This window comes from Oryza brachyantha, chromosome 5 (genome assembly GCF_000231095.2).
Source record: "Oryza brachyantha chromosome 5, ObraRS2, whole genome shotgun sequence".
NCBI classification, from domain to species: Eukaryota; Viridiplantae; Streptophyta; class Magnoliopsida; order Poales; family Poaceae; genus Oryza; species Oryza brachyantha.
This window is the reverse complement of record NC_023167.2, coordinates 17,512,691-17,627,654: the sequence shown is the minus strand read 5'-3', so window position 1 is coordinate 17,627,654 and position 114,964 is coordinate 17,512,691. Positions and strand designations below refer to the sequence as shown.

The following is a 114,964-nucleotide window of genomic DNA, read 5'->3' as shown; positions in this document are numbered from 1 at the left end:
ATATATCAAGGATGCAAATTGCATCTCTTCTCCACATCATCTTAATTATTTTTAGTCTTTAAATGATTCATAAAAAATGTAAATTATATTTCTCCCTCAAAATGTATAACATACATTCCAACCATTTATAAACTATGAATAATTAATAAAGATATAAAAATATATAAGCATATGAAAATTCATATAGTAGATAAGATTTTTTTAAAAAATGTATATCTACCATATTATCCGCGGTTCTAATACCAATCAATTTCATATCCACCCGCGCCCGCCTCAACTCGTCCAAAATCTCCACCACCGCTACCCGCTCCGGCTCAACTCCTCTACCACTGCCATCGCCCCCCTGCTTCAACTCATCCTCCACGCGCCACCTCGCTTAATCACAGCGGCTTCGCCCACCGGTCGACATGACGAACGTGAAAGTTATCGAGTCTCCAGGCCGCACGTCGCCTCATCTCGATGAAGGGCGGCGCATACGGCGTGCGTGCGCGCGCATATCTACTATCTGAACGGCGTCGTCGAAGCGCCGGATATGGAGGAGGCTCTCCAATCCATGGAGACCGAGAAGGGCTGGGTCATCTCCAACCTGAGGGAACCGCGGGGCCTCACCACCATCTACCATGCCCTGGCATCGGCGTTGAGAAAACTGAAAAATTCTCGATGGCCACTGGAGGAGGAGGACAACCACGAGGATGCACGCCACGGATCTCCTCCAAGCTGGCGTCGACCTAGAGCGCATCCCCACCGACCTCGGCGAGGCTACTTTCGGGAGGCGAGGAACGCGGACACCCGGTGACTGCATCCGGCAGCACGGTCGGGAGGAGCGTCACGAAGCTGGAGCACGAAGGTGCGGGAGGCCATGGCGTCTCTGGCAGGTGAGATCGACCACATCCTCATCCGGCGAGTGAACCTTCCTCCCCCCCCCAAGCGCAACCAGAGACGACGGGCAAGGAAAGCCGCCCGACGAACCAAATCACGTGTACCTCCAGGCCGGCCGCGAACGAATCCCTTCGGCCAGGTTGGACATTTTTGTAAGTACGAGCTTATTGTGTGTCTTGTGTCTTTTGTTTGATTCAATGGTTAACACAGTTCATGTAAACTTGTGTTGATGATATAATAAAACTTCAGTTCATTCTGGTTCCAAATTCTTTGATCCCCTTGATCTCGTTACTGTTCAATGTTGGACTCCATAGGAAATTGTGAGAATAAATCTTAGTGATTGATCCTACCTGCAGCCTGCAGCTAGCTGACCATTCCACCGCATTATGCCTTTTTGTTTGTCATGATCAAAGTTGTTCAAAAATGTTTCAAACTGGTTGGACTACATGCACTTGGGTGGTATAACTGCATGACATGGTTGCATAAAACAACTAGGATTAGATTCATCAGAGAACATGGCACACGAAAGGATGAACATCACACAGAAATTACTCGAACTCACTTTACTGAACTTTTGCAACAGTGATACAATCTACAATACCACATTCCCTTGGGGGAGATTTAAACTAAATTCTATTTACAGTGTCATCTGAATTTCGCACTTTGCGAACAAAAACAAAATGATACACTTGGAACTTGGTTGGCCATTTCTTGCCATTTCGTTATTAAAAGTGCAGGGAAATAAGCCTCTCTCTTCCGCTATTTACTGTTTACACACACTTGTCCTAGCTTAATACAGTCGCTATATGTGATGGTGCAGCAGCGAGGCATCAAAATAGTGTTAAGTAAAGGGATTTCCACCAACTTGGGGCAATGAACTTTGGGTGATGGCCTGATTCATAGAAGATAAACCATATGCACTGCCTGTAGAAGCCAAACCTTGGACTCCTTGATATCTAAAATTATTTGGAAAATGGAACAAAATGGGTTAGTCCATGTAAGTATGTAACATGCCCCGGTTGTGTGAGAAGTTTTTGATACATTACCCAATGGGGAGACTGGTGTTCTGCATCTGATGTGCAACGTTAACAGCATGCTGCTGGACCATGAACTGATCTGCAAATAGTCATTGCAGCATGGCATGATGCAGTAGGGTTTAGAGGGAAATCACAATGGAGTTAAACTGAATTCAGAAGATGGTGGAAACAAAGTAAAGAAATTACTGCTGTTCGCCATCATTGGTGGTACAAATTGTGGAGTTCTTAGATCATAATTAACAGATCCCATGAATGAAGCACGTGGTAACATTGAAGTACCACCGGTATGTGGTAATGCTCCTTGCATAGAAGACAAAGAAGGGAACTGTACATAGAAAAAAATGATTCTTCATTTACCTATTTGAAAACAGTAAAACTGGGTATCTTTCGTGATAATTTAGAAATCGTAATTTCATCATGTGTTACTATGATCAGTGAATTTCAAGAAAATGACACAAGTAGATAGTAACAATATAATACAACACTTAACACAAGAAGTGCAATCACATTCAAGAAGGAGATACAAGGTTGTAATTTTATTAGGACCAAACAACCAAGGACTAAGGAATAAATAAAGCATAATGCACATAAAGGAAAGTCAACAGTGCATTCAGAATTGTTCTTTCTCGCTGGGCCCATTTAGAATCACTCTTGACAAAACACAGAATCTATGTGGCAAATAAATCAATATACTGTTTGACCTAGAGCATTCTGAGTTTCTGACCACCAAAGGTCTTATCTAGTTCTTTCCTACTAAAACAAAAGGTAAAACTTTGTCATACCGTCGAGGCATGAGCTAGCAAGGAACCTCTTGGCATGTTAGCCAAATTCACTGAATATTGGATGAGAAAATGATTCTCTCAAAAGGACATGGTCAATGAGATGAGAAAAGAAACAAGACATTGAACCTGTAAATGGGTACGACATCACAGAACTTACATTTGCAGCTCCTACAGGATATTGCATGCTGTATTGTCCATATCCCATATTTAACTGAGGATTTGCTCTCCAATCCCAGGTTGAAGCATATGATGGATGGTAACTCATGGTAAAAATATCCTACAAATTGTTCTAGTTTTAGGGAAAAAATATATGGAGCACAATAAGTTAGTGATGTGTCCATTACCTCTGGAAGTGCCTTTCCTCTACTAGATCTAACGTCCAAACCAGGTTTCTGTGATGCTAGTGTTCCAATCAATATATTTGAGCCATGATTTGAAGGAAGAGAATGACTCCCTTGTATTGATGCTTGTGATGCGGATCCCCAGAACTGAAAATAATTATGTGGGAAAATGAAGTTTAATACAGTTGCTTTGTGAAAATAGTTGTTCTTCTTACCTAATACAAAGGCAGAGAGCAAACCTGGCTATTAACCGGAACACTATTAGCTCTGTTTAATGGAGAACTGTAAGACTGAATATTATCTGCGGTGGCAAAAAAGGGCTGGTTCTGCTGATTGCCATGATGTGTTTGGGGAAAGGACAAGGACTTGGTATTTTGGCTGGTTGGGAAACTACTTTGAGGTGCTGAGACAGAATTTGGGATCTGTGCCAGTGGACCCTCCAAAGAATTGGTACTGGAACTTGAAATGGCGGTAGCCTTTTTGGGAGTAGTGTCATCAAAAGTAGCCCAGCCAACATCAGGTAAAGGTAAGCTCTTCTGCACTTTGGTTTGACCACCAACTTGACGAGGCTCAAAATCTGAATCAAAATCGATCAAACTTTTTGATATTTCTAATCTGACATCTGCTATAGTTTTTGAGCTGAGATCAGCAGCTCCCGGAGGTGCTACTTTCTGCAAAATAAGAATTAAACATAAAAAGTTTCCAAGTTAAAAGATATCATTCCATTTTTACTTTGTTTTTTATGATGAAGAACCTGTCAAACTTCTGAATAAGACAAGTATTTTCAAGACCGATGTTAAGGAATACAAACTAGAAATCCCTCCCTAGCTACCTAAAATATTTATTTTCCTACAAACCAGATCAGAAGCATGCAAAAACAGTGGACACTATGACATTGATGATAAAAGGAAATCAAGAGATGGAGCTTATGCAAAAGGAAACAAGAAGAACCTATGGGCAAAGCATGCAAACAACAAAAGTTAGATCAGCAAGAATTGCATTACCTGTGTTTCAGTAGGAGTGGTAGATGTTGTGGCTTTATGAGATCTAGGAGGATCAGGAAGCCTTATAGGCAGAACTATTCTATTAGTTTCTTTGGAAGGTTCTACCACCGAAGGTACTGATTTGGTCATATCCTTATGATTTTGTTCCAAGCTTCCACCTGTCTTTTGAAGTTCATCCAGATGTTGATGTTTTCCACTGTTGGTTTTTTCTCTTTCCATTGTAGTTCTATTTTTTTGATCCACTTTAGCAGGTACAGGATGCCTTTTGAGATTACTTTGATCTTCTGAGGTGCTTCCTGTGCTATGCTGTCGACCATGATTATCTTCAGAAGTTCCACCATATGGACTTCTTGGAACTCCCCTGGATGAATCAACATTGCTGTTTCTATAAGTGTCATCCCGACTACCCTGAGTTTTCATTCAGATGTTTAATGTGTTACAAAGAGAAATGAGAGATTACTGGCATGTGTTTAGTTATAGCTAACATAAGCAAATGATAGTTACCTTCGCTTGTGGACAATCATCACCAATTCTGTCTCCTGTGTACCTCCGGTCAACATATACAGTCTTGATGAAGCTTCGGAGCCTGTCTACATCACTAGATGTGAAACACACAGTAATCAAACTTCAATTGCAGATTCACAGCATACATAAAGAGTCTAAGATAATCCGGTTTTGTGGCAAACCTACTGTCTGGAAGAGGCTGGCCTTGGAAGTCCCAATGTTTTAAATAAATTTCCTTACCACGCTGAACTATCAAAAAAATATATGTTGTAAGACTCAGACACCAAGCAGATCAGGATTTAAACTAAAAATAATGGTATTAAGCCAACCTCGTTTCCCCCTTCTTGAAGAGCAGAAACTTCTTGAGAAGTAAATTTAGCCATTGATATCGATTTTACACGATGAGTGAACTCCCGGCTGAAGAATAACAAAAGTTCAGTAATTAGACAACATTTATCAGTAGTTTATTACTTCTGCACAGATATTCATAATTGTCATAGTCAATCACAAAGTAGTTGTGGCATTGCATTTTAAAGTAAAAAACAGAGGAAACACATGAAGGATATTTACACCACTTACTGTATTCCGCTGCAGCTAATACAGACAAGAGTTGAGAAGCTTGTGCATACGTATTGTGGTCCCTGATGAGGAAGAATATTTTTTGGTTACTCATGTCATGAAGAAAAAAATTTACATCTTTCATCATATTGCCACTAATAACATATTGTTGCATTGCTAAAGAAACAACATATTGTTGCATTGCTAAAGAAACAACATATTGTTGCATATGCTCAGCTACTCACCAGATCATTTATTCTAAAAAAGAGAGAAATTAGTACATCATATGTTTTTTTTAAACGAAATTATACATGGATAATGAGATAATACTCAGAATGTATATGATGTGCCCAATGTTTGATAGGCAGTTCAACCACCTCAGTTCATCAAGAAGACAATCAAGTATTATTTATATAAGTGGCCAAGGGGCTTTTTTTTTTGCAGCAGATATCTAAAGCAAGTATGAAAAATATTAGGCGGCATCACTGTCATAATTATCTCGTTTATTGTTATTGATCCAAACCACAAGTACCTATTAGCAATGAGGCAACCATTTTGCAATCCTGTATAGCCTATCAGAGTTCACCTAGAGTTTCATTCTTTTTGTTACTATCTTACCAACACAAAGGTTGATGTGGAAAATTCGATATGCTAATGATTTAATCCATACAATATAAAAGACGTCGCTATGGATTCAGAACACAAATTGCAGAATTCTGTAATATTTAAACATTGCAACCACGGAGTGCCATCTACTAGAGACAAAATGGAGGTTCATATTTTGCACATTGCCATATATCGTAATGTACGAATGTTGTGTAAATCCATATGACCGGATATTAGTTCCTAAACAGAAACTATGGTTTACGTGCTCCTGAAGTCATGGTTCTATTTAGTAGTGGGATTTTTCATCTTTTCGCTTTTCGAAGGAAAAAGGCAAACTTCATATTTGCAAACGGAAAATAATTTGCAAATAAAACTTTTATATACGTGTTCATGGCGATCTAAAAGGCAATGCTAAAAATAAACTACGATGAAAAAACCTCAAAATTAACTTCAAATTTAATGTTAAAATTTTACATTTTGGCTTATAAGCATAAACAAAAGTCAAAAGATGGGAGCATAGGAGTATCACACATAACATGACATATAGCTTCAAGTTGATCATCAACATGGTTCCGGTTTTGAACAAGCACACAAAAAATTCAGGTCGTAGCTGCCAACCTCAGATAGTTCATTTCCCTAATAACAGTTTCACCATCCTCAGAACTCCTAACCCATATACTTCCAGAGTTCCAGTAAGAATTCATATGGAAACAAGCTGGGCGTGCCTGAACTGAATACTACACATGCACAGAGAGCAAGCTCAGAAGGAATCTTAAGCCCTCCTCGAGAGATCAACCAAACCTTTCTGATTACCGGAGCTCACCAGGCTGTTGCAGTTGATGCAGCGGCGGTTGCCGGGCAGCTTGAGCAGGGCCCGGATGGCCCGCTCGTTCCTCTCCTCCTCCTTCACCCTGCTCCCCATCCGGCCGCCACCCCCCCTGCTCCGCGAATCGAACCCGCGAGAACCGGAGCTCCTCCGGCGAAGGTGACCTAGGGTAGGGATAGGGACGGATTGAGGAAGGCCAAGAGCAAGGAGATGCTGCTTCGCGAGGATCAATGGGGGTGGCGAGGTTGGCAGCTTTTCGTGGGAAGCAGCGAGCGTGCTGCTGTTCTTGGCTTTGAGGTGGGTGGGTGGAGGGGAGAGGAGGTCAGCGTCGGCGTGGAGGGCTTGGTCACCTTCGCCTCGCCTCGTTGGCGGGTCGCGTGGCCGCCGGTCTCCTGGTCCGCCACGCCATGGCCATGGTCGTGTGTGCTTACCTGTGTCGTGCTCCGGCTAATTACCAGAATGCCCTTTCCTGCTTAAGGAACATGATTAGTGGAGCACGATACATTGGTACTCGATATTCGTTTCAATGTTCCGATCATCATTCATATATAAAAAATATATATACACATACATATATAACATATTCATAAATTTATTCATAAATTTATATAAAACCAACATATTCCATCCGTTTCAAAATATAAGTATTTATAGTGTTTAAGTCTTGTCTTAGAATATAACTATTTTCGTTATTATTCACAATACTACTCTACACATTGATCATTTATTGTTCAAAATTTTCTTATTTTATCCGCACTCACCCGCCCACCTCATCAATTCGAAACCATAGCTTTTCTTTATCAACCTTAATCTACTAAACAACCTAGAAGCTTATATTTCAGAATTAGGACCATAAATTATAATATGGGACCGAAGGATTAGTAGTAGGCAGTATTCTTATGGAGATGAGCTACCAAATGTTCCAAACTGTGCACGAGATTATTGGTGTTATTGAAAGGGCCTACAGATTTAGGGGTGATTGTGTCAAATGATATATTTATAAATAAAATAATATATAAGTGCTTTAGCGATCTAAAAGCTAAATTTAAAAAATAAATTACGATGAAAAAACTCTAAAATCTGCTTCAAATTTAAGATTAAAATTTTAAATTTTGATTTATAAGTATAAGTAGGAGCAGAAAGGTAACGGTGTTAGCGATTTTGGTAGACTTAGTTCGGCCTAACCATCAATACTACGATGATGTGTCAAGTGTTCAGGTAATCAGTTACTCCGTATAACCTATATGTCGTTATCAAAATATTTGGATAAATACAAAAGTTTCAACCGTAAATTGTTTTTTTATCACAGCAATTGTCCAACCAATGGGGCTCTAAGAGTTAAACAAAGTGAATAAAGTGCTTAGCTCACTTAATCAGTTAGTTAAAGAGACATAATCTTCAGTGATCGCTTAGTTGAGCGACTATTGCGTAGATTGAAAACTAAAAAGAATAGCAAGCAACATCCAGCTGTTCTAGATAAAGAAGACGACGAACGGGTTGTTTAGATGAACTAAACTTTTTAGCCCTATACCATATCGGCGAGACAATTTTTAAGCCTAATTAATTCATAATTAGAGCACATTTACTGTAGCATCACATAGACTAATCATGGATTAATTAGGCTCAATAAATTCGTCTCGTGAATTAGTCTAAAATTATAGATAAGTTTTATTAATAATATACTTTTACTATTTATAATAAGTGTCCAAACATTCGATGGGATAAGGGCTAAACTCCCAAACACCCCCAAAGCAAAGAACTCTGTACAAAAAGAGCAGCCTCTCTCTAACTACCTGCATCTCAACTTCTGAGGGCATTTTGGGTACATTTTCTGTTCCAGGTAGGCACGCATGACACTCTTGAACCGGTTCAGAATTCAGAGATCTGGAGAGAGCGAGAGAGATAAGAGCAAGACAATTTGCTGTTCTAGATAAATTTAGTGCTTGTTTAGTTTGTGAAAAATTTTAGATTGAGTGGTACATCGGATGTTTGACCGGATGTTAAAAGACTATTTCAACGATTAATTAAAAAACTAATTATATAGATCGTGAAAAACCACGAGACGATTTTTCAAGCCTAATTAATTCATCATTAGCATAGGTAAGTGTAGCAGTTATGGCTAATTATGGACTAGTTTGGTTTAAAATGTTCATCTCATAATTTTTTTCTAAATTATATAATTAGCTAATTTTTAAATATATTTAATACTCTATTTATATACCCAACGATTCGTTGTGACTGAGGAACGAAAATTTTTTTGGAACTAACGAGGTTCAGAGATTACAGAAATGCAGAGGATGTGACGACCAATTCATCAGTCGAGAAAAGATGGGGTGCGTCGTGTCCGCTACGCGTCCGCTGTTGGAACGTGAAATCGACATGGAAAAACGCATGGTCAATACGATGGAAAAAAATGATTAGTTAGTTCTGGAATGGTTGGATAATAGGTGGCAACTGGGGTTGTTCTTCTTCGTTGAAACCGACATTTAGTTCTAGATTATACGTACTCCACTAATCTGACCGACATTTATGTTTCTTATTTCATGTGGTTAAGGAAAGCAACGTACAACTTAATTCCTTTCCTTTGCATGTCATCACTTATTGAAAGTTTTATATATATTATTATTTATTTGAAAAATACTTCTATGTTTTTATACTAACAATTCAGCTAAATTCAGGTGCATGCCGGTATACCATCCTTGAGAGCAAGCAACAGGGACGAATGGAACATGCAATCAGTCTTGCAAATCTTTAGAAATAGAGGACTTGTCAGGTTCAATGGATTTTCAAAGAAAAAAAGCTAAAATATACTACCAGTCTTTAAACTTGATTTAAGATATTATACAGATCCATAACCATGTTTTATTATACCATGTGTAGCTAGTGAGGTCAGATTACTATCTTAGCCATGGTACCATGACAAAATATTATTATTTGTCCCCATTCGCTACGGTTCTAGTTCCTCTTCACCAGGCTCACACCATGTTCTGTCAACCATTGCACACTGATAATTTTCCATTGTGAGTACTCTTTATCACCACCTCTGCTCCCTTCCATGACCCTTTATCCTATCTAAGTGTATCTCACGGTCACCAAAACACGGAACATTGTCACACCAAAGCTCTCCCTACTTCACTATAACACCCCACCAACCCGTTTAAAGCCTGGTAGAATTATCGTTGTAAGCTTTACCCATCTATTTAGATCTAAGAAAGATCAAAGGTTGGTGTGTATTCTTACTTATCGCGGCGGTCCGTTTTTTAACAAAGTATGGTAGTGTGGCTACTATTTGAAAAGAGATTTACCCTGGTCTAACAAAAAATACATCGAGATACCGGTGCCTCAGGGTATCAAATCGTTTTTCACCATTGGATCTAGCTGAATAGGATATGCACAGTTAGATCCAACGATCATAAATGATTTGGTACCGTGAGATACCGGTATCTCGAGTTACTTTTTGTTGAACCGAAACAAATCTTATTTGGAATACATTAATATCTTTCTTGTATTCTTGGTCATTCTAAATTGTATGATGTTTGTTGTTTAAGTTCATTCAACGTCTCAGTCAGGATTTTGGGTCTCCCCACTAAGGCCCAAGCATGTATAAACAAATTAAATGATTAAAAAATTAAGTGGGCAAAATTCAAATTCACGCTCTAGCAAATTATCCAAAAAGTACCAAAGGAAACTTGCAAAAGATGTTTATTAGTTGACTCTTTTCGTTGCTACACAAGCTAACATAATAACATGGGAAGAAGATGGAAGAGAAACATCGTTACTACATATGACAATGACTTATAATTGCATTTAATGAAATTCTTTTTGTTGCATGTGGATGTATAAAAAGAAAATGAAGATAATAAGAAATATTTGATGTATCGATTAAAAGATCATACATAACTCTAACTCTATATTTATACATACCTCATCTCTAATAATATATATAAATTAAAAAGACCATATCTGACTCTCTACGTAGAAATAATCGTCTAACTTACCGCTATATGGTTTTGAGTGGCTGACATGAAAACCCCATATCTCTGTAGGCCCATATGTTAGACTCGTCTGACTCTGTACATGCACAAATCAATCCATTATTATTATTATTAAAAAATAGTATCATTGTAAAAGAGAGCGAACCTCTTTACCAAATCTCCGGCCTCTTTTTGCAAAATCGCTTTTCTTTGGGAAAAGGAGACTAGCCATTAGGACCCACGTGCGGTATGTGGGCCCGCCTTATCAGTGTCCGAAACGATGTCTTAAATTAGTGGATTTGGACAAATCCAATCATTTTTAAATACTACTTATTCTTTACTAAATTGTATCCACCTCCGGTCCTCCTCCCGTAGTCCCGTGGATAGCAGAAGCAGAAGACCACGAGAAGCCTCTCGAAGCTTCCAGAATCCCGATTCCGCCGGATCCTCCGCGAGCCCTAATTCTCTCGCCCAGTTTGTTCGGTTCGCCTCGCGATCTCCCGGCTCCTGACAATGGCTGACAGGGAGAAGGCGGAGACGGAGACGGAGACGGAGGAAGAGTACGAGAGCGATCTCGACGACGCGCCTCTCCCGGCGGTGCGGCGCCGGGCCGCGGCGAGCGATGACGAGGAGGAGGATCCCTCTCCGCCTACGAAGGCCGGATCCGACGCGGAATCCGACGGGCAAGGCGCCGCCGAGGTGTACGACGACGACGTGTACGAAGATGACGACGACGAGGAAGAGTACGAGGTGTACGAGGAGTTTGAGCAAGGGCGAGGTGGAGAGCGCGGAGTGGCCACCGGTGCGGTGGCCGTAGTGGCAGAGGAGGAGGGGATTAAGGGGGAGGAGGGAGGCGAGGCGTCGGCTGCAGCGGCGGAAGGAGATGAGGGGAAGAAGGGGAGTGAGCCCTACGCCGTACCGACGACTGGTGCCTTCTACATGCACGACGACCGCTTCCAGGAGGCCCGTGGCCGTGTGCGCCAAAGGTTCTATCAGTTCAACCTTCAGTTCGTTCGCTGTTTGTATTGCTATTATTTCCATATTATATATATATATATATATATATATATATATATATATATATATATATATATATATATATATATATATATTAGTGTATAATCTAGATAACTTGCTAGGCTAGGTTCAACATGCCTCTGAAACCACAACTTGAGGGCATTGCATGTTCAATAGTTCAATTAATTTCATCTAAGTGTCATTGCACGAGTGTGTCAAGCCAACTAGTCCTGCGGAGTTGTTAGAAGAGGCTAAGTTGATATATATCTGCACAGCAGTAGTGTAGTTTTTTATTTATACAATGGCTTAAATATATTTTAACTTCGCAATATGTCACATATTTTTGAGGAGGGCCAATCGCAAATTTCTTGGACTGAACCAGATCCAAAAATTTTAGCTTTATTTTTGTGTGCACTAGGGTAGAACATGCTCCCCTAGTTTGGGAAGCATTAATCTTACCAAGTTGGCATTCCTTAGATTTTGATGTCAACCAACAGAAATAAATGTAATTATGTAAGGCTATCAGATACTAAACCAGTAAACACTCCTTTCCATACTGTACATCATTATATAATTATGCACATTAATTATGATTTGTGCTAAAACTGTAAAGACAATCTTATTTAAGAGAAGAAGTTTGATTGTCTTACAATGGTAGGCTGAATTGAAGTGTATTGAACAAAGACTGGAAAATTTGTCTCGGAAAACTGAAGAGTTCATTGAATTCACTGTTTCTTTTTCTTTAAATAAAATATTTGTCTGGTGTGTCATCCTTCCAGTCTACAAACTGAATGCTGAACCCAACTAAGCTAGGCAACTTTTGTTATGTTGAATGCTTTATCTCAATTTCAGGAAATGCCAATGTGATACTCTGTTTTGTTCTCTGGATATCCATGATCCATGTTTAAATTGCTGCTACCCATGTTGTGATTTCAGGAGAATATTGAGTAATAGACAATTGTGGAATGCTAAAGAGGATCAAGCGTGGGTCCATGACAGATTTGATGAAATGAATTTGCATGATTTTCATAATGACTACGTGAGTATCATATTGTCTTAGTTTTATGTGTTATAAACTATTGATTATCTTTCTTACCGAGGCGCTTCTTTTATTGATGGTACTTTTAGACAAGAAGAAGACCCAGGGATCGATTTAGAGGACGTGGTGGTGGACCTGGCAGTAAAGCTCGTGGTAGTACCTGTGGTAATTTCAGAGGCAACAAGTCACAGACATACTACCATGATGGTTCTAAGAACTACATATATGTTCCAAAAGAACCGCAAAGTTACCATGATAATACCAAGAAGGTTCAATGGATTCAGAATGATAATGGGAAGAATAGGTTTACCAAACCATCTAATCCTCATGATGGCAATGCCAATAATTTTGATTTTGTCCCAAAAGAGTCTCGTCCTCTCTATGACAATACCAAAAGTAATAAGAATGTACCAAGAGTAGTTCGAGGAAGAGGCTCTAAACGTTATCAACAACGCTGGAGGAGTACTGCTGAGATATCTTCAGAGAATAATAATGAGTGAGTGGAAGGTTTCTTCTTATGTGCTCTCTGTGTCTTTGTTTTGATATAGAACTTACAATTGTACCTTTTTCTCTCGTACTTCAGATCACATAATCTTGAAAACTCTTCTTCAAATGCAAACTTGGAAAAACACCAACATCAAGCTTCAAATTCTCAGCCAGAACGAAGATTTCCGATGAAGCAGACAATTGCATCAAATTTGAATTCAGCTTCGCCTCCCTTTTACCCATCTAGGTCATCCCGTCAGGAACTCCCAGTGAGTCAGAAGGGGAATGCACAACCTAGTACCAGTACTAGACCCTTCTCATCCCCCATCAGTATGGAGAGTGCCTCTCCAACCCCACAGTATGGCCCTCTCTTGAGAGGGAAGGCCTTTGTACAGTCTGCTGGGCAAAGCAAGTTGCATCCTGAAGTTCCTATAAAGGGCATTGATCATCCTTCATCGCATTTACCTACATCACCATCAACTAGTCAATTTCCTGTAGCAACTAATCAGGTCACTGGACATTCGTTTCAGTCCCCACATCCAGTTGTCCAACAAAGATTGGTTCAATCATTTACTCAATCCACACCAAAGATGTCTGGTCAGATGTTAGCGGCACAATTTGGCAGTGGTGATAAATTGGCATCTTCCTTGCAATCTACATCAACGATTTTGACTGAAGGCACCGGAATATCTTCACCTCGTGGTTCCAGCAAATCTAATACTAGATTGATGGTAAAGGGACAACATAGTGACCAGGGAGAAGAACATGCTTCTTTTATGTATGGTGGAGCTCAAGTTCTTGGGGCTACAGGATCACTTGGTGACCAAAATTTCCGTGGAACCCCTGCACTATTGCCAGGTTTGTATTTTTACTATTCACCAGGCAATATAATTACCAGAGTGCTAAATGAGTAAATGATAACATAGGTGAGGGGAAAAGAAATAATCTAATTTCTAAATGCTTATGCCTCCATTGATACTAGAGAGTTCATGTTATCTCCATTGAGGGAAAATGTTTTCGGTGATGTTAGCGGATCTCTAGAAAATACCAACTATGTCAATCAAGCAAATAAACTCCTTTTGACTGGTGATTTCTGTAACGTACTGTTGTTTTCAATAGACCGGTACCCCATTGGAGTGAGCTGAACCAAGTTTTTGTTTCCAGAGCCATTCTACAATATGCCTTTAGCATTTTTTTTTCATACAGTTATGCAGTTTGGAGGTCAGCATCCAGGTGGGCCTGGCGTTCCTTCAATTGGCATGGCTTTACCAGGATTCGTGTCTCAACGACAGCTTGGTCTGAGCAATTCTGAAATGACTTGGTAATGACTCTTTGAACGAATTTTTTGCTTGATTTTCTCAACCTCTGATTGGTATGATATGATATTGTCACATTGTACTCGATGTAGACTTTAGCACACTGCTGTTGGCTCAGGCCTAATCTTTTTGTGGTCTTTATCTGAATGAAATTAGGGTACCGATATTGACGGGTGCTTCTGGAGCTATGGGAGCAACGTATGGTTCACCTTATATTGCGGTAGATAGTAGCTATTATCCCCGAGCTTCTGAACATGCATCTTCATCAGTTTCTTTGAGGTATGCTAGTCTAATTCTCTAATATGATTCATGTTGAAAGGATTTGACTTTCACACACAAGTCATATAGCACTTTGAGAATTGAGATAATATCAATTTGATGATGAATCCTCCTCTTTATTGAATTGTGGTTTTGAGGTAGGATCACCCATTACCAACATGTTGACAACAATAAATGCAATGAACTAGTTAACGCCCCTACATAGACTTAATGTGAGAACCTATTTTATGACTTGACTCTACCAATGTGCTTTGCTTTACCTGTGGGTACCGGTTGACCAGCCATATCATGAACAAAGGTTTTCATAGATGATTGGAGTAACTCCACTCTTCTGATATGGATTGTTTGATGACTATTTTATTTAGGTTGAATAGTTATTTTGTTTTCATTTACTTATTTATTTAAGTTGAGCAGTTGTTTTGTTTCCATTTACTTCTGTGTTGTCTTGTGCAACCACAAGGGGGCAATTTTGAGTGACGCATGGACACAATCATTATTCATGCACCCCTAGCATTTTCCTACCACGTAATCTAATTGCACAAAAGATCGTTGTTGATTTCTGTCTGAGCCTTCATCACCAGCCACCAACACAACATGCACAAACAGAAAAAAGTTAATGAGAATACAAAGGATCACAAGTCTACCCTTTTCAACCCATCATGCAAACTGCTTCCGTCATCTGAGCACTTCTGATAGTAATAATATTCTTGTTGTTTCATATACAGAGAACCCAGTGCCTCTTCTCAGTTGAAATCACAAGAAATAACTGGTAAAGACATCTTCCTTCCCTTTTCATTTCTTTTGTCTTCTTGATTTTTTGGTGTTTCTTTCAATTTTTTCGATAGCTTTTCCTATTTATGCCGAATAAATGCACTGAGGCCTTTTCCCCATTTGCAGAGGCTTTAAATGATGAACTAAATCAACGCCAACATAAACTTCGGAGGTGTGTTAAAAGTTCACATGTGTTATGTTTGCTGTATGCTTTCTGTTTTAACCCAATGTGTTAATATCATGTTGCATCTTGTTACAGATATTCAGAGATGAACTTTGGACAATGAACATAGTGATGTAAGATGAACTTTGGCCATGTTAATGAGGACTTCATCTGTTAGATTTTGGTCTGTGCAAGACTTTTATCTCAAGGCCTTTCTGAGTCCTTGCAACTCTTCAGTGTCTGATCTGTAGCACTTGGGGCTGTATCCAGAAAGAATGCTAGGTACACATGGTTTCTCTTGTTGTTTCTCTGTGTTATATTAACTGGTGGTGTTCTGTGGTCTTGCCCTTTCACCCAAACCTTGACTCTTTGAGGGTAACATAAGTACAATCCTTTGGCAGTAGACATTAGATGCCTATTATCTTTCTATTCATGTTTATCACTTGATCTTTCACATGTCATGTATCACTACAACAATTGTTGCCTGGCATTCACTTCAGGATTCTTTTATCATAGATTCACAGAGTGACAACTAAGTATGGAACATCTTTTCATTGATGAGTGTATTATCACTTCGTGAGCTAATACTTCCAATTTTCTGCAGCTGTTTCCTTAGACATCTAACATTTTAGTGAATAAATATAAGATCAATATTTTCTAATTAAATGAGGTAATTGAATCTTAGCTTGAAAACTAGCTTAACAGCTCGCCATTGCCTTTGGAAGCATAGTGCGTCAGTTTCTTAATTTATCATACTAAGTTCTGTTCAAAATCGTGATTTAATCTGAATCCGTCCTTTTCTCCATTCTCTAGTCACCTCATAAATTAACTACATGTCATCTCTTCTCCTCCGGTTTTTAATAGATGGCGTTGTTAACTTTTAAATATACGTTTGATCATTTTGTTTTATTCAAAAATGGGTAACTAACATTTATTTTGTTGTGATTTGGTCTGTCACTGAAAGTATTTTAAGCATGACTTATATTTTTACATGTTTGCACAAAATTTTTGAATAAGACAAATGGTCAGACATATGTATAAAATTCAATGGTGTGATCTAGAGGAAGTATTTTAGTAAGACACTTTCAGTGGCTATGTGTTTGTATTTCCTGTATCTGAACCTTAGATAGACAGTTATCAGGATATATCCTGTTGAAGTCATATATATCATGCTCCTATGTGCGCCCATTAACACTTTAGGATCATAGAATATGCTTTGATTTGACGAGCAATAACAGATTTGACCAAGCTGGTGCTGCTCCTTTGCAGGTTTGACAGTTGAAGGTGTTTATATCGTTACTATAGTCATTTGCAGTGATTGTTCTGATGGGAAGTTGCTATTGTGTCATTAGGTATGATTTTCAACAGTTAACGCCATTTGAATTCTTCTTGTTGTGATGGATGTTCTGAAACCTGTTGCTCTGTCAGGCGAGATTTACATGGTTCCTCGTCCATGCTGTTAATGCCATGTTGCTATTGAGCACCTTCACATTGGCATGCATATATGAATAATAATGCGATGGGGAATACGTGAGCTCACTGTTCTGTAAACTTCTTTTGATGGTGAAAGAGGGAGAATACAGGGCTTTGGGTTTGCTTGTATGGCTATCTTTGCATTGCTCAGCTGAGTTGATCATTGCCAGTTAATCTTGTATGATATTTCAAGTATCTGCTAGTGATATGCTCGCTTTGTTAAAGATATTATAGCTATATTAGCAAGTTATATATATTTTGCTTTATGTTGGTATTTTTTTCCTTAGGGGTGTTAGCATTGAAGAGGGAGCCGCTAGCACATTGCTCCAGATACTAGTACGGTACGTGCTAGTCACAGAGATCTTTCTGTTCAGTTCAAACTACTTGTGTAATATTTTGTGGGGCAGCCCAGACTGGGCTTAACGGATTTTCATTAAGGAGAGAAGCATGTGCATGGTGTGATTTACAAACTCAGCGGAGGTTGCTGAGTCCGGCCAGAGCCGGTGAAAAACAGAAAAAGAAACGAAGGGCTACTCCTCACAACATTTGAAATAACCAGCCTCCGTCCGAATGACGATCTCGTCTCTGATTTTGTTGAACAACTGAGTCGCTGATTTATATTTGATCATTGGCTTCCCTTGATAGATGCTATTAATAACTAGAAAGATGTAAAAATGAGAGTTCTGTGAATGTTGAAGTACGTGCACGCCTTATGAAAATGAACCGAGTACTAATACTACACGTATTGGTCATTTGGCTATACATGTCCCCTGTTTTCCAGACAGGTTTGCTGTGTCTTCCGCCCTACAAGTTAGCTGGTCAGAGCATCACAAATGAATCTGGTCACGTTCTTCAAATAAAAATAAAACTACAGTGCTTCATCGAGCCTATTATGCAAGAGAATAAGGAATCCTTACAATCTGCACTTCTGCAGCATCAACAACAGAAAATTTCACGTGTAAACACGTATAAGCTGATAGCTTTACATAACCAGCTTTAATGTGGCCTTGTTGCGCTTTCCCAAAGGACCCAAACACGTTTTAAGCAGGTGCTCTCCACAAATTCACCTGCACATTGGCCCCAGAAAGCGAATGCAGGCATCAGAGATTCATCAGACTGCTGATTTCTTGTCCCTGACCTGTCTCTATGACTATTACTGTTCTGTCTTAAAACATAATCATTTTTAGAGATGGCTATGGGTGTTAAGGAAGTACATAAAAATGAATAGAGCAATGTTATGATTAGTTGAAAAGAAGATATGGGTGAAAAAATTAAATGGATAATACGATGAAGTATGTGGAAAACTAGCTATATTTTTTAGATAAAAAATGAGGGGTGGAAAAAAAGTTCATTTTGTGAGGGAGGGAAACACTATACTTTATCGTGCGCAGTTTAATAATACTTCTTATAAAATAAATTCCCTCTATTAGAGCAGTTACAATAGCAGACTATAAGACAACTATAAACATATTTTAAGAAGATAAGAGGGAAGAGAGAAGAACAGTGAGCTATAGATTTATAGTCAACTATAGCACAATGTGTGTATGATAGATGTGATATGTTAGTATATGTTTTATAGATAGCTATTATATAAATTGACTATTAGATTGACTATAGATAAATTAAAACTAATACATAATACATATTTAGTTGGCTATATTATTGGTCCTATCTTGCATTTACAAAGACCAGTACCATGCCGTACGCACAATCCCTATTGGTCTACGTGCCACTCAGCGGTTCTTCTGCTATTTGTGCTGGTCCAGTTCCCGCCGTCCATTGGCCACCCATCCCTTGCCACCATTGCCTGAAGGCTGAAGCTTCTTTTTTCTGATCTGATCCACATACGTATGGCAAAAAGAAATGCAGAACCATACGCGGCGATCTGTCGAATCTGAATATCTGATGCGTGCATCGACGCCTCTTCCTTTGCTTTCTGAGTTTTTAAACTTCCAAACCATGCCAAGCTAGGACAGTGCAATGGTCTATTCATATATTAAAAAAGGGGGCAATGGGAGCATGATTGGTTGCTGTTTGGTACCAATGATTAAACCTTTCTTTTCCAACACATTGTCCTCTATTGCATCTTCCAGTTTAGCTACTCTCCTATGATGGTAACAACTACACGATTTCATGCCTTGTTTAGTTTAAAATTTTTTTTATAAAAAACATCACATCAAAACTTTAAACACATATTTGAAGTATTAAACGTAGTCTAATTATAAAACAAATTTCAGATTCCGCCTACAAACCGCAAGACAAATCTTTTGAGTCTAATTAATCCGTCATTAGCACATGTTGGTTACTGTAGCACTTATGGCTAATCACGTCCTAATTAGGCTTAAAAGATTCGTCTCATTGTTTCCTCCATAACTATGTAATTAGTTTTAATATTTATATATATTTAATGCTTCATTTAGATGTCCAAAATTCGATATGATGTTTTTAGGAAAAGATTTTAGAAACTAAACATAGCCAGTGGCCATTTCACACTAGCGTACATCACACTAGTCAGTGGCCACTTCCCCTAGTGCATGCTTGCCAAGGTTGCACATTGTCACATGGACAGCCCAGCTGCTTGTCTCCTCTCCCCTATCAAGCCAAAACTTGTCTACATACAGCACTGCATGCTATAGTGCTGTTTGCAGCAAACACCTTTAGCGGAAAAAAACATTCGCTCCGTATATAAATATAAGCATTTTTAGTGTCAGAAATATATCCACAAATATAAACATTTGTAGAGTCCTCTTTCATAATCAACCATCCCCTCATAATTTCCTACATTCGGCATTTTACCATTGGGGATGACCCTATTGTAAAACTCTTAGGGGCAACTTTTATTGTAATTTCACCTTAACTCTAATCAATACTAAAACTCCTAAAAATCTTTATATTTGTGGACAGAGTGAGTACAGTCATTGGACTTTGGACAAAAATACCTGTCCTTTGTGTAGCATTTCAAATGTATTTGGGAGCAAGAGGATCTCACTGAGGAACAATTTTGCCTCTGTACCGTGTGGCCCTCATCTTGCATCCTTGCTCACCGTAAGAGCATGTACAATAGCAGGCCGTAAGCCAGTTATAAGCATATTTTAAAGAGATAAGAGAGGAGAGAAAGAAAAATAGGCTACTAATTTGTAGTCAGCTGTATACGGACTCCAAGACAGAGTGTATATATGACATGTGAGACAATATACTAATGTTTTGTAGATAACTATTGTATGAATTGACTATTAGATTGACTATAGATGAATTGAAGGTAGTAATTGATTATACTACTGAACGTGCTCTAATACTGATAGTACTGAGCTGGTAGGTCACCAGTACAAGCTGGATATATCCCTTGCAATAGCATAGCCAATAGGAATTGTACCATCACCATCATTTATCATGGGCATAACTTTGCTAGATCTCGGCCAATCTTGGTGAGAGAAAGAAGAGAATATCAGCTCCTATTTTTAAGAGGTTTCTGCTTGTTCATAGCAACTTCGATCACAGGGAAGATACATAAATAGATTCTCTGTCACTAAGAGAGAGTGAGAGAGAGGCAGTGCAGTGGATGCATGATGAGGCCAATGAGGAGGCTACGCATTGGCAAGGTGCTGGACTGCTTCTCCTTCTCCATGTGCGCGAGCACCAGCGGCTGCCTGTGCATGCGCACGCTGGAGGAAGACGAGGAGGCGGCCATGGAGAGGAAGGCCCTGGTGAGTAGCCAGGTCGACCAGGTGACCAGGCTTCGCGATCTTGTCGACGGCACGAGGACGCTCGGTTTCCATCTGGAACCAAAGGTACCAAACCAACCTGATCTTCTTCTTCTTCTTCTTCTTCCATGAGATGTCCAAGTGCAGTTGTTGATAATCAGTGTGGCTGTGTGTGCCATTGGCTGATATGCATTTCTCTGGTTCTTGTTGCTTGGGTTGGTGCAGACTGTGGAACTCAAGGTGTCCATGCACTGCAATGGGTGCGCCAGGAAAGTTCAGAAGCACATCGCAAGGATGGAAGGTAACAAAACATTGCATGATCTCTTAGCTTTCCGTGACGAACATCTCGTTTCTGAAAAAAAAAACAGTTCTTTGACTCCTTTTCTTCCGGGCAGTTTTCATACTGTTTGATAGGTAGAGAAGGATCAAATATTAGCCTCTGTACTGTCATGTAGTCTAAATGTTAATTGGAGATGTTCTTCTAGCTTCACGAGCGTCTGGTCTCCCTGACTTCATCAAAAGCAACCTGTTTCATCCAAATGCTCGATCTTTTGAACTAACCATAGAGGATCCAAAATATAAACCCCCTCCAAAATGTTCAGGACAGGTTACCTTTATTTCCAGACCAAACTGAACTCAACATTTGAGCTCATCTCATGAACTTTTCCTTAGATACACTGTACTTTGTTACCCTTTTCTAGTCATGGATAAAGTGCCCTTCTTTGTATTTTTTTGCTTTTGCGGTTTTGCCTCTCTCCAGACATTCTGCAATATCAGTTCAGGCTTCAGAGCTTGCCATGCAGGATTAATGTAGTTCATCAACTCCAACGGCTAGGTAAATGGCCCGGGCATTTCTTGACTGTACTGTACAACCGATGAACCGAAAATAACGTACAGACCAAGGCTGCAGACGCATGGTACGGTGAACATTAAACCCGGCTGCTTTTATGCATCTGTGCTTCACTGTCCTGGTACTGTCATGTACCACTTCAGATCTTGATACCCTCTACCAGCAAAAAAGTTGTACTCTTAATATGGATCATGGATGGCAGGCAGCAAATGCAAACACAATTCCTTCGGCTTTTCTCTGTTCTCCAACCTGAATAGATCTATTCACAACAGTCATTTGGATCTTCCTGTCATCAACTCATGACCCTATAATCATATGGCCATAGTAGCAACTCAAAATAAATTCACACTAGATGTCTGAACACTGAGTCACTGACCGGCCTTGGCAATCGCCATTAGCACATTTTTCAGAGATCTCTTCAGCAGACGGATGCGTTTCAGAGTTCAGAGACGCCATAATAAATCAACAGTACTCCTAATTATTACTCCCGGTGCTGTACGCTGGTGGTTTCGCAGGGGGGCAGAGAGGGGCTCATCAATTGATCAAACCCAGTGTTTGTTGTCACCGTCACCGATCAAATCACACCTTCTCCCATCGCACGTCGCATGTCTATTGCGTTGCCGGGGACATGAGAGGTCTCGTTGCTCATCCAGTGCAAGTGTCGCTTCGTCGGCGGCGACAAAACGATCGCCTTTTTTCCACATGCTCGCGCCGCGCACATGTGCAGTTAATTTCGCTTACCATCCAGTGCATGACTGATGCTAAAAAAATCTATTTCTATTCTATTTGTCTTATTTAAAAATTTAGTGTAGTATAAATTTTTTTAAGTAATACTTAAACTATTTCTAACAATAAAAAAATAATAATCAAAATAAATAATATTTTTAATTTTTTAATAAGACGAGTAGCCAAATATTACAAACAGAAATTCAAAATTTTTTATAATCTGGATAATCTGGGACAGGGGAGTATGAAACAGCCATAGTAGTAGCAAGGTTTTCTTTCCCCTACTGCCGAAGGTGGGGTCGTTGCACCCTGACGTTTAACCACGGGAAACTGTGAGAAATTTATCAAAAGTTCAATCCTTCAAAAGTTTATTTGATTTTACTGCGGTTACAGTATCGTTACCGTATTCTGCGTGGTAACCGATGGCTTGGGAAACACTATAGTTGTTCAGTTCTTTGCTGTGATTTGGCAGAAGAAGAAGAACGATTTTATTATTTTTGAGAAAGTAATAGCTTTTTTTAGAGTAGAATGTATTACCTCTAGGTTAAATTTTGATATCTAGATGTAATTATTTAAGAGAACTTTTTTATCATCCTTGAAAAATATCTTAAGGTAAAAAAGAATTTTAGTATAATTTTTTATATCTAAGATATATTATACCTTAAGTTATTAAACTTTTACACTGAAAAATATAATAACTTGAGATACTTTTCTAAAATAATAGTAAAAAACGCATTTTAAGGATAATAAAACTGCCTAAGAAGAAAGTAGTTCTGGTGGTTTTGATGCATGGACATTTTGGTTGCTTTGCAGGGGTGACGTGGTTCGAGGTGGATCTGGAGAGCAAGAAGGTGGTGGTGAAGGGGGACGTGATGCCATTGGAGGTGCTGCAGAGCGTCTCCAAGGTGAAGTTCGCGCAGCTCTGGATGCCGATGGCCCCAGCGCCCCTCCCCCTCCCCCTCCCCACCACCATCTCCGTTTAGATCTCGATCCACTTCCATCTCAAAAGGAACTGGATCCGCAAAAAAAAACACTGTCATCCGCTCGCGCGAGCGACCGAATTCTCACGCCAGAAATCGCAGGATTCAGCGACCGCACAAGTGTACCAACCTGAACCTGCTCCGTCGTTTTTACTGCGCTCTGCTGCAGGCTGCCGCTCCGGCTACAGATGGTGTGTGTGTGTCACTGACTCGCTGTAGGCGTGCCACGGTGATTTATGGCTCGATTGAGCTGCGTTTGAAATCTTCACGGTGATCTGCACGGGTGGTAGACATTAATAATGTAGAGATATTTATGTGGAGGGATAGTTCGAGACATAAATATACTGTACCTATTATATTGTGTTTCAAAGTCTTTCCTACTAATATTTTAACGTGCAAATCTTTTACGCGTTATAGAAAAAAAATACACAGTACATATTAATTCGTGTGAAAACAAATATTTTGTTTCATGAGAAGGTTCTGCTAAAATTTTATATGGTTCTATTGTTCTAAATAGTCTTGTAAGATGAAGTGGTTTTTCTCCCTTGAGACGAGGTCTCCTTGTTTTGTGGATGCTACATAAAAAACATTGTTTTTAATTTTGAGAAAAATGGCTAGACATGGAAATTCAATTTTTTTGTTTTTGTTTCAATTTGTATAGGTTAAATTGAAACTTACTTTTGTGGAATGATATATTATATATTAGGGTTAAGTCCGATTTATCACCTAACCATCACAAAAAGTATGATTTACCCTCCCGATTATAGTATCAGACATTTATGCCCTAGACTTTTCAAACAGCTATAGTGAGGAGGCGTGGAGTGACAATGAGGATTTCAAACACCTACTAGATCATGCCACCTTCTTAAGCTTCATGTTAAAGGCCTAGAGATAATCCTCTGCGGTCAACTTCTCCATAGTGACAATGAGGATTAGGGAGGAGACTGCAGCTATAGTGAGGAGATATGGGGACATCATCCATTCATACGCTGCCCTCTAGTCTTATCACCCTGAGCTCCTCTTTTCGTCCATGGATGGATGTCCTTGAGCTTTGCACCACCTCCAGATCTATGGCCGTGCGCTTGGAATGACAGAAGAAGGGGGTGGGGTTGGGTGGGTCGAATGCAAGGATGATGACGTCCAAGGTGACGCGGCCGCTATGCTTAGAGAGAGAGAGAGAGAGGAGACGGAGAGTGGTGGGGAGGTATATGGCATTGACACATTCACCTTGAAAAAAAGAGTTTTTTTAACATCTTTAAAAAATATCTTAAGATATCATATTTGTTATGGTACCGGAATTTTACGTTAAAATTTTTAGCATCTTAAGTTACTTAAAAAAAACCTCGAAAATGAGGAGGTGTGGAGTGTCTATTTTAGTATTTGAGGGAGGTACAAGGCAGTGACACATCCAGTTTGAGAAAATTCAGAGGCGTGGAGTGTCTACTTTAGTGTTTGAGGGGGTAAATTGTATTTTTGGCATAGATGAAGGGTAACACTACGTATTATCTATCTTGTTATTTTTAGAAAAATGATAAATTTTAATTTATATGAAAAAACAAGGGAACGTTACTTGATGAGAAAAAGTCTTTCTGTGTTATCGGTTGGCTTTTTCGTGAAAAAAAAAGTAAAATGACATATTTATAAATAAAAAATAATTTATAAATAATACTTTTACATATGTCTTCTTAGGGACCTCAAAGCAAAAACTGAAGATAAATTGAGTGAAAAACACTTAAATTAATTCTAAGTTTTAGATTAAAAATTTAAATTTTAACTTATACTTATAATCATAATCATAAGCGAAATAACGAGACTCCCTTCCCAAAGAAAGTGGTTTTTTTACAACTTGAGAGGATGTTCCTCGTGTTTTGCATGTCACTTAAAAGTTCATTGATTTTTCTTAAAGAATATAAGATAGCTCAATATATGATATTAGTATCATTTGCTTTGCTAGAGATTGGTCGATCTATTTTCCACTCATCACTGTGTCTGGTGGGAGCAGATTTCTCACACGACAAACGCTTTTACAAAGACATTTTGGTTCTTCCAGGCCTCTGCTTTGGACCATCAAAGTTACTTTACAGAGGAAACGAACACCTGCATAGTTGCATATACTTCAACTACAGGTCAATGGTCATCAGTATCACTTCTGACTTACAACTATACATACAAGACGTACAACGAAAGCATTTCAGCAACGGCAAGTACTTCAACTACAGCTGCTTCCTTTGAACAATTTGCTGCAGTGCTGCTGCTTACTGGGCCTCTGTATTCCTTATACATAGGCATAAGAAAGCCAATCTGATAGTTATCAGATATCATTCTGTTGCTCATGGCGTCATGCTGTGATGATCAGAGAATTCAGTTGCAACCTACTTCTGAAATTCTGCACCTGCAAGGAGCTGAGCTGCCTGGAGCTTTAGCCACAATGGTCCATGCATATGGAACACAACTGTGGTTGCATGTAGGACATTGCACCTGGATCTTCTCAGTCAAGGGCTTCTGAATGCACTACAAAGCTAGGAAATGCCATGGTAATGTCCCTGAGTGTTTGCAATAACGAGACAAAATTCATTCAGATTCGGAAGAAAAGAAATAAAAAGGATAATAACCTCAGGGCATCTCTAGTTTTTCATATTTATACTGAAAAATTCAGTACTCACTGTAAATAGGGAAGTGACATGTTCCTTAGTGATGCTGGGTTCGCCTTAACAAACTCCTCCCATTCCTCGAGGTCTATCCTGCCATCTCCATTTGAGTCTGCTTGGCTGAATGTCTACAGGTCAAAAGGAACAGCACAATGATTACGTCAGAGGTAAAAATTAGCTGAAGTTTATATTCAGAGTGTAAATGCTTAAAGAGAAGCATCTTGTTAATTACAAATTGACAATACATTATCAACAATTGCCTCGACAGCGCTCTCTGAAAGACGTAGATCTGACTCATCTAGAAGTGCCAAGACCATTTCTCTGAGCTGTTTCAGTAAGCAAAATAATCTGTTCAATTTTCTTTAACTGAAAAAAAAATCTGTTAATTGAAGTTCAGAACTTATCATGTACTAGATTACAAATTTTCATGAATGATTCACCTCTTCTTTCTCAATGTAGCCTGTCCCCCTTAGATCATATAGCTTGAATGCAACTGCCAAAATGACGAGAAAGATAAACTGAACAGTGAATACGCCTATTTCTGAAAATGACGATAAGATGAATGTACAGGAGGTAGAACCATACACGCAGTCTTTTCTGATTTAGGTGCTTTTGGGTGGAACACACTGAGCGACCGCACAAACTCCCCGAATTCGATTACCCCGTCTCGCTTCAGATCAAACAAATCAAACACCTGCAGCAATCCAGATGCAACAGGATCACCATTTTTTGCTCAGAGAAGAATTGAACAAGATGACCATTTGGCTGGCCATCTCCTGCCTGCAGCTGAAAGAGTACCAGGACTGAACGAGAACAAACCCTGTCCGCGAAGAGATTCACCTTCCTGCTGTTCCTGAACAAGGCAAACTGAAACTCCTCCTGCTCAATAAAATAAAATAAAATAAGAAGGCATACATACCATCAAGAAAGCTCCAATGGAGCAAATTTATCAAATTAACTCTGTATTAATCGACCTTGTGGATGAGGCCATCCTTGATGATGGAATGGCTCATCTTGTTGTACAGCTCGCGCAGCGCCTCCACCTCGTTCACCGTAACTGCGAGCACGCACGCACGCAGCCAACCACAATGCAGAAAAAAAGCAAATTAATCGCCCGCATCACGTACAGAAACATGATACACATAGCCCCGTGGAAGTGCAAGAAGCAGGTGAGGCATCGGCGAACGCTCACACGCGGTTTGGGCGGCGAGGACGGCCGGCTCCTCGTACCCCGGCGGCCGCCGCTGCACCTGCTTCGACGACGCGCAGCCCATGGCGGCGACCCCTCCCCGGCCGATGAGACGCCGCCTTCGCCGACGGCACAAAATGAGGAACATGAAATCGATCAAAATTCATGCGAAAGACTCTCCCTTTGGCATCATAGTTCATACATACACGCAGGGAAATCCGAATTCTGACCTGAGTTTATAGAGAAGAGCGCGAGAAAAAAATTGTCGTACGTGAGTCAGCGACACGCACGCCTCCTCGCTGGAGTCTCTGTCTCGCTGTATCTCAGATTACGCAACCGGGCGTTATTTTATAGCGAGTTCTCCGGCGTTCCAAGTCAAATCGCGAAAGTATCGTAAGAAGAAGATGAAGAAAAGATTGTGTTTTTATTTGTGTGTGTGACAGCTTCTCGTGAGCGGAGCAGTTGAGTCCACAGGATGGCGGTTATTGTTTGTTTTTAAAAGAAAAAAATATCAAACGACACGTTACAAATGAAAAATACTTTATAAAGAATAAAATTTTTATGTATGCTGTTTTTAGTGTTAAAAAAATAAAAATCTTAAAATCAGCTTCAATTTAATATTAAAAATTTTAAAGTTTAGCGTATAAACTTAGATACAAGCGAAAAAAAACGAGAGTGCCGCATGTACCTCCGCAGCACTACAGCGCCGGCGCCACCATCAAGCCGGACTGCGGCGGCGGCCGTCGCGGACTCTGCGCCCGCTGCCGGTAGATCGATCGATCCAATCGATCGCTGATCGATGTCTTTATTATCGTGACTTTTCCTATCTTCTTTTCTTCTTTCGTGAAAACTAACGTATTAACCATACGTTTTAACGTTTTAACAGATCTTATTAAAAAAAATATCATTATCATTTTATTAAAATATAGTTAATAAAATTGATTTAACATATATGTCTCAATCTTTTTTCTTTTAAAAAATAAAAGGGTGTTGATGATGGGTAGGTATAGATTCATCACCATCAGTAGTAATAAATTAAACACGGGTGCTGCTGCCTAGCTAGCTAGATATATACATGCACGGCAGGATGTGGGGCTTTCAGCTGCTTGCTTGCCATGGATTTTGTCGTCCGATTTTCTACCGGAAAAGCGCTCTGCTTTCCACTGATCGATCATTGTGATGCTCGTGTAAGTAAAAGTCACCGGTTATTGCGAAAGAGCCTCTGACCTATTGATTATAAAAATTTCAGTAGCACTTGATATCCTAAATGATGGGGTCCGGTTTCGTACCTATTAGTTATAAAAACTTTAGTAGTACTTGAGATCCTAAATGGTGGGTCCGGTTTCGTAGATACTCATAGGGACGAAGAGAGTACGCGTGTGTTATGAGCGTCTATTTTGTACCGTGTTCTATAAAAACAACGATTTATTTTGAGCGTGCACGTGGCTGAGCCATCGAAGAGCTTGGAGTGGAATGGGGAAAACATAAAAGGGAGGCGACGTGCACTCGGGTCGGGTCACGCTCACAGCCGTGTAACAGGAGAAAGACTAACAATTCTAGAACCAAATGTTGGCTCTATCTTGTTACCAAATAATCTTTAGCAAAAGTAACTCATCTATATCTTATTACCATATTATCTATAGCAAAAGTAGCTCATCTAGCTACAGATATATATCTCGTAGTGAGCGAGTATAATAAGTAATATAAGTGACATATGTAACTATGTTATACCTATGCTTATATGAAATAAAAGAGAAATAACATATTAGAAGAGAGAAGAATGAGTTACACATTTATAACTAACTAGTTATAGCATAAATTCTCAGACATTACGTGTATAAATGATGGGTCATATATTAATAATGTATATATTATATTTAAATGAGAAGTAGCATAAAGGTGCATTATTGTTTTGCCCACCCTATATGTTAACCAAAGCTCAATACTAATGCTTATGGCAACGGTCCTATGCCCAGCGTGTTTCACTCACTGATCTTTCATGGTATCACAGTAGTTAGTGCAATTTCTCTGTCATTGTAAGTACCTGACAAAATCGCCCCAAAACACCCATCATTTTACATCATTTTCACAATTATTTTGTGCAGTACGTTTGCATCATTGCATGCATCATTTGCCTTGCTCCAAATATGACGTGTGGCCGTGTTTGTCACCACTAATTAAAGTGGGTTATTGCTGGTGACATGTTTTTATTAGGGATGAGTGGCAGACACCGTCAAGCATTTCAAGGTGCTTCTTTTATCACTTTGGGATTCTCTTGCCTTTAGAGAATCCATCTTTTCGTTTCTTTCCATGTTCACCTCTAATTCTAAATTAAGCACCAAGGTGAAATCTGTGTCATACTTTGCCTGATTAAGAAATGTGTGCTGAAAAATCAGTGCTTTTGCACAGGATTAATACACGCCACGCACCCAGGCATTCATCCAAGATGATGAACAAACAGGAGCAATACGACTTTGCCTTTTCTGTCGACTTTGAATGGTGTCAATAGCGGTGCATGTATTACAAGTTTACAGCCACTACTTAGATTGATATATCTAAGAAAAAACGAAACCACGTTTTTATATATGAAAAATAATTTATGTGTAAAGCTTTTATATATATATATATATATATATATATATATATATATATATATATATATATGCCGATAATAACTCAACAACAAAAATTATAAAATAAATCACGATGAAAAAACACACAAAATTAAGTCCAAATTAGGTTTTAAAATTTAAATTTTGGATAGTTGCAACTGCGAAATGATAGAAGCCCTAATATCATTTTCGGTTTATTTCCAAGAAAAACATGCAGCCTGATATTTTTCGCTTTTACTTATGCCTATAAGCTAAAACTTGAATTTTTAACCCTAAATTTAGACTTAGTTTTAGGGTTTTTTATTATAGTTTATTTTTTAGTGTTGTCTTTAGATCCATAAGAACATATATATAAAATTTTTATTCAGATATTATTTTTCGTTTGCCGTTCGTCTTTTTTTCTAAATCACCAGGACGATCACCCCCATGGTCTTTCCAGCCGTTTTCACCCTCACCTAAAGCACCAAAGCTGAATTAGTGTCATGCTTTGCTTGATTAACCAATGCGTGTGTGGTGAAATCAGTGCTTTTGTACACGCACCTAAGAAAAAAGTAGACTAACCAGGAATGGTGTCACTGGGGCTGGAAGTACCATGGCCAGAAATTTTATTATTATTTAAAATTTTTATTTATTAATGTTAAAACTAAACCCACCCACCATTTAGCCTTTACTTTATATGTGAATCTTTTAGTCGTACCAGTAGTTCTGACGTAATCGACTAACATTGTTACACCGATATCACGCTTGGAGCACATCGCATGACATCATGTTTTTGCCACGTCTGTGATGCTAGGCATGGCTAAAAGGTGTAAATTTTAAAAAACATTATTTGCGTAGTTTATTATTGGGACAATTATAAATATATCACTGGTTTAAAACATTATTACAAAACTAAAAAAAATACAAAAATACCATCCTTGCAATATAGAAAAAAACTAATGACAAATTTACAAAAGCTCCTTTATTATTAAAATAATTTAATAAAATGAGTTAAATAATAAAAAAAATGTACAGCCACAACTATGCCCCTAATATTGTTTTCGTTTTTGATTTATTTTCAACACTTACCTCTGCTACTAATCACCCGTCCTCCATCCTCTCCTAGTATATGTAACCATTTTAGAATTGATCCAATCTTTTGTTTTCAATTCAGTTTTACAGTCCATCCTTAATCATGTAATGCTCGATCCGTTGCGATATACGAATACATTAAAACAATTAAAGCAATTTCCCATTCCCTACCTATCTACTTACAACAGGCTCGTGAACCAGCACTCCCTGAGGCATCGTGAGTTTCATGCAAGTCTCGTTGGGGACAACCGACAACGCCATGCTTCATGTGATTGATCTCCTCATCCCCAGCCATCGACTTTGGGGTGAGGCACCTTGGCTGAAAAGGTGCCATACACAAAAAAGGAAAAGCTTGGAGCAGCACGTGTGCCCTATCAAAAGTAGCATGTTAGTATGATCCAATTTGCCAAACAACATATCTACCCTAGTTGTGCATACTGGTAAAACACCACCAGTTGGGTAATAGTTCATCTTCCACAGTTCCAGATAGAATATGTTTGTTTGACCGAAACCAATAACAACCATCATTGAATCTTGCTATGTGATGCAGGGATGACATGGCCAAATTATGGTTTCTTGATCACACAGTGGGTTGTACAGGGTAACTTCAGAATTTTTCAGAACTGAGAGCAAAATACTCCCAGTTTAATCAGATCACAAGAGGACTTGAATCTCAACTACGAATTGAGATTATCAAACTGCTATTGAGTTACATATATGTACAGGCAAACAGGCCAGAAAATGAATTAGCTGTTTCCTGGAACAATGGTTACACCAGCTGCACCAAAAATTTTCGTGTCAAACTGATTTTCCATTTCTGAAGCACTCGTACAACAGCAGTCAAATGGGAACAATACAACCCTGACAACAGAACCAGGCCACCATGATGCCTAGCAAAGCGCCGGCAAAAACCTGTGACGGAGTATGTCCTAACAATTCCTTCAATTTTCTTTCGCTAATTGGATGGCCCTGAAACAGGTCCTCAACGATCTTATTGAGTACCTGTGTCAAAGATAAAGTATGCATCAGGTAACATAAGAGAGCATCACAACATTGGCAGAATTTTGATGCATCTGGTGTAGTCACTACCCAGGAAATAAGCACCCTGTCATAACACACTATTGCTACTGGGTTGTCATGATGGCTATCCAAAACCAATATCCAAAGGGCCCTGAACCTAAGAGCTTCAGAATGCAAAGACCAGCTTTGGAATGCAAAGATCATATAAGTATCAATCCTGTAAGTGGGTTTGTAGATGATCTGGACTGCAAGATGCAAGCTTAGCGACGTTGTTAGCAGTTTCCATGTGGAAAAAAAAAACTAATCTCATGCCTTAAAGCGAATTGATCAATAAAAGCTTGTTGACAAAATGATTGCATTGTTGATGCAGGGACATTATGTCTGTGCCGTGCGTTATTCTAATGGATGCTTTAATCAGATAACTAATATAAACTTGTTTTGCGATGTACAAAAAATACATGAGCTAAGCAAAGTGAAGGTAGCACTGAAATGTGACACCAAAATACCACAAAGGTCTGAAAGGATCAAGATATAGTCTCGAATGGCTCAATATATTTGATGCTAAACACTAACAATCACGCTATTTATTGCCCTTCCCTTGAAACACAATTTTATTACCTCCCAACAATTCAATGCAAGGAGAAACAAGTATCAAGACTGCTCAGGCCACTGGCCTGCTAACACAAAGCCAAAATGTGTTTATGCCAAAAGAGACTGAAACTGCCATGTGAAAACTTCTGAAGCCTATATAACAGAATCGACACATGATCAACTTTTGAGTGGTGGAGCTAGAAACACCAAATTTTATTTGTTGGAGGGGGCCAATAGTATTAATATTTTGAAATCTGACAAAAGCTACAATAAGTATAGTGCAAATGTACAGAGCTTGGCGGAAGCGAGGCGCCTGCTTGCTCTGCCCCTGTTTTGCGGTCTGGATAGTTTGTTTCATATCAGGACGACCATAATCTTATATGTAGCACAATTCAGGGTAGTTTCACAATTGTGCTAAAGTTCCTAATGAGGTCAGAATGTTACTTTCAGACATTCAGTTGTCTGCACATATCACAAATTTACCATCATCTCTCAAAGGGTAACAATTACATCTACTGCTGAGGGTAAAAGAACATCGTATTGTCCCAACTCCCAAACAATGATTTTAAAAAAACAATCAGTCTGTATCTAAGCCACAAATACTACCGCATTGAACCAGCATAAGCAATCCCATAATCTGTCCCATTGGGTAAAACATACCACCAGCCTCCTTGGTGATAGAAAATTGTGAATATAAGTGTGTTACCCCAAATCTCTTAACTCATTTTTGACAAATTAGCAATCAAAGCCAGAACTTTAGAAAATATCTAATATATGACATTCGTCGAAATGCAATACAGAAATAGACAAAGCAGCCAAAGCATTGGCTCACCTCGGCCTGCATCCCCGCGTGGCGCCTGACGCCCGTGGCGTCATACATAACAATCAGGGTGAACCCCAGGCAGACAGGGAAGAGCGAGTCACTGACGCCGTGGCAGAGCGCGACGGAGGCGGTGAGCGCGGTGCAGAGCGCGGTGTGCGACGACGGCATCCCGCCGGAGCTGAACAGCATCCGCAGGTCCCACCGCCGCTCCACGAAGGAGGTCAGCACGACCTTGGCGGCCTGCGCCACCGCCCACGCCACGAGGCCCGACACGAACGTCGGGTTCGCCGCGAGCGCCAGGATGTACGGGTTCTCCCGCGCCTTGGTCACCGCCGCCGCCGTCGTGCTCATCAGCAGCGTCCCTATCCCCGCCCCGCCCCCCGCCCCGACCGCCGCCGCCGCCAGGTCGGGGAGCTCCCCTACCGCACGCCCTCCCCGCAGCGCGGCGGCGAGGAGCCTGGAGAGCGACGTGGGCGGCCAGACCGGCGGCGGCGGAGGCGCCGCCGACGCCGCCGCGGCGGAGGCGGGGGAGGACGACAGCGTCTGGAGGAGGAGGAGGCGGCGGCGGCGGCGGCCGTGGGGCTTGAGCGGCCTGGACACGGGACTGAGGAGGCTGGGGAAAACCCTAGAGGAGAAGCGGCTGGAGCTGAGCACCTCCATGGCTGCTGCTCCGCATCGCCGCGGAGGAGGTGGTGTGGCCGTGGCGATTATGTGGTTAGTATTTTATACTGACATCTCCTTGGACAAAAATACCCCTCGTATTTTCCCATTATTACCGCATTTGGCCGTGTCGGAATGGCAGGTGTCGCAGGGGTGTTTCGGGAAATTCGGTCAGGGCGAGGGGGCCACGGTGGCATATTACTGCGAAGATTCTCGGGTGGTCGGAGTCGCCGTCCCGGCGTCCGGCGCGGCCAATCGCCGGCGGACGCGTGGTCGGAGCGGCCAGTCGATCGATGTTTGAGTTTGAGCTTGGCATGTTCTTGCAGATTCTGGAAATTTTTTCACTCTTTTCTTTATTTTTTGGTGTGAGAAATGGATTGGGAAATTTGGTATTTTCGAGTGTTTTTTTGTCGCTGCTTGGTGTATGACGTACTCGATCCGTGTCTTTTATGTTTCATGTTGCTGATTTTTAGGTTATATACTTATATGCTTGACTATTTATTTTACTTGATTTCTAATCCAAATATAAAAAATATAATCTATGCTCAAAATTTACTTGATGATAAAATAAGTCATAATAAAATAAATGATAACAAAGTTTTTTATTTTTCTAAAAAAGTATGAGTGGTCAAATGTGAGTTCAAAACTCAACCGTGTCAAAAATAGAAAATAAACTAAATGGAGTACCTGGCACAATATTGTTTTACTTGAAAAAATCGCTTTCAAATAAACACCACAATGATGTATGGCCGATTTGCGGTTGTTCCCGCAGGGATATTCTTTTGTCAAGGGGAATAGCATATGCTCAGTTTGAATTGTTCCTTTTGCTACTATAGAACTATAGAAATTTATTGAACATATAATAGTACCTTTAAGTTTTAGTGTATGTACTTTAACTTTTCAAAAAATTAGTGCGAACATTAAAATGTACATTAGTACTTGCAGCGGTAAAATAAGTCACAATAGAGTAAATAATATTTTTTTAAAAAAAATAAGATGAATAATCGAACTAGCAATGTTTTTGAAAAAGCAAAATATATTTGAAGTTTTTTTTGCATTTTATGCTATTCCCAGAGGATTTTTTTTTTAAAAAAAACAAAAGTTAGGACTTGGGAGTAGTTGAAGCGGGACAAGCAAAATACGTCTCCTCGAAGCAAAGGCGTATTGTTACAAAAATGCGCGTTTTGGCCACCGTCTCGCAACCTCCCCCCAAAACCCTCTCGCCTCTCGCCGCTCGCCGCCGCCGCCGCCGGGCGAGCCACTGGAGATGTCGCTGTCCAAGTCAATCTCGGCGCGCCGCCTCGTGCCGGCGCTCTTCCCGCTCGCGCACGCCGACGCCGCCTCGGCCGCGGCCTCCCGCCGGGCGCGGCGCCGCGACTCGTTCGTCGCGACTCCCCCCACCCCGCCGCCCTCCCCCAGCGCCGTGCGCCTCGCGGAGCCCCTCCCGTCGCTCGCGCCCTCCCGCCTCGCGCTCCACAACCGCATCCTCGCGCTCCTGTCCTCCTCCAATGGGGAGGCGGCCGACCTCGCCGAGGCCTCGCTCCTCACCCGCCACGCGCTCCACTCCAACTGCCGCCCTTCCTCCTTCACCTGCGCCGCCGTCCTCGCCGCGCTCCTCCGCGAGCGGCGTCTCGACGACTTCTTCGCGCTCCACCGGTTCGCCCTCCAGGCCGCTGTCCCGCCCACCGCCGCCACGCACGCGCTCTACCTCTCGGCACTCGCCGCTCGCCGCCTCCCCGACGCCGCGCTCCACCACCTCCGCCTCATCTCTCGCCCTGGATCCCCAGTGCCCCCGTCACCAACTGCGTACCGCGTAGTCGTCAAGTCCCTCGTCGTCGACCATGGCCGCCTCATCGATGCTGTCGAGCTCAAGGATGAGATGCTGGCCTCAGGGTTCGTCGGGCCTGATCCACAGGTCTACAACCTTCTCATGGCTGGGTTTGTGGAAGCCGGAGATGGTGCGAAAGCCGTGGAATTGTACGAAGAATTGAAAGACAAGGTTGGATGCGAGCCAATTCTTGATGGCATTGTGTATGGGAGCCTCATGAAGGCTTACTTCCTTATGGGAATGGAGGAGAAAGCGATGAATTGTTACGAAGAGGCACTCGGTGTAGAATCGGAAGTGAAATTTGGAGCCCAGAGCTATAATGGTGTGGTTGATGCACTTGGGCAGAATGGAAGGTTGGATGATGCACTCAACCTGTTTGAAAGAATGCTACAAGAGCATGATCCTCCACTGAGGATTACTGTTGATGTGAGAAGCTTCAGTGTGATGGTGGATGCCTACTGCGCTGCTGGGAGATTTGATGATGCAATTGCAGTGTTCAGGAGGATGGGGGAGTGGGAGGTCATCGCTGATGTTGCAGCATATAATAATTTGATCCGCCATCTGGGTCTCCAACGGTTGGTAAGTGAGGCTGAGTTGCTCTACAAGGAGATGGGTGAACGTGGTCTTAAAGCAGATGAGGAAACACATGTGCTACTGATGGAGGGTTGCTTTAGGGTTGATCGCATCGATAACGGCATTAATTACTTCTCCAGAATGTCTGAGTTGGAGTTGAAGCCTGATGCAAATGCCTATCATAAGCTTGTTGATGGCCTAATTGGTTTCGGGATGTTGGACAATGCCCATACTTATTTCGATCAGATGAAGCAGCAAGAAATTACCCCAAGCATTGCAAGCTACAAGGCACTGCTAAAGGCATACATTGGTGCAGCTAGATTGGACAGGTCAACTGATGTCGCAAAGGATATTCTTTTGGACGAGAAGTTGGTGTTCAGTGATGAAATGAGAGAGCTTTTGGAAGGCGCTCTCCGTGAAGCAGGGAGGGAGGGTGACATAACCAAGCTGTATGAGGACGTGGAGAGGGAGAAAGCTGAGGCAGCAGCTCGGGCAGAAGAAGAGAAGGCAAGGGCAGATGCTCTTGCCAGGGAAGAGAGGGAGAAGAGAAGGGCAGAGGCTGCTGCCAAGGACGAAGCTGCTGCTAGAGCTAGCGCCGCTGCCATTGAAGCTATCCTTGGGCACAAAAGGAAGACTGAAAATGTAACAGGAGAATCTGATGCAAACACAGTGGATGGTGGGTTCCGGAGCATGTTTGGAATTACATCAGCTGGAGATGGGGCGCTTCACGGCATTTCTTTAGGAGGTGAAACTAAACAAGGAGATGAACAGTAACATGTTACAACCACCAGCAATCATGTCTTAATTTGTCTGTAGGTCTGAGGTTATACCCGTCATTTTATATCGATTCTAAGAGCACCGCAGGGTAAATTCTGATATGCCAATGAAGATTTCAACTTTTGGTACCAAACAAGTAAATGACTATACCCCTGGTTAAGTCTATGTGTAACTGCAATGTTAACTATAAAATAAAATGACGGCCACGAAATTTTCATGCATTACCATTTGAAATCCTTTTTTTATTTGTGCAGTATAAAATGCTTAATACTACTACCTCCGTTTCATATTATTTCATGTTATAAGACTTTCTAGCCTTACCTAAATTCACCAATTGATGAATGTATCTAATTTATATACACGTCTAGAATCATTAGCATCCATATAAATCTAGATAAGGCTAGAAAATCTTACATTATGAAACGAGGGAGTACTTTTTTCTTTTCAATCCGCTAGCAGTTCTCTATGTTGCAGTATTTACAATATATACGAGCAACTTGCGACACAGACAGCAAACAATATATGCGAAGGCCTGTTCTATCTCAGGCCCAGATATACTGGCATCTCATTTAACAAGACTTGAAACGGTGAAACGAAAATACTAAAGCTTAATACTATACTTTATTGTGTAAATATGTTGGCTTTACATAGTATGGATACAACCCATTCGTAAATCGAGGAGAAACAGTGAAATGTATGGTAAACCCACAGCTTAGTTGCAGACAAAGCGACTAAAAGGCAGATACTTAAAATGCGAGTACGTTTAGGGTTCCCTTGGATTAACCCTGGCAGTCTGATATTGTTCTGGTAAACATACAGCTCTAAGGCCCCATCATCACGGAAAATCTTGGCTCCACATCCTCGAGAATGCAGTGACCCTACAGACTCTTCATCAACAAGAACAGCAATTATCTTCTCTTTTCCCTCCCGTGCATCAGGAATCTGCAAATAGAACGACAAAATTAGTGCTAGTCAATGTCTACTGACATGCTGGAAAATAAGAAACTGCAAGGCACCTCGAACATTGCTTCTGTCAAAATATCTTCCATTATAGATCTCAGTTCTCGAGCTCCTGTTTGTCGTGCAGCTGCTTTCTTTGCTATTAGCCGCAAAGCATTTTCAGTAAAATGCAGCTTGACCTTACATGGGGAAATGAGAAAAATATGTTGTTGTCAATAGAACACAGACGACAGCATTTTTAGTCACAGCCTGCAGTTGAATCAAAAGAAGAATGAACAGAACCAGACTCACATTGTTCATTTTGAACAACTTCTTGTATTGTTTTCCTATTGCATTTTTTGGCTCCATGAGAATCTGAAGGGATAAATAGATTAGTTTTGGAAGATGTGGACACAAAATCACAAAATTACAAATAATAAACATTGCTACCTGAACCAATTGAGCTTCAGTGAGACCATTCAAGCCAACTGTTATTGGCAACCTCCCAATAAATTCTGGTATGAGGCCGTACGCGATCAGGTCATCATTTTCAATCTAAAAAGGAAATCATTGAAAAATATCTCTATGTGGAATTAAAATAATGTGTTTGACATTTGTCAGCAACTGATCATACAGATTCAACATAGCATGATTCCCCGAGAGCATTTGTCCAGCCACAGTTCCGCAAATCACCAGATGCTGGAAGTCCAAACCCCAAATGGCAGTTTTGGCGTCTTCAATAGCACAAGTACTTTAAGACAACATGTAAATCTGGACAAAGATTAACAATTCAGACAATTATAGTTCATATTATTTGTAACTGCACGACCTTTCTGATACTATCTTTCCCAAGCCAGAGAAGGAACCTCCACAGATGAAGAGTATATTTTTGGTATTAACCTGCAATATAAATTAACATGAGACTGAGAGTATAATTCCAGCATATGGATGAAAAATTCATCGTCTAATGTCTCAAAAATTGCCCCATTATACTATAATGTAAGGAACTGGTCACATTTTAACATATGATTCTTCCATCTGCAGATACAAGTTTCTTAAAGAAAATCTAACAACCTACTTTGGTTGTTCTATATCACAATATACTAGAAAAGAAAAGGTGAAAGTATCTTGCAAGAAAACAAATCAAAAATTTATTATTTTCAGACAGTCATTATATATACTTCCTAGTTTCCTGTTTAGTAATGATCAAAGTAAAAGGTTAACTATATAAATCCCACCACAACCTATATTTAGAAACAGATGGATCTTAGTAATTACTTTGAATTTGAACAAAAATTGCAACTTGCAGTTAGAGAACACCAATGATATGTTTTGTTGAAATCAAGAGCCTGTAACTTTATTCTGTAGCAAAATTATCATGTTGATAAACAATAAGGTAGGTATTACCGACAACTGACTGGAGAAAATAATCAAAAGATTCAGAATCAACTACCTCGACATGACCATCGGATATATTATCTTGATTTCTTTTTCTTGGCACATTGATAACCTAGAATGATAGCAATTGATGGATCATTTTCAGAGAAAGAACATGACTAAATTCGATATTCAGGGAGAAAAAACTTATAGCCAGCATTTGTCATGCATATGGCCAGGAAAAAACTTACACGGGCAATTAATCAGATCTCACCCTCTTCTGAATGGCTAGTGAAACTATCAAGTACTAAAAATACGAAGATAAATTTTACTTGACAGATCAGAAGATCAATATATGCACTTACTGTTCCTTCAAATATTTTTAACAAAGCATGCTGGACACCCTCTCCAGAGACATCCCTCCTGTCCTCATGGCATTCAACCTGAATGTGGGACCGTATCCAATTATTGCAATTGTAAATACTTTCGCTAGACATGGCAGTAGTTCAGAACTAATCTGTTCAATGACCTTCTTTATGAGTTTATCAACTTCATCAATGTAAACAATCCCGCGCTCTGTGGCTTCAACATTGAAGTTAGCAGCCTAAAACGAAGAGCATGTCAGACAAGCAATACATGGTTAATTGTTTAATAAAATATATAAGCTTGATCCAGTTCAGATTATGCCCAAGATGGCTATTGGCACCAAAATCATTTTCTTGCAGATGATAGGGATCCAAGATTCATTGATCATTATACATACAAAGGAGCTGGTTATTAACAATTTGCTGGAGAATTGATAGTAGCACAGTAACTTAGGAAAATTATGTCAAAACCGTATTCAAATACTCTCTTCATCCCAAAATATAACTTCTAGTATTCAAAATTTGTCCCAAAATACAATAGCTTCTCTACATGCATCCTCTTCTCAACCAGTCACAACACTCCATTCAATTTCCCCTTCTACTTCCTCCTCTCAACCAATCACAACCTTCACATATTTAATTCCACCTACTTTCTTAATACCCGCAACTCTAAAGCTTCTTATACTTTGGGATGGTGGGAGTAACTCAAATATTAGAAACATTAGATAGCCCAAAAGAGAACATAAACAGCCAGAAAGGGAGTGATAAGCTGTTACATACCACCAGAAGGTTGCAAATTATAGATTCGACGTCTTCACCTGAATACCCAGCCTGGAAAAGCAGTCTTTTTGTGGCATCAGAAAGAAGAAAGTAGCACACACAATCGGTTTTTTTTGCCGCGATCCATGACACATGGAACTAAGCAGTAAGCAACTTCAAACATCGAAGAAATTTTCAGGATGCATGAAGCAGCCGTCCCTACCTGTGTAATTGCGGTTGCATCTGCAATCACGAATGGAACATCCGCAAACCGAGCTAAAGTTTTGGCTAGCAATGTTTTGCCTACCATCATAACAAAAGAATGAAATTAGCAGACCGCATTTACAATACAGTGATGAACCATGTATGTGTTCGTATCACCTGATCCTGTTGGCCCAACCAGAAGGATGTTACTTTTTTCAAGTTCAATGTCATCCTCACCACTCGAACTAACATAACTATATCACCACGGATGAAATTGATGTCAAAATCGTGATGCATAACCGAACCACCAAATGAATTTTGCAGGATCTAACCACTTATTTGAAGATTCATTGTATATCCTCTTGTAGTGGTTGTGCACAGCAACACAAAGCACCTGCACAAGCAAGCTCCCCTTTTAAGCACATGCCCTTAAGGATATCCTTAAATTTGTACAGTTCCAGAATTTGAACCAAAGTTGCATAATTTTAACTTGCTAGTGAATACATGCAAATCGAGCAGATACTAGATAGATAGCGTCTTTATCATTAACCATGTCCACCACGCTCACACGCAGCGACGAGAAGGGAGGTTTAGTGATTCAGCAAACTTGTTTTAACCTTTTTGGCCTTGTCCTGGCCGACGACGAACTCGTCCAAGCCCCTGCGGATCTCCTTAGGCGTCGGGAACCGACGCGGCGACGGGGACCGCGCCGTGGTGGAGCAGAAGCGGGTCGCAAACACCGTCCCCGCCGCCGCCGCGGACAGCCGCGGGCCGGCGCAGGAGCCCACGCGGGCGGTGAGGAGGCGGCGAGCGGCGGAGTACATGGGACCAGCCGCCGGCCGCGGTCGCCGGAGCAGCCACCGGACGGCGATCTGTTCGCCGATTAGCCGCTTTCGCTGCCGATAATTATTTCTTTATTATTCGGTTCGGTTCAGAACCTTCGAAATTACTCAGATTATACAGCAAATATATTTTCCTTCGGCCCAAAAAGACCCATCTAAACGTGGCCCATTAAGGCCCATAATAGAGTGATACATTTAGGCCCGTATAAATGCGGCCCAATATTTGATACCAAGTGTTGGGCCTAAATCAAGGTTTTGGAGGCTAGTAGTGTTGCACTTTTACATAAATATTTACATCACATTCGCAGTAACATGAATAAAGTGACTTGTAACACAGTGATCGAGCTTGAAACAACATGAAAACTGACCACTAATCCATGTCAGTCATAATTATAATTACCTGATGAAAGAAATATGAAACAACTGAAATTTGCCAAGGGTGTTCTAAACCCTACACAGAGAGCGTGTGCCAAACTAATATGATCTGCTTGCTAAAATGAGAATTGGGCACCAAAACAAACGGCAAAACAAAGCAACCGATGGCATCAAATTATTCAATATCAGAAAGATAATGCATACTTCAACTAAGATTCACTGAATTATTGAACTTCGTCACATTGGTTTCACTGAGATGTCCATTCACCCGCATCAAGTAATTCAGGAAAACAAAACTCTGAATCATCACATCTTAATAAACTGATCCTAACACTAAACAGAATCTTCAATGAGAAAAAGGTGAGTCGGCGACTAATGTGGTTCCTTAGCACTCAGACATAATAGCCTGTGAGAGTAAATCCTCGGCCAATGATCTCACCAGCACAGAACCACGCATACAACTCAACGCCAAAAAGTGCAGCAACGCCAGCATGCTCAACATTCAGGTCCTTTCTGTTTCTCCACACATTCTTCACTTGATCCATTTCCTTCCAGAATGATTCATACCGACCAGGAAGGCTGCAAGAAACATGTGTCAGTAGTTATAGCATAGGCTCACTGAGACTGAAGACTCCAAGTTGCAACTTATGATGTGAATGAAATTATGTCATGAAATGAATGATCACTCACCTATTTAATGAACCCTCCCTTATCAGAGGTATTATATCATAATATCACCATGAAAGACAATTACAAAAGGAATGAGCACAAAGGCATATCTCACACCAACATAAACGAATAAATAAAGGTAAAATAGGCAACCTGCTTTTAGTCTATAAAGTAAAAGCAAAAGTCCAACTCAAACAATAACTATCAAAAGAAGAATGAAAACAAAATGGATGGTCAGGAAGAATTACAACCTGTGACTATGTCCAAAAAGAAGTGTTGTCTAAAGACCATAGCTTGTCAGATGTAACTTGTTTCCCTATCAGGTCAAGCTTCCCAAGGCCAATCCACAATGCTTTAAGTTTTCATGTACTACTTCCGCCCCAAAATATAAACATTTCTAGGTTGTTTAACAGGGATTAAGGTTGCGAAGAAAGGATTATGGTACTTCTTAATAATTAAGGAATGGCCGGAGGTGAGAGGGTAGTGAGGGTAAAATAGGAAGAGTTTTGAATGCAAATTGATTGACGAGACAAATAATAATGTGAAAAGTATAAAAAATGATTATATGCTTATATTTTAGTACAAGATTGAAATTCCAGAAATGTTTATATTTTGGAATGGAGGGAGTAAGTGTGATTTTCAACCCACATTACCATACGAACCTACAATTTATCTCCTACACCTTCATTTACATAGAATTTAGGAGGAAGAACTTATTTTTCCATAGCTCACTGAACTGCGCAGCTTGTTCATCAAATAATGTATAAAATCCACAAAAACGCAGTTGGGAATGTAATGGGCTTATGTTCACATCATGACCAACTAGAGTGGAATACGCATTTTGTTGATTATTTTCATTTGGTCCAATTTCTAAGAGATTGGGAGCAATAGTTCATTACTAGAATGGAATAAAGTGATTGGTGATCATTATTACATCTTAGCTTTTTCATTCTTGCGAAGAACAACACCAAAACAACCCACTTTTCAACGTTGCAATTTCCAGAGTTTTTATGGTACAAAGTTCCTGCATTGTCACTTTACATAATATACTGCTAATCTATTCAATGAAAACAAACAAGCACAATTGTTAGAACGAGCAGCGACTATTATGTTTCGCTATAGACTATTAGAATGTCAGCAGTGGCCTTCCAGAATATGTAGGTGATCGAGATCGTGGCCTAATGGAGAATGCAATCCGATATTCAGATGTGGGGAGCTGAGAGATCGGGGAAGGGGAGGGAGATCGCGGGGGCGGACCTGGCGAGGCGGGTGTAGAAGAGCTGCGTGGAGAGCTCCTGGCACTTCTCGATGGTAGGCGGGTCGGCGACGTACTTCTTGTTCTTCTCCATGAGCGTCCTGTGGTACGCGCACCCGTGCTTCGCCGCGAACCTCGTCGCCTCGCACGCCTTGGCCTGCATCTGGGCCAGCTTCGACGCCAGCCCCGCCATGGATCTGCTCCGAATCGGATCGGCTGCAATGCAAGGCGAGATCGTGAGAAGGAGGTCCCAATCTGGATTCGAGATCGGGAGGCCTTCTCTGGCTTACCTGTGGCGGAGGGGAGATCGGAAGGAGAGGAGGAGATCGGCGGCGGCGCGAATTTGAGGGGAGGATTTTGTCGCCCGGGAGAGGTAAGATGGGGTGGCCACCGTGTGGGTTTAATTGGCTTGGGGAAGGGGTCAAACCGTCATAGCCGGTTTAAGTTGGAATAAATCAAGATTTGCTTTATTTGATGCAGATGTTACATGTGTTCATGATTTATGTACGTTTCAAAGTCTCCAAAGTATTGAGGGGGAGAAAAAAAACAGAGTGAATTACAACTTCAGACTATATTTTATTAGCTAGTTTTGCATCGGAATTATTTTTTTTCACTTTAAACCAGGTAAATTTATCATTGTTAAAGTTTACAATCAACCCATACACACCAAACGACCTTAAATATATCAGCAAACGTCTTTTATATTTGATGAAAAGGAGGCTAGGCATGAAAGAATTATTTGGGGCGATCCAAACTACAACAATATTAAGATTATTTGATCCAATCCAACGTGAAAGATGGGATTAAAGGTGTTGCAAAATAAAACTGGGTAATAGAAGATGACCCAAAGTACAATTTACCCTCTTTTTTTTTAAGAAAAAGAACTATAGAAGATTCAGCAATCAGATCGTATAGTGCTCAGATTACAACTAGCCATTAACAATTCATCACTTTTGCTATTAGTATTTACACCAAGTCGGTAAAGTATACAGTATCGCAACGCACATTGAGCATCAGATACAATGTTATTGTTACATCTTTGGTAGAATACAACACAAAGTACATAATAGCAGCAACTTCACTTTCAACACATGTGGTTTGTCCATGAAGCGTGAAGCAACACAGCAAGATAGCCAGGAGCTCACTGCAACATCTACTAGGAGTTTGATGATCAGAAAGCACATGCTTTCTTTTATTTAACCTAGAAGCTCGATAAAATTCTGACAGGATTGTAGTAGCAGATAGGAGAGCAGAGAACGGCGGGTTCACTTGTTCCACCAATGAAGGAAATCCCTGCGCCTGTTGATCTTCTTCTGCAGTTGAAGGACGCCATAGAGCAGAGCTTCAGCAGTTGGAGGGCATCCTGGGACGTAGATGTCCACGGGTACAATCCTGTCGCATCCGCGCACGACAGAGTAGGAGTAGTGGTAGTATCCACCACCGTTGGCGCAGCTGCCCATCGAAATAACCCATCGAGGCTCTGGCATCTGGTCATAAACCCTACAGGAGACAAAGAGAGCTACAAATGTCAGCAACATTGCAAACTATGAGTATGCCCATATGGCTATTGAATTGGTAGCTAACAAAAGACGCTCACTAAGGAGAAGGCCTTACACGGGTGTCAACAGTAGTTTACATAAACCTTTTTAATGTATGCATGAATTTTCAAGGTTTCCAACCAATATTCTTCAGTTCTGGTCCTTGTTCGTTATGATTCACACATACCAAGAACCATGGGGGCATCAACAATACATCACATAAAATTGTTATTTCAATAAGCAATAAACCTTCCTTTTGGTGATCAAAACCAAATTCCCACAAGAAAACAGGTCTAGTTCACAGAATAACCATAACCATATACACAGACTTGCAGAGTCGAAACCAAATTCATGCAAGGAATTGTCATACTCCCTAGGGTAACCATATACACATTTGCAAAGGTGCTACAATTAAAGCATGTTCATACTAAGGAACCATCAGTCCTTCATCCACAGTTTCACACAACTGCAGCAGCTTTGGCAAGTGTGAGGCCTCTGTCTAAGATCAACTTTAGATGATTTATGATTTTAACCTTCACAGATCTTTTGTACTACCTCCGTTTTATATTGTAAGACTTTTTAGCATTGCTTAAATTTATCATTGATGAATGTATATAATTTATATATATATATATATATATATATATATATGTCTAGATTTATTAGCATCCATATGAATCTAGGCAATAATAGAAAGTCTGACATTGTGAAACGGAGTGATACGTCATAAGACAAATGCATCTAGATGTGTTGCTTTCATGGGATTCTCTTTGAGTAAGACAATGGACATGATCTTATTTCAGCACAGATAGCTAGAACATAAAGCAGCAAGCACCCAAAATATTAGTGTACCTATGAATTTTATTTATTCATGGGTTATTTAAACGACTCTCCAAAGCCTAACAAGGCATCCGAATCAATAGTAATTCTTAATACTGGTAGTGCATACTAGCCACAAATAAAAGAAACAATGAAGAGGAATCAGTCTTAAGTACAACTAATAGAAGTGGATATGAATGTTCCTTTAGCGGTTATACACTTAAATTTACATTAACTATGTTCAGAAGACACATGGCTCATGTTTTGATATGGAAAACCACTAATCATCCTTATGATATTTGAACAAGCATTCCTGACACTACAAACTGCATGCAACTCTGATTTACAAATACATATTAAAATAGCACAAGGGCATGCCATACAAAATCGAAGCTGAGAACACATAGTAAGCTCAGATTAGTTGACCTTGAACTATCTAGCATGTAAGTATAAGGATAGCATCTGTAGAATCTATCGAACATCATATATTCGTATGCCACCTAACATGACCAAGAATTAACAATCCAATGGTAGTCCCCTGCTGAAGTGTAAATATAATCAGCTCCACCAGCCAATTCAAAGCGCAAAATAGAGCATCCTAACAAAAAAAAATTGCTCACTTCTCCCAGAAGACACGAAATAAATCACAAATTTGATAGCTACAGGTAAAGAAGAACGCGAGGTAAAGGGGGGGCAGTACGGACTTGCGGAGAGCGGGCGCCATCTTGTTGGTGAGCGTGCCGGCGACGATCATGCAGTCGGACTGGCGCGGCGAGGGGCGGAAGATGACGCCGAACCGGTCGAAGTCGTAGCGGGAGGCGCCGGTGTGCATCATCTCCACGGCGCAGCAGGCGAGCCCGAACGTCATGGGCCAGATCGAGCCCCGCCGCGCCCAGTTCATCAGGTTGTCCACCTTGGATATCACGAACTCCGCCGCCTTGGAGGCCGGGGCCGGCGGCGGCGCCCCGCCGTACGGCGCCGGCGACGCGGAGCTCGTCGCCGACGCGGCGGCGGAGTAGGCGCGCGGGGCGGAGAGGGCCGCCAGCCGCGCCGTGCGGGGGAGGAGCGCCATGGTTGATGATGCCTCGATGGTTCGGTCGGGGAGGCGGCGGTTGGTTACCGACTTACCGGAGGCGCGGCTTCTCCGAGTCGCCGGGGAGGGGGAGGCAGAGGTGGGGTGGAGTTTGGGGAAGGCGGCGAGAGGAGAGCGGTGCGGTGCGTGTCGGGGACACGCCTCCTCGCTGTAGTAGAAGTTGTTGACTGGTCGGCTCGCGCCCGTGCCACGTGACAGCGTGGAGGAGGATGTACCGAAGAGAGGCAGTTTTTACCAAAGTGAACTGAAGGTAAAAAGAACTGAAGGCCCGAGCCCGCTCCGAGATTAAAAATAATTTACGAGTAAAACTTTTATATATTTATATATATATAAATTTAAAACTAAATTTTGTAAAATAAATTATGATAAAAATATTATAAATATAAATTTAAAATTTTGGTTACGGGCCGTTCTATGATTAACCTTTATGTTCCCTCTAGTTTTATAATACATGTCGTATAGAGACATGATTAATCTTTCTGTTCCTCTAATTTTATAATACATGTACGCCTCTAATTTTATAATACATGTCGTACAGAGACATGGTTTATAAAATATAAGTTTAACCACTATTTTATTGTATTATAGATATAAATATTAACAAGATATGAACAAGATACTTAAAAAAATATTAAAAATTATTTATAGTCAAAGTTCTAAAAGTTTGGTATCAGTTTTGTCCAAAACATCTATTATGAAATTGGAGGGAGTGTATAGATTGTGCCGTTCTCTGGAGGATTAAAAATCCTATGAAAATTTCAAGCAGATTTTTGTCTCTACTATCTCTTTACTTTTGACGATGTTTTAATACAAGATGTTTTCTGGGCAATATAACTTTGTACAAATATCCAAGCACACTGCAAGTGATAAAAATAACAGAATTTATCATTTCATCGTATTCCATGGCACGGTATCGAGGCTAGTGAAACTTCACGACTGAGCAATCACGTATAACTGGATATACGTCCACAGTGTCACTGACCATGGATGCCAAGAATGAGTGCTTACACGTATAACCTCAGCATGGAAAATCTCGCTTCCTGCCTGAGTCGGACAGATCATGTCTTCTGATATATTGTTTCCATTCGAAAAATCGAAGCTGCGGATGACGCCATGTTTGCACACCAGATGACCAGCGTAGTGGTGCATACTGTGCTTGAACAGATACAGATAGGATATTGGCATCAAGCGCCGCGCCAGCATCAGATTCAGGGGAAGACTCATGGTCTCACGGAGGCATCAGTAAACTGCCAGTGTTCATGCTGCTGCCCTGGCTCGAGCCACTGCTCTCTGATAGATATCTTCGTACTGTGAGGCTGAGGAGTCCCAGCTGAAATCTATCCTCATGTCCTTCTGCACCAGCTGCTTCCAGACCTCGGGCTTTCTCTTGTAGTAGTTGAACGCCCTCTCCATTGCACCACTTAGGCTCTGTAAAAAAGAACACCCACATGAGTTGCGCTTGCGCCCACCAAGAGAGAAGAGAAACGGAAACGTCATCCACCTTTTCATCAGCATTCACAAACGTGAAACCATTTCGCAGCTCTTTGGGTATTGCTTCATCGTCGAAGTCAAAAACACTGCAAAGAAGTTGTGTCATGCGTGAGGCATTTTGGTTTGACACGGAGAGATTTGGAGGAATGATCGGTTGATTAATCACTTACCTGTCATTCAACCCACCGGTTTTTCGAACAATTGGCACAGAACCATATCTCATGGCTATCATCTGTGGATACAGGACATATCAGAATTGTACATCAAAGTGAGCCAGTAACAGCTTCGCAGAATTGCAGCTTGTGCTCATGAACTATGGAAAGCTCGAAAAACACATGTATTTTTGTGTTTCATGAAATTCCTCAAATCCGATGACATATTCATTCTACTGTGGGTTTCAAGGGCAAAGGACAGAATTTCCACGACTGATTGGACAAACATCTTACACATTTTCTTTCTCTCACTCTACTTACAAATTGTGCTGAATTGTTTTCAAAAGTTTTTGGACATACTATGAGGTAGAACATCCTCTACCTTACAACTCAAAAATTAAGGAAAGAATTCGTCTACCAAATAGGAGATACAGATGGAAGTATGATCAGAGATATTTCTTGTATTGCATATTTACTTCTAGGAATACAAGAAAAATATATCAAGATAATTGTACAGACATATTACTAATTGTGCTAAATGAAGTGTTCTAATATTTATACTAAATACGAATATATAGTATATGCATGTAAATAAGGCACACCTGAGTGAGGCCACATGGCTCAAACATAGATGGAACAATGAACATGTCAGATGCTGCATAAATCCAGTGAGATAAAGAATCATCATACTTCAAAAGCAGTCGGATATTGTTATTGTTCTGAAAATGGTCTGCAATACCCTCAAACTCTCTCTGCAAAGTAAATGACCACCAAACATGTTCACAATAGCAAAAATAAGTAAAAAGAGATTCTCAACAGGAGTAGCTATATTTCAAACTAAAAACAAATTCCATCCATATAAATAGATTGTTCACTAGGTATTAAGTTTGTTTTCTTTCCCTTTCAATATTCAATTCTGATTGTGTTGACTATTCATATTATAGTTCAGAAGAAAACGTACTTGAATATGTGATACTGGACTTGAGCCCAGAAGAACAAACTGTCCTCCTAGCTCAGCTGTTTTGTATATTGCATGCCTGATGAGATGTACACCCTTTTGAGGTACTAGCCTTGTAATGCACCCAACCTGCTCAAGGAAAAGTTAGTTATGCTAAGTCTTGAATTAATACAAAACTTATGCAACAAGTGAAAGGTGATAAACCTTGTAAATATTTCACTTCTGCTTTATCAATATACAAAGGCAAACTTTGACTTCTATTTGATACAGAAGGGTATAGCTGAGACTTGAGGTGAAAACACATAACATGAATATCAGATGACATGATCTAAACTAATCAGGAAATAAGAATCAGTGCATGGTAAAACATTGCCATCACTAGTTTCAGACTATATAAGCCATGTTTCACAATTTAAGATGATGGAATACTCCGTATAATAGAATCAGATAACTAAAATCAACTGGCAGTTGAACAGGTGGGGGAAATTATTGAATTCAAGTACAGGTAAATGATCTAATTTTGTATCCAGTTTAGCAGTAGATGAGGTGACTAAAAATCTTACCAGTGGTTGAGAAGCATTTGTAGATGACATCTTTAGCTGCTTTCTGAGAGCTGCTTTGTTTGCTTCCTTTCCCTGGAGATCATTAGCATTATATTGAACCTTGAGATGTCTATCTGTTGAAGGATTCCATGTATCTGTGTCGATTCCATTAAGTATCCCAACAAATTTCCTGGAATGTACTTTGAGTGAATCTTGTAGTCCACGTCCACCCTGAGAACCACAAGAGCTTGTAAATAACAAAATGCCAACACACTCACAAACTGAAACTACTACAGTGAACTAACAGTCAAGTGTTCAAGAAAGCGCTAGATGCTACATGGTCAGCAAGGCTAGCAACTAGCATCTAAAGGCGCCTAAGATCGACTTGACTATGACTTCCAAGCAATTAGAAGACATATGACATAAAAGAAAGACAACAGAACATTAGTATAAGAACACTGGAGCCCCCAAGGCACGGCAGAGGCCTGCCAAATCGTGGTGGCAATCCACTGCCTAGTAAAGTACCGACTTTTAGAACACTGCTATCAATAGAAAGGGTATAATCCCTCCGTCTGAAAATAAGTACAGCCTTCTAGTTCAAATCTGAACTAGAAGTCTGCACTTATTTTGGACCAGAAGTAATAAGACATATTAAATAAGGGAAATGCCAGGAGTCCAGGACTAGTCGAGGCCTTCTATGGATATACTGATATATATAGATTTATCAAGCACTCAAGTTTTTTATGCAACTTCATATGTTATACGATACAACAAGTTAAATCAGTTAGTGTAGGAATGCCACTGGAATAAATGAACTGCGTAATAAAACAGTATGGTGCTAATGGGCAAATACTTTGTTAAATATGCCGAGTAGTTTCCCATGAATTTTGCATAAATTCCATTAGAATCTCACCATTATAAGGTAAAGTAAAATTGATGCCAAATACCAAAGAAAAGTAAACAATCAAATATGCACAACTAAAGTTTACAAGAAATATTACCTCTGAGCGAACCTCCTGTGCATATGTTGGTGATACAGTTGTAACAATGTTGGAATACACGATTGCACCCTGAAAATAATTAGCCCGAAGCAACATTGTTGGCATCATACAGGTGAAATATGAATTCAATCTATTGCACACGTTTGATAGTTTACCTTGACAACATTTATTCTGCCATGTGAATTGTCCTGCATCCTGTCTGGCCTATCAAGTTGCTCAACATCAAGGCCACAGCATGCTAAATCATGGGCAGGGGCAGTTCCTTGATATTCAAAATTATGGCAGGTGAAGCAAATTCTAGCTGAGTTGAAACCTAGATTTGCATATACATCCCAATAAAGAGGTGCCTGAAAATTCAAAATAAAAACATATAAGTTAATTTCTTCAACATGCTAAATCAACCAACAAGAGCAAGATTCATTTTCAGCCAAGTGATCATGGAACTTACAACAAAGGCAGTCTGCCAGTCATGGCAGTGGATTATGTCAATTTTCTTCTGAGATTGGTAAAGTAATTCCAGTGCTGCACGACTGAAGTATGCAAAACGTCTAAAGTCGTCATGTTCTCCATAGTATTGTGCCCTCCAAAAGAATTTTGCTGGATGCTGTGGCTCAATAAAATAGACTGGAAGGCCTGCATATGCTAAATTTAGTGAGAACAATAAAGATCCAATATTATGACTTAATTTACAGAACAGTCAAACCGAGAGATGTTTCAAACCTTCAACAGTCCCAGTCCATATTTTGTTGTTGAACCTATTTCCTTCAAAGTAGGATTGTACCTGAACATCTAAAACCTGCATGATAACAAAATAGAGATCTTAAACAAACAAAAAAAGCAACCAAAAACTTCAGTAAGAAACAAACTATTACCTTAAGGTTGTTCACTTGGTCATTCTGCATGCAGTCATATTTTGGAAGAATAATCTCCACAAGGTGTCCCTTTTTTTGAAGTGCCTTGCCAAGACCAGATATCACATCCGCCAAACCACCAACCTAAAGAATCATGCATATAAGCAAACACAAAGAGTAACTTATAGTATTTCTATCAGCATGAATGACAAATCAAATTCCAAAAGTATTAAGTCAACTATCACATCAGTAGCTTTAGATTTAGCAGAAGAACCATATATCAAAATACAGTAACTAGAAATGTATGTGTTAAGAGTAATAATGAAACAAAATGCATGTGATGAAAGGTTGAATTAGTACCAAGGATCACCTTTGCAACAGGAGCCATCTCTGCTGCTATGTGGACGATGTGCAAGCCAGCACTGCATTAATCAATAGATTGTAAAACTATATAAAGACAGTGTATCATCCTATAAACAGTCTTTACTCCAGCTAGCAAAGGAGAAAGTATACCTAGTCCCTGGCAATGTCATCTTTAGAAAATTGTCCACAATTTCCCTATCTTTCATACCTCTGCATGACAAGTATGCTTCCCGAAGGCAACTATCCCTTTTCCAGACCATTTCCCGTAATGTATTTGCATCGTTGTAGGAAATTCTCTTCTCAAGCAACCAGCCATCAATTAAAAGAGAGATTCTACTCCACAATTCTGAAGGCGTGCTACTTGCTGAATGCTCTAGTGACCGTTTCTCAGTTTCCTCCACTAGTTTGCTAAGAATATCATGAAATTCCTCTAATGAATTCTCATACTGTTCAATTTGAGAATGCATTTCACGATTACATGCTTGGAAGCGCTCTTCTACTGATTTTATCTTTCCCTTCAAACAATCAACAAAATAACAAGAGAACTTTGATATATTTGCTTCAGCCAATGATGCCTCTAGTTTGTCAACCTTATCCTCCAAATCATGATTGTGTCCCAGAACCATAGCAGCATTCTCTACTTTGTTTGTTGTGGTCTCAAGCAAGTCCCCCAAATTTTCTACTTTCTCCCACCACGCATCATACTGCCTAGGACCAGGCTTCAATATATCTGCTTGGGTATCTATAAATCTACACTCCAGCTCCCTAAGGGAAGCATCTAATAGAGCACGTTCCTTCTCTAATTTGAATATACTGTCCTCAGTCTCAGCAACCTCAATAAGAATTGTTTTCAGAAATTGTATGTCATCTTTCAGTAGCATATTCTCTTCCCTTATATCATCTAACTCCAGTACTGGTAGAGAATCATTAATCTCAGTGCTTAACTTCCCTTCAGTGGAAAGCTTGAATTGTGCATCTGTTTCAGACAGTCTCATCTCCAATTTTTTTATTTTCTTCTGCAACTCTTCTTTTTCTTTAAGAACTTTTTCAACATGTTCTAATGCCTGAAGACGAGCTTGATTCAGGAGCATTATATCTAAACAAATACGCTGAAATTAGTGCGTGTTATGTGCATGATTACAACTTTTATACATGCTATTTAATTGTATGAGAATCCAAAATAAAGGAACCCCTTACTCTTCTCAGTGTTCTGTATCATTTGTATCAAATCTTCCAATTGAAGGTTTGATATGCCATTTTCGTCTCCATATTTCTGTTGAGCACAAAAATCCCAAAGCAATGGTAAAGCATATAAAAATAGAAATGAAATTGTCGCAAATAGTAACGTTGTGATAACAACAGCAACCATGGTGTTTCTTTTTGAAAATGCCTGCCAATATCATGTATTGTCTTTGCATATTTAATTGTTTAGCTAATTTAATGATCACGTGTCCTTCTATTTTTCATATAAAATAATATAAAAGCACAGAAAATTTATGCAAAATAGGATTATAGAGTTTTTTTGGGGGGGGGATACATATTTACACCAAGCTAATCTACGGATTCTACACCACACCATATACACACAGTACCATGGAACTGGATCAATCTCATAATAATAAGTTAAGAATCATATTGGAAAGCGTACGAATTGCTAAAGAATGTGATGTGGTACCTCGTGCCGTTCTTTGTCAGTGGAAACAGATGCTTCGTCTCTCTGGATATTCACCTCATTATTGGGTTTAGTATTACTTGTACTCTTCCGAGGAAGTTCTGCAGCAGTCCTACAACTCGCAAAATAAATTTAGGTTAACAGAATTCGTCGACATATTTTATGAATCTTAACAACAAAACGTACAGATATAAAGAGCTTTGACAGTGTCGATTTCTGATGATTTGATCATGATCGCAGAACATAAGCTATGACAAGTTTGTTTCATAATTCAGATGGACGGAACACCGGAGAAACAAGCATTTCAGAACCCAGTCCAACAAAGATTAGGAGAGCGGCATTCAAAGCTTGATTCTCGAGTGGGTCGGCATCAACCAACCACGATCGATCAAAGCATTCCGTACATACGAAGCACGCAACACCGAGGGCATTAGAATTCCTCGATCCCCTGTAACCCAACCCCCGGTTCGCAGCAGAGCGAACGCGAATCCAAACAACCGAAACCCTCACCCAATGCTCCGCACCAGTAGCAACTGCAGCCAGCCAGTACTAACATACCTGAGACTGCGGCGGCGAGCTCTGCAGGACACGGGCAGCAGGCGGCGGCGGCGCGCGGCGACAGGAGCCGGGGCGAGCCGGCGGAACAGGAGAGGGGCCGCCTCAGCCCCCGCCATCGCCGCCGCCGCCAGGCACGCCATAGGAGTCGGAGTCGGAGGCGGAGGCGGAAACTACCGGGGGAAGGGGCGGCGGCGTCGGGGTTCGCGTGGGCGGCGGTTGGGGGGGCAAAAAAAAAAAAAAGTAGCGGAGTGGAGGAGTGAGATGGAGGCGCGCGTGGGCGTGGCGGTGGAGGAGGGCGGCGTGTGTCTCGTGCGCCGCGCGCGGGGAAGGCGGAGTGGAGCGGAAGCGGAAGCGGAGGACCAAACAAACCAACGGAGGCTATCTGTCTGGCCGGCTGGGCCCCGCCGGCGTTGGCGCGGGCGGGGGGAAGGGGAGTGGGGCCCGCACGACAGTGACAGCTGGGAGGGGAGTGTGCGCAGAAAGGCGGAAGGGTTGGTCTGAGCTGGCGCGCTGCATTCGCTCGTAGCCGTAGGAACTACGCCTGCTACAGTACGAGTTTCCAGTGCAATTGCATTTATTTACTTTAAAGTTGTATTTCGTGTAGGTGTAGCTCTAAAGCATGTGGTTTTATTGAGCTCTTTCTATTAAGCAGACATTTTCGTTGTTTACGTAAATTTAAGAAATATCATTGATAAATAAAAAATCTAAGAAATAATATTGATATTATGTCTAAGTAATATCATTGACGAGTGCGGGTTTTTTTAATGTCATTGTACAGTAAATTTTGTTTAAGAAATGTCATCCCCATATTTATGTCTAATAAATTCGTCCATATGGTATCACTAAATAGAGCATACATCTTATAGCACTACCTAAATAACTACGGACGGAACTCTAATGACGATAACATTTTTTAGATAAAATAATTTATATGATGATATTTCGTATAACTCGTACTTGTTGATGATATTTTTAGAATTATGTGTTTGTCAATATTATTTCTTATATTTTAGAAAAAACAAACGATTTGGATTTCTAATGATTAATTCTTATAAACCTGTATGGTTTATATGAATAGAGCATAAGAAAAAGAAAAAAAAAGGTATGTTTCTCATAAGCTGTATAGATGAATCATAGAAATTCTTCTATTTAAAAAATGCCTCTACATTAATGTGTACATGCATTCATGTTTCTCTATTTTTTTATTATTATGGCTGAAATTCCTTCAAACAGAATATGGGCTATAATCCAATAAGCAGTTTGGAAAACAAGATAATTGTTGTAATTAAACTAAAAAAAGTTTCATGATGTTCTCCAATGTTAAACACACAACCCATCAATCATCTATGGGTGTAAGAACCCCATCGAATTAATATTTGGATTTTAGTTTCTACTAGCTTGCTGTGCTACCAGCATAGCGATTTCTTTTGGATATACTTAACATTACACATGTTATGAATTTGTTCGCCCTTCACCTTTTACGAAGTTTTAAATCCAACTGTTGATGACGGAGTGATATAATACCAAAGACACTGTAGCCAGTGCATCACATAAAATATTGTTGTTGTCCATAGGATAAGTCATGATGTACTACTTATACCTTATTTGATCACAAGAAGTTAAACGGTAAAAGAAAAATAGCTTCCCAGTAATACAAAATTGTTGGTCTGGACCTTTCAATAAGATCCATAGGATAGTTGTGATTATGCTAGTGTATAGTTTCTCTCGTAAAGACAATCCATATTGGGCTTGAGACTCCGAGTGAATTAAACCTATGGTCGTATTTTGTCATAAAGCATAGTAAAGTCCATTGAACCTAGAGTTTATTAATCCAAAAAACGCAGCATTATTTTAAAACGATGATATACAAAATACACTATAAGATACCAAGTTGACCTTCAAATTCTAGGGGAGGGGTGGATAAACCATAATGGAGAGGTTGCATCGCTTGTATGTTACCACTATTCAGTCCAGATTCATGGCCACGCTATCCCATCTCGGTGCAGAGCTATGCTGGAACCTCTCTACAACTCTACGTGCAGAAGTTGGCATTCATTCGAGATGTCAACGCTGCATCATCAGCTGATGTCAACGCTACATCAGCATTAAAAAAAAAGAGAAAAAAAATCGAAGCCTAGGCCCAACTAAAGCCCATTGAGCTCACTGTCGCGAGCGCTCCACTTGTCGCGAGCGAGTGTCTATATACGCGCCTCCGCCGTGCGGCCTCCGGCGCAAGCGGCCGCTAATCCTCCTCCCCTCGCGTCGCGTGGCCAACCAACCCGATCCCGCGGCGATGCCGGGCGGGCAGGCGCACGCGCACGAGGGGGACGGCGGCGGGAGCCAGTCGAACCACCGGCGGTCGCGCTCGCCGCCTCCGCCGGCGCTCCCCGTGGAGGTGGTGCCGGCGTTCCCGCCGCCGGAGTCGGAGGACGAGGAGTCCTGGGTGTGGAGCCAGATCAAGGCCGAGGCGCGCCGCGACGCCGACGCGGAGCCGGCGCTGGCGTCGTTCCTCTACGCCACCGTGCTCTCCCACCCGTCCCTCCCGCGCTCCCTCTCCTTCCACCTCGCCAACAAGCTCTGCTCCTCGACGCTGCTCTCCACGCTCCTCTACGACCTCTTCCTCGCATCCTTCACCGCGCACCCCTCCCTCCGCGCCGCCGTCGTCGCCGACCTCCTCGCCGCGCGCTCCCGCGACCCGGCCTGCGTCGGCTTCTCCCAGTGCCTACTCAACTTCAAGGGGTTCCTCGCCATCCAGGCGCACCGCGTGTCGCACGTCCTCTGGGCGCAGCAGCGCCGCCCCCTCGCGCTCGCGCTCCAGTCCCGCGTCGCCGACGTCTTCGCCGTCGACATCCACCCCGCCGCTTCCATCGGCAAGGGCATCCTCCTCGACCACGCCACCGGTGTCGTCATTGGCGAGACCGCCGTTGTGGGGGACAGCGTCTCCATTCTCCACCACGTCACCTTGGGAGGGACTGGGAAAGCTGTCGGCGACCGGCACCCCAAGATTGGGGATGGGGTTCTGATTGGTGCTGGAGCGACGATTCTAGGCAACGTGAAGATTGGAGCCGGGGCTAAGATTGGTGCCGGGTCGGTGGTGCTGATAGATGTTCCGGCAAGGAACACGGCGGTGGGGAATCCAGCTAGGCTGATCGGCCGGAGGCGGGGTGAGGCTGAGAGGGATGAGGACATGCCAGGGGAGTCCATGGATCACACATCCTTTATCGGGCAATGGTCAGACTACATTATCTAAGGGCGACTAGCCGAGGTCTATTTCCCTTCCTCTGTATAATCTGTGGTGTTGATATACCAAAAACTGATGTACTTGATGTGTTTTTCTAATCTTTACTATAGTGTGTATCATCACTTCATCAGCTGTTTCGTTAGTCTAGTGCCATGCTCATGTACTGATTACTGATGATTGATGAGCCAAATAAAGTTGTTTATCTCCTGATTTTACCATTTTCTAGATGAATCAAGCTTCAAGGACACACTAGAATGAGATTTTAACTTTTTAATGTGTAAAGATGTTATTTGATGTTTCTGCCATTTTATGTGATACAACTCTAGGACATATATCAGTGTGCCACAATTCATAATCTGAACGTGTGGAGTTGTTATCCAGTCTAGGTATCACAGTTTTCCACCATCCCCAGGGTCATGTCTTTACATTAGGTAAATTAAATGAAATGGAAATTTTACAAGAGCTTTTATTATAGGGATTCGTTTGAAGCTTTTAAAGGGGTTGATGAATATGTTTCCTGAGAGTATCTGGAAGCATTCTTCCACATATAAGTTTTTTTTCTTATAGCAGGTTGAATCTGGCAGTAGATCATTGTCATTACTTTCCATATGTTTACATGTCCATTTATATGTGGAAACTTGGCATGTGGTCGTGTTTCGCTGTCGCTGAGCACCCCTTGTTTTGCCTATCTGTAACAAGCAGTTATATTTTTGGAGTCAAGCCTTTTAGCCTTATCGGTTATGTCATATTTGCGTCAATATTTCTTATAATTGCATTTCAATATATATTCGAAGACCTTTGAGGATCTGTCGAGCGTTGTAACTCTTGTGATGAATCACTTGTATGCTTGCAGTAGTTACTTTTAAATTTGTTGTTTTTTATATGCTTCAGCTCCTCACCTATAATCTATTGGGCAAATAGTTATAATTGGACATATTTGGGATTAATTGAAGAGGCATTGCTTAGTAGAGCTAGTTGTATTTTCTGCCACTTCGATCCTTCTTTTTTCTTTTTGGGTGTGTGCGTCTTAAAGACTGTGAATGTGGTAAAGTGCATTATTGGGAAGCCACTGGGGTTGGAGATCAAATGTGGACCACAATCTTCTACTTGAAAAGTAAAAAACCATTCTTAAGATCGTACATAAACCTGTTTGGATATCGGGAAACATATTAGCAACATAATATTATAATATTTAAGACATCCTCCTCTAAGCATTTAGCCCTGTTTTGGTGAAGACCTGAATTAGAAAAAAAAAATGATATGGAACTAGGACAAAGGATGTGAGAAAAGGAAAGGGATTTTTCCTACACAAAATATTCTGTTTCTTTGGTAAATATTTTCTTAATATTAACTGAAGCTAAGATGCTTTTACGTCATTGTTGAGCACCATTTTTCTTTGAGTACTTATGTCCTTCGGTCTTGTCTTACCAGTTGCCCATGGTATACTACTGTCTGTTTTGAACTTTTTGAGTGTTGTATGCTGAGGAAGTGGTCATATTAGGTCGCTGATTTTGCCTTTGGGTGAAATAAGCTTGAGTAGTTGGTGTGGAAGGTTGCTATCAGGGAAGGATTGGATCTTCTGTATTCTCATGACTTGTCTGGCTCTAAACAAGCATAGAACTTCACAGATTCTAGAACTTTATGTTTATATGTTATTTCACTTGTGGCAAGTAGATGAGTCACATCCGTCATACACTGATACGAGTCATATGACAGTATTTTGCTCTGAACTTGGACCAACCGCCCCTATCTTTTCGCTTCTGCATATGTTTATAAGCCAAAATTTGAATTTTTCAACTTTAAATTTGGAGTAGATTTTGAAATTTTTTTCATCGTACTTTATTTTGCTTTTAGATCGGTAAGAACTTGTATATCAAATTTTATTAATAAATTATTTTTTATTTGCAAATGTATCGTTGGTTTTTCCCTTGGTATGCCAAACAATCACCCCCTCCCAATCACATTTGTCTTCCCTTCTTTTCAACACCCGTAGAGTCTGGTTGCGTTCGCTCTACAAGTCTACTTTGATGTTTTGTCTTATTAACCCAAATTGCGAGTTCCCTGCCTATATTCTCAGTCATGCTTCAGGTACATTCAGATGAAGGTGCAGATTGCTCTAGGCTTGGCTCTCGTCAGACTTCAGCAGCCAGTGCTCCAAACTGTTGATCGATCACGACGACAGCCAAGTTTGAATTGGCCCAAATTGATTTGCTGCTGTCGCCAAAGGATGCCCAACTTCCATTTCACACTTTTTACTGCATCATTCTACCTGCGGTGATCAGCATTCAGAGGGGAGGCGGAGGCCTCGTCGACGTGCACGCATCCAACCGGCAACTTTCGCTGTCGGCGTGTGCTGCCGCGGCGACTGGCTACCAGCGAGGCAACAGGTATAGCTCCTTTTATGTTCTTAGATGGTAACAAGTTCAACTTGGAGTTATCCTCGAGCTTGAAACTTTGAAAGTCAAGAGCAACACACACGTCTGTACACCTGGGCGAACTGGAGTAGCACGGTAAAAATTTTTTTTGGGGACAATTTCGTTCTTATCCTATTTTAATCTCTAATATTGATTTTACTCATTTTTTTAGGATTTTCATTTTTACCTATGTATTTTTTAACTCAATCAGCAGTTTGCCTCTCTTTTAGATGGAGAGTACTAACGGTGTTAAGTCAGCTGTTAAAGTTCCATTTTATTCTTTATCAAAAATTTCATTATTAGAGATCAGTGTTAGAGATCGAAACAGGGTAAGAGAGAAATTGTCCCTTTCTTCTTCCTCGAGACAGATAGGCTTTGAATAAGCATTCATCGCCAGCAAAACGATTCCCGCCTTCATTGGCTGAGTCACAAGCATATATAAAGAAGTGATAACACATCTTTTTCTAATCCCTGTGCTGGAATTTTACTCTGGCGGTCTGGCCAGAGCAGTAGCAGAGCTTCCTAGAACTATCAAGCTCGAACAGTATCATCTTCAGGTCACAGTTAATGGATATGTTCACTTCTGCAGCTATTGGCTATCTTATCACTTTATCAGTATGCCCATCTCCTTCATGTTTGGGAAGTACTGCAACTCTAATCAGGCAACTGCTGAGGAGAACCTACAGAGGCTACGTTAACTGCCTGAGGATCAGTACTATTGTTGAGGAGACACGTCAGAAACCAAGGGATGCTCCAACAGCTCAAGATCCTCAGAGATGAGATGTTCCAAGGCTGCTACCTCCTAGATAACTTCAGATACCAAACTATACAAGACAAGGCCAGAGATGACAGGGTGAACCAAGTGAGCCATTCATTTTCCAGATTAAATCTTGCTAGGCGTCTTTGTTTCCTAACTAGTACACCTCAACAGGTGGTATTCAGTGGTCGGGAGGTAGACGGTTCGCAGAAGATGGTTCATTGGCTAGAAATCCTCATAGCTGACATGAAGGAGTTCATTGCATCTTTGGCGCAGTAACATCCTATGCATCGTCAACTTTATAGCATATTTGTATTTGGGCAAGTGTATGGTATTTGAACAGGCCATTGAATTCTTGCTACAGATGGAAGCACCTGGAAGTTCAAATCCTCTAGAGCACACTTGTTAAACCCTGATCCGCAATAACTTCTGTAATTCTCTTTTACAGCGGAACCCTGAAAGATAGAACACCAGACACTCCGAGAGATAATTTCATCATTAAGCAGCAGAGTCAGGCTTCTCACAAAAGATTGCTACTTGTCATTGAACTCTCCAGGTATGATGACGAGGAGAAATCGAGATTATACTCTTTATAATTATTCATGCCACATGGTACTAAAATCATAATCACAAGTCAATCTGAGAACATCTCAATTTTCGCGACCACGCGATCTATTAGGCTGCGACCATTGACATGTGAAGCATTCTGGTATTTCTTCAAGGTGCGCATCTTTGGAAGTGCAGATCCTGAAGAGCATGCAAAGCTAGCATCCATGCAGATAGCAAACAAGATGAAGGGATGTTTCATGTATGCAAACTTTTTTGCTGGCTTACTAGAAAAAGAAAATTCAGTGCTCAATTTTGGTACAGAGTTCTTGCATGGACCAGAGAGTACATCCCAGATAATCTCACGTTGTGCAGTGAATATCCAGATAATGTTACCATGAACCATCCTGGTAGCATCAAGCAAATAGTTCAGCCTATCATACATTTCTGTATGTATGAAGCTTGCCCAAAAGGTTATCTTTAAGACGAAGTTCCAGACACAACAGTGCAAGATATGCTATGTGGAAAAGCTAAGGCTCGGAGCAATTCTGAAGTCTTGGTACGGAAATCCCAGATACCACCCTACCATAACTTCATTTCACGATGTGTGGTGTAATTTTCATGAATCACACCATGTTGTTGAATGTAGATGAGTTGAAGTTTGGTAATCTTTTTGCTCCTCGTTTCAGTTGTGATAAATTTTCCTTCCGCTCATCTGATGCACATTTTAACTACAAGATATAAAAATCATACATTGGCTTTTATATTCGTGTTCATTTTGAAAGTGTTGTAGTAGTAGCAGCAATGGTATCAAGTGATGTATCAATCTTTTCCTTAGTCGGAGTGTATGCTTTGGATATTCAGTTTTTGCATTGCTGTCAGTGTCAGGCACTGAACAGTACCTAACACTAATCGCTTTGATGCTATGCTCTGTGCTCATTCTGTTGCTTTCAGTCAACAACTCATGAAGTCTATTGACTGACTTGTATCTTTTTTTTTTTCTGAAAATGCTTACACCATTGTATTTTTGTTTCTGTTTATAGTTATAAGCTAAAATTTAAATTTTCGATCTTAAATTTGAAGTTGATTTTAGGGTTTTTTCTAACCTTGGATTTTAGATCGCTAAGAATACGTATATAAAAGTTTTATTCATAAATTCTACGCTGTTTGATTTTTTTCCATCACCCCTTAATTGGTTTGCATATTTATGCAGGAGTAGGTACACGGTGCAAACCACCTAGTCTACACTTACCTCTAACTCACACTCTTTGTCAAAGATGTGGTATCTCAAGATAAAGACAGGGAAATTAGTAAATTTGGTCTGATGACTTTGACTTAGCCAACCATCCTCACGGCACTGACTTTGCCATTTGATGGCATTTGGCCAGTCTTGTTACTCTTGTCCAAGCAAAGACCACAACAAAACTTGCAAAACGCTGAACACTATCTTCAGAGAAGAGTTCTTGATGGAGCTCTTATCTGCAATTCTTGGTGATCTTGTCAGCAGATCAATAACCTTCATGATTGACAGGTACTTCAAGCAAACTTCTGTCGATGATGATCTTCGGAGGCTGCATCATCTGCTCCTGAGAATCCGCACCGTCGTCGAGGAAGCTGAACAGCGACATCTCACGAATCATGGAATGATCCGTCAGATCGAGCTGCTAAGGGAGCAGATGTTCAGAGGCTACTGCATTCTTGACGTCTTCAGATTCAGAGACGAGGAGGACAAGGTGAGACCACCATTTGCTCTGTCCAAATTCAACCGAGCTAAGCGTATCCGTCTCTCTGATAGCAGCAACAGCAGCGACAACAGTCCAATTCGGGCCAGAAGCATGGACGATTTGCATCAGACTGTCAGTAGCCTCGAGAGAATCATGGGTGACACCAAGGAATCCGTTGTGTTCTTGATGAGCTATCCTCCGATATATCGCCAGCCTTACAGCATGCATCTGTACCTGGATAGGTGCATGTTCAGCCGTCACATGGAGAGAGAGAACGCCATCAGCTTCCTGCTGCAGACTGGTCCTCCTGCAGCTGAAATTGTTCAGGTTTTGCCGGTTTTTGGTCCTGCACTTGTTGGGAAGAGCACATTTGTTGAACATATCTGCAGTGATCAGAGAGTACGTGAACACTTCCCTCTGATCTTGTATTACAGTGGAGATGATCTGACAGATGAAAAGGTTGCAACTTTCAGAGAAAATTGTCAAACCATGCATCGAAATGATGCCATGGATGGAAGATTCCTTCTTGTCATTGAACTCTTAGGAGATGTTGATGACAGAACACTCAAGAAAGTATACTCCTCTTTCAGAAACAGAAAACACATGACACGTGAGATGAAGGTAATAATCACAAGCCGATCTGAGAAGATCGTCAGGCTGGGAACCACACAGGCTCTGAGACTGAAATTTCTGCCATTCGAAGCCTACTGGTATCTCTTCAAGGTTCTCGCGTTTGGAAGCACAGACCCGGAGGAGCACCCAAAGCTGGCATCCATGGCGATGGAGATCGCAGAGGTGCTAAGAGACTGCTTCCTGTGTGCACACATTGGAGGAGCTCTACTGAAAGCTAATTTCAGCGCCCAATTCTGGAGCAGGATTCTTGCATTCGCGAGGGAGTACAGAAACGAATGCAACTCCCTCGTGTCTTGTGGTTGCCAGGAGAATGTTAGCGGCACAGGTGATCATCCTCAGCTCGGTTGGGCGATCGTGAAGCCAAAACCTGCAAAATATTTCTTACTGCGTGATAGCTACCAGAAAGCTCCTGCTCAGGATGATGGTTCAAAGATTACGCTGGTGGATTTGCTGCTTGGACGCGTCAGACGTCGAGGGAAATTTGAAGTTTTAGTGTGGAAATCTCGGATTCCACCTTATTACAGCTACATATCAAACTGTGTGATGTGAGATTTGCTCCATTCCAAAAAAATATATACCTCGAGGTATCGGTAACTTACGGTATCAAATCGTTTCTGATCGTTGGATTGCTAGCTAGATCCAATGGTGAAAAATGATTTGGTACCGTGAGATAGCAGTACCTCGAGATATTATTTTTTATTAGATCAGTGTAAATCTCGTGTGATGTAGGCGCAATGATGAAATGATTACGATGTAATGTGCTACGGAATAATTCAGCACTACCGGTGCTACCAAACTCAAAATATGCATCCAATAAGACATAAAAAATGTATACTGTTGCACATCTGATGTTTTTTTTTTTTTTTGACTTTATGGATGTATCATTTGAGATTGGTAGTTGCACCCAATATTCTCTCGCACAGTGGCGTGTACTTCTGAGTAGATGCTGAAGGTTGACGCTGCAGAGTATCTTTCCTCTTGCAAAGACACTGTGCTACTTATATCATCCGAATTTCAGCGTGTTATATGTTTGGATTAGCTTTCCCATAAGATTTATAGTCTTTTTTTATTAGGACTCTTTGCTACTATCTACGTTTTATATTGTTTAACCACGTCTAAATTTATCAATTAATAAATGTATATAATATATATATATTTATTAACATCTATATAAATATATGTAAGACTAGAAAGTCTTACGTCGTAAAACGGAGGGAGTTTCTTTTTTTTTTTTTGCTCTTTATATATCTTGCTTTGTATCTTTTAGGTAGCTATTGGCAGTCCACGAATACGATTTTTTTCCTCAATGGGTTTTTCACGTAAAAATCGGTGTCTCTTTCATGCCCTATTTTTCTCAACACATTGTGTTATAGGCTGGGTGTTGTGTTAAAAATTGGCACTTGGCGGCACTGACGGCAACTAAATCTCATCTTTATTCTCCTTGCAAAGTTTGTACTAGACTAACTTCACCTCAAATATAATATTTCCTTATTTTTCATATTATAAAATATTTTGTTCTCATCTAGATTTATTCATGGTTCAGTGAATATATTTGATATGTGTATTTATTATTAGCATCTACATAAATATTATAATATCTTATAATATAAAACGCAGATACAGCATCACACTTCAGTTAAGCGAAGGCTACGTGATTGGTGATGGTTCTGTGCAGATTTGGTGGTAGTGTACTAGTACCGTTTTGTGCTACTATTCACTGAGACGAGCCTAACGGTGACTCCATCCGTTTCGAGCTCATTACCACCCGCAAATTAACACTGCCGGTGCTCCTGTGTCAGTCGTGTCGTCTCGCTCGGTGCATATGGCGCCCTCGTCACGGTCACCGTCACCATCTCCTCCTGAAACCTCTGTATGTACATACCACGTGCGGCGTGTCACGCCTACGAATGAATGAGCATGAATTGTTCCACGGGTAAATTGTTGCCAGCTCCCAACCATACAGGGGATGTTTAGTCCGAGAAAAGAAAATTTTTGGATATCATATCGGACGATTGATCGAATGTCGGAAGTGTTTTTTGATATAAATAAAAAAACAAATTTCATAACTCGTCTGGAAATTACGAGACAAATCTTTTGAGCCTAATTAATCCGTCATTAGCACATGTACGATATTGTAGCATTTATGTCTAATTATGGACTAATTATGCTTAAAAGATTCATCTCACGATTTTCCTCTAACTGTGTAATTAGTTTTTTATCTATATTTAATGCTTTATTTAGATGTCTAAAAATTCGATGCAATGTTTTTAGAGGAAAAAATTAGGAACTAAACGGGGTACACTTGATTGGCATAAGCCGTTGCTTATGTCGGATATGCTGCCGTGCAGGTAGGAGCAGTTTACACATATTGCTGAGCAAACGAAGACGACGCCTGGTCCTCCATCTCACCTATTGCTGAGCAAACAAAGACGACGCCTGCAGGTCAAGTCTTCAGTCTTCACTCGACTCTCCGTCACCCGATTTCGCCATGAAATTTACACTAGAGACCCAAGACCTGACCATGCATGCACTAGCTTGCTAATTGCTACTAATATAAATATATAATCGTACCTACGCTGCATCGATCGCTGTGTGTCATGTACTGATGTGCATGCTCTCGTAAGTCGGCGAAAAATAATTTAAATAAAAATTTTATATATGTATTTTTAGTGATATAAAAGAAAATTAAAAAATAAACTTCGACGAAGAAACCCAAAAGTCAACTTCAAATTTTGAAATTTTGACTTATAGTATTGTCTGAACTTGGGAGCATAGCCTCTACTGTGGAGCTTTTCTCTGCAATACCCGGTGACCTCGCCAAACAGATCCATCTCCTACTTCGTCTACAAAAACTGGAACCAGCCGTCGATCACTGATGGCATACGGAGGTTGCACCGGCTACTTCTTCAGAAACACACCGTCGCCGAGGAGGGAGAAGGTAGGCATGCCACCAACCATGGGATGCTCCGGCGGCTCAAGGCCATCAGAGAGGGAACTGTCCAGAGGCTACTGCGTCCTCGACACCTTCAGACACCGGGCTCTCCTCCAGGAGGAGGCAGATGAACAGGTGGGAACTTCATCTGCTTTCATGCTTTCTAGACATGCCAGTCTTACGTTATAAAACGAAGTACTACATATACGTAGTAGAAGATAGGAATTTCTACCCTACTAGCAATGCATTTTAAATTCATTTTTCAGACGCTTTTGTTCTTGTCCAGTAAATTTGTCGCCCAAGATAAACAAAGAACCAGACCATGCACAAAGCTTGCAGGGCGTACGAAATAATGTGGGTGATTATATGGAACGGCGTATTTACAAATAAAAAATAATTTACGAATAAAACTATCATATACATATTCTTAACTATATAAAAGCCAATGCAGGAAAAAAAAACTTCAATAAACTCTAAATTTAAGGTTAAAAATTCAAAATTTAGAATCTAAACATAAGCAAAGATGGGGTGGATGAGCTGGTAATGAAAGGGAGTTCAATATCAGCCTACAAAATTCTGAAACGTAAAAAAGCATCTCTGATATACAAATTCGACCGACATATCGGGGACTGACCGAATGCAACAACATTATTTGTTTGATTAGCACGGGCACAGTGATTACGGATAGACAAAATTCGAAGTTGAAAGCAAACGTAACATGATACTCAAAACAGTACGTGCATTTCATTTCCCACCAAGGGAGGGGAATTGGGATTGGTCTTTGATCAATGGAGCTGGTGGGGCTGCGTAGCGATGGCCCTCGCCATATCCACCTCTGAAACCACCACGATCCCCACGGCCCCTGCCACGACCACGGCTGCCATAGAACCTCTCTCCTTCAGCTGGTTTTAGAAACTCATTGATGCTCACAGACTGAAAAAGAATACACCCCAATCAGCGAATTGAATGTGGGTAAAAGTATTTCTTCTAATTGAAAGCACCAATGCATGGAGAATCCCAAATTTTGAGATAACAGTCTTTAACACCAGACCAAACAAAATGCAAATGAAGTTGTAACAGCAGCTAACGAATTCAGAGAAATGTGAAATGAATTCGATACATAAGGCAAAACAGTGAAAATAGGTTGATGGTATCAAGCAGTTGTTGATTGCACCAGAATATTAATAGTAAAATTTCCTTGAGAGGTAGTTATCTAAGATGGGAACATGCGCTACCTTCTTAGCACGCTCTTCGCGTTCAGCATTTTCTTTCTTCTTCAAAGCATCCTTGTCTGATCCCTACAGCAAGAAACAAAAAAAATCACCCAACCGATGTTATCATTGGTTTAAGAAAATGGAAGGATTACAAGGCACAAATAGCAAAGATACCAGTTTGATGAAAACTTCATCATTTTCTTTCTTGTTGGAAAGTGGTTGCATAGACTGCAGATCCTTGTCAATTTCAACCTTCCTCTCTTCAGTCTTCAAAGAGAGAAGTGCCTTCCTCTTCTCCTCCCTTAATTTCTCAAACTCTTCGAGAGTCATTTCCTATATCATCAATCATTTGAATCATAAGAAAGGAGATATGGACAGATATACTCCCTTAATTTCTCAAACTCTTCAAGAGGCATTTCCTATATCATCAATCATTTGAATCATAAGAAAGGAGATATGGGCAGATATAGACACAAGTTTCAGTAGGCCTTCTAGCATCTGATAGACCAGAGGCATACAGAAATTCTTTGTTCAAAAACTACTCTTAGATGAGCAATAGTGCAAGCAATCAAAAGAAAGAGAAAGCATGTTTCCAGCTTAGAGTACTGTTACTACATAGTGTGGCCAACTTACAAAATAATTGTAACTAAAACATGTGGCACTATGACTGAATGATTCCTTGGATACCATTTGTTTGCCAGAAATGGAGAACCCTCAAAGTTCTCGGAAGAACTGCTACTCTCAATTTTAGTCATTTCCAAAAAAAATATATACTAAAAGCAAGCAAATCACAAAGCCATCTCAAGTTTGTGCCCCCCATAAAACTAAAAATTGTGAAAAATTACTCCTGGACCACACTGACTAACAAGTAAAGGAACAATCACACATCAACCCAACTACAACTAAAAAGGCAAGGAAAAACGGCATTTCTGATGTCACAAGAAAAGCAGCAACAAGTCATGTTAACAAAGCTTACCAATTAGCAAGTTCAAAGGACTTGTATCGATGCGTAGAACTATCCCCAGATATAGAGAAGTATAAATCTAAAAATCAGCATTCTATATCAATTTAAGCGAGCAGAATTATACCTTATCCTCTTCCTTTTCTTCCTCATTCGGAGTGGCATCTTTGTTATCCTTGTTCTCATCTGCCTGTGGAGCATCCTCCAGTGGACCCTGCTTGTCAGAAACAGGGACCTTCTCATCCAACTTCAGGGCTTCCCCAGTTTCCCTGATGAATCAAACAACATCATAAGTTATCAATAGTAGAATAATATGAACACACACAGTTTAAGCAATGAGCATCTTACTGGGCAAGAATTTCATCGGTGGTGGTTCCCCAGTTCCCACGCCCAGAACCCTCACGCTTCATCTCATAGCCACGTCCAGTGCCGCTATGGCGCTCATATGGCCTCCTAGGGACCCTCTCAGAGTCATCACCATATCCACTGTCCCTAAAACCACCTCGTCGGCCTCCCTGGTAGGGTGGACGAGGAGCCCTCTCTCTGTCCTGAGCGCCTTCTTCACCTCCGGCTCTTCCACCACCGCCACCACCATATCCTCCACCGCCACCACCATATCCTCCCTGGAAGCCATTCATTTCTTCGCCGCCAAAGTCTCGGTTTTGACCATAGCCTCGGCCTCCTCTGCCGCGGCCACGTTCACCTCGCCCAAATCCTCCGCGTGAGGGTGCACCTCCCTCCCTCGACTCCCTCACTGAAATGAAACATGTATTAAGAATAAGCATTTAGCCACAAAAAAATAGTCTTGTGGCAGATAATGATGACATTAAATCAAAATTTCGAGCTGTCCAGCCTCCATGTCCATTGCATAAAAAACTCATATTCTCCACAGAAATCATTAAAATATCCTAAATTGGTTAACGACGGGAAACCTAGATATGATATCTTATCAGGAATAAAATCGAACAGCCTAAACCCCAGATCTAGAATACCCCAGCCTCAATCCCAAACTAACCAGCCTGTGAAGGGGGAGCCGGCTTGGTGGGGAGCTTGGCCGCGGCCGGCTGCGCACCCTTCCCGGCGGCCGCCGCCGCCGCCGGTTTCTTCGCCTCAGCCTTCTGCGCCGCGACAGCCGCCTTGGCCAGAAGCTGGGCGGGGTCGTCGTTGTCGTCGCCCCCGAGGATGTCAAACTGGTTCATGGTCGCCATGGTGGAGCGTCTCCGACGTCGGCGAGGCAAAGGTCACTCTACAAAGCTCGCCTGCTGGGTTGGGGAACTGACCCTTCTGGCTACGATGCTCGCCTGCCGGACTGCATCGCCATGGCTCTCCACCCGAGATCGATGCGAGGGGAAGGAACACAAGGTCTCTAGCTGCGGCGGCGGCGAGAGGATAGAGACGCGGGAGCGGGGAGAGTGTGTTGTGAGGAAAGGAATAAAACCCTAGCCGCACTCCCTCTCTTCCTTTTTTTTTTTTCACTAGGCGTACCCGCGCGAGGCGACTCCATATCCAATCGCTATCGTTTCGAAGCACGAAATTACCGAAATGCCCTCCGTACGCGAGTTATGTAGGGGTAGTTATGGACTTTCCCTGTTTGTGTGGGCCCTTGGGATTAGTGTGCTGCCCTTATGGGCCGGGCCCCGGGATCGGGGGGGTATGTTGGTCTATTGGGCCGTCGGACTGTGACGGGGAGACGATTGGACTGTGGATGGTACCTGGGTGAGCAAGGTCAGCCCAGTCTATCTCGTGAACATTCACGCAAATGGTTTTCGTGCCAACGTTTTATCCGTCCCTAGATTTTACCTTTCATCTTTGAGTACGCGTCTTATTTAAAAAAACTTGAAAATATTATTTATTTTATTTATTATTTTATTATTATTAAAAGTAGTTTAAATATTGGTTATAAATTTTATATTTGCATTAAATTTTTGAATAAGACGAATAGTCAAAAGTTATAAGTAAATAGTTATAATCCTCTATATTATATAAGATTGTGTTTAGTTCATGTTTAGTTCAGTAAAATTTTGGGTGGGATGTCATATCGATGCGTATATTTGAAATACTAAACGTAGTCTAATTATAAAATAAATTTTAGATTCCGTCTAAAAACCACGAGATCTTTAGCTACATGGGTAGGGGACTAGGGGTGACTATGGACTTATATAGTGAAAATGGCAAAAGATATTTTTACAAATAAAAAGTATTTTCTAAATAAACTTTTATATGTGTGGTTTCCACGATCTAAAAGCCCAAAAGCCCAGGTTAGATAATAAAATATGATGAAAAACCCAAAAAAATCTACTTGAAATTTAATATTAAAAAATTAATTTTGATTTATATGCATATGTCAAAAGACATGATGTAGTTGTGTGGTGTAGGGGGGCCGATGTTTGTTTCTATAGAAAAATACATGTTTGTTTTTATGGAAAAAAATAAAGAAAATATTTACAAACGAAAAATAATTTATATATATATAATTAATTCTAAAATTAAGTTTAAAAATATAAATTTTTAGTTATAAGCATAACAAGAAATGAAAAGTTAAAGGTGCTAATTCGTTTTTTTCTTTGAGATGTTGGGTTTCGTAGTTTGGTTATTTCATGAAAAAAACCCTAACAATCAAAAAAACAATTTCTAAATAAAACTTTTATATATGTATTCTTAGTGATCTAAAACTCAATGTTAACAAATAAACATTGGTAAAAAACTTTAAACTCAACACCAAATTTAAAGTTAAAAATTCATATTCTAGCTAGGAAGCCAGCTAGGAAGCCTGGTAGATACAGGTAGAAGATAGGAAATTAGGAATTACTACCGTACAAGTAAATGCACTGTAAATTCCTCACAAGCGGGTGTCGAAAAGATTTGCCAAACAAAAGCCTACAAATTCTGAAACGTAGAAAAAAAAATCTCTGATATACAAATTCAACTGAAATATCGGGGAGTGACCGTATGCAACACCATTATTTGTTTGATTAGCACTGGCACAGTGATTACGGATAGACAAAATTCGAAGTTGAAAGCAAACGTAAATTGATACTCAAGACTGACAGTACATGCATTTCACTTCCCACCAAGAGTGGGGAATTGGGATTGGTCTTTGATCTCTGGAGCTGGTGGTGCTGCATAGCGATGGCCCTCGCCATATCCACCTCTGAAACCACCACGATCCCCACGGCCCCTGCCACGACCACGGCCGCCATAGAACCTCTCTCCTTCAGCTGGTTTTAGAAACTCATTGATGCTCACAGACTGAAAAAGAATACACCCCAATCAGCGAATTGAATGTGGGTAAAAGTATTTCTTCTAATTGAAAGCACCAATGCATGGAGAATCCCAAATTTAGAGATAACAGTCTTTAACACCAGACCAAACAAAATGCAAATGAAGTTGTAACAGCAGCTAACGAATTCAGAGAAATGTGAAATGAATTCGATACATAAGGCAAAACAGTGGAAAATAGGTTGATGGTATCAAGCAGTTGTTGATTGCACCAGAATATTAATAGTAAAATTTCCTTGAGAGGTAGTTATCTAAGATGGGAACATGCGCTACCTTCTTAGCACGCTCTTCGCGTTCAGCATTTTCTTTCTTCTTCAAAGCATCCTTGTCTGATCCCTACAGCAAGAAACAAAAAAAATCACCCAACCGATGTTATCATTGGTTTAAGAAAATGGAAGGATTACAAGGCACAAATAGCAAAGATACCAGTTTGATGAAAACTTCATCATTTTCTTTCTTGTTGGAAAGTGGTTGCATAGACTGCAGATCCTTGTCAATTTCAACCTTCCTCTCTTCAGTCTTCAAAGAGAGAAGTGCCTTCCTCTTCTCCTCCCTTAATTTTTCAAACTCCTCAAGCGTCATTTCCTATATCATCAAACATTTGAATCATCAGAAAGGAGATATGGATAGATATAGACACAAGTTTCAGTAGGTCTACTAGCATCTGATAGACCAGAGGCATACTAATACGTGTGGCCCTATGACTGAATGTTTCCTTGTATATCATTTGTTTGTCAGAAATGGAGAACCCTCAAGTCCTTAGAAGAACTGCTACTCTCATTTTTAATTACTTCCACAGAAATATACTAAAAGCAAGTCATAAAGCCATCTCAAGTTTGCACCCGCCATAAAACTAAAAATTGTGAAAAATACTCCTAACAAGGCAACTACGACCACGACTAACAAGGCAGGGAAAAACGACATTTTTTATGTCATAAGAAAATCAGCAACAAAGTCATGTTAACAAAGCTTACCAATTGGTAAGTTTGAAGGACTTATATTGATGCGTAGAGCTTTCCCTAACACTACAGATATAGAGAAGTACAAATCTCAGAATCTGAATTCCATATTGATTTAAGTGAACAGAATTATACCTTATCCTCTTCCTTTTCTTCCTCTTTCGGTGTGGCATCTTTGTTATCCTTGTTCTCATCTGCCTGTGGAGCATCCTCCAGTGGACTCTGCTTCTCAGAAACAGGGGCCTTCTCATCCAACTTCAGGGCTTCCCCAGTTTCCCTGATGAATCAAACAACATCATAAGTTCACCTCTATCAACAGTTCAACAATATGAACACAAACAGTTTAAGCAATGAGCAGCTTACTGGGCGAGAATTTCATCAGCGGTAGTTCCCCAGTTCCCACGCCCTGCACCCTCACGCTTCATCTCATAGCCACGTCCAGTGCCGCTATGGCGCTCATATGGCCTCCTAGGGACCCTCTCAGAGTCATCACCATATCCACTGTCCCTAAAACCACCTCGTCGGCCTCCCTGGTAGGGTGGACGAGGACCCCTCTCTCTGTCCTGAGCACCTTCTTCACCTCCAGCTCTTCCACCACCGCCACCACCATATCCTCCCTGGAAGCCATTCATTTCTTCACCGCCAAAGTCTCGGTTTTGACCATAGCCTCGCCCACCTCTGCCGCGGCCACGTTCACCCCTCCCAAATCCTCCCCGTGAGGGTGCACCTCCATCTCTCGATTCCCTCACTGAAACATGTATTAAGAATGAGCATTTTCGCCAAAAAGATAGTCTTTTTTGGCAGATAATGATGACATTAAATCAAAATTTCGAGCTGTCCAACCTACATAACCATTGCATAAAAAAATTGTGTTCTCCACAGCAATCATTAAGAAAATCCTAAATTGATTGACCAAACGAAACCTAGACAATGATAATTCATAATAACAGGAATAAAATCGAACGGCATAAACCCCAGATCTAGAACACCCCAGCCTTAATCCCAAACTCACCGGCCTGTGAAGGGGGAGCCGGCTTGGTGGGGAGCTTGGCCGCGGCCGGCTGCGCGCCCTTCCCGGCGGCCGCCGCCGCAGGCTTCTTCGCCTCAGCCTTCTGCGCCGCAACAGCCGCCTTGGCCAGAAGCTGGGCGGGGTCGTCGATGTCGTCGCCGCCGAGGATGTCAAACTGGTTCATGGTCGCCATACTCGGCAAAGGCCACTCGACAAAGCTCGCCTGCTGTGCTGGGCTGGGGGGAACTGGGGAACTAACCCTTCTGGCTACGATGCTCGCCTGCCGGACTGCATCGCCATGGCAATCCACCCGAGATCGAGGCGTGGGTAGGGAAGGCAAGGTCTCTTGCGGCGGCGGCGGCGGCGGCGGCGAGAGGATAGAGACGCGGGAGTGGGGAGAGTGTGTTGCGAGGAAAGGAATAAAACCCTAGCCGCTTTTTTTTTTTTTTGCCACTAGTCATACCCGCGCGAGCCGAGTCCATATCCAATCGTTATCTCTTCGACGCTCAAATTACCGAAATACCCTCAGCGGAACGCGGCGTGTACGCGTGGGTTTGGTGTGGATTTTTGAGGGTTGTTACGGTATTTTCGTGTTTGGGTGGGCCCTCGGGAATTGGGAAAGGGGGTGCTGTCCTCGTGGGCCGGATCCGGAGGTGTGTTGGTTTATTGGGCCGTCAGACTGTGATCCAGAGGATTAGACTACGAATCCTCTGCAGTGTACCCCGGGTGTAGGCCTATCACCGGTTATTACCCATATCATTTGGGTAGGGTATAGTTAAATAATAATTATTTATTGAGATTTTGATACGGCAAGGGCATTACTCACTTTATCCGTTTTATTGGTACAAATTTACTAAATAAAATCAGACATAAAATTCTCAAACTAGTGTTCACACTAAAAAAATTTATCAAATTTGACTAAATTTGGTGGAATGGTTTATTATGTATAAGAGCATTTTTTTAAAATTTTGAACAATTTATATATGTGAGCCCATACATGTCTTTTCTCTTACCTATTAGTTATCCATACCCATTGGTTAATGCTCATTTAGTTTGAGTACCGTTAATTTTCTTAAAAACAGGTATGAGTAAATTTGGGTATGGATATGGTTTGTCCAATGCCTTTCTCAGTGGCAGGTCTACCTGAGTGTGCCCGTGTGATGACACGGTTTGCATTATAAGAGTATCATAGTATCTTATCTAAATTTAACCATCTATATTGTTATTTAAATGATTATATAAAATAGATTTTCTCTTTATATTAGTTATCTCTTCAACAAAACAAAACACATAGGCACCAGAAACGTTGGTTACATATAATTTCAGGCTTAAACATCCATAAAACATTGGAATTTCAAGCCATATAAAATTTGAAGTGTATGGCGTTCGGATCAAACGTTCACTGGTGCTGAATTGCTTCATCAACAGTGTGCTGCATCCTGGCTATTGACCTGGCTCCATGATCCTACAGCACCCTTGAGCAGGTTTTCAAAGGAAGAGAAGTCTCATCGATTCTTTAATAGAATGCTTGGATGGGTTCTCAAATGCAGAGAAGCCCCAGTGAGTCTTCAACGAGTATGGTTGGTAGATGGTAGCTCCCTCTGCTGTGATCTTGGCAATCTGTCATTCAAGCACATTTTGCAATTTTAGAATCCGCAGACTAAAAATCTTCCTAAACTTGACTAACATTCAGCAAAGAAACTGCAGAGTGCAGACTGAAAAATATGCGAAAACTTGATCGACACATTAAGCAAACTAAGCAATCTTTTTATCACTGACAGGTTCCTACCTGAAATTTGTTGATAAATGACCGGTCACGGTACAGCAAGACGAGCAAGCACTTCTCGACCAGCCTAACAGCTTCTTCAAAAGTCATATTATCATGCCATTCAGCACGAAGTATAGGGACTGTCAGCTGGTTACCAAATCCAGTTGCAATATGGTTTTCCTCATAGTGTGTACCAATCAGGTTAACCTGAACAACCCAACAATTTTTTTAGATAAAAAAAACTTTTATTGATCTCAGATAATTATATTAAGATAATACAATCACTCGAAGACCGGCTAATTGGACATGAGATGCTTGGCAAACCAAACGGGACAGGAAAAGGTTATCTGAATGAAGAACAATATACCGTGCCAAGATATTTCTCTTCGCCGTTTGGACCCTTCTTCACTCCACCAATTACGAGGGAGTTCCATAGAGGATCAAACTTGCTCCGTCTGCTGTACATTACGCTTGTCAGGTAGCTATGAATCTCTTTGGGACCCAGTGAGTTTCCATCGTCGCACATATGATCGAAAAAACTGAAAAGGACATCGATGAAAATGTCACACGGGCTGTTCATAGCGACGGGGAATTGTTATGGTACCTTTTGGGTAGTAGTGTAGTAAAATATAAATCTAATTGTATATATTTATAAGTGCATTAAATATTTTATTTAAAACTTTGGTGAGATATATTATCAATTCATCTATTTCAATATAATATATTACACATAAATTTATGCAGTGTCATATATCTTAGTTCCAATTTTATCTATATAAAATTTCTACTACATATAATACCAGCGTATTATAAAAAAATTAAATCCGTTGGATGTAAAGTAACGGAGGACGTCGAATGGTACCTAAAAAATCCTAGCAATGAGGTACGGTTAACCATTCGAGGGAACTTACGTTAGTTCATCCAAACAGCGCAGAACCTCCTGGAAATCACTGAATTCCCCACTCGCTCCAATAAGGCTATGTTTGCCAACCACCTTAATGCGCTCCACACTTTTGTATTGCAAATTTGAGCCATAGGAGGCTGGAAAAAAAATTTAAAGAATAAATATCGCATGGCAGGAACTATGTCTGTCTATACAGAAGAGTTGATTGCTAACCTCCAGTGTCACATGCCATGATCACACCATCCTTGTACTTTAGTGCAATTACCGATGTACCAGTCACATGTGGATATCTGTTTGATGTGATACAACGAAAATAATTAGTCGGGCTAAATGTAACCATGAATTAAAAGAACAACATGTTTATTTTTCTTTAATAAAGATTGATACAACAGAGATAGACACCTTGCACATTGAAGATATATGAAAGACATCTTGAACAATCCATTTTTGTAATAAAAATGTATTACCTCCATCCCTAAATATTTGACGCCGTTGACTTTTTAATACACGTTTGACCATTCGTCTTATTCAAAGTACATAATTACTAATTATGTTCATATACTTTTATGCATATATAACTTTACATATTTTTTAAAAAATTGAATAAGATAAATGGTCAAAATGTGCATTAAAAAGTTAACGACGTCAAACATTTATGGACAGGGGGAGTATTTGCATGCTTTCAGTAATTAACGAGAAAAGCATGAATGATAAGCATGAATACCAACCACATCAGATCATGGCTGGATGAACGGTTCAAAACAGATTTGGAGTACACTAAAATGTCCTGCAAAAATGATATTAATAACCAACGGTTGAGATTTTCCTGTGCTCTTACCCCTATGGTGGTAAGATGGAGCACCTTAAAATGACCCATGTTATATATCGAAGAGCGTGCGATTTTGTCGGAACTTACAGCGTGTGCTCGCGAGTGTGGGTGCTGTGTCCACCGGAGAGGCGGGTGGCCGCGGCGCCGGCGATGTCCACGGACGCCCTGCATGCACCACCAGAGAGAACACCTGAGCTCGTTAGAGGGCGGAGCCACAGAGGAGGTGGCGGCGGAGGAGGAGGAGGAGAGCGCATACCCGCCATTGCTCCTCCGGTAGAGATCGTCGTCGTCGTCACGCCTCGACATGGCCGAAGGCCGCAGCGGAAGCTGGCCGGTCGGGTTGCTTTGCTCGCCGGAGTGGACGGACGGGCCGGCGGCGAGTACGTGGGCGCTTTCGCTGTGTTGCGTTCGTCCTTCTCGCCCTTTTTTGCTGCGGTTCCTCTGCGAGGCGTGGCCTTCATACGAGGCTTTTTGCAGGCCTTGGCCTGAGTCCGAGATGGCTGGGCTTCTTGGTGAACGACACGGCGTTGGACTTGGGTGCAGTCCTAAAAGGGTAGTGGCTTTTGCATCGGCAAAGTTTGAGTTTCATCAGGGCAATAGCATAAACCTTCAACTGCAAAATAGGATAGAGCGGTGAATAGCCACCGGCTTGGCTCCAAAAACCAATTGCTTATCACCTAGTAAGAATCAAATTCTGAATTAAAATTTAAAATATAGCTTTCCTCTCACGTTTTTTAGGACTATATCGTGTTCAAAAAATATATCTACCTGGGTTGTTATTATGCTGGCATGTGTGTATTTCTGATTTTGTGTGTTTAAAATAGTATATTTCTAAATATTTATGAGAAAAGGCTGTAATTTGAAGGTAAAAACCATCAATTTCTGAGCCTAGTAAAAAAAATAAATTCTGGGTAAGGTCATACTGCTACGTATTAGGTTTGGTATTTTACTGTTATAAAAATAAAATGAACTACCCAACATAACAAAAGTTGCTGTGGTGTAGTGGTTATCACGTCAGTCTTACACACTGAAGGTCTCCAGTTCGATCCTGGGCAGCAACAAATTTTTTAAAATATTTTTTCCGTTTTTCATCTTCAAAATTCGATCAATCCCCTTGTCCATGTACAAATTTATTTGAACAAAATCCCTTCGATCTCTACTTTTGCCCATCGACGAAGCCAAGCGATTATCCAAGTAGCGTGCATCGTCAGTTCATGACTATTTTTTGATACATATTTTTTCCGTTTTCCATCTACAAATCTCTTTGAACAATCCCTTCGATCTCTACTTTTGCTCATCGACCAAGCCAAGCGATTATCCAGGTTGTGTGCATCATCAGTTCATCGCTACTGCGACAGCTACAAATTCACATGGTCAACACATCCTGGCTTTGACCCGCCACTTCCAATTCCAAGCCCGCCCTCCAACCAAAAGCAAACACCAAGGGTGGCGGCGATGCGAGGCGCGCTCGGCGGCGGCGGGAGCCGGGCGCGGCAGAACGCGGTGCGGTCGGGCCTGGTGGTGCTCGGCGCCGTGGCCTTCGGCTACCTCTCCTTCCGCGTCGGCTTCAAGCCCTACCTCGACCGCGCCCAGGAGGCCATGGACGCCCGCGCCTCCCCTGCCTCCGACGCCAGGCCGCCTGACCACGCCGGGGGCGAAGGCGACGAAGACGACGTCGCGGCGTCCAAGGACCCGGCCGTCGTGCTCCGCGACTGAGGGCGCTCCGCGGCGGCTGCCCTGGGCTTTTGGTTGGTTCTGCCATTCCGTCGAACACCTTGCGTGCGGACCTGCGATCTTTGCATGCGTGTTGTTTCTTTTCATAGAGTAATGTTACTGATGAATAAACAGTGCAAATTTGCAACTTAGGCACTCTGATTTGATGCCTTGAACTCTTCTTTCTATTATCAAATTTGCAACTTAGCATCATGTTTATGGCACTCAGGTTTCCCTTACCGTCCAAGCCGCAAAAACCGCGGTACCGCGCTCCCGCGGATACCGCACGGTAATCGCAAAAAACGTGATGAATTTGAATCCAAAAAATTTGAATTTAAAATCACGCGGTTTTCGCCACTTACCGCGCGGTTTGCCGCGGTAACCACGGTAACTGCTTGCTGAAACAACACATGAGAACAGCGGTTACCGTGGCTTCACGTGCGGTTTTGTAACCGAAACCGTGGTTAAGACCGTGGGTTTGATGTCAAATGAAAAAACTTTAAAAAATCTAAAAAATACATGAAAAACATGAAAATATTTTGTGACTATATTTATAACGTAGGAAAAATAGGACATGTTATAGGAAAAACAAGAAAAGTTTCATATGACATTTTCTAAATTCTTAATATTGCAACATACAAACATACACCGTCATATCACCCTTCACCAAATAATTCACACCAATAACTTCATTTTAATTGCTGTGTCACAACTATACATACTATCCATTATTACGAATAAAACTATTATGTGTACTAAGATGCACTTATAATTTTTCTCTATACATATTTTCCATATATCCATCATTGTATATTTGTATTTCAACGTTATGTACGCTAGTGTCTAGTGTAAATAATAATGGCTCAACACAAAATATTCTTGACCATCTTCCTATGAAATATTACTTGCAATATTACTTGCAGTAGGCTGTTTTTTAATTTTGTTTCTTGAAATACTCGTTTATGATTTTTAATTACGCCGGGAATACATTTTTCATTAAATTTTCTTAATTTTTTTAAATTCTTCTCAAATTTAAACTCGGTTACCGCGGCTTACCGAAGTCTTGCCTCCGCGAGGGGCGTGGTTAACATAAACCCTGATGGCACTTCTTCCCCTCAAATAAAAAATTCAACCGTGTTCGTCTTGTTACAATTTGTAAGAACTAGAAATCTAGAACGCAGTGCAGGTCTAGACAATTCAACTGTGACCATTGATGAGATTGTTATGGAAATGCTGAATTCTGATGAGAACTAGTCCAACTGGGATCAGCTCCATCTGAGCAAGTACCATTGTACTACCAACTATTGCGCGAACAGATGGCATTGTGCATTCTTTTCTTAATCTAGCGGACACGACGCTTTTCAGTTGGGCTGGGTCGGCATTGAGTCCTCCTACATGCGGCCCATATGTGTTGGGGGCCATAAGGACGCAGATTTTTAGGGCCCTCTTCTTTCTCCCTGTACCGATTTACTCGTTTTTCACACATGTGTTTTTTAATTATTAAATGTGGTATTTTTTTAAAAAAATATTTTCTGAACTACTAAAAATAAAATTGTTCTAAAAATTATACTAATCTATTTTTTTTAATTTTTATAACTAATAATTAATTAACCACCTAAGCACATTTCTTTAAGCCAAGGGTGGATCCAACGTCTGTACAAATCGTAGGCCTTGTTTAGTTCCTAAAATCTTTTTTTAAAAACATCACATTAAATTATTTTTGGATACCTAAATAAAGCATTAAACATAAATGAACCAAAAAATTAACTGTACAGTTATGGAAGAAATCTTAAGACGAATCTTTTGAGCATAATTAGTTCATGATTAGCCATAAGTGCTACAGTAACCACGTATGCTAATGACGGCTTAATTAGGCTCAAAAGATTTGTCTCGTGGTTTCTAGGTTAGCCGGAAAATTTATTTTTTTATTCGTGTCCGAAAACCCTTTTCGACATTCGATCAAATATTTAATGTGACACTTTTCTCAAAAATTTTCTGAATCTAAAAACCCACTTAGAGCAAAACCTCACGTCGTCTCCTACTCTCCTCCCAACTCGAAGCCGCGGTTCAAATTCCCCATCCACCGTAGCCTTCCCGACCGTTACGCCGCCGCGGCCTCTCCTTCTCTCTCCCTCTCTCTCTCCCGCTCTCGACATGCAGAAGAGCCAGGGGCCGACGACCACCGCGCGGCGGCGCCCGCTCCGCGTCCTCTCCGGCAACAGGACGCCGCACCCGCCGCCGGGGTCCCGCCCCCGCAAGCCCGCCCCCGCGGCGGCTTGCCCTCCCGCCACCCCAGCGCCCGCCGCTTGCCCGCCGTCCGTCGCGACGAGCGACGGGGCGTCCCTCGATCGACTCCTCCTGGCGCGCTCCGATCTCTCGGGGCTCGTCTCTCAGGTATACCGCGCCTCCCTCCTCCAGTCCCCCTCTCTCGAAACCCTAGAGAAGACGCGGTGATACTGCTTCAATTCGATGGAGATTGCTTGAATGGTGGGTTGGATTGGTAGCCTTACACTTGTGAGGTCGGTCGTCCTATCGAGCAGTGCTGTACTAGTCGACAGTCGTTTCAGGCATAGCGATTTGGGAGCAACGAATTCATGTTTTTTCCCCTTTCTGAAAAGAGGGGGAAAACCCTCGGTTCCATTAAAGGATACCTTTGTACTGTTGAATTTAAATGTCAGGTCTTGTTCGTTCTTGAATATTTTGTCACTTGCAGATGCTAGGATCGGTTGTTTAATAGTCCTACTATGTTGATATGTGCTATATTATGAATATAATCTGAAATCTCATAGTTTTCTTTTGGGCTAGTGCTACATGGACTGACTTATTGGTTCTTATAGCATCTCCTGTTTCTTTTCCTCAACCAGATTGACGAATTGGTCTGCTCTGCCCTTCAATGTCAAACTGTCTCTGAAAGGGGCAACCAAGAAATAGAAGCATTCGGCTGCTTCTTATCAGACACTAATTCTTCTTTGAAGGTGTGTACTACTATAATCTAATCTCTTTTTTGTCTGAAACATATATACATGATCCAATTTTACTTTTAGTTCCCTGTCAAATCATCCTCCTTTTTTTTTTCTGAAACTTCTAGGCATGAGCTCACTTTAGTTCATCATTATTTTTTCTCTTTTGTCAAAACATTAGACTTAACTATCTATTTTCTTGTAAATAGCATTGGTCTTCAAGACTGAAGCAAGTGCTACAACAAGCTTCTCCAGAGAAAAGCAAGAATGTGTCAAAATTCACCAGCGTAACCTGCCCAGTTTCTGCTACGAAAGGGAATAGCAAGTTGCTCTGTGGCAACAACAGTAACTTAGATGAGGCTGACTTGATTGTCTCGCCTTCACCTCTTGTATCATGGCGTGCTGGAGCATGTATGGTCGATAGTGGAAAGCAGTTGTTTCTCTTAACGCCATTGCCAAAAACAAAGACGTGCTCATCCAGATGCCCAAAATCATCGACAACACAGTTGAAGACAACTACTAGCCTAGATCAGCTAAATCTTCCCAATATACCTGTTTTGAAACTGACCATTTCTGATGATAATTGTTTTGATCTGGAGAAAAGTGGGAAAGGAAATGAAGCAAAGACTGGGGTCGTGACACCTTGTTTTATTAAAGGAAAGAAGGGCTCATCAGAAAACAGTCTCTTTTCGCCTTTCAGTTTCTCGGTTCAGAAGAGTGGAAGAGCACTACCTAGTCCATGCCTGAGGACAGCATTGTCAAGCAAGCAACAGAGGTTCTCTCCAATATCAGAGGGATCAAGGAAGGAAGACATTCTCGGCACTGGACCAACCCAGAGCAGCAAACCATCTGAGGCCAGTGATGATATGTTATCTGATGAGATCTCAAAGGACCTGGCTTCGAGGTATCCAGACCTTTATGCGTTCAACCAACCTATAACTACATACCGAAGAAGAGAAGCAGATGATGCTCTTGACTGGTTCTTATCACCACTCAAAACCTGTGTGTTAATGGATCCTTCAGATGAAAAGCCCATTGCACCTCCAGCAGGAGACAGCAAGTCATTTATTGATACTCCAAGTAAAGGCCTGGAAATTGGTGAATTTCAGACAACAAAAGAACTTTCAGATGACAACCCTATCCAAACTCCATCATTGTACAGCAAGGCCTTGTTTGGTACTCCCTGGAAAGGCTTGCAGAGCGATAACCCGAAGAAGGGACAGGGAATTTCTGATGGTAAGCCCCACCAAACTCCAGCAGTGCATAGCAGGGTATTGCTTGGCACTCCCTGGAAAGGTTTGGAAAGCACTAACCTGAAGGGAAGGCAGGCTGGAGAAACAACTCTCAAGAGAGAACTATGGACTAGATTTGAGGCAGTCTCTACCAACGAGCTGCACTTTGACAGTTCAATCTTCCAACGGTCAGACGGAAGGCGTTTCATAGACATCCTTGAAGAGGAGGCCTCATGATTCTATAGTATCAGCTTAGCGGGTGGGCACTTGGGCAGGTTTCATTTAAGTATTCTTATCCTATGGTGCAAAGGAGTAACAAGATTTTCTGGAAGCGCCCAAGAACGGTGAGATGATACTTGTTAGGCTACTTTGCCACTTCGCTGTAATGCTGGAAGCTTATAGCTTACTTAGCTTTATTAACTGTAATACCACTGTGGCTGTAAGCTGAAAGGAAGGTAGTTGATGGGAGGAGTTACTTAGCATTATTAACTGTAATACCATTGTGGCTGTAAGCTGGAAGGAAAGCAATCGATGGGAGGACTACATTTGCACCCTAGTGTGAGCTGCCGTGCTAACACTGTTGTATTAGTTGGTTGTTCCAAGCTCTTCGCGTACTAGATCAACCCAAGATCACACGAGGTGAATGTTAGCTTCTACTCCTGTCAAAATTACTCGGAATCGATGGGAGGAGTTACCTAGCTTGAGAAAAATGACAGAATTGTTACACTGCAAGAATCGAAATGTTATAACTGATGAACAAAATTTCAGGAAACAGTCTAATCGGCAAAAGAGTATTTCCAAGTGCATTTTCAGCCAGCCCGTCTAGCTCAGTCGGTAGAGCGCAAGGCTCTTAACCTTGTGGTCGTGGGTTCGAGCCCCACGGTGGGCGTTCATTTTTTTTCTTCCAGCTAATTTTTTTACATGTATGTGATTCCTTCAGTATATTGTTTTTTCCATCCCATTTGAGCTAGGTCATTATCTTTTTCATGAGCACAAGTTCATCCTTGGCTTCCATTGGCATCTACATTCAGAAATCTATACTTGGTAGCCCAAATGGCCAGCCCACCCCTGTATTACTCACTCCAGGTATACTCCACATGTTCAATACTTAATCCGCAATAGGCTAGTTTAGTCAACATGTGGAAGCATATAACAACATCAACAGAGGACACCATCTTTAAGAAACCAAGCAAGCCATATCTCTTTAACAGTTGCAACTTCCGCTCTGAAGCAACAAGAAAAACGTGTTGCGAATAGTTCTTTCAATGTGCTTGTTGTATTCTCTAGCCAACATTTCCTGAGACTTTCTACCAGATTCTGTATATCCTCCAGAATTTTTTGTACTATAGTTAGAGTTTTGTATTCTCAAGCCACCATTTCCTGCGACTCTCCAGACCTGTACATCTTCCAGGTTTCCTTTTGGGCATTACTTAACTACATGTATTTGCAACATATGTAGATCAGAAATCAGGCCCCATCTATATAATAGTAGAATGCAGTTACCATACCAAATAAATAACACACAAATCAGTACATCTCTTAGCTGTTACTCCTCTTTAGACAAATTACCAGGAGATCTGGTAATTTGGTAACCCAAGCTTGAGAAATGACAGAACAGTTACACCGCAAAGCTTGTGCAGCAGCGTTTGTTACAAAGAAAAAAATGGTTGCTCATTGAAAATGATTTAATAATATTGCTTTCCTCTGTTATTTACACCAACAATGAAGAATAAGCTATCAACAAATATCATTGGGGCAAAAAACTACAAGCCCTCTGTCCTAATGGAATCATCTGGCACTCCAGGCTCCAGCATAGTGAACTGTGTCAAGGGGAGCCCTGGATCATAAGCCCATAGTAACATCAGTCATCCCAGTGGTTGGTTTTGGGAGACGCCTCCGTGAGCTCGATTTCTTCCCCCTTTTCCGCTTCATGGAAGGCTTCTTCGATGGAGGGGCTTTCCTGCTACCTGGTCTGAGATTTCGAGATAGCTCACTAGCCACTGGAGGGGGCTTCCAACCAGACGCAATCATTTGCTCTAGTAGCTCCCTGTGGTATGCCTGGTGAAATGTCAATGGAAAACAGGTACACCAGTAAGTTCATGAGTTCAATATGTATGGCCAATAGGATGCAGGAAATTCAGGCCACTGGTAGTTTAGTTCTACCAATATGTCCAAGGAAGTGTCTGAAAATTATAAAAAATGTAGTCAAACAAGAAACCTGAACAACAAAGTTGCGTCTTTCACAGTCCAGGAACATTTGAGGCATCCAGTCAACTCTAGCCCTTATTTTGTCTCGGACGGTGCTGAAACTAATTTGATCCCTGGAGGTGAAACGGTCGACTTCATTGAACCAAAGGCATGTGAAGAGATTTGTGATGGGAATGTGTTCTCTGATGATGACACAACCTTCAGGGACATCTGCACCAGTGCAAAATTGACAAGGTTAAACTTTCAGAAAGTAACTGAACTGTTTTTGCCATACTTCAATGAGATCACTCACCACTTGTAATAGGAAGCTTAGCAGTTGTATAATGTGTTAGGCCCTCGTTTCTGTAAAACTCTATTTGATAATCAATCGATGCATTGTCATACTTCCCAGCAGCTTTATTAGCTTCTGCTTCTTCAAATACATCAAAGCGTTTGTAGTGCCGGGAGATAGCGAAAGTAGCGTTCTTCCTCCACAAAAACCTAGTAGGCATGGCATTGCACAATCAGACTCAATATAGTCAAATATTTACAATATATTGCAATTATAAAATAATGGCAAAAGTGGTAATTTTCAGATTCTAATGTCAGAGGATCAACAAGGAAATGTAAAAAGAAACTAAGAAATCGAGTGAGCAGCTGTTATGAAGAAAATGTCTTCTGAGAAAGCCATTGATAATCTTGCTAGTCTAGCCACAACAGATTCAAATATGTACTAATCAGTTCATAAGTGTAATGGCATATGATGCCTGTTGAAATTGTAGCAAAGATGACAAGGTACAGAGCAGCCCACAAATTTAAACAACTTATTGGACAGGTTTGGCACAACCATAGCTACAGTCAGATTTTTCAACTTAAGAATCGAACTAAGAAGAAACAGTATATAATAACAAGATATTTACATCAAGCATACCTCTCAAGCAGTAGATAAGGATCTACAACAAGCTTAAGCTTTGCATCTATCCAGACCGAAAATCTCACATTTGGAAAAAGCCTATGAAGCAGAAGTTTGGGAATCTGCACAGATTAGGTGCTTGTTCATTAAACAAGTAAAAATAAGGACACCATATAAAAACTAAACATTAAGGTGCAAACAGCTATCAGTTTTGAAACCTCAATATCACTTACAAGCATTTGCTGGCAACATATGTTCTTCAGTGGGCACCTCAGTAAGTTTGCTGAGTGCCCAATCATACCAATCACTTTATACATTTCTTTTATCATGGAGTACTTTATTTATTTATCCTGAATTGCACATGATATACTAGTTTATGGATGATGCTTAAATACCTATTACCCAATCAACATAGCCTTTGTATTATTTCAACAATTTTCTACTTGGACCCAAACTACTTAAGCAACAGTAAGAAGCAACTATGTTAGCATTTAAGTATGAGGCCCATGCTCGTTAGGTTTATAAAGTTTGTTTGTCTGTCATACTGATATCTAGTATGCATCACAAGGACACAACATTGACAGAGTACAATGCATAAGAATGGCACCTTCCCCGTACGCCTTGAATCTTCGTATGGGAGGTTTCGAACAACTACTAGCCTCCACAAACCAACTTTATTATTTCTGTACACTGCACTAGAATTCTTGATATAAGCCTCTGTTTCTTCATCTACAAACATATAAAAACATGCATTTGCCTTTGAAAATTCACTGGCATTCCTTGGTTGTTGAATCATATCATAATTCCCTGGAACATGGTATCAAACTGTGAGCAGACAAACAGAATGCTATCGTAGTTAACACTATTGACAGTGCTGTTACCAAAAATTGCAGAAGCTACAACCAGCTCACGGCATTGCTCCATCTCTAACAAATCATCGTCGTTGATATCAAACCCAGAACCTTGGCCAGGTTTCTTTCCTCTAACAAAGCTGATAAAATAGAACAAATTATTTCCTTCAGTATACACATTTCAGCCATTAATTTTTTTGGAGAAGTTCTGGATTAAATATGTGTAAGAAGATGCAATAACCTACCCACAGTGCACAGTCATTGACTCATTAATGTCAAAATATTTATTTCTCTGCTCCAGAGATGGATGCCCACCAAATACAGAGCCCTGATTTGACAAATTTGCGGTGATGCTGTCTTCAGATACGTAACTTAAGTTCTTAAGGACAGGAGATGGTGAAGGTTGTAGAGGCATTAGTGCAAACGCCTGGTCTACAGAGACATAGCAAACAGCGCATGCTACAGGGGGATGAGGACATACCATATGATTAGCGACAAGTTAAGCACAAATGAAACTGCAATTCCAACCAGAAAGATGTAAAGAAAATAAGCTTACGTCGTGGTCCAGTGCGTTTCGGATCAACCAAGGGTGGAGCAACTGAGAAACCTTCACAAGGATGATGTGTGAAGTTTGCAAATGAAAGATGAAGCCGGTTTGGAAGTTCAGTTTTGTTGACGCTACTAGCAGAGTATTGGTCGCTGGATGTCATTAGAGGCCTAGTCATGCTGGGGTACACAGAATTCTGTATAGTATTCAGGACTTCATAGTTATTTGCAATGATCATTGAAGCACTGTCATCTGAAATGTGCCATCAAACCAACAAGTCAGGGACTACACTTTCTAACAGCAACATAATAGTATTTTGTCATTAAAAAAGCGCAGTTTTATTTTGAATTCCATGAATACAGTACAGTAGTACACATTCGAGTATTCCCTAGCAAAGGCATATAGCATGAGCAGCTGATGTCCTTCGTAGTTTGGATCAGCAGACAAATTATCACATCCGAGGCTCCCAAGTAACAGAACAAGTCTTAGTACTAAGTGGCAGGGCATTCTGTGATAAAGGCGGAGGCTACAGATTCTGTTAGATTAATCTAACGTTTCAAATCTGAGGGTGCGTAGTCCCTTACTGGTCTATAACCATTAAAACCACTTCTATGCATCAAAACCTGGTCGCGTCATCTATTCTGGTAACATACTGTCCTATGTTGATCGTGTCGTCTCCCATTTCCGGGCCTTAGCCTGCGATCTGGTCTACTGTTAGCGTTTTCTGTTACTATGAATATTTTGGTTCAGTACTCAGTAGAGTATGATTGTATAAACCAGGTCACAGACTAAGACATGGAAATGGGAGACCACACAATCAGCATAGGACAGAATGTAACAAGAATGGATGACACGCACTAGTGATTTCCAATGTCCGATTTATCACCAAGACAAACTAATCCAGATTTTGCAAACGTGAACTGCATGAACTGAAGACGCTACAAAGATGTCCAAAAGGGCGCCCATTTCGCTGCGACCAGCAAGCAGGGAGTGAATCCGAGTGCGCGCAGAGATCAGAGCAGCCAGCAAACGGCGGCGGCGAGAAGAAAAAGGACAGCGGGAGCCAACGCGCGCAAACCTTTGACGACCGCGAAGATGGAGCAGAAGACAGCGGCGGAGGCAGCGGCGAGCAGCAGCAGCACGCCAGCCCTGCGGCGGCCCACCAGCCGCAGAACCCGGTGGAGCAGCTGCAGCCGCTCCTTCTCCCCGCTCCGCCACCCCCATCCCCTAGCGGGGGCCTTCCTCCCGCCGCCGGCCGACGCGAGGGAGCCGCAGCTCCCCGACCGCATCCCCAGCGACGCCGCCGAGCCGCTCATCTCCTCCGCCGCCCCTCTCTCATCCCAATCACCGGATCACGCCGCCCCTCGCCCCGCCCCACCCCGCCCACCTCCGGCGAGCCGCCCAAGCCCGATGCCGCGAGATCCTGCGAGAGCAGTCCCCCGCGGCGGCGGGTGGCAGGAGACCAGATCAGGAGAGGGTGCCGCCCGCTCGCTTGGCGCCGCCCACGCGGCGGGATTAGAGGCGAGTGGGAGCACCGACGCCGACGCGTGGGGTGGGGTGATGGGGTGGGTGGGGGTTAGAGGCGCGGCGCGGCGGGCGGCGACGGGATTCGCTGCCGGTTCGGAGCTGGGCCTAGACCTACCGCGACTCCGCGAGGTAGGTGCGCCACCGCCAGCGCCAGCGCCAGCGCCCGCATGTGACGGCTGAGTGGCTGACGAGACGGCGACGCGCTGCTGGTCACTCACTCTCTCTCTCTCTCTCTCTCGTCGTCGTCTGCTTCTTCCTCGCGCGCTCGTGGTCTGGCTTGCCTTTGACAAGTCGTCGGCTCGCGTTGCGTTCGCGAGTGCAGGGAGGAGCCGAGCCGGCTTCGGTTAAACGCCATCTTCCAGTCTACTGTTCCGTTAAAAAAAATAAGTATTTAGGTTTGATTATCCGTTTTATTTAAAAATTATAAAAATTAAAAATATAATTACGTTTAATGTAAGTTGTTTGATTTTTTTTTCCTATAGTAATGTTTAACCATTTATCTTATTCAAAAATTATGGAAATATTATTTATTTTGCTTGTGACTTATTTTATTATAAAAAACTTTAAAGCATGATTTATCATTTTCTACATTGGTACTAAATTTTTGAATAAGAAGTTTAAACGTTACAGCCAAAAAAATCAAATATCTTATATTATGAAATGGAGATTGTATTATTTATGTTTTCCTATCTAATAATAATAAAAATATTAATTATAATTTTTTTTAAATAAGTGAAGAGTCAAATAGTCTCTCTGAAAATTGAAAAATTGATTTATTTTGAGACAGGTTGTCATGCTGAGTGCTGAGTAGTGACGGGCAACGCAATCTTTCGCTGGTTCATCGATTCAACCGTGCCGGTGCACGTCACAGCTTGCTGCTGACGGACGAAAAGTTTAGGCTTTTTCGCCGCGTTCTTTTTGGGGTCGGCTCTCATTGGCCACACGGTAAAACGAGAAATATAATCGTAATTATCGTATGGTTAATTGATATTAATTATTAAAAAATTTGAACATAGATTTATTTAGAAAAGGCTTGTTCATGGCGTATGAGAAACAGCTCAGCTCGTTATGCTGAAAATATGCAGTTTTTTTTATCACGGTGATGATGATTAGGGACGTAGACGGTACGGAAATCTTTCTAATCATATCCTTACCGTTTCTAGAAACTAATATAAAAGTAAATGTTTAACTATTTATGTTTTCTAAATTTAGTTCTTTAAAACGGTCCACGTCATATTAAAGTCACCACTAAATAAGTTAAATTCTTGAATATGAAAAAATTCCGGTTGTTTTCAACAATTTTCTTAAAAAGATAATAAAAATGATACCTTACCCAACCTTTTCATCTCATCCCTAATGATGACGCGATATTGCCATTTGGCAGATTGAAATACCTTAGGAGATACCGAAAACATTTAAACCTAAATTGAGAGAGATGTGTGAGAAGACGAGTGTTTGGCAAGTGAGACTGTGAGAGCACGTTTGGATGATTAATGCGAAAGAAAAAAAAAGCGTTGAAAGTAGTAGCAGCATAACCATGATGGCATGATACATCTCCCTTTTTTGTAATGGATTTGCGCCTTTCTGAAATGACGTCTTAGCAACCAGGGTTTCTTTTAGTCAATGGCACCCGTATGATTAGGACCCCCATGAGATCGTGTCTTAGCTCCAACCCTCCAACCCATGTTTAGAGAATCCATTCAATCCAGGATTGACAGATTGGTTCGTTGGTAGCCGTAATAATAGGCCGAGGTCCTTGATTATTTTATAACCTTATTAAACTATTAAATATTTTTAGCTTAAAAACTTATAAAATTTTAGTTCATCGTATTTTAGACCAAGCACGAAAATTATGTATAGAAAAAATTAGGTTGCGTTTGGCGGTACCTATTAACTATACAGATTTGTGCATACTTTTCGAACTTCTAAATAATACGTTTTTTAAAAAAAAAATTAGAAAGTTGTTTTATTTTTAATTATTTTATAAGTTACCGTAACACAGCCCAAGCTGAACGCGGCCTTAGACCCATTACCAACGTGTCTGCTGGGCTCTATCTTGCCTTTCATGGGCTTTTCTGCTATCATATTCTTTGCTGGGCCGAGCCTGATAGCAACAGAGAAGCGAATGCATCCCTGTCCCGCGACGACCCCTTTGTCAACTTTTCCCCAACAGATCGTGTGCCGCGTCATTAAAAAAATTGTTCTATAGGACGTTGGAGGTATACACGCGAATATAGGTCCAAATTCCAATCCAGCAATTTATCGGCTCAATCGAATATGAACTATATAAACGAGAGAGTTATATGTCCTGATAAGTACATCTGAACAGAGTGACAGAAAACATTGCAGCTGTGAAAATAAACATAGTCGCACCGTTGTTTTCATTAAACGTCGTCGATATTTGAATCTATATTTGATCTTTAATCTTATTTAATTTTTTATAATTTTTTATATTTTTAATAAAACGAATGTTCAAACACAAATCTAAAAATCAAATGAAAAGAGGAGGGAGTAGAACTTTAGAAGCTGCATGAATTGCACATCTTATTACAAGCACATTCTGCCTGTTGCTTACAGCAGCTTACAGAACTCGATCGAAAGCTGGCGCTCCGCTGTAATAAGCACCGTAAATCAAAACGCAAAACCAACATTAACTAATTCATCTCCCCATGCAAGATCTAGTGAATGAATTAACTAAACCTAGAGGAAATTTATTCAGGTCTAATCTGTGCGCTCTTGGCGTTGAACACACACCAACCTGCAGCTGCAAGAAAGCATGCATGCTTAGTTTCAGTAGCACTTGTTGGGGTATTTGGGGGAGAAGATGAAGTTGCCGACGGAGTAGAGGCCCTGGAGGCCATTGTCGCGCTTGACGAACAGCTCGAACTTGAGCGGCAGGCCCCTCCTGCCGTCGCCGGGGACGACGCACGCGGGCGACGGCGACCGCGGCACGTACACCTTGCACTCCTGGCTCGTGAACGACGTCAGCTGCGACGTCTCGATCCGGAAGTAGCCGCCGCTCCCCGCCACCGCCCTGATCGACGCCGCCCGCCGGTGCCCGTGCCGGCACCGCAGGTACGCCACCGCCCCTGCACACACATGCACACACACACGGCGTCACGGCTGACCGCCGGCGAGGCTACGACGACGACGATCCAGCGATAGTGTACCTGCGAGCGGGGACGCGTCCATGGCGGGGAAGTAGCCCGGGTACCTGCAGGTCTTGCACCACACCATGCCCTGCACGCCGATGCTGAAGTTCACCGCCGGCTGCGGCGGGGGCAGGCCCATGGCGGAGGCGCCGCCGCGAGGGCCGGCAGCGCCGTCGAGAGCGACCAGCACGGCGGCGAGCGAGAGCACGACGAACTTGAGCGACAATGCCATCGCAATTAATTAGCTAGTCAAATTAATCAGTACGTACACGTACTAACTAGCTAAAAGACACTTCGCTATAGCTAGCTAGCTAAGCTAAGCTAAGCTCAAGCTCAAGTCAGCTAAGATATGGTACAGTACAGATGGAATTAAACACTTCGGGTTAACTAGGATACGTTGCGAAGACAAGAAGCGAGAGATGATGGTGCAATTTATAGCAGGCATGCACGTAATGGTGCATTGCAATTAAGAAATTTAAGATGGCTCGTGATTGCTGCATTTATTTTAGGGTTTTTTTCATTATATTTTATTTTGCAGCATTCACTTTTATATCACTAAAAATACATATAAAAATTTTTATTTATAAATTAATTTTTATTTGTAAATATGTCATTTGATTTTTTCTATAAATTGGTCTAACAATCACGCTCATCCAAGTTGTGCGGAAAATACGAGGGTTCGTTGGGGAATGGAGGGGCAAAAACGATGAACTCGCATGTGATGGATCGATCGAGCTGGAGTGCGTTGCAAGCGAGTGCTTCGTTAATAGCGTTACCTGTGTTTAATTACTTGATTCCAGGTATGTTAGAAGTTAAATTACAAGACGCTGTACTACTGTACCGCACTACTATGACCACATCCTGTTTTTTTTTAAGAGAAACACACTTACATAGGCCGTTTTAATTCGTCTAATATATTATATCATCTGATCGAAGTTTGGAGTGTTTAGTAGTGTACACTCCGGTACTCCTAGATCTATCTAACAGAATGCGTCCGTTGGTAAAATCACCTGAATATGCAAATCGAGGATGCATGGGATCAATGAACAAGTGTGCGTCTTGGGCCTGGACATCAGAAATTCAGGATAACTGCAGCATACGTAGCGTTCAAGGCATCGGATCAGTTCGATTCGATCGGGAATTAGTAAGCTGCGAGATTAACTGGTAAGAGCAAGTTCAATAGGTAAACTACCAGCTCCAATTCATCTATAGTCAATCTAATAACTAATTCATATAATAGCAACCTACAAAACGTATAATATCATGTTCCACCTGTCATACACACGTTATGTCTTGAAGTACGTGTTGCAGCTGGCTACAAATCTATAGTCCACTTTTCTTCTCTATTATCTCTTATCTTTTTAAAATATATTTATAGCTAACTCACAGTCTGCTATTGTACTTGCTCTAATCGGCAAGCCCCAGCCCAAGGTCTAAAGCGAAGAGAATAGGCAAAAAATTGTTAGAGGACACCCAAAAAAAAATAGCAATGAGACAACAGTCACACCACAAAGATATGGATTGGCTCTAAGAGACTAAAAGACACTTCACAAAACGTCTAATTTAACATTGGACACACTCATATTATTTTATTATATATATTCGGTGAGAGAAATAGCGAGGAAAGTACTAAGTTGTGTCTATCTCAATCAATTTTATTATATCTCTCGGCACCGCCCCCCTAGCAAGAAGTGTGTGGCGCAGCTAGGCCCCGGCCAAGTGCAAATTCTTCACCTGGCTGCTCCTCCACAATAGATTGTGGACCGCCGGCCGGTTGCAGCAGCGCCAGTGGCCTAATGAATATTTCTATCAACTTTGCTTCAGAGACCTAAAGACCGTGCAACATTTGCTCAGGGATTGCCTGGTAACGCACCCTATTTGACGTGAAATGCTAGATAGGACCAGTTGCCAAGGCCTATGGACCGAGGAACACCTACCGGACGTTACGTTATAGGACTTTTGGATCCATGCCATAACGTCTGACACCGAAGAAACTCAAAAGGGGGTTTAGATCCCTACTCCTGCTGGTATCGTGTGAAATCTGAAAGGAGTTGAACAGCAGGGTGTTAACTCGTTCATGTCTATTTGTCATTGATACCCAGCCATTTCTCTAAAAAAATAATCTATAAAATAGTAAACTCATGATTTCACTTATTAGCCACTATGAGTTATAGCATAAAGGACAAATTAGAATGTCATTTTGAAACATGTATCTTCGTGTCTAGCTAGAATACAATAAATTAATACCACGAGGGTCTATTAATTAATCACACATTTTCTATAGCGTTGTAGAGCCGATTCACATATTTACGATGTCCGTTGTATAATTACACATTTTTTTTTGTGTCACGTAGTAAATTGTCCTAAGTAAATATTAGTAGTAACAATGGCACGAACAACTGATTAATATCCAAGACAAACCATGATACGCTAATCTAGAATCTGGACTTCCTATGAATACCAGTACTTTCGTCTGGTTGGTTATTTATAATAGATTGGTCGTATGTGGTTAGCCCAACTATGCACACTGTCCGTTGTGTAAAAATGCCCTTGAATCACCCCTCCATCTTATGTTGGAATGTAGATATACGTAAGAGGTGAGAAAAAGTTACAAGATGGGCAACATGTAAACCACTAAAACCAGCTTCATGGGAGACGACTGCTAGGTTGCGTTCTAAACAACTCAGAGCTGAAATTTTTAATGACGAGTAATATATCGGTGTATTATAACAGATCTATGTAACTTATGATGGACTACATATAATCATGCAGAAAAGAAAAAGGTCTATATTACCAAAGATGAACTGCATAGACCCATGAAAAATAAAAGAAACGGTTTTTTAATTTGGATGTCCGAAGTGTCGTATATAAATGATCGGAGATAGCATGCATCAGCACTATGAAGCTGTAAGTTGCAACTGAGATTTCACTCTGCAGTTGCATAACCTCTCCTTACGGGCGTCTTCTGTTTAGAAGATTTTAAAGAAAATTTAGAGGAATTGACTCTCGTTGTGTCAAAATCTGGTAAAATTCGTGTGTTCGCGAAGCTCGTGAAAATCGGTTCCGCCGTTTTCTTGAGCGGGTAACGAGTCCAGTAGCCCGTGCGGCCTGGGCATTTTTGGTAGCCCATATGAGCTGGGCCTGTTGGCCCAATATTATCAGAGCTGCCAAGTGCGTGGATCAGCTGGCGCTCGCGCCGCCAAATCTGGACAATTTTTCTTTGGGTTGTGACGTGCAGGTGGCAGCACGCCAGTTCTAAGGTTCATGCCTTCATGGCATTGTTTCACTTAGCAATTTGGCACGCAGCAAGAGATGAAACGATCGGGCAAAAAAACAACATCGGATTTGATCTGAAACAACAGCAGTATCGCATACACCCAAACTCAATAAACTCGATCAAAGGAGGTACGTACTGACTGAAAGTTACATGGACGAGCAAACTGAATCACTACCGAACAACCTGACCGACCACAGCCTAATTTAACCGAAACCAATTAAACTAACACGCCACGAACTACTCATTAATTATTGACTCTAATCAATACGTCCAACGTGCATCATCGATCGTCCCAAACTAATTAACACACTGATCAAATTTGCAATGGCACGTCGATCACATCATCGGCACGGCGGCAGCGGGGCAGCTGCCGCTGCTGCCGGGGCCGAACATGAGCGTGCTCTTGGGCCGGTACACGCCTTTCACGCCCTGGGGCAGCGACGCCACCTTCTCCCTCTCCAGCGTGAGCCCCAGCCACTTGTTCGACGGGATGAACGGCGCGGCGCACAGCGGCGTCGGCGACGAGCCCAGGTACACCCTGCACCGGCTCCGCTGGAACATGCCCAGGTCGTACACCATCACCAGGAAGTAGCCGTTCTTGTCCGTCCTCGTGCTCGTCAGGTTCAGCACCCTGTCGGCGCCGTAGCACACCAGCTCCGCCGTCGCGTCTGCACGCAGGTCAGCGATCACCGGACGTCATGTCAGAGTGGTTAATTTGCTTGCTTGCTAGCTAGCTAGCTGCAGCAGCGTGAAGACGACATGAAATGTAGATTTTTGGAAGGGTTAATGCTCACTTGGTAGAGGAGAAGCGTCCATGTAGCGGTTGTAGCCGCTGAGCTTGCAGGACTTGCAGTAGATCGTGCCCTGGACGACGACGACCGGTTGGATCCGGCTCGGCGGCGACGGCGGCGGCGGCGGCGGCCGCGGCCGCGGCGCCTGCCGCCGCGGCGAAGAAGTAGCTGGAACCGGAGCGGGAGCAGGAGCAGGAGCTACGTACCTCCTCCCCGACGCATGAGAAACCGGGAGGAGAGCGCCAATTAGGAAGAACAGCGCAGCGACCACGGCCAAACGGATCTTGGCGGACACCATCTTGATTTCAGTACTGCACTTCGCAGGAGTGAATCAGTGAACTGACACTATACTGATCAAGTGTGAGAAAGGCTCACGCATACATGAGCTAATTTATAGAGGTAGATCGATGGCTAGGGTTTCCTGCGCCGTTTGGATTAGTTTGGCTGGCTTGCTTCATTTGCCGTCAAACACAATTGATCGTGGAATCGCGATTCCCATTTGGATCCATGCGTGCAGTTAATGCCTTTGTTGGCTTATGACGAGTAGAGTTTCGTTAGGGTTCTAAACAAACCTGCAGAACGGAATAGTGAGTTGCAAGCATGAAGAAGGCCGGCGTAGACGTCTCTGACTCCTGCATTAGGCTGCAACTTAACTGCACATGAACGAATTAAGGAGCAAATTGAACGGCAGACTTTTCTTCACCTCGCCTGCAATTTGCCACCGTAGATTTCAGCATTATATACATCCATATTCAGAGCTTTTGCTGACCCTAATTAAAGATCAGCAGAAGGATACTGAAACTGATCCATCAGTGCGTTTACTTTGACAAAGTTTCAGACTTTTATTGGACTCGATATAATCCTTACAAGTTACAACCACATGGCACTCACTCTTTTGCTGTGCTCCCATTGGATTTTCTTGTTCTTTTGCCACTGAAGATTGTAGATCGAGCTAGGCAGCTAGCTAGCTGAGGAAGACGCTATGCTCAGCTCTCCGGACCGCTAAAAGATTAAGGTCCTGTTTAGTTTCCAAAATTTTTTCCTAAAAACAATCATATCAAATTTTTGGACATCTAAATAAATCATTAAATATACATGAACAATAAAACTAATTACACAGTTATGGGAGAAATTATGAGACGAATCTTTTGAGTCTAATTAGGACATGATTAGCCATAAGTGCTACAGTAACCAACATGTGCTAATGACGGATTAATTAGCTCAAGATTCGTCTCGCAGTTTTTTGGCGGAATCTAAAATTTGTTTTATAATTAGACTACGTTTAATACTTTAAATATGTGTCAAAAACTTGACGTGATGTTTTTGCGAAAAAAATTTTGCAATCTAAACAAGGTCTAATCTGATTTGAGTCATTTGACATTGGGGAGCGTGGCCACTGATGTTCGCGCTGAACGGCGACGACCTCTGTTTGTACTCTTCTACATGAACAAACGATAGGGTGCAGTAGTAGCAGTAGTTTTTGAGCTGGGTATCTGTGCAGAGTTGCTTCTAAGGCAGGCAAGCATCTCTCCTGAACCCTTGATTTCTGGTGCTGAATTCATTCATTGATAGCACGTTACTAGTACATTTTTTTTGGTCATTAGCAGATGATTCACTGAGCTGTTTGTTACCTGTCGACTTGCAACAAAAGGAATGCTTGTGCCAGAGGAAAGGTGAGGATATACTAGTTGTATTTACGAACAGATAACACTGTCAAAGTTATCCATGAACTGTGAGTGACTTGACTAATTTTTCAGCAAGTTTGCCTCGACTGAATCAATTCGAATCGAGACAAATTTGACACAGATTGACTCATTGGTTTTGCAATTGGTACTGGAAACTGAAGACCCGGTTCCGTTCTTCCATAGGTAAACGGCAAACACAAGATGAGAAGCCGATTACATCATGGCTCCCACTATTGGGCTGCCCATAGTAATGCCTCTGCGTTAAGATCTTAACGGGCTTAATATCGGGAACACAATGGTATGGAAAAGCCCACGTAGTTCTTGCACAATGGAATCTGAAACTTGCCCGAATCCGATAACTCGTGTAGTACCCTTGAGTTTGATAAAAACTTTAGAGTTTTTTTATCATTCTTAAAAAAAAGTAAGTGTAAAAAGTTTGATATCTTAAAATAAAAAAAAATTGTACTAAAATTTTTGGTACATTGGGGTACTTTTCAAGAATGATAAAAAAACCCAAAACTTTAAGACAACGATAGGATTTTCTAAATATATATTTTAACTGTTATTTTTTATTAAAATATATAAAAAGGAATAAGTGTTTATCTTTATTAAAATGCTCTTAGTGGCTTATCTATACATGTTTTTCCTAATATTTTTAAAATATTTTAAATGTTTGACCATATTATTATCCAAAACAATAAGAATTATAAAACTAGAGGGTGCATTACACACTAGCTTGTTGTCTAGCTGATATTTTCATGAGGTAACTAAGAAGATGATTTGCTTTTGAAAAGATTGTTTGGCTTTTTCATGAGAAAGGCAAACATCGTATTCATAGACGAAAAATAATTTTATGAATAGAACTTTTATATACTTATTCTCAGTGATCTAATCGCCAAGGTCAAAACTTTAGGGGAAAATGCTAAAACCAACTCTAAATTTAACATTGAAATTTTAAGTTTTAGCTTATAAGTTTAAACAGAAATAAAAATATTGTAGTTGTAAAATTGCAATCGATAGACATGTCGCTTTCACATACTAACAGGAGTATGTGCGCCGATCGAAATACGCTTCCAGTTGCTTTCATCCCTGACCTTTCCCTGCGGCTTTGGGAAAAATTATTCCTTCAATCCATCGCTAATTTTCTCTCGTACACGCAAGCTGCCTAGCCACGCTGCACAAGCGAATTGGAGGGTCCCAAAAAATTATTGCACAAGCGAAAACGAGGAGAGATCGATAAATTCTGGAAAAGTATCGCACGTATAAAACGGCTAGCTAGCTAAGGTAGCTGTTCTAAAGCAAGAGATAATTAAGCTCCCGGAAGCAACATAGTGTAGTTGCGATTGGGGACAGTTTTTTTCTGTGTTGGCTCAATCGTATTGTTGTACTTAGACTTGCTTCGTGCCCTCCATATCCTCAAGGAATAGGCCAGCTTCTAGACAAAGAATTATTGGGTAGGTTTTTTTCCCTAATCTGATAAGTGTTCGTTTTCTCTGGAAAATAGAGTATTATGTTTGATATTGTTGACTTTTGGATTTATGTTTGCTCACTCATCTTGTTAAAACAATTACTTAACTATATTTATTTGTTGTAATTTGTTTTTTCATTAAAAGAGCTTTAAGCATGAGTAATATTTTTATATTTGCAAAAAAATATATGAATAATCATATATATATATATATATAAATTAATGGTGTCAAACATTAAACAAGATTTCCACGAAGCACCAAAGGATGGCCGTGTTGATAAGACACTGTCATCTGATGAGATGCATGCACTCTCGTCTTTGCTCTTCTGCTTATGCTTATAAACTAAAATTATAAGCTTAAATGTAGAGTTGATTTTCGGATAATTTTGTGGTTTTTTATTAAGTTTATTTTTCAACTTTAGCTTTTAGATCACTAAGAACACATATATAAAAATTTTATTCGTAATTTTTTTTTGCAAATATATCATTTGACTTTTTTTTTGAAAAAAGGCTTTTAAAGCCCTGCTTTTAGTGAAAGCAGAAAGTGATTATTGCTGGAGATACCAGCTTACAAGTTTGCTGGACAGGAAATGCCACATCTCGGCAAGATTTTACCATCAAAGCCTAACATAACCAACATACGACTTTCAGTCTTCTAACTCACAAAGCATCTACCAAGGCAGAAACAAAAACAACAAAACACCTCCAAAACTATCATCCAGCACCCCTTCTTCCTCTGGCAACAGCTGAGATACTCCTTCATGTAGCTTCACAATCGCCTCATCCAGCATCGATGTTTCCTTGCTCTTCAGAAGAGCCCTCCATTTCCTGAGAAGACAAATAATCCGAAAAATAATCGTTACAGGAGAGGAGAGCAATTTCTTTCTGAAGATCATATCATTTCTAACATTCCAAAGTGACCAACTAACAGCAGTTAGAATCGTTATCCCCCAGCTGCTTTTTTTGCTGCCAGCTCTTCCAATACACATCTGATAAAAGTGTTCGAGATCAACAGGTCTTTCATTCCAGTCAAAAGCAACTCTACAAACACACCACACAAAAACTGCTATAGGACATGTAAAAATAACGTGTTTAGCATCTTCTAAATGTCCACATAGAATGCAAAATTCTGATCCCTCCCAACCTCTTTTCTTTACTTGAAAAACAGATTGAATTCTATCTTTATCAGCTAGCCACAAGAAATGTTTTACTTTGAGAGGGCATGGGGCATTCCAGATATCCATCAACCTAGCTACAAAAAACCCTCTAAAAGTAACAGCTCTATACATTGATCTTACTGAAAATCTTTTCGAACTCTCTAGAATCCAAATAATAGAGTCTTTATTCGTGCTCAAACGCACTTGCGAAATCTCCTTTAATAAATTAGTCCAACTCTCTAGCAGTGAATCCCCATAATGTTATACAACTTTGCAGTGAATCCCCTAATTCCAAAATATAAACATTTTACGATTGTTAAGAAAAGTGGTATTAATAAACATTTTACAACTTTGCAGCTGGGCTTCATTTTGTACCTTTCATTTGTTCATTTCTTTGCAAATACACATGTACATTTATTCCAAGAGCCAGCAAATTGCAATCCTACAGATTAATTAAACAAAGAGAATTATTGTACTCTGCAAATTAATTTCTTCAGTCTTCAGGCATGTTGAAAATCTTCAGGTTTTTGTGTTCATTTCTTCGGTATTCAGTTAGCTATTCGCCATGAAACAGTAAGCTTTGGTGTTCATTTCTCGATGTATCCGGTCATCTGGAGGACGAGGTTCCTGACGTTGCGGAGGTCCCTCCCTTTGAGCGTCCTCCCCTTGCCGGCGCACATGGAGTACGCCGCCGTCTGACCTCGAAGCCTCCTCCGATCAACAATGGCGTGCGGCGGCACGACGGCAATCCCATTCGCCTTCTTCTTCGCAGCGCCGCCGTCGTCTTCGTCGTCGGTCTGGCACAGCATGCCGTCCTCGGAAGCCCAGGACCGAGACCGCCGCTTCCGGCGGGAGATGATCTCCACCGGAGCAGACAGCGACGACGTCGTCTCCGGCGGCGAGCCGATGGGACGACCAGCCACCACCGAAGACGACGGCACGCCACCGTCGGCGCGGCCATCACCGGAGGACAAGCTGTCCTCCGAGGGCTCGGGCCACAGGATGTCAGCCTCCTGGAATTCCTCCATGGCCTCGCCGGCCGCCGTCCCGGACGGAGAGAGCTCGGCGTCGGCGGCGAGGGGGGTATATATAGTGGAGAGAGGCGTGTCTTGGTGAGCAAGCACTCTTCCTTGGGGAGACGGCAAATGATCAGCGGAGCGGAGTGTGTTTGTACGCTGCAAGGAACCCAACCGGGTTGATGTGGAGTGCGGTGCACCCTATCGTCAGCTGCCACGTGGATGCCACACGTTAATACAGTTGTTTTGGTTAGTAATGGCAATTTTTTTTTCTCTGTGGGCCGTTTTAATTTACCGCGGGGAAATTTCGTTCTCGTCACTGTAAAAGTATGAGATTAATGTGGAGAAAGGTCTGAAAATGAATGCTATTTTCTTCTTAAATTTCGACTCCCTCCTGCAAAAGAGCAATAGAAAAAACACCGGGTTCAGGATGTCATGCCAATTCTATCATATAGAATGCCAACACACAGTAATGCTGGTTTCTTCACATGAAAATCATATAGGAACACAAAGAAAATTTTTCAATAGATTTAAGCTCCTTATATTTTTTTATTTAACATTCATATGTTTTAGGTCATTCCATAGGAATTCTATATAGAGAATTTTTTTACATGATCCATACCCTACAAAATCCCTATAAAATCCGTTTGTTCTAAGGGAGCCCTCAGTCATCTTTTATTGCTAAGATGTAATAAATGTAAAGTCACTGTCTAGAGTGAAAATACCAGGCAATAATGTGAAACCAACATTGATGATAAAATGTGATCTACTAAAATTGGAATTCACACTAAATAATTAGTTGAATTTTTCATACACGTGTCAAAATGAAATGTTAAGGGTGTGTTTATAGTTTCTGCCAAGTTCAATATCCAGGAGCAATTTAGCGTTAATCCTATGTTCATTCTGACTAGGTCGCTTACTGTGTTCCCACGTGTTGATTACTTGATTACCAACGTACTTACGCGAGATAGAATTAAACTGGGGTAGCCCTGTCTCCTGGTAAACCCAGCTTCACAAATGACAGAATTTTCACACGGCAAGATAAGTAGTATTTCCAATGTATAAACCATTGTCTTTTCACTTATAATTATAATTAGCAAAAGAAATATTTTCTAAAACTTAATTTGAAGTTTATTTTAAGGTTTTAATCATATATTATTTTACCGCTTTGGTTTTAAATAATTAAGAACATGTTTATAAAAGTTTTACACTTTTACTAATAGGATAGTTTCCCTTGTGTTTAATTTCAGCTGAAGATGGGGCTGATAGTGTTAGTGTTTGCTCCTTTCTGATAACACGTACGGATGTATCGAAGGATGGTGAAAATTCACGAAACATATTTGCGGAAGTGCAAAAGCAACGAGACCAATTCGAATCGAGCTCCCAAATCATCTTGTTACATTTCAATTTCTCCTCCTTGATTGTACAAATTTAGTAGCATTAATTTCCATGGATGGATCCATACAGCTTCAATTTGTGCCCTTAATGGCAGCAGCGCATCATCCTTCGATGAACCCGGTCATCCGCAGCACGGAGTTGCGGAGGTGGCGCAGGTCGCGCGCCCGCTTGCACGGCCGCGGCCCCAGCGACGGCGGCGTGCACGACACCGCCGGCGCCGCCTCCTCCTCCTCCTGCTGCCGCCGCAGGCCGAACAGCAGCAGCAGGTGCGGCGGCACGACCGCCACCTTCCCGACGTCGCTGCCGTGGTCGTCGTCGGCCTCCTCCTTAGCACCGCCGTATTTCCAGCGGGCGTGCAGGAGCGCGGTCTTGAAGGGGACGTCCACCGGCCGAGAGCCCGCCGCGCACCGCTGCTGCTTGGCCCGCGGCATGGACGCCTGCTCCGATGGCGGCGCAGGGGATATCGCCGGCGGTGGCGCGTCGTCGGCGTCGGCGTCGGTGTCAGGCCAGAGCACCTCGAACTCGTCGAGTTCCTCCTCCACCTCCATCGCCATGACAAGGCGGCAACCAGGCCGAGAGAGCTAGCAGCTCACCTGGGACCGGGCGCGCGCGCGGCCGTAGCTATATACCGGGGGGAGACGGGCGGCCGGCCGCCCTTCCTGGCGGGACTCCACCGCGGCCGGATCGCGAGTGAGATTTTGGCGACGGCGACCGCGCGTTGGGTGAGCTCCACCCGCGGCCGTGAAAGCGAAGCGGCGGTGAGGAGGTGTGTGGATGCCGCTGCCGCCATCGCGCCGCGGGCTTCGGACGCGGCGACGGGAGCACACGTTTCCTCCCCAACTTGCACGATTTTGCACCCCTGTTTTGCAGCGTTGCAAGGGAATCCACGCGAGCCATTTGGGCGGGCGTGACACTAGTGTGCATGGTTGATATTTTTGATGCGATAGTAGAATTCTGCGTTCTGAATGATTATCAAAACTTTTCATAAAAACATCACATCAAATCTTTGGACACCCAAAGTTTTAAGTATTATTTAATAATATAAAACGATAAAATTAATTATTTTAAAATTGAAAATCTATTAAAAATAAAATGATAAACTTTTATATAAAAACATTTATGTAAAGAGATTCGTTTTGGTCATACAAAAGTACCTCAAGTTACTAATACCTCACAGTACCAAATTATTTTTGATCGTTGAATCTAACGATGCACATACTACTCAGCTAAATCCAACGGTGGGTAACGATTTGATATCTCATAGTACTTTTTATTAGACCGGAGTAAATCTTTTATGTAAAACTATTTTTTTCTAACATTTCGAAAAAAACAACCGTACATAAGTCGAGTAATAATCAGCGAGTCAGAAGAACACAACCACGGTTGATTATTGCAAGGTCATTAGAGCATCCCAGCAGTTTATCTAAATTTGGTCATTCATATTTTTTTTGATAATCATCTAAAACAGTTTCATCTTTCATATCTTTCATATCTATTTGTACTTCAGCAGATCATCCATATATAACATCTTTCGTATATTTTTGGAGGATGGAGAGAGAACATCTAAATACAAAGTTTCTCTCTTCTAAAAATAGATGACATAAAAAATAGATGATGAGATGGATGTTCCACTTAAACTTAATTTTTTACTCTTTATTTATTTAAGGATGAGATTTTAAGGATGAGATGGATATACGGTTGGATTGCTCTAATCGGGCTGTAACTGCTGATGGTTGCACCTACTTCTGGAGATCAGTCACAGTGTACTGCAACTGCGGCCGTCAGCATCATCAGCACGCATGCATGCATGCATGTAAACAGGGCAGTGTTTTCTCTGGTCTCAGGATTTCCGTCTTCGCAGAGCTTCGTCAGGGTGCGAAGTCGGCAGGTGTCAAACTTGCTACAGAAATTCCCCCACGTTTGGCCTTTTCACACACCTTGTGCGATTCTTTCATTACCTCGTGAATCCCATCCGAAATCAAGAACAAGGTGCTAACTGAACATCCGAGCCGCCGCACAAATGTGATCGAACATCTCACGCATGCATGGAGCGGGTGGACTCATCGACTCATCGTTCTCGCCGTCGCCGGTGGAGACAAACGCCGCGGCAGCAACAACGTAGGAGACGCGCCGCCGTCGGCCGCAGCCACTACGGCGGTGGATTCAATCATTCAATTGCCGGCCGGTGACCCAATCAAAGTACAGGTGCACAAGCCTCCGCCGCTGGCCATGGTGGCTCCGCCTCGACCGACGACCATGGCACCACCCCCTGAATTATCACTAGTAGAGTAAACTACGGCCATGCAGTTGAAGTCTTGTGACAGCGCAGCCTCCGATGGGCGGCGGGATCGCGGGATCAACGCGACGGCAGTAGAGCGTGCGCGCGCGCGATCGCGCGCACACACACAAAAAAAGCATCGCCATCTCCGACGCCGGCGGTGACTTCGCTGAATTCCCCGGCGGACAGCATATGGTCAGCTCTGCACTAGTCCACTACTGCAGAAGCTCAGTCCTGATCTCCGATTCTCAGGCCTCCTTTAGTTTCTAAATTTTTTTTCAAAAAACATCACATCGAATCTTTGAACACCTAAATAAAATATTAAACATAGATGAACCAAAAAACTAATTGCACAGTTACGAAAGAAATCTTGAGATAAATCTTTTGAGCCTAATTAGTCCATGATTAGCCATAAGTGCTACAGTAACCAACATGTGCTAATGATTAATTAATTAGGCTCAAAAATTCGTCTCGCGGTTTCGAGGCTAGCCGTGAAATTTGTTTTTTTATTTATGTCAAAAAACCCTTTCAACATCCGATCAAACATTTGATGTGACACTTCTCCCAAACAATTTCTCAATGTAAAGACCACCTCAGTCAGCCATCGCCGGCATCGCCGGTTTCGGGCTGCAGCTGCAGGGCCACACCTGATCTCGCGCACATCGATCTTGTGACCAAGGCTGATGTCGCTCCGAAGAAAAAAAAACAGCCAAAGCTGTTTGTTCCATGAAGCAGATGGTGCTTTCTCTGCTCGCTTCTGTGATCCTGTCAATTTCACCGTCACGGTGTTGTCAAAAGTCATCAGCATTAGTATTTATATCTAGTGACGAATTATTTGTGATTATTCCGGTATGGAAGTATCAACCATGACTCAGAAGTGGAAGCCCAAAACCACATTGTAGCAAATGCTACTGCCTCCGTTTCACAGCTTTAGAGTTTATAAAATTGACTAGATTCGTATGAATTTAATAAATCTAAACATATATATAAACAATATACATATACTTTTGACAAATAAATTAATCTAGACATAGCTAAAAAAACTTATAATACTAAACGAAGGGAGTATAATGCGCACGCTGCCCAATAGAAAGAACATATTTTAGCTGATATCGTTAGCCTTTTGACACACTATTTATTATTCATCTTATTTAAAAATAATCGTAAAAAATATGAAAATGTAAGGTATAATTAATATATATTTAGTAATTGATCCACCCATTACCAAACTAACGACAGTTATGTATGTTTTGTAAATAAGATGAATGATTAAACATGTGTAAAAAATATGCAGGCTATTTATTAAAATACGGATGGAATATCTATGAGGTGAACAAATGGCATCCTTGGAACTCATTGTCAATTAATCTCGACCAAATCTAATGCAGAAAATTTATCTGTATAACTTCTAGTGCTGAACCTATTGCCTTCTGCAGATGAATATCATTTTTCCCATGGTGTGTCATGTACCCATGCGTGCAATCAGCATCTTTACTGCTAGTGTTTGCTACAGCAATAGTAATCAGTTGGCACCTTTGATTTTCTTTCCCTGTTCCAACCGCTTGCAATTTGTAACTATTCCAGTGAAACTTCTTGATGCCATAACACTATTTCCAAACCCAGCCTTTTTTTTTCTTTTCCAAATGTTGTTGAGACAATGCACGTTACAAAAGTTAAGTGCGTGGGACTCACACGATCACATCCGACCAAATGCACAGTTAGACGTGGCACAATAATGTACTTATATTCCATTTTATACTTTCGGCCTGTTTGACTCATTAATGATAAGCCTGATAAGACTATAGATTAATATACTTGTCAAGTATTTGGCCCATTTCTGAAGCTCACTTCAGTGCAGGCCTGAAGATGAAAATTCAGCTGCAAGTCACATGGCACCCCATAAGCCCATACCATGATACCATAATCATCTTCGATGTTGTTCAAATGAGGTCTGGTTTATTCTGCATTTTAAATCAGGATTTCTGCGTTGCAATTAGCACCTGTGGATCATGGCATCGATGGATGGTGATAGTATCTCTTTGCCTGATCCCATGTAACACAGTTTTTTGAAGTTAAGTCAGGGTAACATTGTCGCTGACATACGAGCCTAATTATCTATGGGCCCACGTGTCAGTCTCCGTCCCTCCGACTTTGCATTTTCATTTTCGATCCCCTGACGCTCGCAGCTCGCTGCTTTGCTTTTGCATTTTGAAAGGAGCCCATAGCTCCATGTCCGTCCATGGCGAGCACATGGCGACAGCGTTTCGAGCGCTCGCGATCGAGGAGCCTGATCGCCTGAAGCAGTGAATCCCCAGCACTGCATGCGTCGACACGATCGACCGGTCATCTCAAGTCAGGCCGGGGTGTGGCTTTCCGGTCAACTTTTCTCCCCTCCCTAGCAAGAAGCACACCATCACCATGCTTGCTCCCCAGCAATGGAGGTGTGCTCCCTCTGTCAGGTATCTTTTGTCACATCACCTGGGAGAGAAGATGATGTCGCTACCTACACATGCATGCAAACACCCAAATTCGCAATGCATTTGCGTTTTGCAATTGCATGATGATGCCATAATACTATGCCCCCCCCCCCCCCCCAATGCTTGCTCCTCCTTGTGCTCACAAGAGGTCATCACCCATGGCCATTGTTCTTGCCTTTCAGAGACCAGTACGAGTACTTGTGTATAGATGTCACGTCGATAAAGTATACTAGCACGCAGTAGGTGAGAAACAGTGCAATTCTGATGGATGGTGATCGATGGCTATGATGATGCAGTGGAAGCACTGTGCGCCTTTGCTGTAGAGACTGGAGAGGATCAGCATTCAGCAACACCACATGTGCACTGGTCTGTCTTTGGGGCGATTCATTGGGTCTGTCCCTGGTTTGGTTCTGGTTGCCATTGGGTTTCTTTGGAATGGCTAAAATTTTGCTGCAAAACATTGGGGGAGTAGTGATGATGCTACTTACATTTGGAGTCCGTTTTTCTTCTGGAGAAGATGTTTAAGCCCAGGAGAGCCTCCAAAACAGCAGTCGTGGTGTCATTTAACATGAACTCATCGAGGTGACCACTCACCTGCAAAGAATCACTTGCTGTCAGTGATGCAGTTCAGCACTGCGACTGCTCGAGACGAATGTTCAACTCCATCAATATCTGAGTTCCAAAAGTTTGTGGAGCCAAAGCATCTACAGAAGTACAGAGAAGGAACCCTCTCTTCTTTGTGGTCTCTTCTTTCTCTCGGGTGCAATAATTTCAGAGGGGCCAAAGTCACCAGTGCATCCGTGCGTGCCTGGGGCTAGAAATAGAATGGCTATTTGGCTACAAATCTAGCTTTTGTCCCCCTCACGGGTGCACTGATCGAACAACAGGAGCGGTGTCTTAAACTCTTTAACCACTGTGCTGAGCTTTGAGCCAGTCAGGGTTACACAGTTCATATTGCTGTAGCATGCTTTGCAGTGCGTTTGCAGTGATCTGTCTGAAACCTGAACCATGACAAGAGCAAAATTAAACCACATGAGCTATTACTGTAGTGCCTTTACACTTCCTGGCCGTGTAATTGGAGGAGAAGAGATCGGGATTATTTGGGTCACTGGAGTCCTGCATGTTCGTCTACCCCCCACGGTCCAATTCCAATGCACGACTCAGGCCGCGTTCGCCATGCTGTACAAGTTAACTTACCTCCCTAGGCCCGCGTTCGTCTGAATATATAAGTTAACTTACTTTTCTCGTTTTTCACGCAAACACTTTTTAAACTGTTAAACGAGTATGTTTTATAAAATTTTTTTATAGAAAAGTTGTTTTAAAAAATCATATTAATCTACTATATATTTTTAATAGTTAATAATTAATTAATCATGTATTAATCTATTATTACGTTTTCCGTGTCACCATAAGTTAACTTACCACCCCGGGGGCCAAACGCGGCCTCAAAACTTTTCGCATTCGTCTTTTCGTCTGTTTATATTTATACCAATTTTTAAAATTTTAACCCTAAATTTAGAGTTTATTTTAGGTTTTTTCACCGATATTCATTTTTGAGCATTTCTTTTAAATCATTAAGAATATTTACATAAAAGTTTTATTCACAACTTATTTTTCGTTTGCAAATGTGTCATTGGTTTTTCCATAGAAAAAATCATACAATCACCCCCTAGGACAAAATTTCTCAAGCATAGTTAACTATGCAAGCGAAAGTTCCATACATAAATAGATAAATTTAGCGGGAGGAAAACCACATGAATTTACTTCCGCGTCTCCTTTTTTAAGCTGCGACTATGGCAATATATAGAGCGGTTAGATTTTAGGCATGTGGGGGAGGGTGGTGTAGGGAAGTGTGGGTGTTCTCTATCTTAGAGGGATGCCAAGGGAGTGCTAGACCGGTGTCCGTTGTGGATGTCACTTTGACCACAGAAAAGAATGGTTAAGATAATGGTGGGTCATGTTGCGAGGGAAATATTATTGTAGTGATTAGGTGGTGGGAGGTCGTGGTGGATATGATAATAGAAGCCAAATACTGAAGACATGTGGGTAATCGTGCTGGGATAGAGAAGCTATGAAAGATGGAGGATTTGACGATGTAAGGGTTCTAGAAAAGAGGTGTGGTATAGTCAAGCGAATCTCACCCTATGCTAGAGGTGACAACTATGAGGCAGACGAAGAGCTGGCATGATGTGCCTTACACAATGTTGGTGAGAGAGAAGCCTTGTTGGAATGGTTAGAAGGTTGTGGGAGGCTAACTAGTGGATCTAGTTGTTTGAACTGCTTGAAACGAGAGAGGAGGATTGTGCAGGGCTAGGAAGATAGAGGAGAACAACATCACATGGTTTATAAAAAGAGAAAGATATGGGGAGGTAGTGGGATGTGTCAATGGTACAAGACGGTGTCGTTGCTTAGGTGAGTGAACTCATGTTAATAAGGAAATGGGGAGATGTCTGGTTGGCTTTACCAAGATCCAATGAAAAACATGGGTTTGCTAGGTCTTGTGTGATTGAAATTCTCCTAGACTTTAGTCACCTACTCTTCGACCATTGAATTGAAATCCAACGGTCCAGTAGTCCTATTCAAGCTCCAATCGACAAGGAGAGAGAGGAAGGAGTTAGAAGAAGACTTGCCTATGGTACCGACCTCCTGATGGTGCTAATAATGTCGAAACTTTGGCAAAAGAACTAGGGGTTAGGTTTCAAGGTGAGGTCAGTGTAGGAGGGGGTTGAGGGGGTGGGAGGGGTTTCCACACACTTAGAGAGATGACCTTAGACGAGGGTGACAAACTGAGAGACGTCACAAGAGTTATGATAATGAAGGTTGGCGGTAAGGGAGAACATGGGGTTAGAGGTGGCGGCGGTCGGTGACACGAGCCACCGAAGATGAGGAAGACAATGGTGTAGAAACAGCGTTGCCAACCCACTATAAGATTCGAAGTAAAATTAAGAAGGGTGGGATGGGAGGATAGTCAGGTGTGGCTTGACAGTGACAGTGAGTTAGGGAACGACATGCCGAGAGTGGATGGAGCAATAACATCGACCTCGACAAGACTACGAAGAGCACGAATCTAGATATAATTCCATAGATAAAAAAATATAAGTAAATTTATCCAGTCACTTAAAAACTACACCGTTCAGTAACATTATATGATTTGGCACGAGAAATACTCTAAATGAATACTTCACCGTACATCCTCTGTTTAACTGCCAGAAGTGGTACGGTTCACGAATCGGAAAATAATGGCCGAAAAACACAAATACTCCTACTACTCTGTTAAAAAAACATTTCTGGGATTTTAGTTCTAGTGTTTGACCATCCGTTTTATTTAAAAAATTATTAAAAAATATAACAAAATTAGTCACCCATAAATTACTATTTAAGTAGTAAGAATAAAAATATTAAACATAAAATATTTTTAAATAAAACGAATAGTTAAAAATTCTATTAAAAAATACAGACATTCGTTTATTTTGGCGCGGAGACTGTACGTGCCTATTGCACAGCAGCTCACAGTCTAAAAGTTGGTATAGCAATTGATGGATTCCCCCATCAGACGCACGCACGCACGCTCACACAGTTCTCTTGTGCATGTTCATGTACGGACACATAGGACCCAGTCTCGTCACATCAGATACCCCCCTGACCCCACCACCCCACACCCCTTTCCACATAAACCTCCGCCTCTCCTCTCCTCTCCTCTCCTCTCCCCACCTGAATTTACACCGGCTCCTCCCGAAAGCGAAACCCGACGCCGCCTCCACCACGCGCGCGCGCGCGCCGCCGCCGCCGCCGCCGCACAAGCCATCATGCCTGCAGCCTCCGCCGCGCTCCTCCTGTACCTTCTCTCCGTGGCGGCGGCGGCGGCGGCGGCCATGGACCCCGCCGAGAGGGAGACGCTGCTGCTCGTCATGGAGGCCGTCTCCTCCGACCGCGACTGGCGCTCCGTCGGCCCCGACCCGTGCGGCTCGCCGTGGCCTGGGCTCGAGTGCAAGCCCGTGCCCGGCGCCGGGAACGTGGTGTCGGCGGCGAAGCTGCACGTCACGCGGCTCGACTTCGGCGCGGCGCCGAACCCGGCGTGCAGGGACACCGCGGCGTTCCCGCACCTCGCGTTCGCGCTGCCGCACCTCCAGTCGCTGTTCTTCGTCGACTGCTTCAAGAACCCGGCGGCCACCACCCCGTTCACCCTGCCGCCCTCCGGCAACCTCTCCTCCTCCCGCCTGCAGCAGCTCAGCGTCCGGTCCAACCCGTCGCTGTCCGGCACGCTGCCGCCGCAGCTGGCCAGCATCCGGTCGCTGCAGGTGCTCACCGTCTCCCAGAACGCGCTCATCCGCGGCGAGGTCCCGCAGGGCATCGGGGAGCTTAAGAACCTCGTGCACCTCGACCTCAGCTACAACTCGCTCACCGGCCCGATCCCGAGCCGCATCGGCGAGCTTCGGAGCTTGGTCGGCCTCGACCTCAGCTACAACTCCTTCTCGGGCTCCATCCCGGGCCAGCTCGGTGACCTGGCCATGCTGCAGAAGCTGGACTTGAGCTCCAATAACCTCACCGGCGGCGTCCCGGCGACCATCACCGGGTTGACATCTCTCACCTTCTTAGCATTGAGCAACAATGGGCTAAGTGGCCGCCTGCCGGCCGGACTCTCCGACCTCCGCGACCTCCAGTACCTGATCATGGAGAACAACCCGATGGGCGTCCCCTTGCCGTCGGAGCTGGGAGACATTGCGCGGCTCCAGGAACTCCGGCTGGCGAACTCCGGCTACTCGGGCTCGATCCCGGAGACGCTCGGCCGGCTCGCGAGCCTGACGACGCTGTCGCTGGAGAACAACAACCTCACCGGGAGGATCCCCGCCGGGCTGAGCCGGCTCAAGCGGATGTACCACCTCAACCTGAGCAAGAACGGGCTGGACGGGGTCGTGCCGTTCGACGGCGCGTTCCTCAGGCGGCTTGGCCGGAACCTCGACCTGAGCGGCAACCCGGGGCTGTGCGTCGACGACCGCGCCGTCGTGCAGGTCGACGTCGGCGTCGGCCTCTGCCGCCGGGGCGGCGCCGACGCCAGCTCGTCCGCCGCCGCCTCGCCTCGCGCACCGCTCACGCGATACGCGCCGCACCGGCTCACCGGCGGCCGCTGGTCGGCGGCGCTGCTGATCCGGCCGGTCGCCGTGGCGCTGTGCTGCTGCTGCTGCCTACTGCTCTGAGTTTGCACCGGTTGATCTGTACGTAAATTGTTCATTTGTCCTCTGTTACTCGTGTAAACCCAGGCGAGAATTCCGAGGTAAGCGAAAAGAGCAATTAGCTGTACAAATTCATCGTGTTTGGTGTGATTGGCACGTTTGGTTTTTAAAGGTTTTTCCCGTCGCTCGCTGGGTTGGGCCGCCGGATTGGTGATCGGTCAAAGCGAGCGTCAGGCCGTCAGGGAGGAGGGTGTATGGGTGTGATCTGTGGGTGGCCAATCTGGCCGTAAATCCGGCCGGGTGCCTGCAATTTGCGAGCAGTTTTCAGGCGCTCTGAAAGCCTGCGTTCTGTCATGCTTGCCACTGTAGTGACAAATGAGGTTATGTGCTTCGGTCATCGGCTCATCGCTCCCTGCCAGTGCGGAGAGAGGCTACATAGAGAAAAATTACTGTGCTAGTATCTCTAAAATCAGAACTAAGGCCCCGTTCGTTATCTTCTCGTTTTTCGCACGTATGCTTCCCGAACAGTTAAACGGTGTATGTTAAACGGTGTATTTTTTAAAACTTTCTATAGGGAAGTTGTTTTAAAAAATCATATTAATCTATTTTATATTTTTTTAATAATTATTAATTAATTAATTATATACTAATCTATTACTACGATTTCGTGTTACGTTTTCGTGTCAAGGATAAGTTAACTTACCCCGCGAGCCAAACACGGCCTAATTGCACCCTTGTAATGGTCAGGTCTACACGACGTTTGCCACGGGGAAAGAATTGATTCAATTGAACCTAGCACTCTTGTAGTAGTATCTTAACAGATGATAGCATTCATATTTTAGCACACGTCTGAGCATTTACCATTAAAAACTTATGTACTTATGATTTGTTTTGTTGTAACATATATTTTAATTATGACTTCCAATTTTTCATAAAATTTTGGCGGCATATGTATCATTCATATTCAACCTAACGAAACCAAGCCATCAACCAAACAAGATTCCAGTTAAGACCGAAAGAAACTAAGGGGAGATTGTTTTTTTATAAAAAATCAAATAGGATATTTA

At 41.9% G+C, this 114,964-nt stretch overlaps 23 protein-coding genes, 2 non-coding genes and 1 pseudogene across 30 annotated transcripts; 11 read left to right on the top strand and 15 right to left on the bottom strand.

Annotated features, from left to right (window-relative positions):
* Positions 1 to 1,422: 1,422 nt before the first annotated feature.
* Positions 1,423 to 13,187, bottom strand: LOC102721646 (UBA domain-containing protein 3-like). 3 transcript variants are annotated; one of them, XM_006654640.3, is made up of 13 exons: positions 13,131 to 13,187; positions 6,535 to 7,006; positions 5,127 to 5,188; positions 4,877 to 4,964; positions 4,730 to 4,791; positions 4,548 to 4,641; positions 4,044 to 4,451; positions 3,279 to 3,710; positions 3,043 to 3,186; positions 2,856 to 2,975; positions 2,103 to 2,241; positions 1,926 to 1,995; positions 1,423 to 1,835 (listed from the first exon to the last, which is right to left on the bottom strand). In XM_006654640.3, the coding sequence occupies exons 2-13, from the start codon at positions 6,631 to 6,633 to the stop codon at positions 1,721 to 1,723; spliced, it is 1,833 nt and encodes a 610-aa protein (XP_006654703.1). In that variant the 5' UTR covers positions 6,634 to 7,006; positions 13,131 to 13,187; the 3' UTR covers positions 1,423 to 1,720. The 3 variants fall into 3 exon arrangements, with proteins under 3 accessions (XP_006654703.1, XP_015692425.1, XP_015692426.1); XM_015836939.1 differs by lacking the exon at positions 13,131 to 13,187 and having other exon boundaries at positions 6,525 to 6,541; XM_015836940.1 differs by lacking the exons at positions 6,535 to 7,006; positions 13,131 to 13,187 and adding an exon at positions 6,330 to 6,348.
* Positions 10,884 to 17,844, top strand: LOC102721164 (protein MLN51 homolog). Of its 3 annotated transcripts, XM_015837842.2 has the most exons (12): positions 10,884 to 11,497; positions 12,465 to 12,567; positions 12,657 to 13,063; positions 13,151 to 13,911; positions 14,260 to 14,374; positions 14,526 to 14,648; positions 15,374 to 15,417; positions 15,546 to 15,591; positions 15,679 to 15,864; positions 16,852 to 16,934; positions 17,011 to 17,233; positions 17,343 to 17,844. In XM_015837842.2, exons 1-9 carry the CDS (start codon positions 11,025 to 11,027, stop codon positions 15,704 to 15,706), a joined length of 2,100 nt encoding a protein of 699 aa, XP_015693328.2. In that variant the 5' UTR covers positions 10,884 to 11,024; the 3' UTR covers positions 15,707 to 15,864; positions 16,852 to 16,934; positions 17,011 to 17,233; positions 17,343 to 17,844. The 3 variants fall into 3 exon arrangements, with proteins under 3 accessions (XP_015693328.2, XP_006654701.2, XP_006654702.2); XM_006654638.3 differs by lacking the exon at positions 17,011 to 17,233; XM_006654639.3 differs by having other exon boundaries at positions 17,011 to 17,844.
* Positions 17,845 to 20,458: 2,614 nt separating this feature from the next.
* LOC102711160 (protein SODIUM POTASSIUM ROOT DEFECTIVE 3-like) lies at positions 20,459 to 23,732 on the top strand. The gene is made up of 3 exons (XM_006655461.2): positions 20,459 to 20,843; positions 20,982 to 21,057; positions 23,146 to 23,732. The coding sequence occupies exons 1-3, from the start codon at positions 20,619 to 20,621 to the stop codon at positions 23,313 to 23,315; spliced, it is 471 nt and encodes a 156-aa protein (XP_006655524.1). The 5' UTR covers positions 20,459 to 20,618; the 3' UTR covers positions 23,316 to 23,732.
* Positions 23,733 to 25,196: 1,464 nt separating this feature from the next.
* LOC102720879 (calcineurin B-like protein 4) lies at positions 25,197 to 27,364 on the bottom strand. 2 transcript variants are annotated; one of them, XM_015837335.2, is made up of 8 exons: positions 27,153 to 27,364; positions 26,935 to 27,017; positions 26,759 to 26,839; positions 26,546 to 26,654; positions 26,401 to 26,453; positions 26,206 to 26,286; positions 25,976 to 26,088; positions 25,197 to 25,855 (listed from the first exon to the last, which is right to left on the bottom strand). In XM_015837335.2, the coding sequence occupies exons 1-8, from the start codon at positions 27,295 to 27,297 to the stop codon at positions 25,801 to 25,803; spliced, it is 720 nt and encodes a 239-aa protein (XP_015692821.1). In that variant the 5' UTR covers positions 27,298 to 27,364; the 3' UTR covers positions 25,197 to 25,800. The 2 variants fall into 2 exon arrangements, with proteins under 2 accessions (XP_015692821.1, XP_006654700.2); XM_006654637.3 differs by having other exon boundaries at positions 26,780 to 26,839; positions 27,153 to 27,363.
* Positions 27,365 to 31,374: 4,010 nt separating this feature from the next.
* Positions 31,375 to 33,950, bottom strand: LOC102710880 (uncharacterized membrane protein YuiD). The gene is made up of 2 exons (XM_015837188.2): positions 33,276 to 33,950; positions 31,375 to 31,834 (listed from the first exon to the last, which is right to left on the bottom strand). The coding sequence occupies exons 1-2, from the start codon at positions 33,924 to 33,926 to the stop codon at positions 31,673 to 31,675; spliced, it is 813 nt and encodes a 270-aa protein (XP_015692674.2). The 5' UTR covers positions 33,927 to 33,950; the 3' UTR covers positions 31,375 to 31,672.
* A 1,161-nt stretch (positions 33,951 to 35,111) lies between these two features.
* On the top strand, positions 35,112 to 37,375 carry LOC102710595 (pentatricopeptide repeat-containing protein At3g49240, mitochondrial-like). The gene has a single exon (XM_006655459.3). The coding sequence runs from the start codon at positions 35,194 to 35,196 to the stop codon at positions 37,099 to 37,101; it is 1,908 nt and encodes a 635-aa protein (XP_006655522.2). The 5' UTR covers positions 35,112 to 35,193; the 3' UTR covers positions 37,102 to 37,375.
* Positions 37,376 to 37,699: 324 nt separating this feature from the next.
* Positions 37,700 to 41,672, bottom strand: LOC102710308 (CLP protease regulatory subunit CLPX3, mitochondrial-like). Its single transcript, XM_006655458.3, has 14 exons — positions 41,366 to 41,672; positions 41,081 to 41,142; positions 40,926 to 41,002; positions 40,768 to 40,847; positions 40,566 to 40,616; positions 39,950 to 40,024; positions 39,786 to 39,863; positions 39,497 to 39,553; positions 38,873 to 38,943; positions 38,678 to 38,777; positions 38,494 to 38,598; positions 38,356 to 38,418; positions 38,121 to 38,243; positions 37,700 to 38,046 (listed from the first exon to the last, which is right to left on the bottom strand). The coding sequence occupies exons 1-14, from the start codon at positions 41,570 to 41,572 to the stop codon at positions 37,726 to 37,728; spliced, it is 1,470 nt and encodes a 489-aa protein (XP_006655521.3). The 5' UTR covers positions 41,573 to 41,672; the 3' UTR covers positions 37,700 to 37,725.
* A 458-nt stretch (positions 41,673 to 42,130) lies between these two features.
* On the bottom strand, positions 42,131 to 44,289 carry LOC102720604. Its single transcript, XM_006654636.2, has 3 exons — positions 44,180 to 44,289; positions 43,892 to 44,105; positions 42,131 to 42,544 (listed from the first exon to the last, which is right to left on the bottom strand). Exons 2-3 carry the CDS (start codon positions 44,080 to 44,082, stop codon positions 42,358 to 42,360), a joined length of 378 nt encoding a protein of 125 aa, XP_006654699.1. The 5' UTR covers positions 44,083 to 44,105; positions 44,180 to 44,289; the 3' UTR covers positions 42,131 to 42,357.
* A 536-nt stretch (positions 44,290 to 44,825) lies between these two features.
* Positions 44,826 to 47,319, bottom strand: LOC102710026 (NADH dehydrogenase [ubiquinone] iron-sulfur protein 7, mitochondrial). Its single transcript, XM_015837380.2, has 2 exons — positions 46,951 to 47,319; positions 44,826 to 45,389 (listed from the first exon to the last, which is right to left on the bottom strand). The coding sequence occupies exons 1-2, from the start codon at positions 47,316 to 47,318 to the stop codon at positions 45,155 to 45,157; spliced, it is 603 nt and encodes a 200-aa protein (XP_015692866.2). The 5' UTR covers position 47,319; the 3' UTR covers positions 44,826 to 45,154.
* An 822-nt stretch (positions 47,320 to 48,141) lies between these two features.
* On the bottom strand, positions 48,142 to 55,147 carry LOC102709745 (probable starch synthase 4, chloroplastic/amyloplastic). The gene is made up of 16 exons (XM_040524098.1): positions 54,928 to 55,147; positions 54,373 to 54,481; positions 53,895 to 53,970; positions 52,848 to 53,793; positions 52,705 to 52,756; positions 52,356 to 52,478; positions 52,204 to 52,279; positions 51,932 to 52,116; positions 51,639 to 51,830; positions 51,484 to 51,552; positions 50,504 to 50,713; positions 49,944 to 50,069; positions 49,585 to 49,734; positions 49,001 to 49,062; positions 48,841 to 48,916; positions 48,142 to 48,767 (listed from the first exon to the last, which is right to left on the bottom strand). The coding sequence occupies exons 1-16, from the start codon at positions 55,065 to 55,067 to the stop codon at positions 48,597 to 48,599; spliced, it is 2,763 nt and encodes a 920-aa protein (XP_040380032.1). The 5' UTR covers positions 55,068 to 55,147; the 3' UTR covers positions 48,142 to 48,596.
* A 2,025-nt stretch (positions 55,148 to 57,172) lies between these two features.
* On the top strand, positions 57,173 to 58,546 carry LOC102709468 (probable serine acetyltransferase 5). Its single transcript, XM_006655455.3, has one exon. It carries the CDS (start codon positions 57,221 to 57,223, stop codon positions 58,175 to 58,177), a length of 957 nt encoding a protein of 318 aa, XP_006655518.2. The 5' UTR covers positions 57,173 to 57,220; the 3' UTR covers positions 58,178 to 58,546.
* A 2,653-nt stretch (positions 58,547 to 61,199) lies between these two features.
* LOC107304202 lies at positions 61,200 to 61,832 on the top strand (annotated as a pseudogene).
* A 239-nt stretch (positions 61,833 to 62,071) lies between these two features.
* On the top strand, positions 62,072 to 64,875 carry LOC102720328 (disease resistance protein RGA2-like). The gene is made up of 2 exons (XM_006654635.3): positions 62,072 to 62,444; positions 63,099 to 64,875. The coding sequence occupies exon 2, from the start codon at positions 63,259 to 63,261 to the stop codon at positions 64,789 to 64,791; it is 1,533 nt and encodes a 510-aa protein (XP_006654698.1). The 5' UTR covers positions 62,072 to 62,444; positions 63,099 to 63,258; the 3' UTR covers positions 64,792 to 64,875.
* Positions 64,876 to 67,710: 2,835 nt separating this feature from the next.
* LOC121053204 (RGG repeats nuclear RNA binding protein A-like) lies at positions 67,711 to 70,814 on the bottom strand. The gene is made up of 6 exons (XM_040524288.1): positions 70,365 to 70,814; positions 69,698 to 70,103; positions 69,477 to 69,618; positions 68,563 to 68,721; positions 68,410 to 68,472; positions 67,711 to 68,107 (listed from the first exon to the last, which is right to left on the bottom strand). Exons 1-6 carry the CDS (start codon positions 70,555 to 70,557, stop codon positions 67,919 to 67,921), a joined length of 1,152 nt encoding a protein of 383 aa, XP_040380222.1. The 5' UTR covers positions 70,558 to 70,814; the 3' UTR covers positions 67,711 to 67,918.
* Positions 70,815 to 72,210: 1,396 nt separating this feature from the next.
* LOC102709181 (RGG repeats nuclear RNA binding protein A-like) lies at positions 72,211 to 75,031 on the bottom strand. The gene is made up of 6 exons (XM_040524236.1): positions 74,600 to 75,031; positions 73,951 to 74,335; positions 73,723 to 73,864; positions 73,055 to 73,213; positions 72,902 to 72,964; positions 72,211 to 72,598 (listed from the first exon to the last, which is right to left on the bottom strand). The coding sequence occupies exons 1-6, from the start codon at positions 74,787 to 74,789 to the stop codon at positions 72,410 to 72,412; spliced, it is 1,128 nt and encodes a 375-aa protein (XP_040380170.1). The 5' UTR covers positions 74,790 to 75,031; the 3' UTR covers positions 72,211 to 72,409.
* A 986-nt stretch (positions 75,032 to 76,017) lies between these two features.
* Positions 76,018 to 78,403, bottom strand: LOC102708901 (proteasome subunit beta type-4-like). The gene is made up of 8 exons (XM_015837187.1): positions 78,354 to 78,403; positions 78,185 to 78,262; positions 77,482 to 77,594; positions 77,276 to 77,405; positions 76,732 to 76,903; positions 76,386 to 76,571; positions 76,128 to 76,216; positions 76,018 to 76,075 (listed from the first exon to the last, which is right to left on the bottom strand). The coding sequence occupies exons 1-8, from the start codon at positions 78,401 to 78,403 to the stop codon at positions 76,018 to 76,020; spliced, it is 876 nt and encodes a 291-aa protein (XP_015692673.1).
* A 682-nt stretch (positions 78,404 to 79,085) lies between these two features.
* On the top strand, positions 79,086 to 79,158 carry TRNAV-UAC. Its single transcript has one exon. It is a non-coding gene; the product is annotated as a tRNA-Val (tRNA).
* A 41-nt stretch (positions 79,159 to 79,199) lies between these two features.
* LOC102719769 lies at positions 79,200 to 80,043 on the top strand. The gene has a single exon (XM_006654634.3). The coding sequence runs from the start codon at positions 79,553 to 79,555 to the stop codon at positions 79,811 to 79,813; it is 261 nt and encodes an 86-aa protein (XP_006654697.1). The 5' UTR covers positions 79,200 to 79,552; the 3' UTR covers positions 79,814 to 80,043.
* A 1,921-nt stretch (positions 80,044 to 81,964) lies between these two features.
* Positions 81,965 to 84,989, top strand: LOC102708624. Its single transcript, XM_040524389.1, has 3 exons — positions 81,965 to 82,204; positions 82,675 to 82,785; positions 82,980 to 84,989. Exons 1-3 carry the CDS (start codon positions 81,965 to 81,967, stop codon positions 84,237 to 84,239), a joined length of 1,611 nt encoding a protein of 536 aa, XP_040380323.1. The 3' UTR covers positions 84,240 to 84,989.
* On the top strand, positions 84,819 to 84,891 carry TRNAK-CUU. Its single transcript has one exon. It is a non-coding gene; the product is annotated as a tRNA-Lys (tRNA).
* A 680-nt stretch (positions 84,990 to 85,669) lies between the features above and the next one.
* On the bottom strand, positions 85,670 to 89,996 carry LOC102708343 (probable hexosyltransferase MUCI70). Its single transcript, XM_006655451.3, has 9 exons — positions 89,579 to 89,996; positions 88,510 to 88,752; positions 88,199 to 88,412; positions 87,984 to 88,093; positions 87,710 to 87,909; positions 87,121 to 87,224; positions 86,503 to 86,690; positions 86,221 to 86,420; positions 85,670 to 86,060 (listed from the first exon to the last, which is right to left on the bottom strand). Exons 1-9 carry the CDS (start codon positions 89,814 to 89,816, stop codon positions 85,845 to 85,847), a joined length of 1,713 nt encoding a protein of 570 aa, XP_006655514.2. The 5' UTR covers positions 89,817 to 89,996; the 3' UTR covers positions 85,670 to 85,844.
* A 2,567-nt stretch (positions 89,997 to 92,563) lies between these two features.
* On the bottom strand, positions 92,564 to 93,411 carry LOC102708062 (pistil-specific extensin-like protein). The gene is made up of 2 exons (XM_040524388.1): positions 93,198 to 93,411; positions 92,564 to 93,116 (listed from the first exon to the last, which is right to left on the bottom strand). Exons 1-2 carry the CDS (start codon positions 93,409 to 93,411, stop codon positions 92,818 to 92,820), a joined length of 513 nt encoding a protein of 170 aa, XP_040380322.1. The 3' UTR covers positions 92,564 to 92,817.
* Positions 93,412 to 96,508: 3,097 nt separating this feature from the next.
* On the bottom strand, positions 96,509 to 97,545 carry LOC102707776 (non-classical arabinogalactan protein 30-like). The gene is made up of 2 exons (XM_006655449.3): positions 97,251 to 97,545; positions 96,509 to 97,124 (listed from the first exon to the last, which is right to left on the bottom strand). Exons 1-2 carry the CDS (start codon positions 97,543 to 97,545, stop codon positions 96,793 to 96,795), a joined length of 627 nt encoding a protein of 208 aa, XP_006655512.2. The 3' UTR covers positions 96,509 to 96,792.
* A 4,199-nt stretch (positions 97,546 to 101,744) lies between these two features.
* On the bottom strand, positions 101,745 to 102,602 carry LOC102719489. The gene has a single exon (XM_006654633.3). It carries the CDS (start codon positions 102,583 to 102,585, stop codon positions 102,145 to 102,147), a length of 441 nt encoding a protein of 146 aa, XP_006654696.1. The 5' UTR covers positions 102,586 to 102,602; the 3' UTR covers positions 101,745 to 102,144.
* Positions 102,603 to 103,825: 1,223 nt separating this feature from the next.
* LOC102719206 lies at positions 103,826 to 104,553 on the bottom strand. Its single transcript, XM_006654632.3, has one exon. The coding sequence runs from the start codon at positions 104,523 to 104,525 to the stop codon at positions 104,073 to 104,075; it is 453 nt and encodes a 150-aa protein (XP_006654695.1). The 5' UTR covers positions 104,526 to 104,553; the 3' UTR covers positions 103,826 to 104,072.
* Positions 104,554 to 112,532: 7,979 nt separating this feature from the next.
* Positions 112,533 to 114,377, top strand: LOC102707497 (receptor like protein 29-like). The gene has a single exon (XM_040524461.1). The coding sequence runs from the start codon at positions 112,533 to 112,535 to the stop codon at positions 113,919 to 113,921; it is 1,389 nt and encodes a 462-aa protein (XP_040380395.1). The 3' UTR covers positions 113,922 to 114,377.
* Positions 114,378 to 114,964: the final 587 nt, after the last annotated feature.

Bases quoted from the DNA above. Each gene is read 5' to 3' on its own strand.
- LOC102721646 (XM_006654640.3), bottom strand. From the start codon at position 6,633: ATGGGGAGCAGGGTGAAGGAGGAGGAGAGGAACGAGCGGGCCATCCGG. The intron at 5,189-6,534 runs GTGAGCTCCGGT...CTTCCTCATCAG, and splicing joins GCATCAACTGCAACAGCCTG to GGACCACAATACGTATGCAC. The intron at 3,187-3,278 runs GTTTGCTCTCTG...AATTATTTTCAG, and splicing joins GTGTTCCGGTTAATAGCCAG to TTCTGGGGATCCGCATCACA.
- LOC102721164 (XM_006654638.3), top strand. From the start codon at position 11,025: ATGGCTGACAGGGAGAAGGCGGAGACGGAGACGGAGACGGAGGAAGAG. The intron at 12,568-12,656 runs GTGAGTATCATA...TGGTACTTTTAG, and splicing joins ATGATTTTCATAATGACTAC to ACAAGAAGAAGACCCAGGGA. The intron at 15,592-15,678 runs GTGTGTTAAAAG...ATCTTGTTACAG, and splicing joins CGCCAACATAAACTTCGGAG to ATATTCAGAGATGAACTTTG.
- LOC102711160 (XM_006655461.2), top strand. From the start codon at position 20,619: ATGATGAGGCCAATGAGGAGGCTACGCATTGGCAAGGTGCTGGACTGC. The intron at 20,844-20,981 runs GTACCAAACCAA...GGGTTGGTGCAG, and splicing joins GTTTCCATCTGGAACCAAAG to ACTGTGGAACTCAAGGTGTC. The intron at 21,058-23,145 runs GTAACAAAACAT...GTTGCTTTGCAG, and splicing joins GCACATCGCAAGGATGGAAG to GGGTGACGTGGTTCGAGGTG.
- LOC102720879 (XM_015837335.2), bottom strand. From the start codon at position 27,297: ATGTTCCTCATTTTGTGCCGTCGGCGAAGGCGGCGTCTCATCGGCCGG. The intron at 26,840-26,934 runs GTCGATTAATAC...TTTATTGAGCAG, and splicing joins AGGATGGCCTCATCCACAAG to GAGGAGTTTCAGTTTGCCTT. The intron at 26,287-26,400 runs GTGAATCATTCA...TTACTGAAACAG, and splicing joins GCTACATTGAGAAAGAAGAG to CTCAGAGAAATGGTCTTGGC.
- LOC102710880 (XM_015837188.2), bottom strand. From the start codon at position 33,926: ATGGAGGTGCTCAGCTCCAGCCGCTTCTCCTCTAGGGTTTTCCCCAGC. The intron at 31,835-33,275 runs GTGAGCCAATGC...TCTTTGACACAG, and splicing joins ACGCGGGGATGCAGGCCGAG to GTACTCAATAAGATCGTTGA.
- LOC102710595 (XM_006655459.3), top strand. From the start codon at position 35,194: ATGTCGCTGTCCAAGTCAATCTCGGCGCGCCGCCTCGTGCCGGCGCTC.
- LOC102710308 (XM_006655458.3), bottom strand. From the start codon at position 41,572: ATGTACTCCGCCGCTCGCCGCCTCCTCACCGCCCGCGTGGGCTCCTGC. The intron at 40,617-40,767 runs GTAGGGACGGCT...CTGCTTTTCCAG, and splicing joins ATGCAACCGCAATTACACAG to GCTGGGTATTCAGGTGAAGA. The intron at 40,025-40,565 runs GTATGTAACAGC...TCTTCGTTTTAG, and splicing joins TAATTTGCAACCTTCTGGTG to GCTGCTAACTTCAATGTTGA.
- LOC102720604 (XM_006654636.2), bottom strand. From the start codon at position 44,082: ATGGCGGGGCTGGCGTCGAAGCTGGCCCAGATGCAGGCCAAGGCGTGC. The intron at 42,545-43,891 runs GTCCGCCCCCGC...TGTTTCTTGCAG, and splicing joins TTCTACACCCGCCTCGCCAG to CCTTCCTGGTCGGTATGAAT.
- LOC102710026 (XM_015837380.2), bottom strand. From the start codon at position 47,318: ATGGCGCTCCTCCCCCGCACGGCGCGGCTGGCGGCCCTCTCCGCCCCG. The intron at 45,390-46,950 runs GTCCGTACTGCC...TGTCTCCTGTAG, and splicing joins ATGGCGCCCGCTCTCCGCAA to GGTTTATGACCAGATGCCAG.
- LOC102709745 (XM_040524098.1), bottom strand. From the start codon at position 55,067: ATGGCGTGCCTGGCGGCGGCGGCGATGGCGGGGGCTGAGGCGGCCCCT. The intron at 52,479-52,704 runs GTGATCCTTGGT...ATGATTCTTTAG, and splicing joins AGATGGCTCCTGTTGCAAAG to GTTGGTGGTTTGGCGGATGT. The intron at 50,070-50,503 runs GTAAGATTTTTA...TTCCTTGAGCAG, and splicing joins CAAATGCTTCTCAACCACTG to GTTGGGTGCATTACAAGGCT.
- LOC102709468 (XM_006655455.3), top strand. From the start codon at position 57,221: ATGCCGGGCGGGCAGGCGCACGCGCACGAGGGGGACGGCGGCGGGAGC.
- LOC102720328 (XM_006654635.3), top strand. From the start codon at position 63,259: ATGGCATTTGGCCAGTCTTGTTACTCTTGTCCAAGCAAAGACCACAAC.
- LOC121053204 (XM_040524288.1), bottom strand. From the start codon at position 70,557: ATGGCGACCATGAACCAGTTTGACATCCTCGGGGGCGACGACAACGAC. The intron at 70,104-70,364 runs GTTAGTTTGGGA...GTTTCATTTCAG, and splicing joins GGCTCCCCCTTCACAGGCTG to TGAGGGAGTCGAGGGAGGGA. The intron at 68,473-68,562 runs GTATCTTTGCTA...TTCTTGCTGTAG, and splicing joins ATGAAGTTTTCATCAAACTG to GGATCAGACAAGGATGCTTT.
- LOC102709181 (XM_040524236.1), bottom strand. From the start codon at position 74,789: ATGGCGACCATGAACCAGTTTGACATCCTCGGCGGCGACGACATCGAC. The intron at 74,336-74,599 runs GTGAGTTTGGGA...TACATGTTTCAG, and splicing joins GGCTCCCCCTTCACAGGCCG to TGAGGGAATCGAGAGATGGA. The intron at 73,865-73,950 runs GTAAGCTGCTCA...TTGATTCATCAG, and splicing joins GCTGATGAAATTCTCGCCCA to GGAAACTGGGGAAGCCCTGA.
- LOC102708901 (XM_015837187.1), bottom strand. From the start codon at position 78,403: ATGTCGAGGCGTGACGACGACGACGATCTCTACCGGAGGAGCAATGGC. The intron at 77,406-77,481 runs GTTAGCAATCAA...TTTTTTTTCCAG, and splicing joins CATGGCATGTGACACTGGAG to CCTCCTATGGCTCAAATTTG. The intron at 76,572-76,731 runs GTATATTGTTCT...TGGGTTGTTCAG, and splicing joins AAGAGAAATATCTTGGCACG to GTTAACCTGATTGGTACACA.
- LOC102719769 (XM_006654634.3), top strand. From the start codon at position 79,553: ATGCGAGGCGCGCTCGGCGGCGGCGGGAGCCGGGCGCGGCAGAACGCG.
- LOC102708624 (XM_040524389.1), top strand. From the start codon at position 81,965: ATGCAGAAGAGCCAGGGGCCGACGACCACCGCGCGGCGGCGCCCGCTC. The intron at 82,205-82,674 runs GTATACCGCGCC...TTCCTCAACCAG, and splicing joins TCTCGGGGCTCGTCTCTCAG to ATTGACGAATTGGTCTGCTC. The intron at 82,786-82,979 runs GTGTGTACTACT...TCTTGTAAATAG, and splicing joins ACACTAATTCTTCTTTGAAG to CATTGGTCTTCAAGACTGAA.
- LOC102708343 (XM_006655451.3), bottom strand. From the start codon at position 89,816: ATGAGCGGCTCGGCGGCGTCGCTGGGGATGCGGTCGGGGAGCTGCGGC. The intron at 88,753-89,578 runs GTTTGCGCGCGT...GGCACATTTCAG, and splicing joins CATCTTCGCGGTCGTCAAAG to ATGACAGTGCTTCAATGATC. The intron at 86,421-86,502 runs GTGAGTGATCTC...GCACTGGTGCAG, and splicing joins TAAGCTTCCTATTACAAGTG to ATGTCCCTGAAGGTTGTGTC.
- LOC102708062 (XM_040524388.1), bottom strand. From the start codon at position 93,411: ATGGCATTGTCGCTCAAGTTCGTCGTGCTCTCGCTCGCCGCCGTGCTG. The intron at 93,117-93,197 runs GTACACTATCGC...ATGTGTGTGCAG, and splicing joins GGACGCGTCCCCGCTCGCAG to GGGCGGTGGCGTACCTGCGG.
- LOC102707776 (XM_006655449.3), bottom strand. From the start codon at position 97,545: ATGGTGTCCGCCAAGATCCGTTTGGCCGTGGTCGCTGCGCTGTTCTTC. The intron at 97,125-97,250 runs GTGAGCATTAAC...ACCTGCGTGCAG, and splicing joins GGACGCTTCTCCTCTACCAA to ACGCGACGGCGGAGCTGGTG.
- LOC102719489 (XM_006654633.3), bottom strand. From the start codon at position 102,585: ATGGAGGAATTCCAGGAGGCTGACATCCTGTGGCCCGAGCCCTCGGAG.
- LOC102719206 (XM_006654632.3), bottom strand. From the start codon at position 104,525: ATGGCGATGGAGGTGGAGGAGGAACTCGACGAGTTCGAGGTGCTCTGG.
- LOC102707497 (XM_040524461.1), top strand. From the start codon at position 112,533: ATGCCTGCAGCCTCCGCCGCGCTCCTCCTGTACCTTCTCTCCGTGGCG.